The 144,179-nt window shown below is 45.3% G+C and overlaps 1 protein-coding gene across 1 annotated transcript; it reads left to right on the forward strand.

Annotated features, from left to right (window-relative positions):
• The first annotated feature begins 34,132 nt into the window (after positions 1–34,132).
• LOC137521937 (uncharacterized) lies at positions 34,133–88,275 on the forward strand. Its single transcript, XM_068241885.1, has 8 exons — positions 34,133–34,193; positions 41,532–41,564; positions 46,312–47,630; positions 66,561–66,611; positions 68,695–68,943; positions 78,936–79,107; positions 85,055–85,117; positions 87,978–88,275. Exons 3-8 carry the CDS (start codon positions 46,538–46,540, stop codon positions 88,057–88,059), a joined length of 1,710 nt encoding a protein of 569 aa, XP_068097986.1. The 5' UTR covers positions 34,133–34,193; positions 41,532–41,564; positions 46,312–46,537; the 3' UTR covers positions 88,060–88,275.
• Positions 88,276–144,179: the final 55,904 nt, after the last annotated feature.

Raw genomic sequence — 144,179 nt, forward strand, 5'->3', positions numbered from 1 at the left:
TAGTGTTGTCACATTATATGGAAACACAATAGTGCAGTTATTTGCCAGAGTCTTAAATGCAATCTCTAATATAGGTGGCTTTTAAATGTAAAGCCTTGATATTATTATTTAGATAGCGCTGACATCTTCCTCGTGCTGTACAGAGTATATTGGCTTGTCACTGATATTTCCTGCTGCATTTTTCTAGCAAAGCACCCAGGCAGTAACTTGCTTCCTACCCCAGAGGAGGATAAAGGGGCAGAGGTCTTACCACCCCATTATCAAGTTCAAATTTTACCTGCCACCTCAACTCCTGCTCTAATAGCCTGAAACTGTGACAATGACAAACAGTGTGGTGAGGATGTAAACATTCCCTTGTTGGCACAAGACTGTAGCCTCCAGTAAAGGTGTGGGGTTGGAATACTTGGCAGAAGTTGGGACCAGTTCTGAATAAGGAGGTAAGTGGGGGGAGGACAGCTGGCGGCAAAGGGCACTGGGGCTAGCAGGGATTGTTCTCCCTTGACGTACATGGAGGAGCAGTGGGGACACTGAGCGCTATATAAAGCTGCAGCCGCGAGCAGAGCTGCTGTCAGACGTGCCGTGTTGCCCCGGTGCCATGTGACCACAGCTGCCCGCAGAAGCCCCACCCGGAACACGACGCCTGCCTGGACTCCTCTCCCCTCCCAGCAGTGACCGATGGACCCCCCCGGACTCCAGGCAAGTGCTGATCACATATACCTGCTTGCTTGCCCCCCTCTCTCCCTGATAAAAGGATTGCAGGGGCACTGGTATCGTCTCCTGTCAATAGCAGTTAAATAAAAAAAATGCTATAATCATTGTGAATTTTTAAGTCTATAGAGATACATAGTAAACGGTACCAGCGCCCCTAAAAAAAATTTCTATAGCAATCTATCAAGCGAGGGTGAAAGCAGATGATGGGGGTCATTGGGGGAGAGCTGTAGTCAGTAGTTTCTACTTGTATTGGGCAGAGCGGTGCAGGGAGAATGCTGCAAGTTACTTTCAGATCTGATTGTTGCCTTTGCAGTTTGTTAAAGTGTAGCAATATTGTAACAAGTCATATAGGCGGGGGCAGGGATAAGACTGTACCCCCAGCACTACCACCTCCCTCCTGGGGATGAACTATAAGCTGCAGGAAAACCTAACCAGGTAGAGGTCACGGGGGCAGATCTGATGGAACAGGGCAGTATGTAGAGATTGGGGGGGGGGGGGGGGGCAGGTCTGAGAGGACAAAGCAGTAGGTAGAGGGGGGGGGGGCAGATCTGAGGGAGCAGGCAGTAGGAGGGGGGGGGGCAGATCTAAGGGCGCAGGCAGTAGATAGGGGGGGGGGGGGGGTGAGGTGAGGGGACAGGCAGTAGAGGGGGGTGGGGGTCAGATCTGAGGAGGCAGGCAATAGGTAGAGGTCAGGGGGACAGGCAGTAGATGGGGGGGGGGGGGGGGGGGGAGAGACAGGCAGTAAGGTAGAAGTCAGGGCAGATCTGAGGGGACAGGCTGGGCACAAGGATAGGGCAGGTAAAGGGTTGGTTTGCAGGGACTGATCTGCTGGAGATAAGAGTGCCAGGGTGGGGTGCAGGAGAGCAGCGGCATAGTGTCTGTATGGCACACCATATTATAGCGCCGCTATCTTCTGCAGCGATGTACAGAATATATTGTTCTGTCACTGACTGTCCCTCAGAGGGGCTCACAATCTTATTCCCACCATAGTCATATGTGTATGTATCGTAGTCTAGGGCCAACTTAGGGGGAAGCAAATTAACTTATCTGCATGTTTTTGGGATGTAGGAGGAAACCGGGGTGCACGGAGGAAACCCTCAGACACGGGGAGGACATAGAAACTCTGTGCAGATAGTGCCCTGGCAGGGATTCAAATGGGGACCCAGCGCTGCAAGGCGAGAGTGCTTACAAGATTTTGTGGGCTTATAAAATATATATAATGCTCATTGACTCCTACTGCAATGTGTTTCTGAGAACAATGTACAGGATATAACAGTCCGTTATGAAATTCTGCACTTATGTGAATGAGGTACTTTTCAAATGTCCTTGTGGATTTACACAATGGCTATCATTCATGTTTTCCCGCATTGATTCCCCTTACCGACAGCTCCTTTATGAATGATAGCCATTATGGGTTGCTGAACGCGAATAAAAACGCAGTCGGGCTGTCAGCGGTGCGCTACTGCCACCTGCAGGTTGGGAGATGCAGGAAACAAATGAACTACTGTTTGTCACCCCGAGCTGCTTGCATGTCTTGTCAGGGAAGGAAACAATAATATTTAGGTATTGCTTTCCAGCTGAGTGTTCATAGCATTGGCCAACTCCGTCTCCTTGCGGCCAACTGTTACTATTAGGCTGAGTCATACATTACTCAATGGCTTCATCTCGGGGCCCTTTTGGTACGTTTTGAGATGGCAATAACCGATAGACCAAATGTAAATAAACCTGAATAAGTGTTCATAGTCAATTAAACATATTAAAAGTTTTAAAAATCTTTATCGTAATGCATTACTTCACAGCGCAGTAGTGAGATCAGACAGGGCAGTCTATGCACCTCTGATGTTCTTGTGTATCACACAGTATATGCGCTGACGAAATGCGCCTGCAACGTGTATAGTGTGAATAAGGCCTTATAGCTGGATTTTATATGCAAAGCCTTAATATTTGTATATGTATTTTATATAGTGCAGACATCGTCCACAGCGCTGTACAGAGGATATATTGTCTTGTCACTAACTGACCTTCAGAGGGGCTCACAATCTAATCCCAACCATAGTCATAAGTCCATTGTTATCTAGGGACAATTTTTTTTTTTTTTTTTTTTTTTTGAGGGGGAAGCCAATTAACATAACACAGTGTTTTTGGAGGTGGGAGGAAACCAGAGTGCCCGGGGGAAACCCACACAGACACGGGGAGAACATACAAACTCTGTGCATATTGTGCCCTGGCTGGGATTTAATCCATGGACTGAGCGCTGCAAGGCGAGGGCACTAATACTGTAAAGTATAAAGTATGTTTTTGTAATGCACAGGGCTGTGGCGTCGGAGTTGGTGTCAGGGAGCCATAGCAACTTTGGGTATCTGGAGTCAGCAATAACGCACGCTCCTAATAAATTTAAACTGTATTTAAAAGAGAAAATATATAAAAAATGTTCTCTTTCTCAGATATTAGCCATCATAAATAACTTATACAGTAACAGCAGTACTAAGTCCACAAAAATGAAATAAACCAATCAAAAATCAAATTGCTTGTTCTGATGCAATGAAGCAGTCACCCTTAGATGTACCCACTGTTAGGTAGCCTAGGGCCTGATCAATGTTCTTGGTTCCGGTCTGCACCCTCTACAAGTACTTTTACCAAGGACTGGCTTTGATTTCTATTTAACTACAGCAATATCCTAAGTTTAGTTAAAATGCTTCTCTGGTGTACATAAAAAAGGTACAGTAATGCTTAAAAGTTAGAATGTCCCAACACAATGTCTGTATGTTTAGTAAGATTTACTGGAACCCTGTATCAGCTAGGTTCCAGTGCATCGATCTGCCCCCTTACAGAAATTGGCCTTGGCCTTTTTTCTATTAGATAAAGAAAAGGTGGAGACCTTTTTCTTCAAAGTGACAGGGCTACACGCTGGAACCCAGCTGATATGGGGCTCCGGTGAATCCTATTATACAGACAACATGCCCGGCTGTGCATTGGCAATGACAGGCCGGGATGGCTGACTGGGTAGAGTGTCAGCTTCCTGGCCAGGAGCTTGTTTCCAAAAGCAGATGCCATCTTAATATAGCTTTAAAATTCATAAGCTTTGACAGTGATGAAATGCCTTTTATGTTGCATACTTTCAATCAAAAAGATTGCTATATGCAAATAAGAGTATTTGGAATCATAAACTTTGGAGTAGGTGGAAGACTAAATAAAAGGAGTCTAAAGCAATATAGACAAAATAGGCAAACAAAAAGGCGCTTTGAGTCCGCCAGAAGAAAAACCCTTCATTTGTAAAAATACGGCGTGTGTACGCGCCTTAAAGGTGTTCATGTGACAAAAGGCCTGCCACTTGTCACTCAATCTGAAGATAAGTGGAACAGTTTACACAGACGTGTCCCTGCAGAGATTTTGGCAGGCAGCCAAGATTATGACACGGGAGTGCTGTAGCACGAGATCTGACTCTGCAAGACTTCACCAGACTAAACTGCTTTGCAGGATGCGGACTTGAAAGGACTGCTGGGCTCTTGCAGACTCTGTCTGCTGCCCCCCTACTATTTTTTTTTTTTGTTTTGTTTTGTTTTTTTTTTTGTTTCCTCCCTCCCCACTTTTCCTTCCTACCACTGTACTGATTACATTTTTGTTTTGCAGACCTCAGGGAGTGAACTACTTATCAAAGCCGCTGCATTTCTCCACGTGGGCACCCCTGGAACCTCTGGCTGATCCGCAGCCACAAATCAGACATGGATCGGCAGCCACAAATCACAGACAAGGAGTGGTAAGTGATCATTGGATCATTCCAACTCCGTATTACCACCTTTCTGTCATCACCCCCCCCCCCCCCCCCCCAGTGGCTGATAGAGTGGTCTTGCGTTGCATCATGGGACAGATAATGTTTATTTCCTGATCCACTGTTATAATTTTTGTCATTGTTGTAATAGGTGGCAGTTTTAGGGTAAGAGGAGGTGGAGATGTTGGGGTGGCAGATAAATCTTTGAACTTGAGAATGGGGTAGTAAAATGTCTGTCTCATTATCCGCCTTTGGGGCAGGAAGCATGTTACTGGGTGCTTTGATTTACCCCAAAAAATGCAGCTTATAGCCCATCTATATCCATTTCCTGTTGCAAGTCCCAAATGCTTTGCAGGTTGTGCTGGAAGTTTTTAGTCCTCTGAGTCCTTCAAAAACGAGGCCTCAATGTAGGTTAGAAGGTGGAGCTGTCACAAGGCAGACCTGCAGGGACAGGCTGGGTTGGAGGGTGGCAGGGACAGGCTGGGTTGGAGAATGAGGGGGGGGGGGGGACAAGACTGGGTTGGAGAATGGCGGCGGGGGAGGGTGGCAGGGACAGGCTGGGTTGGAGAATGGCGGCGGGGGAGGGTGGCAGGGACAGGCTGGGTTGGAGAATGGGGGGTAGCAGGGACAAGACTGGGTTGGAGAATGGGGGGTGACAGGGACAAGACTGGGTTGGAGAATGGGGGGGGGGGGGGTATCACGGACAAGCTGGGTTAGAGAATAGGGGGTGACAGGGGCACAATAGCTGGAGTAGTGATGGGGGGGGGGGGGGGTGGTGCAGGGAAATTATTGGAGGAGAATATATTCAGAACCAGGCTAAGCCGCAGGATGTGGTTATGGAGCTATAACTCTCAGCTTAGGACGTGTGTATACAAATAGTGGAAGCATTGTTTCACGCTGTGCCAAAGAACATACTGATAGTCGCCTGCCAGATAGCAAACATAACTTATTGAGAAGCCAAGGGAGGGGCTCTGGGGGACAGCTGACTTCACTGCTTGCAAACATAACTCATTGAGTCACAAATTTCGTTAAATAGCTGCGCACTATGATACTTTTCAACCAAGTGTCTCTCTCTCTCTTCCTTGTAAGACAGTCAAACAATGCAATTGAGGTGGAGTTCTTCCTAAATGGCTTTTTTTGAGTGTAGTGACCACCTCTCACGGGAATTCACCTCCACCACACCCCAAGCAGTGGGAACTCACCGCATACATATGACCCTCTGTTAGATGGGTCTCCAGCGCCTATGGGGTCATCTGGCCGCCCCCTGCCACTCAAGGAATCTCTTCCACTGTTGTCACTCAGCTGCAGTACCAAATCACCTCAAAGGAACATAACCAAAGCTTCCATAGCGTAAAATCGTAAAAACACTTTAATATAAACTAAAAATGCAAACTTACAAACACATCCGTTGTTCGAAGCACAGAGTTTTAGTGGGCTCTACCCCAAACGTGGGCCACCGGGTCGGCTTTGATGTGCTGGTCCTCTTGGCCTCCCTCTGGTTCCTCACGTGTCCCCTTGTGCCTGTTCCCCGTTTGCTAGCCGCGTGCGCTTGACCGCCTCTAGCGACTCCTCAGAAGCATGCGCTGGCTCTCTGCAAGCTATCTCTTATACCTGTCCGTGCCCTCCCTCCCCCGCCCCCCCCCCCCCCCCCCTTCCAAGGTCCAACCCGGAACTATTCCTCCCCACGCTATCACATCCTATGGGAGCGCGTCTACCCGGAAGTTACTCCGGATGCGCGTCTCCCTGGCAACTCTGTATCCCTCTACGCAGCAGCCAGGACGTCATCATAGTGCGTCTGCACTGTCGCATAAACATTACTGACCAACACTAGAGCCATCTAGTGTTCATTTGGCTAACTGCCACTTCCCAAACGTAAATCTCCCTTTCTATGCAAGTTAATTGCTCGCTTGGCTTCAAGCTACCCTGCCTATACCCCCTGGTGGTCTAAACTTTTATTGCACTCCCTTTTAAACCTCTTTGCAATACCATTACGCATTATATCTCAGTGCACCCTCTGCTTCCCCGGGGACCCTTTAGGGGTGTAACCCTCACAGCGAATTAATGGGTGGCAAACAATTCATAAATATCAGTTATTTTTTATATACAATTCATATTCCCTCAACTTTCTGTGCATCAGATTTTTTTTCCTTTTTAACCAGACATTTTATATTTTCTTTCTAGATACACCTAATTCTTTATGTTGACTTTTTCCAAAAGATCCTACAGTACTATATAACATACACCAAAATTATCTAAACATATTGTGTCAATCAACGTGCAAAAGTGAGTATCACCCTTCTTGAAAAAGCCACTTGGCTAGTGAAAATACATAAATACGTAAAAAACTGTGTGTTCCCCCCCCCCCCCCCCCCCTCCCTTCCCCCCCAAAAAATTCTTTCAATATGCCCCTCAAGTGTCAATAGCACCGTGGATTTTCAAAAAATGGCTTCCACTCAGTCATAACTTATAAAACATACCAAATCGATCTCAGCATTTAACCCCCTTGGTTTCAATGTATCCAACATATAAATCCATTTTGTCTCTCTCTGTGATACCCCTTTCACCAAGTTCCCCCCCCCCCCCCCCCTCCAAGGTTTTACTATCTTCTCCACTCCACAGAAAGACAACAACGACGGGTTACCATTATGCTCCTTCTTAAAGTGAGCTGATAACGTGTGACTCATTAAACCTTTTTTAATATTCCTCAAGTGTTCACCAATCCTCTCTTTTAGAGGTCTTGTTGTCCTTCCAACATACTGGTAACCGCAAGGGCACCAGGCCACGTATACCACACATTTGTCGTTACACGTGATAAAGTCCCTGATTTTAAGAACCTCTCCATTAGAATAACTTCTAACCTGTGCTCCTCTCTGTGTTCAAAAAACCGCCACCCAAATTTTTGGGTTGGCAGAAACCCGGTTTTTTTCCATGTAGGGATTGTAAAGGTTGTAGAGAGGCCAAACCACAGAGAGGAGCACAGGTTAGAAGTTATTCTAATGGAGAGGTTCTTAAAATCAGGGACTTTATCACGTGTAACGACAAATGTGTGGTATACGTGGCCTGGTGCCCTTGCGGTTACCAGTATGTTGGAAGGACAACAAGACCTCTAAAAGAGAGGATTGGTGAACACTTGAGGAATATTAAAAAAGGTTTAATGAGTCACACGTTATCAGCTCACTTTAAGAAGGAGCATAATGGTAACCCGTCGTTGTTGTCTTTCTGTGGAGTGGAGAAGATAGTAAAACCTTGGAGGGGGGGGGGGGGAACTTGGTGAAAGGGGTATCACAGAGAGAGACAAAATGGATTTATATGTTGGATACATTGAAACCAAGGGGGTTAAATGCTGAGATCGATTTGGTATGTTTTATAAGTAATGACTGAGTGGAAGCCATTTTTTGAAAATCCACGGTGCTATTGACACTTGAGGGGCATATTGAAAGAATTTTTTTGGGGGGAAGGGAGGGGGGGGACACAGTTTTTTACGTATTTATGTATTTTCACTAGCAAAGTGGCTTTTTCAAGAAGGGTGATACTCACTTTTGCACGTTGATTGACACAATATGTTTAGATAATTTTGGTGTATGTTATATAGTACTGTAGGATCTTTTGGAAAAAGTCAACATAAAGAATTAGGTGTATCTAGAAAGAAAATATAAAATGTCTGGTTAAAAAGGAAAAAATCTCTGATGAACAGAAAGTTGAGGGAATATGAATTGTATATAAAAAATAACTGATATTTATGAATTGTTTGCCACCCATTAATTCGCTGTGAGGGTTACACCCCTAAAGGTCCCCGGGGAAGCAGAGGGTGCACTGAGATATAATGCGTAATGGTATTGCAAAGAGGTTTAAAAGGGAGTGCAATAAAAGTTTAGACCACCAGGGGGTATAGGCAGGGTAGCTTGAAGCCAAGCGAGCAATTAACTTGCATAGAAAGGGAGATTTACGTTTGGGAAGTGGCAGTTAGCCAAATGAACACTAGATGGCTCTAGTGTTGGTCAGTAATGTTTATGCGACAGTGCAGACGCACTATGATGACGTCCTGGCTGCTGCGTAGAGGGATACAGAGTTGCCAGGGAGACGCGCATCCGGAGTAACTTCTGGGTAGACGCGCTCCCATAGGATGTGATAGCGTGGGGAGGAATAGTTCCGGGTTGGACCTTGGAAGGGGGGGGGGGGGGGCGGGGGAGGGAGGGCACGGACAGGTATAAGAGATGGCTTGCAGAGAGCCAGCGCATGCTTCTGAGGAGTCGCTAGAGGCAACGAAACCGGTCAAGCGCACGCGGCTAGCAAACGGGGAACAGGCACAAGGGGACACGTGAGGAACCAGAGGGAGGCCAAGAGGACCAGCGCATCAAAGCCGACCCGGTGGCCCACGTTTGGGGTAGAGCCCACTAAAACTCTGTGCTTCGAACAACGGATGTGTTTGTAAGTTTGCATTTTTAGTTTATATTAAAGTGTTTTTACGATTTTACGCTATGGAAGCTTTGGTTATGTTCCTTTGAGGTGATTTGGTACTGCAGCTGAGTGACAACAGTGGAAGAGATTCCTTGAGTGGCAGGGGGCGGCCAGATGACCCCATAGGCGCTGGAGACCCATCTAACAGAGGGTCATATGTATGCGGTGAGTTCCCACTGCTTGGGGTGTGGTGGAGGTGAATTCCCGTGAGAGGTGGTCACTACACTCAAAAAAAAAGCCATTTAGGAAGAACTCCACCTCAATTGCATTGTTTGACTGTCTTACAAGGAAGAGAGAGAGAGACACTTGGTTGAAAAGTATCATAGTGCGCAGCTATTTAACGAAATTTGTGACTTTGTGTGTACTGAGCAGCGCACCACCAGTGAAACCCTGTTTTAGATATCAGCGCAGTTTTTTTGAAGTTTTATAACTCATTGAGTAATCGCTACAAACAGTGAAGTCAGCTGGTCCACAGAGCGGCTCTGCTCTGTACTGATTACTCCATGAGTTATGTTTGCAGAGCGGGGGGGGAGGGGCTCTGGGGACAAGCTGATTTCACTGTCTGGAAAGGAAGAGGAAAAAGAAGTATTGAGGTAAGAGATTTAGGGCCTGAGCCCACTGCTGTGTTTTTAGAAACTCATAAAAACGCATGTTTTGCAAACTTTTTTTGAAATGCGTTTAAGCCAGTTTAATGCGATTTTGTGCCTTTTAACGTGTTTAAAGCGAAACTTTATACCAATCAGTAGCTGATACCCCCTTTTACATGAGAAATCTATTCCTTTTCACAAACAGAACATCAGGGGGCGTTGTATGACTGATATTGTGGTGAAACCCCTCCCACAGAAAACTGTGACAACCATTCTCCTCTCAGTTTCCTGTCTGTGAACCTTGTTGCATTGTGGGAAATAGCTGTTTACTGTTGTTTCCAACTGCCAAAAAAGCATGCAACCGCTACATCACCTGCCAGCAGTAAAAATGTCACCATGCAATAAATGTCAGAATGTAAATCAGGGATTTAAAAGATTTTACAATGGGCAAACACTGACTAAATCATTTATACATAATTGTAAAAATGAAGAATTTTTTTTTAGTACATTATTTTCACTGGAGGGATTTAAAATGCTTCAAACGCGTTACAGAAATGCTTGAAAAAACGCAGCAGTGGGCTCTGGCCCTTACAACTGCAAGTGGTGAAGGCCCACCTGAACTGAGAGGGATATGGAGGCTGATCTATTTATATTCAAACAAAGCAAATTGCCTGGCTGGATGTGGTAGAGAGGAAAAAGAAAAAGGATGGGAGGAGACCGGGAGCCCAATCTGGTGCAGTATCGTAAGGCAGATGGTAAAGACAACTAAAATAGGTATCAGATATACTCACAAGAGTGGGTTGCAGAAAGGCAACCACTCAGCTGCGCATGTAGGGAAGTATCGTCCCCACTCGGCCTTGTGTCCAGGCGTAACTGGTCGCTGCTCCTCAAAAAGGTCCACCTTCCAAGGTGGTCCCCCAAGGTCGGGGTAAAGCGTAACTGGAAATCGGTAGGAGGCGCCCGATGTACTTGTGACACGGTATAGGTTAGTAGCTAACTATGTAAGGTGGTATAGTACTGAGTATAGAGTAAAAACAAATAAGACAAAGACAAGACAAATAACATTTATATTGCGCTTTTCTCCTGGCGGACTCAAAGCGCCAGAGCTGCAGCCACTAGGACACGCTCTATAGGCGGTAGCAGTGGGAAGCAGGAGATTTGGGCGCATGAGACAAGTGGACAAAAAGGGCGCCCCATTCACTCCCATTATAAATATCGTTTAATGGGCGCCGAACAGGGAAAAAAAGGCGCCGGAGATTAACGTTTTAACAAACGGCGCCCGGAGATTTTTAAGGATTTATAACTATGTTTGTGATGATTTAACTTTACAAAATGAGCCCGTGATGAATAACGTTTATAAAGATACTAAATCACTATTTCTAAAACCTTTCTAAAACATTATTATCCACCCAAAAAAAATTAATAACATTTTTTTATTTACATTTTTTATTTATTAATGTCTGTAAAACATTATTATCCATAGGGGGTCTTAGGTTTAGGCACCAACTGGGGGGTCTTAGGTTTAGGCACCAACTGGGGGGTCTTAGGTTTAGGCACCAACTGGGGGGTCTTAGGTTTAGGCACCAACTGGGGGGTCTTAGGTTTAGGCACCAACTGGGGGATCTTAGGTTTAGGCACCAACGGGGGGGTCTTAGGTTTAGGCACCAACGGGGGGGTCTTAGGTTTAGGCACCAACTGGGGGGTCTTAGGTTTAGGCACCAACAGGAGGGTCTTAGGTTTAGGCACCAACTGGGGGGGTCTTAGGTTTAGGCACCAACTGGGGGGTCTTAGGTTTAGGCACCAACGGGGGGGGTCTTAGGTTTAGGCACCAACAGGGGGTCTAGGGGTTAGGGATAGGTACAGGGAGGGTTTTTAACAAACGTAAATATAAGTTTCAGTTTACAAATAGGGAAGATTAACGTTTTAAGAATTGCCGATCTCGGACACATTATTTAGTGATTTATAAATTCTTAAAACACTATTTCTAAACGAAATTCTACACTATTTCAATAAACGATAATATTGTTTATCGTTTACACCACGCGCCCTTTTTTCCCGACGCCCTTTTTTGATGTACGCATAGCAGTGTTAGGGAGACTTGCCTAAGGTCTCCTGCTGAATAGGTGCTGGCATACTGAACAGGCAGAGCAGAGATTCGAACCCTGATCTCCTGCGTCAGAGGCAGAGCCCTTAGCCATTACACCATCCAAATAAATAAGGTCCTACCTGAATGAGTAGACCATCGGTAAATACAAACGTTAACTTTATTGGCACAATTCACAACGCGTTTTTAACTCTTTCAGGTAGAGAAAGAAAAAAAGGAACACAGCATAGTTATTTGTGTACTAGGCACTGTACATACACATGTCTATCTCATCATGTCACCTCGTGAGTCCTTTAAGGCACGGTATACAACCTTAGGAAGTGGGTAACCGCGAAACGCGTTGTCAATTGTGCCAGTAAAGTTAACGTTTGTATTTACCAATGGTCTACTCGTTCAAGTAGGGCCTTATTTATTTGTTTTTACGCTATACCCAGTACTATACCACCTTACGTAGTTAACTACTAACCTATACCGTTTCACAAGTACATCGGGCGCCTCCTACCGATTTCCAGATTGCCTGGCTGTCCTGCTGAGCCGTTGTCTCTAATACTCTGATGGTACCCGTACATCTACCATTTGGCAGCTGATCAACCATACGATTCAATAATTATTCAATCAGATGAGAAAAATCAGCCAAAATCATGCCCGCACAATGATTCAACCAATTCCAGGTCTGAAATTGGTTGATTCGATTGGACATTGATGCAAGATGTCAGGCGACATGCTCGATCAGGTTCCTCCCGGCCGATGTCCCCTAGTGTAAATGTAATTCAAGCCTGCTGCCGGAGGGGGCACTGCATAAAGCCAGCGATCGGGTGAATAATTGCACACCACTCTGCTCCAGTTCTGCAGGAGGCCACAAAAGGGGGGCCCATGTGGCGGTAGGGAGGATGATGTTGGGACTCCCTCCCTGCAGTGGCACCTATATCTGGCTACCTATACTGGCAGCACCTATACCTGCTACCTATATTGAGGCCCTTATACCTGGCTACCTGTACTGGCTTCACCTATACCTGGCTACCTGTACTGGCTGCACCTATACCTGGCTACCTGTACTGGGGGCACCTATTCCTGGCTAACTATACTGGGGGCACCTATACCTGGATACATCTATTGGTTGCACCTATACCTGGCTACCTGTATTGGCGGCACCTATACCTGGCTACCTGTATTGGCAGCACCTATACTGGCTGCACCTATACCTGGCTACCTGTACTGGCGGCACCTATACCTCGCTACCTATACTGGTTGCACCTATACCTGGCTACCTGTATTGGCTGCACCTATACCTCGCTACCTATACTGGTTGCACCTATACCTGGCTACCTATACTGGTTGCACCTATACCTGGCTACCTGTACTGGGGGCACCTATTCCTGGCTAACTATACTGGGGGCACCTATACCTGGATACATGTACTGGCTGCACCTATACCTGGCTACCTGTACTGGCTGCACCTATTCCTGGCTAACTATACTGGGGGCACCTATACCTGGATACATCTATTGGCTGCACCTATACCTGGCTACCTGTATTGGCAGCACCTATACTGGCTGCACCTATACCTGGCTACCTGTACTGGCGGCACCTATACCTCGCTACCTATACTGGTTGCACCTATACCTGGCTACCTGTATTGGCTGCACCTATACCTCGCTACCTATACTGGTTGCACCTATACCTGGCTACCTATACTGGTTGCACCTATACCTGGCTAACTGTACTGGGGGCACCTATTCCTGGCTAACTATACTGGGGGCACCTATACCTGGATACATCTATTGGCTGCACCTATACCTGGCTACCTGTATTGGCAGCACCTATACTGGCTGCACCTATACCTGGCTACCTGTACTGACGGCACCTATACCTCGCTACCTATACTGGTTGCACCTATACCTGGCTACCTGTATTGGCTGCACCTATACCTCGCTACCTATACTGGTTGCACCTATACCTGGCTACCTATACTGGTTGCACCTATACCTGGCTACCTGTACTGGGGGCACCTATTCCTGGCTAACTATACTGGGGGCACCTATACCTGGATACATGTACTGGCTGCACCTATACCTGGCTACCTGTACTGGCTGCACCTATTCCTGGCTAACTATACTGGGGGCACCTATACCTGGATACATCTATTGGCTGCACCTATACCTGGCTACCTGTATTGGCAGCACCTATACTGGCTGCACCTATACCTGGCTACCTGTACTGGCGGCACCTATACCTCGCTACCTATACTGGTTGCACCTATACCTGGCTACCTGTATTGGCTGCACCTATACCTCGCTACCTATACTGGTTGCACCTATACCTGGCTACCTATACTGGTTGCACCTATACCTGGCTAACTGTACTGGGGGCACCTATTCCTGGCTAACTATACTGGGGGCACCTATACCTGGATACATCTATTGGCTGCACCTATACCTGGCTACCTGTATTGGCAGCACCTATACTGGCTGCACCTATACCTGGCTACCTGTACTGACGGCACCTATACCTCGCTACCTATACTGGTTGCACCTATACCTGGCTACCTGTATTGGCTGCACCTATACCTTGCTACCTGTATTGGCTGCACCTATACCTTGCTACCTGTATTGGCTGCACCTATACCTGGCTACCTGTATTGGCGACACCTATACCTGGCTACCTGTACTGGGGGCATCTGTTCCTGGCTACCTATACTGGGGCACCTATATCTGGATACCTGTACTGACGGCACCTATTCCAGGACAGAAAAGTGGGATACTGATATACAGTATATCTGGTATTGTTGGATTCAGCAGAATCAGGGCTTTTACAAACAGTAACATTTGTGTCAGTAATTCTTCTTTGTAAAAAAAAAAAAAAATCACAACAGAAAAATATTTTTTTAATTTCACTTTTTTTTTTAACATTTCACTCAAACTTTTTTTCTTTTTGAAAAAGGAACAAAATTTTGTTTTGGTGTTCATTGTTTAAACTCAATTCATTACGGGGAAAAAAATATAATGTCCTATCTCTTGTAGGTTTTCTTGTCAAAAATCCTAAGTAAGCCTAATGAGCGCAAAATGTCTAAAAACTGCTTGGCAATAGATGTTTGCGTTTAGGACAAATCAGCTGGCAGGGAAAATGTTAAAACAGCCCTGAACTCAGAACTTCCTCTCTGCTCTATAAGATAAGCAACAGCATATTAATCTTTAAAGAAAAGCATTTCTCTGTTACAGCTGATACAAACCCTGCAATAAATCTGCAGTGTGTCTACTTCCTGCTTTCATGGAAGCAGACATAAGGTTAACATCCTGTGTTTAAAAATTAGCTGCTCTGCCCAGGTAGCCAGCTGACACAGATGAGGAATCACGTTTCCACTTGTGATTAGTCACAGATGAGGGGGAATTAGACAGGCTAATCTCTCTAAACACACACAGGGTGCATTCCTCTCTGTTTTCCTTCTGTCCTGCGCAAGAGTTCAGGTCCACTTTAAGGCTGCTTTCACAGTGGGACGTTACAGGCGCACGTTAGAGCAGCCTGTAATGCAGCCCACCGCACAGCAATGAAAAATCAATGGGCTGTTCACAGACTAGTGCCCACGTTGTGTTACAGTGTAGCGCAAGACGTCAAGAGAAAGTGCTGCATGCAGTACGTTATACACGGCTAGGCCGAGTTCGACTGCTTGCACATGCTCAGTGATGTTGGGGAGGAGGGGAGAGCGGCCAGGCACATGGCTAATTAATATTCACTGCACTTTGTGACGTGTGCAGTGTTTACTTCCTGGAGCGGCCGCTTTGCGCTGCGATTGGCTGGCGGGATCACGTGATGCCGCATGCGTCACAAAGTACGCATCACGGACGCCAGAGTGAGCTGCACAACGCGGCTCGCTCTGATGTCCACATCCAGCACCACCAGGCGTTGCGTTACGGGCACGTTATGCGACCATAACGTCCAAATAGCCTAGAAGTGTGTATGGGGTACGTTTATAGCGCGCCTGAAAGGTGCAGGGAAATTGTGGCGTCCAATTTCAATTATTAAAATGGCAATTACGATAGTATAATATCAGTAATTACAATACTACCAATATTTTATCACAGCTAAACCTAACCCTATTCTCACACTGCATCCTTCCTCTACCAATGCCTAAGTCTCAGTCCACACTTCTCCAGTTGCAGATCGAATCCATTTCAATCGGATCCGTTTTTCTAAATATTGATGCAAAAAGGATCCGTTTTTCGAAATGTTGTGTTTTTTTTTTTTTTTTTTTTAACATCAGTTTCCAGTCCATTTAAAACGTATGTCCTTTCTACCTGTGTGTTTCTATTGGATAAGAGATGACGTTGAGGGGAGGAGCAGGCAGTAGGCAATACGTTGTTGCCTCTGTTTCGTGCGCAAAAGTTCTCTGTGTAGAGGGAAATCAGTTTTTTGTGTAGCCTTTCACTACCCCTCCGAGTATCTAGGGTCCGTGAAAAACCTGCAAATCCCGACTATCCGCTCACTTTTTCAAAACAGATCCCGCGGATCCGTTTTTTTAAAGTGTGTGTGTGAAGACGGACGCTATTTTAAACTTTGGTATCAGTAGCTCCGGTTTTGATTCAGACCAAACAGCAGAGCCATGGATACGTTTAAGTGTGAACCGACCCTTAAGCTGAATACACACGGGGTACGGCCGTCGCCGCAACCACGTGGCACGCGCGTGTTGCGGCGACGGTCGCCCGTGAGTAACGCGCGCACCCCGAACCGTCGCCCGTCGGAGCTGTCGCCAGGCGATTGAACATGTTCAATTGCCGGCTACAGCTGTCGCCGCAACCTCGCCGGAACTGTCGCTAGTCCCGCGTGAGTGCACGGGTTAGCGACAGGAGACCTACGCGAGTGAATGGAGCATCCGGCCGGGGAATTCTCCATTCACAAAGAGCTTCCGCCGCGTCTCTGCCTTTATGGCGAGACGTGTGGATAGCTGTCGCCGGCAGGGGTAAAATTGTCCCCCGTGAGTATGTAGCTTTACCCTTAATCCCCCAGCCCCCCCATACCTAACTATTAAGCAGGTGCCAAAATTTCACACTTGGGCTGTATTCACAGTGGGACGGTGTTAAACGTTAAAGTCGCAACGTATCTGCGTTAAGAGGTAACACACTGCAAGCAGTGATTTACCACAATGCAACATTTTTTTTTAATGTGACTTTAAAGAGGAACTGTTCCGAAAATCTTAAAACTTAAAACACATACAGATAGGAAGTACGGTACATTTCTTCCAGAGTAAAATGAGCCATAAATTACTTTTCTCCCATGTTGCTGTCACTTACAGTAAGAAGTAGAAATCTGACATTACTGACAGGTTTTGGACTAGCCTATATTCTCATAGGGGGGTTCTTAGTTTGTTCTTTATTTTTAAAAGCACTTAGTGAATGGCAGTTGCTCCGTCCAACGGCCAAAATAGTGTGCAGTGAGCAGGGAGGCTGGCCAGCATCATTGTATTAATCTTTTTCAGGGAATGTCTTTATAAAGAGTAAAGGCCATGATGAGAATCCCCTATGGAAAGATGGAAACCTGTGGGTAATGTCAGATTTCTACTTCCTACTGTAAGTGACAGCAGCATAGAGAAAAGTAATATAGGGCTCATTTCACTCTGGGAGAAATGTACTTCTTATTTGTCTGTGGTTTTTAAGCTACTTACACACCAGGACGTTGTGTTTAGGGGACGTTATAGGGCACATAACGTGCCCCTAACGCAACGCCTGGTGGTGTTGGAGCAGGACGCTACCAAGAGCCGCGTTACAAGCAGCTCTTGGTGCGCCTGCTCTGTCGGAGGCGCTGCAGAGACAATGTGAGCGGAGCTCTCAGCATCACGTGGTCCCGCCAGCCAATCAGCGGCCGCTCCAAAGCGTAAACACTGCAAGTGCAGTGAATGCCAAGTAGCCATGTGCCGGCTACGTAGCGGCCTCTCCCCACCTCCTTTTCGCCCCTAAAATAAAAAAAATTCACCCATAGGGCCTGATTCACAAAGCGGTGCAAACTTTTATGCGACTTTTGCGCACGCAAAGTCTGCGAAAAAGTTTGCACCGCTTTGTGAATCAGGCCCATACTGAGCATGTGCAAACAGTCTAATGCGGCTTAGCCGCGTATAAAGTACTGCATGCAGTACGTTGTCTTGACGTGAAGCGTTACTGTGAACAGCCCATAGATTTTTCATTGCTGTGCGGTGGGGTGCGTTACTGGCTGCTCTAACGTGCGCCTGTAACGTCCCACTGTGAAACCAGCCTAAATATGAAGATTTTTGCAACAGTTCCTCTCTAACTTCGCACTGTGAACGGCACATAGGATTAGCATTGCAGTGCGGTAAGCTGCGTTATAAGACCTTATAACAGGGGTGTCAAACTCAAATAGACGGAGGGCCGAAATTTAAAACTTAAACCAGGTCGAGGGCCGACAGCCATATTTATTCTCCCCTGCCCCCCCCCCCCCCCCCACCATTTGGCATGAACGCACAACACCCCACAATTTGCACCGCACGTCATAGCTGCGGTGCAACAACAAACAAAAAAACAAAAACAAGGGGGTTTACCAGGCATACTTGCCCCAAGTAAAGGTTAGCCAGGTATGTGCCACTAGCATAGGTAGCCAGGCATAGGAGCCCCACTATAGGTAGCTAGGCATAAGTAGGTAGTATAGTATAGGTAGCCAGGCTTAGCGGGTACCCCACTATAGGTAGTCAGGCATAGGTAGGTGTCCCAGTATAGGTAACTAGGCATAGGTAGGTGCCTCAGTATAGGTAGCTAGGCATAAGTAGGTAGTATAGTATAGGTAGCCAGGCTTAGCGGGTACCCCACTATAGGTAGTCAGGCATAGGTAGGTGCCCCAGTATAGGTAACTAGGTATAAGTAGGTGCCTCAGTATAGGTAGCTAAGCATAGGTAGGTGCCTCAGTATAGATAACCAGGCTATAGGTAGATGCCTCAGTATAGGTAGCCAGGCAATAGGTAGGTGCCTCAGTATAAGTGGCCAGGCAATATGTAGGTGTCCCAGTATAGGTAGCCAGGCTATAGGTAGGTGTGCCAATATAGGTAGCCAGGCTATAGGTAGGTGCCTCAGTATAGGTAGCTAGGCATAGGTAGGTGCCTCAGTATAGATAGCCAGGCTATAGGTAGGTGCCTCAGTATAGGTAGCTAGGTATAGGTAGGTGCCTCAGTATAGGTAGCCAGGCAATAGGTAGGTGCCTCAGTATAGGTAGCTAGGCATAAGTAGGTGCCTCAGTATAGGTAGCTAGGTATAGGTAGGTGCCTCAGTATAGGTAGCTAGGTATAGGTGCCTCAGTATAGGTAGCCAGGCTATAGGTAGGTGCCTCAGTATAGGTAGCTAGGTATAGGTAGGTGCCTCAGTATAGGTAGCCAGGCAATAGGTAGGTGCCTCAGTATAAGTGGCCAGGCCATATGTAGGTGTCCCAGTATAGGTAGCCAGGCTATAGGTAGGTGCCTCAGTATAGGTAGCTAGGCATAAGTAGGTGCCTCAGTATAGGTAGCTAGGTATAAGTAGGTGCCTCAGTATAGGTAGCTAGGTATAGGTAGGTGCCTCAGTATAGGTAGCTAGGTATAGGTAGGTGCCTCAGTATAGGTAGCCAGGCTATAGGTAGGTGCCTCAGTATAGGTAGCTAGGTATAGGTAGGTGCCTCAGTATAGGTAGCTAGGTATAGGTAGGTGCCTCAGTATAGGTAGCCAGGCAATAGGTAGGTGCCTCAGTATAAGTGGCCAGGCCATATGTAGGTGTCCCAGTATAGGTAGCCAGGCTATAGGTAGGTGCCTCAGTATAGGTAGCCAGGCTATAGGTAGGTGCCTCAGTATAGGTAGCTAGGCATAGGTAGGTGCCTCAGTATAGGTAGCTAGGTATAGGTAGGTTCCTCAGTATAGGTAGCTAGGTATAGGTAGGTTCCTCAGTATAGGTAGCTAGGTATAGGTAGGTTCCTCAGTATAGGTAGCTAGGTATAGGTAGGTTCCTCAGTATAGGTAGCTAGGTATAGGTAGGTGCCTCAGTATAGGTAGCCAGGCAATAGGTAGGTGCCTCAGTATAGGTAGCCAGGCAATAGGTAGGTGCCTCAGTATAAGTGGCCAGGCAATATGTAGGTGTCCCAGTATAGGTAGCTAGGTATAAGTAGGTGCCTCAGTATAGGTAGCTAGGTATAGGTAGGTGCCTCAGTATAGGTAGCCAGGCAATAGGTAGGTGCCTCAGTATAGGTAGCCAGGCTATAGGTAGGTGCCTCAGTATAAGTAGGTGCCTCAGTATAGGTAGCTAGGTATAGGTAGGTGCCTCAGTATAGGTAGCCAGGCTATAGGTAGGTGCCTCAGTATAGGTAGCCAGGCTATAGGTAGGTGCCTCAGTATAGGTAGCTAGGCAATAGGTAGGTACCTCACTGTAGGTAGCCAGGCAAGAAGTAGGTGCCCATAGGTAGGTAGGTGTCCCAGTAATAGCCCGCTGGCTGTTCCACTCTACGGTGCGGCGGGTGGTGGCAGTTCTGCATTCTGCACACCAGCGTGAACCCCGCACTGAACACAGGAGAGCTGTATGTCCCTGACTGATGGCACGAGTATACAGGAAGTTCCTGTATACGCGCGCCATCAGTCAGGGACATACAGCTCTCCTATGTTCAGTGCGGGGTTCACGCTGGTGTGCACAGTGCAGAACTGCCACCACCCGCCGCACCGTAGAGTGGAACAGCCAGCGGCGAGGAGAAGACAACGGCCCGCTGCTAATAGAGGAGGGAGAGAGATACCCGGCCGTCATCGGGAGGCGGAGTAGGTGAGTGATAGAGCATAGCAACGCTCTATCACTCATGCGAGGATGGTGGGCGGGACGGGGCGGACCCTCTAGCGTGGTTGCGGGCCAGCTTTCAAAGCGCCGCAGGCCACAGCTAATGTTAATTAAAAAAACAAGCGGCGGGCCAAGTTTTCTGGCGCTGCGGGCCAAATTTGACAAGTTTAACACATGTGCCTTATAACGTGCGGCCATAACGTCCCACTGTGAATGCGACCTTATACCCAAAGCTGTGAAGTCGGAGTCAATGAGTCGGAGCAGTTTTGGGTACCTGGAATCGGTGGTTTCATAAACTGAGGAGTCTGAGTTGGAGTGAGGCTAAGTTCACAGTGGGACGTTAAAGTCACACGTTAAAATTGCATTTAACGCAGAATAACTCACTGCAATGAAAAATCAATGCGCCGTTCACAGTGCACACGTTGTGTTTGTGTGTAAGGTGTAGTGTTATTAGAGAGTGCTGCATGCAGTGCGTTATACGCGTTATTAGCTGTGTGGGACTGTTTGCACATGCTCAGTAATGACTTGGAAGCATACTTTTCATTGCCTGTATTTTTTACTGTATCTGCTGTATGCGACGGTAACGCTGCGTTGCGATTTTGGGCGCGTTGCAAGTTTGCGGTGCGACTTTAACGTCGCATCAAAACGCAACGTCCCACTGTGAATTTACCCTCAGATGTTTTTGGTACCGACTCCACAGCCCTGCTTATACTGATATATTCAATGATTGCCTATGAGGCTTATGCCGCAAACAGGTACCCTAATCTCCTGCCTCCGGGTGCATCTGCCTTTTCACTTGTTTCCTTCATTGCTTCCGTATTTGAGTGGCAGCTGAGATGACTGTTTGGAAGAGAGAGTGCAGTTTGCACCTTCCTCAGTTATAAACAATGACTACTTTATGTGGGCAGAAGTCCTAGAGATCCTCCTGAGGAATGTTTGTATGAAAGGGAGAGCTCCCAGCTCCTCCTGCAGTTCTGTTATCACAGCTGGTGTATCCTGTTATACGGTAATCCATGGACTGGCCGGTGCACATTGTTGCACAATAGTGGAATTTTGGATTTCTGTTGTGTTTATGGTGTTCTGCTCGCCATGACAACCAGTCACCTGATTGTTGGCAAAGGATACTTGCTCTAAATAAAGGTGTGATTTGAACACCTAACCTTTAGACCCTATTCACACTACAGCGTTTTGCCGCGAATTTTGGCAAAACGCTCAAACGCTAGCACTTTTTAAAAGTGCTAGTGTAATATTACCCTATAGGCCTGTTCTTACTTGGGCGATTTGCGCGAATCGCCCGAAAGCGCCCAAAAAACGGCAAGCGCGTAGCTTGCACCATTTTCAGGCGATTTCCAGGTGATCGCGTTTCAGTGCTATAGAAGCGCTAAACGCAATCGCGTCAATCGCCACACTGTTCAGTGATTCTTCGGTGGAAAAATCACTCCTGCATTTTGAAAACGCAGGTGTGAATAGAGCCTCGGGGTCCTTTTTACACTTAATCAGTTGCTGACTGTCAGTTATAACTGAAAGGAAACAGATTTTCAAAGTAATGCCCATGTTTTCCTATGGCACTGTTCACACTATATGCATTTTAAAGGGGCACTATGGCAAAAAACTGTAAAATTTAAAATATGTGCAAACCTATACAAATAAGTACGTTTTTTTTTTTCCCAGAGTAAAATGAGCCATAAATTACTTTTCTCCTATGTTGCTGTCACTTACAGTAGGCAGTAGAAATCTGACAGAAGTGACAGGTTTTGGACTACTCCATCTCTTCATAGGGGATTCTCAGGCTTTTATTTATTTTCAAAAGCACTTAGTGAATGGCAGTTTCTCCGTCCAACTGCCAAAAAACTGTGTAGCGAGCAGGGAAGCTGGCGGCCAGCATCATTGTTTAACTCCTTTTTAGGAAATATCTTTACAAAGAATAAAAGCCTTGCTGAGAATCCCCCATGAAGAGATGGACTAGTCCAAAACCTGTCACTTCTGTCAGATTTCTACTGCCTACTGTAAGTGACAGCAACATAGGAGAAAAGTAATTTATGGCTCATTTTACTATGGAAAAAATGTACTTCTTTGTCAGCAAATATTTTACAATTTTTCGCATTAGTGGTCCTTTAACTACTTGCCGACCGGCTAACGCCAATGGGCGTGGCTGCGGCGGCAGCCCCAGGACCGCCTAACGCCAAATGGTGTCAAGTCCAGGGGCTCTAATTTGCATGAGATCGCACGCTGCGCGCACATCTCATTCTCGGAGGGCGGAGCTCCGCCCCCTCTTCAGTCTCTGGCCGGCTATTGTCGTTCGGGAGACTGTTAGATGGCGTAATCGCCGTCTATTTAGTTGTACAGCACTGCGATCAGCAGCAGCGCTGCCCTGGGGACAGCCGTGTGACACGGCTGTCCCCCTGGGGGACAAGAGAGCGATCGGCTCTCATAGGCAGAAGCCTATGACAGCCGATGGCATGATTGGCTGGATGCAGGGAGGGAGAGAGGGAGGGAATAACAAAAAAAAGCATATTTTGTTTAAAAAACGGAGATAAATATTTATAAAAAAAAATCAAAAAACTTGGGGGCAATCAGACCCCACCAACAGAGAGCTCTGTTGGGGAAGTATGGGATCACTCGTGTTCTGTGTTGTGCGGCCCTGCAGCTTGGCCTTAAAGGGAATGTCCAAGCAAAATAAAAAAATGAGTTTCACTTACTTGGGGCTTCTACCAGCTCCATGCAGCCATCCTGTGCCCTCGTAGTCACTCACTGCTGCTCCAGTCCCCCGCTGGCAGCTTGCTGACCTCGGAGGTCGGCGGGACGCATTGCGTACATTTTTACGCATTACCGCTAGTGCAGGAACATTAACACATTTTTACGCATTACTGGTGCAATGCGTAAAAATGTACGCATTGAACCATTAACGCGTAAAAATGTATGTGTTAATGTTTCTGCACTAGCGGGAATGCGTAAAAATGTACGCAATGCGTCCCGCCGACCTCCGAGGTCGGCAAGCTGCCAGCGGGGGACTGGAGCAGCAGTGAGTGACTACGAGGGCACAGGATGGCTGCATGGGGCTGGTAGAAGCCCCAGGTAAGTGAAACTCATTTTTTTTTTTTATTTTGCTTGAACCTTCCCTTTAAAGAGAACCTGTACTGAGTATAAATATTTAAAATAAACACATGAAGTAACTTCAAATGAACATTACATAGTTACCTTGTAATCAGTTCCTCTCAGAAGCTCACTATTTTCTTCTGACAATAATCCCTTCCAGTTCTGACACTATTTTGTCAGATCTGAAATATATCGGTTGCTGTCAGTAAAATATCAGTTGCTGTCCGTTATAGCTGAGAGGAGAACTGATGTGTCCATGTTTCCCTATGGCTCAAGTGGGCGATGTTACAGTTTAACGGTGTGCTGACCAGATGGGTAATGGCCATTTTCAAAATGGAGGACGGAGAATTCCCTTGTTCACAGTGGACAAACAGGACACAGGAGAGGAGAAAGACACTGAGGAGTAGACTACATGTAAGGTAAGTATGACTTGTGTATGCTTATTTTGACTTTTAATTTTCAGTTCAGGTTTTCTTTAAAGCTGCAGTGGCCATTTTAGCTAAAATTTGCCTGGTCTTTAGGGGGGTTTACCACTGTGGTCCTCAAGTGTTTAACTGAAAGATTGTTCACAATACCTTGCTATGGAAAAAAATGCGTACTAACGCATACCAGCACATTAAGTGTAAAAGTGCCCTTAGGCCGTGAGTCGGCCAATCTATGTGCTTGTATCATTTTTAGTAATTGAATTTTTTTTCCTTCCGCTGCAAAATTGCTTTGCAATTGTCATACAAAAGTGATTCTAGTTTAGAAAAAGGGGATTAGCTACAGCAGGGTGAGCTTTCTTTCAACGACATCTGCGTTCGCCTTCAGCCTTCCTCTAGGCTCACTCTACAGCACAAGCAGAGGCGTAGCAATGGCCATAGCAGCCAAAGCATCTGCTATGGGGCTCAGGAGCAGAGAGGGCCCAGGAGGTACTTGATATATTCACTATTAACCTTCTTGTGATCTTCCACCCTCTGACTGTCTCAGTGCCCATGGACTATACGCAGTGTAGATAGCATGAGAATGTAAATTGCCAAATAACCCATATCCATAGGGGAGGGGCAGTTGACATTACTCAAAAGTGCCTACATCTGAGGGCCCCATGAAAGCTTTGCTATGGGGCCCCATAATCTAGCTACGCCACTGAGCGAAAGAGCAATTTTATCACGTGCATGAAAAAGCAACGGCGTGAGGAAACTTGTGTGCTCAATTTCGGTAAAATTTACTATTTTTTTTTTCTTTTTTGAACATTACCGTACTGAAATATAATACCGATATTTTACTACAACTAAACCTAACACTATTGTCACACAGAACCCTCCCTTACTGATGCCGAACCCTGTTACCCCACACCTAGACTTGACCGACCCCCACCACTAATCCACAAAATAACAATCTTAGGGCGCCCTCCATAGGCGCCACTGTAAATTGCAGCTATACTGTGACATTTGGGCACCCGCGTCGACTGATAAATATCGGGTGCCCAGATCTCACAGTATAGCCATAGTTGATAATGGCGGCACCCAATTCTCTGCTTCGATTTTATCTTTGGGATTAGAAATTGCCAGTAAGGTAACACTGCTGCCCTCCCTGTTCCATTGTCGGCACATAGTGTGCAGGCGATTGCTTGAAGCATCACTGTCCTGTTATTAAAACAATATCATGAATAAAGGCCATTGTTATTATTACACCTATGGGTCTGAGGGCAGTCAGATAATTACACGCTTCTCACCGATCTCTAAAATAATGGCGGCACTTTGACACTGCAGAGTGTTATGTTGACACGATGCCCCCTGAGGTGTGTTGTGACAGGAGGCATGTATTATCTGCGGGTGATGGGTGTGTTTATGCATTTTTCTTGTGAACTTGCTGAACCTGCCACGCCCGGGCCTCTCAGCTATTTTGACACAGCAAGAGGAAACCCCGGCACATTAGCACATTAGTCTATTTAAGGCCACATACACACATCAGACCATAGTCTTTTGAAAATGAAAGATCACAGACCAATCTTACCACCCTTCATGTAATATGAGAGCCATACTCTACACAGTCTTTTCTATGGAGCGGAACTCCACATCAGAAAAAAATCTTTGCAAGATGCTGCACACACAGATGCTGTACAGACACAAAAGATCAGTATCTGCAAAAGATCTGTTCCTGCCAAAAATCCATTCCTGCAAATTGCAATGATAGTCTATGAGATCTGCAGATCATCATACACACATGATTTAACTGACATTCATCTGCAGATCAGATCCACCAGGATGGATTTTCAGATCTGCGGATGATTGCTTGATCTGCAGATGAATGTCAGTTAAATCATGTGTGTATGATGATCTGCAGATCTCATAGACCATCATTGCAATTTGCAGGAATGGATTTTTGGCAGGAACAGATCTTTTGCAGCTACTGATCTTTTGTGTCTGTACAGCATCTGTGTGTGCAGCATCTTGCAAAGATTTTTTTCTGATGTTGAGTTCCGCTCCATAGAAAAGACTGTGTAGAGTATGGCTCTCATACTACATGAAGGGTGGTAAGATTGGTCTGTGATCTTTCATTTTCCAAAGACTATAGTCTGATGTGTGTATGAGCCTTTAAGGTCAGCTTCTCACATGCAGGAAGGACGTTTTGCTACTGAGGCTACATACTTGAATAAAGGTCACTTGAGTGGAGGAAGTCATTATCTCCAGTAATAAAAGACGTTCCTTTTCATACTGTTTATTTTATTAGACTGAGGGTCTTCACACTAGGTGTTTTCGGCCTTTTTTTCAAGCGCAGGCGATTTTCAAAATCTACATTTGGTACCATTCTACAATCAATATTGTATCATAGCTGGGCACCTTTAGGCTACATTTACAGTGCTCAGTTACGTGATCACTAAAGAAAAGCTATCCATATAGCTAATAATAAATATAAATGCCAAAAAAAATCCATGAAATAGAAGCAAAGTTTATTTGGAACGTGCCCTTTTTAAAAAAAAAATAAAAATAAGATAAAAACATAATGAGGGGTTTAAGTCCAGTGTGATATGTTATAATAATACAATGACAATGAATATGTCACAAATTCACATAATCCTAATACAAAGTATAAAATGCAGGCAAGAAAACCTCTAAAAAAAAAAAAAAAAAAAAAAAATTTATAGTGGCCTAGTAGAGTGATGAGAGTAGATGGAAAGAATGAAAGAAGCAAAAAGGCTTACCCACCAGATCACCGTGTAGATAGACACCAGATCAGCACCCCCCGTCAGACCTCACATGTTCCGCAGATAACACTCTGCCCTTGTTCACACTTAAGGGCTTGTTACCGAAACCGTGCTAACTCGTAGCAGGGTCACGCTAGCGTTTTTGCGTGCAATCGCGTAAAACGTGCGCAAAAACACTAGCGCGGCCGTGCTATGAGTTAGGACGGTTTCGTGAATCTTGCCCTAAGAGCGTTTTTCACTTTTTTTTTAAGTGCTGGCGATTTTTAAAATCACTTTAAGGCTTCTTTCCCACTAAGACGTTGCGTTAGATGCCACGTTAAGGTCACATAACGTGCCCCTAACGCAACGCATAGTGGGGTTGAAGCTGGACGTTACATTGAGCCGCGTTATGCGGCTCTTCATATGTGCTGTGATGCGTACTTTATGACGCATGCAGCATCACGTGGTCCCGCCGGCCAATCGCCGCACAGAGCGGCCGCTCCAGGAAGTAAACACTGCACGTCACCACAGTGCAGTGAATATTAATTAGCCATGTGCCCGGCCGCCGAGGAGGAGGGGAGACCTCCTCCTCCAACATTACTGAGCATGTGCAAACAGTCTAACGTGGCTTAGCCGCCTATAACGTACAGCACGCAGCACTTTAACTGGACGTGCAGCGTTACACTGTAACGCAATGTGGGCACTGTGAACAGCCCATTGATTTTTCATTACTGTGCGGTGGGCTGCATTACAGGCTGCTCTAACGTGCGCCTGTAACGTCCCACTGTGAAACCAGCCCTAAAGCGCTTGTGCAATGTTGCTCTATGTGAGTGTTCTCACATGAGCGATGAGCTTTCTTTCCGAGCGCAAACGCGGGTCCTGCACCATTTCTAGAGTGTTTGTGCTTCAATGCAAGGGAAAGGAACATTGCTAAGCGCCTGGAAAAGCGATTTTGAGAGCTTTTTTTTTTTTTTTTTTTTTTTTTTAATAAATAACATTAAATAGAATAATTTCCAGGTCAAAGAGTTCACTTCCGGATTTTGTAAAAAAAAAAAGGCTAATCGCCAAGCAAAAACGCTTGGATAAATCGCTCAGAAAATGAAGGAAAAATCATTTTGAAAAGTACTCACAAAAGCGCTTGCGATTTATGATGTGAACTAGGCCTAAGACATTGTAAAACACAGCGGCGGAAAGCCGAGGACAACATATTGGTGAGTTTATCACAACTCATTATTGTAACACGGATACCTTTTACCCTTGACATGGTCACTCACATACCAAAACCTAGGCTATTAATATGACAAAACTGGCACACCAGTGGCGCTTAAAGGGAACCAGAGAGGAAGCACCCTTGTGTATTTTACTATGTATATCAGTAAGAACATTAGAGAAAACACTTACCATGCTCTGTTTCATCCTCACTGCTAAAAGTGTCTGTTATCAGCAGTCACAAGAATCCCAGACTGAGCAATTAAATCTGGCTTTGCTGGGAATGATTATTGCTGAGTCATTATAGCAAAGCCACAAGGGGGCAGGCTTGGGCTTCAAATAACACCACAGAAGACAGACTTAGCTATAATCTTTCTGTAGCAAAGCTAGACGGAGCAGCCTGACTGTTCAGTCGGGGATTCTTATCAGAGGTGATAACAGTCAGATTACACAGAGAACAATGAAACAAAGGGCAGATTAGGTGTTTACTGTCATGTTCCCACTGATTTATAAGGTAAAATACAAGAGGGTGCTTCATCTCTGGTTCTCTTTAAAACAAATGAAATGAAGGTCTCGGTTGGCAGAAGGGCAAACCAAGCATTGACTTCAGACAGTACAAATGTAACCTGCCCAGAATCTCGCCTCTTCCACACGGGAGGCTGAAAAAGATCTGATTAGTATTCATTGTCAACTCCTGGTTCTTATTTCTCTCCCTCTTCCTGGATTTCCCAAAGACTTGTGCATTTATTATTAACCAGAAGTCAAATCTCCTGCTTTGAGCCGCAGGATAACAACCACCGAAAATGGATGTACATAAAGTCCATTAGTCACATTGATTACAGCAGGGAGAGGTGGCAGCTCTTCCCAAAGCAGGCTGCATCTGAATGACCAGCTGCATGGATGTGCAGAACCTAGTTATAGGCAGGGTACACATCAAAACAGATGCACCAAATTAGCATTAATGGAGATGTTAGCTTCCAAAACTGTTTGCATACAGAAAGTTTCATACTAGACTCTTCCACCACGGTGAGGTGATCCTTCTGGAAGAGACCCTTATCTCTAATTCTCAAACAGTGTGAACCGGGGGCTGCTGGCCATAAACATTTACTGTATAAGACGACATTTTCAGTACACAAGATGTGTGGAAACGTCCCCCTCTTACTTATACGCTAGTCACTGTGTGGAGTGTGATTGTGTGCAGAAGGGTCCTTGCATCTGCCAGCACCTACGCTCCCCGCTGTGCCTGTGTTCTCTCGCAATATGTTTAGTATGGCTGTGTGCAGGAATAGAATACCCACCGTGACTTTGGCTCCTGTGTTCCCCGGCCACTGTGCCGTTGTCCTGCCTGCAGCATGTTTAGTGCGGGGCTGTGTGCAGGAATAGATAATCTGTGTCCTGACCGCAGGATATAAGTGTGTGGCTATGTGAAGGAATAGAATACCTGTGACCCCCACTTGAGGAGCGCTCCGCGTGCCACCACCAGTGATTATCTGGGATTCCCTCTTGACACTGTTACATGCGCTGTTTAAAGCTGACAGTAGATGGCGTCACAGATGAGACAGCGAGTGTTAGAGTAGCAAGAGGGAGTCTCCGCTAATCACTGGCAATGGCACGCAAAGCATTCCTCAAGCGGGGGTCACAGGTAGGCCTAAACAATAAATTGAATTTAAACTGAAATCACGATCACCAAGATCACAATTTTGGAATCGTTAAAGCGGTGAGTATTGCAATGACGTAATTTTCACACAGGGGAAATTTGAAGAAGTCCAGGCGAGTGCGGCCCGCAGCATAGGCAGTGTTGGACATACCTTCCACACGAACCCAACACTGTCCGGCCTCTATCGCCGTCTGCCGGGTCTTGTGTACGGCATACTTGCTGCTTCCTGTATGTCACAAGACATACAGGAAGTATGCCGTGCATTAGATCCTGCAGGAGAAGTGGAGAGACGGGCATCGATGGACTTTGTGCTGGAGTGTATATCCAGCACTACCGCAGTGCGTGTACAAAGGGGTCACAAAGGGAGACGGGACAGAGAGACACAGAGGGGGACAAAGCTTTATTTGAAGGAAATCGTGAATCGAAATCATGATTTCGGACAGAAATGGCTCAATTCAATCTTTCCGTAAAATCGTTCAAGCCTAGTCACAGGTATTTTATTCCTTCACGCAGCCACACTAAATATATTGCGGGAGAACACAGGCACAGTGGGGAGCATACGTGCTGGCAGAGGCCGGGGTCCTTCTGCACACTGTCACGCTCCACGGCAGGTACACGTGTGGGGGGAGGCTGCCTACTGGGGCTTTGGGGAAGGGGGACTCCCTACTGGTGGCACTTCTGACAATGGTGTTGGGGGCTGCCTACCTGGCACACATCTGGCTTTGGAGAGGGGGGGCACCCTAACATTTTGGGGCACATCTGGCTACAGGGAGGGTGGCTGCCTCATACTGGGGAACATCTGGATTTTTATACTGGGTAGGAGATGCTTCATACCGGAGCACATCTTAATATTTACCGTATACTGTGAAAGGGGCTTTTATGTGAGTCAATCACTTTCCTGTTTTCTGAGGAAAAAGTGGGTACCTCGGCTTATACGCGAGTTTAGACTGTATTTTTTTATTTTATTTTCCCCTTAGACAATGAGGAAGAATTTCAAGTTTGCATTCCGTTTTTATTCTGAGTTTAGGGATTTAGTGCATATTAGCATCTGTTTTGAGTACAAGGTGTGTATTTGTTTCTAGGGGGCTTTGCACGCCTCTGTTGGTAGTCATTTCAGATGCGGCCTGGCTCAGGAGCACTGCCAATTCTTCCTTGTCACATTGATTATACCTCTACATATCTTAATTACAGAAAGTCTCGCAAACCTATTTCTTTAAGACAGAAATGTAAGTAAAAACTTCTGTTCAATTGGCAACAGACTGCGCAGCAACACTAGGAATGGTCACTGAGGTGCAAATCTGGAATTTGCAGCATGAAAACAAAGCGTAATTTGACTGGCCTTCAAGCCGCATACTTTTTCATATGAAATTTGCATCTTTATGCAAACTTAGAATTATTTGTATCTTTTTGAACAACGCTACTTAATATATTCAAGTAGATTCTTAAAGGGAACCTGAGGCTTGGTGGGAGAGAAAATGTATGCATACTTGGGGCTTCCTTCAGCCCCCTCCAGGCTAATGACTCCCTCACCGTTGTCCTCCGCTATCTGGATCATCTGGAATCTAGCCCTGGAAAGTCATCTGGTCTGGGGCGTTCTGCGCATGCGTGGTTTAGCTACGAGCGCTCCCATCATTGTGAGCTTTCTGTGCAGTAGTATTGTGCCTGTGCCGAGGGGAGGACTTTCCAGGCCAGATTCCAGAAGATCCAGGTGGTGGAGGAGGACGGTGAGGGAGCAATACCCCTGGAGGGGGCTGGAGGAAGCTCCAGTTACATGTCAGTTTTCTCCCCCTCCCAGTCTCAGCTACACTTTAAACTCAGACAACTAGATGTTCAATGCCAGATATCAGGCTATATACAACCAGAACCTCAAGACAACCAGACATAAAAAGCCAGTTTTCAGGCTACGTACAGCCAATAAAAGTCCAGAACTTTCTTTTACTACTCATAACTATATGTAAATTGTATTTATTGTCCAGCGCTGCGTAATATGTTGGTGCTTTATAAATACAATAAATAATAAACGCCACCATCAGCATGCTCATGTAAGCAGCTACTCACCGCTCCTCAGTGTATGAGCCAGTCCACCACGATCTCCTGGGCTTCATTCAGACCGCTTGGCTGCAGACTACGGGATATATACATAAATCCAATCCGCCGCTGCTGGCGTCTGACGGTGGGATTCTGTCGTCTCATGAGAAGACTGAAGCCCCTGCTGACTCATATCGTCTCTCTCTGCTCTCGGCTGTTTCCTTATATAGACCTCTGGTCACACAGCAGCTCTGTGAATTAAAAGGCAAAAGAAAAAGTAGTTTTAAAAAGTTGTTGTTTCATTATAACTACTCACACGTATAAAACTTAAGCAATCACCTGCCCTGGTCTTCAGCTCTCCCATAGTTCTCAAGCCTGAAGCAAAAATAAACTTATGAGTAAATGAATATGTGTAGTACAGCTAAGAAATAGAACATTAGTAGCAAAGAAAAGAGCCCCATATTTCCCAGTACAGGAAGAGTTAAACTTCTGTCATTATGCAAAAGAGCTTCTCTGAGCTCTCTGACCCACTGGGTAGAATGCAGTCCTGTTTTCTGAAGCCCTTAAAGCGGTATCGTCACCATAAAAATCAAATTTCAACAGCAACTGGTCTGAGTGTATTAAAGAGACACTGAAGCGAGACTAAATCTCGCTTCAGCTCTCATATATAGCAGGGGCACGTGTGCCCCTGCTAAAACGCCGCTATCCCGCGGCTAAACGGGGGTCGCTTCACCCCCAACCCACCCCCCGCAAAAGTTGGTCGGAAAATGGTCGCTGGCTGTCTCTTCCTGGAGGCAAGGGCTAACGGCTGCAGCCCTGCCTCCCAGCGCGTCTATCAGCGGCGCATCGCCGCCTCTCCCCCGCCCCTCTCAGTGAAGGAAGACTGAGAGGGGCGGGGGAGAGGCGGAGATACACGCTGACAGACGCGCGTGGGGCAGGGCTGCGGCGGTTAGCCCTGCCCCAACCAGGAAGCGCTCCCCCGCATTACGGAGGGGGTTTGGGGGGACAGGGACCCCCGTTAACCACTTGCCGACCAGGGCTTCCTGCAATGATCGGTGCTGCGTGGGCTCTCCAGCCCGCAGCACCGATCAGGAGAGAGCCAGGGCGATCAGACTACCCCCCCTTTTTTCCCCACTAGGGGGATGTCCTGCTGGGGGGGGGGGGGTCTGATCGCCGCCGGCTCTGTTTGTTCGGCGGGGGGGGGCTCCTCAAAGCCCCCCTCCGCAGCCATTTTCCGCCTCCGTCCCCCTCCGGCGTTTCCCTTCCTCCTATGGGCAGCGCAGGATGGAGATCCGTCCTGCGCCGCCTACAACAGATGCCGGCGAATGAGAATGCGGCGATCCCCGGCCAATCAGAGGCCGGGGATCGCCGATCTGCCTTACGGCGCTGCTGCGCAGCAGCGCCGTATGATGTAAACAGCGGGGATTTCTTCCCCGCCTGTTTACATTTTGCCGGCGAGCCGCCAGCGGCGGCTCTCCGGCTGTTCACGGAGACACCCTCCGTGAACTGACATGGAAAGGCCGCTCGATCGAGCGGCCGTTTCCATGGTAACCCGCGCTGCAGCTGCGTATGGACCCCCTGGAAACTCTGTCAGGAAATGTATTGCTCTTTCTTTTGATACATGTAAAATTACACTACCGTTAGGCTTGCTACTAAAAGTGACATTTACCGCATTTAAAAGTATACTATTTTCCTTCGAAACTTTAAAATCGATTTTCTCAAGAACTATAAGGTCTTTTTGAAAAATTGTTTTTTTCCTCTTATTCCTAATGATCTCCTTAACATATCCTGCAAATTTAGGGTTTCTAGCATTTAAGGTGGATTTGCTATTAACCATTAAAGTCGGCGGGTTTTTAAATGTGTATTTTTTTCCTTTGCAACTTTAAAATCGATTTTCTCAAAAACTATAAGGCCGATTTGAGAAAATTTTTTTTCCTCTTGTAGCCACTGGGGGCCCCTACAAGCTCTGGGGCCCTGGGGCCACAAAATATTGTATCGCGGGCCGCAAATGGCCCGCGGGCCGCGAGTTTGAGACCCCTGCACTAGAGCACACTCAGTAGGCAGTAGCAGTGTTAGGGAGTCTTGCCCAAAGAACTCCTTACTGAATAGGAAGAGCCGAGATTTGAACCCATCAGTCAGAGCCGTCAGAGGCATAGCCTTTACCCAGTACACTATCCAGCCACTGACTGCAGCAATGTACAGAGGTGTACTGGGGGAAGTCATGCTCCAGAGTAGGGCTGCACGGTTTTGCGGTTTTAAACCGAAACCGCGATTCACGTGCAGCCGATTTCAGGATCGTCAGTATCTTCGGTTTTGGGAGCCACTGATTGGCAGAAGCTGCGACTAGCAGTGAATATTTATGATTGTTAATGAGCCGGGCAGCAGGGGGAGGACGAGTCCAGTCCAGGGCAGCACACAGCACTAGTGTTGTCCGGATCATGAACGATTCGGATCTTTGATCCGAATCTATTTTGTGAGTCGAATCATCCGAATCATCAAAATGAGTGATTCGGATCGGAAAGGGGCGGGGCCAGGAGCGACACGCCCCCTCTCAGCGGGCAGCGGGGTCCTGGAAGCAGAGCTGAGATTGATCGCTCTGTTGGATGGGAGGCAGCCTTGCAGGGACAGGTAGATGAGAGAGAGGGGACATGGGTGCCACTGCCAGATATGGGTAGAGCACACATACTGGCTATAACGTGCCTCTGACTATAGGCTGTCTGTTCCGTAGTGCTGCACATTGAACACATAGGAAGCTTTTGGCTCAGACAGCACAGCTCAGTAACTTTGCAGGCACTGTGATTGAAAGGCAGTATGATCCTCCTGCATTCGCTCTATACAGCTGCACTTATCTTCTGGGAATGCTTTCTTTCACTGTGCGACCTTTTCTTTCAAAGTGTACAGATGAACATGTAGGTGAAATACATGTAAAGCATATGACTTCAGCATGTGGGTATTACGTGCAAACATTTCTGCTCTCTGTTCATCCCTCCTCCCTTCTCTGTCCACTCCCTGCCCTCTGTCCATCTTCTCCCTTCTCTGTGTGTCCACCCACCTCCCCTTCTCCTGTCCTGCTAGTCATTTCACCCCCGAATGCTTCATTAGTAAAATGATCCGAGATTCGGATCAAAGATCCGGATCTCTTCAATGATCCGATTCGAATCATCCGGATCATTGAAAAGATCCGAACTTCCCATCTCTACACAGCACCACCAATAGCTAGAGTTGGTTTGACGGAGGCGGTAGGCGGAGCTGTACAGAGGGTGGTACAGAGTGATTGGGGGTGCTGTGTGCTGCTCTGGACTGGACTCGCCCCTCGCTGCCCGGCTCATTAACACTCATAAATATTCACTGCTAGTCCTAGCTTCTGCCACGCCTCCCCCTTCCAACAACATGGGGAGCGCAGTGATGCATGATTTATATTTTCATCAGCTGGCCCCAGGAACTGCCGGGAGGGAAAGAGGCAGAGCCAGCGTGTTAACAGCAGCTGCTGAAAGTAAGGAGAGCTAGCCAGGAGGTATTGTATTGTTGTATTGCTGTAAGGTTAGACTGGGCTCCGAACTCTTTCCTGTCCTGGCACCCCTTAGCCCCACTTCTGTGCTCTGTACACACATGTCTCCCTCTCTGCACACTTGCTTTAGAAGCAGTGATGATTTTCTGTCCCTCTCCCTACACTTCCTTAATGCCGCAGCGCTGGAGTTCTGTCTCGATGCTGCGGGTGACGGTCTGAAGGTAATGGATCACCCACTCCTACCCCTCATAGCCATTCTCACATTCCGCAGCCTTCTCTCACTGTTATTTATGATACTCTGTCTGCACTTTAACTATTACTCTGCTGGAAGCTCTGTGGCCAGATTAACAAGTTCTCTTGTACACAGTCTGCCTCAATTGTCATCAAAATGCTCTTTATTTATAGCAGGATCTATATTGGAGGCGCTTACCTGGCTAAACTATACTGGGGGCATTGTGAATTTAGTGCTAAAGCTCGATTTGAAGAAAATCGTGAAAAAAATCGAAATCGCAATTTGAGAAAAAAAAATCGCAATTTCAATTTTTTCCTAAAGTCGTGCAGCCCTACTCCAGAGCGCTTTTGAACTCAGGCTGGGGCGACCGTTCATCTTTTAGCAGGACAATGACCCTAAGCACACAGCCAAAATATCAAAGGAGTGGCTTCAGGACAACTCTGTGAATGTCCTGGAGGGACTCAGCCAGAGCCCAGACTTGAATGTGATTGAATATTTCTGGAGCGATCTCTACAACGGCTGTACACCGATGCCTCCCATCCAAACTGATGGAGCTTGAGGTGCTGCAAAGAGGAATGGGTGAAACTGACCAAGGATAGGTGTGCCAAGCTTGTGGCATCATATTCAAAAAGGCTTGAGGCTGTAATTGCTGCCAAAGGTGCATTGATAAAGTATTGAGCAAAGGCTGTGAATTCTTATGTACATGTGATGGCTCAGGTTTGTTTGTTTTTAATAAATTTGCCACAATCTCAAGAATGCATTTTTTTACATCATTATGGGGTGTTATGTGTAGAATTCTGAGGAAAACCTTAATTTAACCATTTGCCTGCCAAGCATTTACCTAGTATTTTCTGGCAGGCAAGGGCTCCTACTGCCAACTACGTACCTAGTAAATGTTTTTGGCATTTCTTCATGCGGAAAGAAGTGAGGAAGGGAGCTGACATCATTACTCTTTCCCTCTCCATGGGCCCCCCTCTAGAGCTGGAGCGCAGCAGTTCGGTGTGTAACACACCTGTTCGCTTCATACGATGTGTCCCCGCTGACAGCGGTCTTCTCTCTACTTCCTACTTACACCTACGCATGATTACGCGCGTCATGCAGAGATCTGGCGGCCAGAGAGGAGCCTGCTGCTGGCAAGGACACATTGTATGGAGCAAATGAGCAGGTGAGTTAATTACACACCACACCACTGACTCCAGCTCTGCAGGGGGGGCAGAGGAGGGGGGCCCATGGAGAGGGAGGGAGGATGCTGTCGGCCCCCCTCCCCACAGTGTCTCCTGTATCTAGCTACCTATACTGGCTGCACCTATATCTGTTTACCTGTAGTGGCAGCACCTATTCCTGGCTACCTGTACTGGGGGCACCAATATGTTTTAGGGTGATCTGTACAGGGCTGTGGAATCGGAGTCGGAGCAATTTTGGGTGCCTGGAGTTGGGAAAAAATGCACCTACTCCGACTCCAACTCCTGATGAATGAATTTAAACTGTAATTAAAATAGAAAATGTTTTATTTCTCAGATAATAGGCATCATAAATAATTTATATATACAGTAATAGCTGTGCTTAGTCCAGAAAAATGAAATAAACCAATCAAAATTAGTTACTTGTGCTGCTTCAATAAAGCAGTCCCCGTATTTTTAAAGTCAGATATGCATATCTGATTGTGACTGTATATATGATGTGTACACAGGAATCTCTTATATATACTAAATAACTAGAGATGTCGCGAACCTCCGATTTTCGGTTCACGAACACCATTCGCGAACTTCCGCGAAAGGTTCGGTTCGCGCGAACGTTCGCGAACCGCAATATACTTCAATGGGGAGGCGAACTTTGAAAACTAGAAGCACTTATGCTGGCCAGAAAAGTGATGGAAAAGATGTTTCAAGGGGTCTAACACCTGGAGGGGGGCATGGCGGAGTGGGATAGACACCAAAAGACCCGGGGAAAAATCTGGATTTGACGCAAAGCAGCGTTTTTAAGGGCATAAATCACATTGAATGCTAAATTGCAGGACTAAAGTGCTTTCAAACATCTTGCATGTGTATACATCAATCAGGGAGTGTAATTAGTTCTGCTTCACACTGACACACCAAATTCACTGTGTAACGCACCGCAAACAGCTGTTTGCGTAGTGATGGCCGCGCTGGACTGGTGTGCAACATGGCCAGAGTGCAGGCCATGGCGGTTTTCAAGCCCATATGGTCGCTGGGCTGTGGTAGCTCAATGATAGAACAGTGACTGTACAGCTGATCAAATTTGGTCTGTCCACAATGAAGCAACGACCGTATTATCTTCTTGTATGTAGGTAGGCATAGGTAGGAGTCCCAGTGTAGGTAGGTAGGTGCCCCAGTAGTTAGCTAGGCATAGGTAGGTGTTCCAGTATAGGTAGATAGGCATAGGTAGGTGTCCCAGTAGTTAGCTAGGCATAGGTAGGAGACCCAGTATAGGTAGGTAGGCATAGGTAGGAGTCCAAGTATAGGTAGGTAGGTCCCCTAGTATAGGTAGGTGCCCCAGTAGTTAGGTAGGTGTCCCAGTATAGTTAGGAAGGGCCTGGCTGGCACAGTAATAACAATTACCAAGGTCCAGCTGCAACAGATAGGGCTGTATAATGCAGTGTCAGTGAGCAACACAAAAAAAAAAAAAAAAACACATCAGGAGAACATTAGCTCTCAAAAGAGCTGTTGAGGGTGAAGGGTGCTATTTTAGCAATAACAATCAGCCAGGAGCAAGCTAACAAGCCAAGAGCCTAACTAATCTTTCCCTATGAGAGAGTCTGATGCAGCTGTCCCTTCACTAATTACTGCTGGCACATGAGTGAGTGTAATGGCCTGCGAAGCCTGCCTAATATAAGGGGGGGGGGGAATGGCTCCAAGACTGAGTGTAGCCTGATTGGCTACAATGTGCCTGCTGACTGTGATGTAGAGGGTCAAAGTTGACCCTAATGGAGCATTATGGGGCGAATCGAACTTCCGCAAAAGTTCGCCTTCGCCGGCGAACGCAAACTACACAAAGTTCGCCGCCGAACTGTTCGGGCCATCTCTATAAATAACATCTATGCTGTAAGAATAAAGCCTGATCTGTAGCCATGTCACTAATCGAGATGGTCAATGAGATGGAAATAATTCTGCGTTGATTCTGATTTATGCAAATGTACGCACTCTCTTTGCTCATGAAATCAAATAATTTGATCTGTTGTTAAAATTTGGTTTGGTGACTACGAATTAAAGGGTACCTGAGACGGAAGAAAGTTTTATACATACCTGTGGCTTCTTCCAGCCCCCTTCAGGCTAATCAGTCCCTCGCTGTCCTCCGCCACCTGGATCTTCTGCTATGAGTCCCGGTAATTCAGCCAGTCAGCGCAGTCCGGCCGCATGCCGCTCCCACAGCCAGGAACATTCTGCACCTGCGCAATAGTGCTGCGCAGGTGTAGTACGCTCCCGGCGGCGGAGTGTGTGCATGCGCACTACGCCAGACTGGCTCAAGTACCTGGACTCCTAGCAGAAAAACCAGGTGGCGAAGGAGGACAGCGAGGGACTGATTAGCCTGAAGGGGGCTAGAGGAAGCCCCAGGTATGTATAAAACTTTAATTTCATCTGTCTCAGGTTTACTTTGTTACACAATAGTACTATACTCTACATATGCACTCCCCACAGAGCTGCAGGGAATCCACTGAGAATGCTGTGCACATTGAACACAGAGGTGTTGTCTGTCACCCATAAACCTGGTTCAGATTGTACCTGAAGAATGTGTAATAGAGGAAGAATCCCCTCATTCCCCTGCGGAGTACCTGCACATCACTCTTACATGTACCCACAGTCACATTGCCTAGGGCCTGATAGATGTTCTTTGTTCCGGTCTGTACCTTTTAAAAATACTCTTACCAAGGACTAGTGTTAGTCTACAACTAAAGGGAATAAATATGGCAGTCTACATATCCTTCTCACTTCAGTTGTCTTTTAAAATTCCTAAGCATTGGCAGTTAACCTCCTTGCCGGTCTAAAAAATCCGGCAAGGAGGCAGCGCCGCACTTTTTTTTTTTTTTTTTTTTCTTAAATCATGTAGCGAGCCCAGGGCTCGCTACATGATAGCCGCTAAGCGGCGGCATCCCCCCACCCACTCCGATCGCCTTCGGCGATCAGAGTATGCAGGAAATCCCGCTGAGAACGGGATTTCCTGCAGGGCTTCCCCGGTCGCCATGGCGACCGGGCGGGATGACGTCACCGACGTCATGGACGTCGTGACGTCAGAGGGAATCCCGATCCGCCCCTTAGCGCTGCCTGGCACTGATTGGCCAGGCTGCGCAGGGGTCTGAGGCGGGGGGGGGGGGGGGGGGCGGCTTCGGCGCGGCGGGTAGCGGCGAATCGGTGGCGATCGCGTACTACACACAGCTAGCAAAGTGCTAGCTGCGTGTAGGAAAAAAAAATTATGCAAATCGGCCCAGCGGGGCCTGAGAAATCCTCCTGCGCAGGTTACCCCGAACTGAGTTCGGGATAACCGGCAAGGAGGTTAAGAGATACATTTTATGTTACATACTTTTCAATCAACAAGATTGTAATATGCAAATTAGAGGAGGAGGAGTCGGAGCTGGAGTCGGTGGAATCCTAAACTGAGGAGTCGGTGGATTTTTGTACCGACTCCACAGCCCTGGATCTGTATGACTGCAACTACATTTAGAGCACAAACTACACCACAAATAAAAAATCTAGAGGTATGCAGTTTCTAAAAATACCTAACTCTACCAGGTATTTCACTTCTATCGTTAGATGTGACGTGTTAACCTATAGATGCCCTTATCTGTTGTGTTCCAGTGTCAAATTGTGCAAAATGCTGTTTTATTATTGAGTTGCGTTGTGGACAGGAAAAGTGGATTACCAATACATATCTGGTATCGTTGGATTCAGCAGAATCAGGGCTTTTATAAACCGTAACATTTTTGACAGTAAATGTAATTCTTCTTTGGTTAAAAAAAAACTTTTTTTTTTTTTTTCACTCAAAGAAACTCCAGAAAAACTATTTTCTTTCAGTGTTCAAGCCCAATTCATTACAAAAAAAAAAAAAATATATAATGTCTCATTTCATGTGGGTTTTCTTGTCAAAAATGCTAGGTAAACCTAATGAGTGCAAAATGTCTAAACACTGCTTGGCAGTAGATGTTCGTGTTTAGGACAAATCGGCTGGCAGGGAAAGTGTTAATCAATTTTGATATAAGGCTATAACATAGCAGTGTTGAAAAAGTAATGCACTGAATACTTTCCGGATGCACTGTATAACTCCAACCTACCTTAAAGTGAGCCTCCGGACTAAAAATCTACTCGGCAGCACTGAAAAGGCCTGGTGTTTCTTTTAACAGTTTCACAGCATCAGAACTTTTCAGGCATTTTTCCTCTGATGCTGTGCAAAGCATGATGGGATTTCTGATGTTGTTCTTCTGTTTTGGCGCAATTTTTTTTTTTTTTTTCATTTGAGATTTGAAGCCAAGTGCGCGCAGCTGGGAGGGGTGATCAGGACACAGGACAGTCCTTTCAACCAAAAGATGGCTGGAATTTCATGAGGGCAGCCATCCTTATGGGGGCAAACATTTGCCTGTTCTTTTAAAGAGTCTGAAGCGAGAATAAATCTCGCTTCAGACCTCATAGATAGCAGAGGCATGTCTCCCCCTGCTATAACGCCGCTATCCCGCGGCTAAACGGGGGTCCCTTCACCCCCAAATCCCCCTCTGCGCCGGCGGAATCTCTTCCGCATACCGCCGCAGCCCTGCCCCACGCGCGTCTATCAGACGCGTACCTCCGCCTCTCCCCCGCCCCTCTCAGTCTTCCTTCACTGAGAGGGGCGGGGGAGAGGCGGCGATGCGCGTCTGATAGACGCGCTGTGAGGCAGGGCTGCAGCCGTTAGCCCTGCCTCCAGGAGGAGCAAAATCCACGACCAAGTTTGTCGTGGATTTTGCAAGGGGGGATTTGGGGGTGAAGGGACCCCCGTTTAGCCGCGGGATAGCGGCGGTTTAGCAGGGGCACACATGCCCCTGCTAACTATGAGCTCTGAAGCGAGATTTATTCTCGCTTCAGAGTCTCTTTAAAACAGGGTGGGTAAGAGATTATATTACCTATCTATTTTAATTAACATAACTAATGTAACTTAATGACAGTATGTTTGTTTAGGCTGAAGTTCCCATTAATTAGTCATTAATGTTGTTTTTCTAACTACTATGACTTATTTTATTTTACAGGGAGAAGCTTAAAAAACCCACTCAAGATAAAGAGTAAGTGCCTACATGTGCCCAGAAAGAGCAGTGTTAATAAATTATGTTTGTTAAAATAAAGGTGGTCATGCATCAGGCGACTTGGTGGCCAAGTGCGTGCCCAATCGACAGTGCGACCAATTATGGGCTGACATTGGTCCCATGAATCGGTCAGACATGCTGCAAGATGTTGTGGTCTGTCGGGTGCGCATCAGTAACGGTGAGCGAAATCGGGACTAGTGACGAAACACCATTGTCCCACTCTTCCCAAAGAGTTTGAGGTGTATCAGACCCCACTGCCTTTACAACAGTTTACTAATCACGAAAAAATGCTAACATTTTAAATACATGTAAACGATACAAATAAAAAGATGTCTTCCAGAGTAAAATAAGCCAGAAATTACTTTTCTCCTATGTTGCTCTCACTTACAGTAAGTAGTAGAAATCTGACAAAAGTGACAGGTTTTGGACTAGTCCATCTCCTCATGGGGGATTCTCAGCATGGCCTTTTTAAAAACGGGCTCTAGGTAGTGATACCGCCGCTCCATGTTAGTCCACATGCGGGCACCCACCCACCCGCTGCGCGCACCCGTCCGCCCTGCTCCCTGGCCCGTCCTCCTGTCCCAACGGTTGACTGTACTGCGCACATGCGCAGTACAGAAAACCATGGACGCACAGACAGGGAAAGATGATGACGGTGGGACAGTATTATAGAGGATGCTGCCCAGCCTACCGGCTCACTGCACACTTTTTTTTGGCAGTTAGTTGGAGCAACTGCCATTTACTAAGTGCTTTTATAAATAAAGAAAACCGGGACAATCCCCCATGGTGAGATGGGCTACTCCAAAACCTGTCGGTTCTGTCAGATTTCTACTACCTACTGTAAGTGACGGCAACATAGGAGAAAAGTAATTTATGGACCATTTTACTCTGGAAGAAACACACTTCTTTTTTGTATTTGTTTGCATGTTTAAATTTTAGCATTTTCGTGATAGTGGTCCTTTAAATATTTATATTTTACAATATTCCATTTATAAATTCGTTTTTGCAAAAAATCTCTCCTCTCCCTGATTTACATTCTAAAAAGGTGGCAACATCTTTAGTCCTGTCAGGTGTGGCTCTGTGGAATGTTAGTTTCTGAGGATTATGAAGCCAGTGAAAATATTGTTTAGTCTTCCAGAGTGCTCTGGAAGTAAAACTCTGCACAGCTAATCAGCCTAGGCTATGAATCACTGAGAGGGCGGGGCTACATACCTATATATAGCTATTCGGAGTGTTTCTGATGCCGAAACCAGGAAAATTACTGCAACATTGGGTATCCTGAATAATGTAGTACAATGTGGTTACAGTGCCTTTTTTATGTTGGCTTATATTATCCTGACACTGCTACAGCTATTCAATCGCAAAGTGGAATGGGCTGGAACCAATGCCAGGACAAGGTTTTCCAGAGACAGAGATTCCACCTCACCACCCATTGTGCCTGCCCCAGGATAAGTAGCATCAAGAAGACTCTGTATGAGCATTCAATATTAGTTTCCCCCCCTCTTCCCAGTATACGTACCGTATATACTCGCATATAAGCCGAATTTTTGGGACAAAACGTGTCCCAAAAGTGTGTGGGAGGGGGTCGGCTTATATGCGAGTCATGTGTAGTTGGTTCCCCCCCCCAAGTACAACACCCACCGCAATGTAAAATAAAAAGCTGTCCTTTGACGGCCGCGTAACCACCCCAGTCATGTGCTCACTGTGTGCTGCAGGTACAGTCAGGTGGCTGTATTCCCATTCAGTGCACCGCCAGACAAGATTGACAGCTTTGAAGTGCCCGCTGTGTCTCTCTCTCTTCCCCCGAGTGTCTCCGCAGACTTATGCAAAGTGGTGCGGCTTCTTATCTCCGGGCTGCCGCCAAGACTCCTCCGTAATGGAAATCCATAACAGTCTCGTCTCTATGATCCCCGCCCCGCATCACACAAGGCACTGGTAGAGGGCGTCATAGCAACGAGACTGCTATGGGCCTCAGTTACGGAGGAGTCTCGGCGGTGGCCCGGAGGTAAGAAGCTGCACCATATGCCTGCGGATAGACTAGGGGGGACAGAGTGACACAAATGGACCCTTCAAAGCTGCCAGACATTGTCTGGTGGCACGCTGGGGGGGTATTGCACCCACCTGATTGTGCCGGGGGTAAGCAAAGGAAACCACGCCACTTTACATAAGTGCGGAGACACTCTGGGGGGGAGAGAGATGCAGTGGACACTTCAAAGCTGCCAAACATTCCTGTTTGGTGGTGCGCTTGGGGGGGGGGGGGGGGAAGGTTTTTCTTTTACATTGTGATGGGTGCTGCACTCGGAGGTTACTACCTGGGGGGTTATGCAGCCTTCAAAGCAGCATAGCTTTTTCTTTTACCATATGTTGTAGTGAGGGTTGCATCAGGAGGGGGAGGCACTAATGACTATCCTGAAGTCCATAAATGCACCCTCTTCCCTCATCTTCTTCTGCCAAAGCCTGCAACAAATTCAGCACGGTGGAGCACTCTTTTAACATTTTTCTGAGTATTGGATTATCATTTCCATTTGCACCAGTCCATCATTTCCTACTCTCTGCTTATACGCGGGTCAATCATTTTTTCATTAGGTAAAAGTTGGGGGTCGGCTTATATGCAGGTCGGTTTATATGCAAGTATATATGGTAATGTGATGTTCTGGTGTTTTGCTCATCTTGGTAGAGGAGATCATAGCAACAAGGGTCACAGTTTACCAGCCAGTGAGTCTTTTTAGGGTTAAAACAAAATACAACCTTATTTTGTTATTTAAAACAACGTCTTGACAGCAACACAAATACACCACACTGGGTATTTAATGGGGTTGTAGTCACACACCAGATATACAGCCTTTGTATCTGTACCAACCCTTGCTTGGGCTCCTTGCCCTCTGCAGCCTTGTGAGTGACACCCTGCCACGGGCCTAATGGCAGCCTACGGTCACTCACCTTTTCAGGCTTCTCCTGTACTCTTCAGTACTGAAGTCCAACTCCCTTCCAGCACTATACAGGATCAGCCTCCTTGCTTCACTAGGCCTGGCAGCCCTCTCTCGGCTGCACAGCCTTTCAGGAGCTCCTTGCTCCACACACGGCTCACTGCACACTGAGTGATGCGGCTACTTAAAGGGAAACGGAGACCAAGCACCCTCATGTATTTTACCATACATATCAGTGGGAACATCAGAGAAAACACCTACCCTGCTCTCTGTTTCATCCTTCACTGCTCAGCCTGCTTATCAGCTCTGATAAAATCCCCAACTGAGCATTCAGTCTGGATTTCCTCAGGAATCATTATAGCTGAGTCTGGCTTTTCTGATGTCTTTTCAAGTCCAAGCCTGCCCCCTTCTGGCTCTGCTATAATGACTCAGCTAAAATGATTCCTGAGCAAAGCCAGACTGAATGCTCAGTGGGGGATTTTATCAGGGCTGATAAGAAGCAGGCTGAACAGTGAAGAATGAAACAGAGAGCAGGGTAGGTGTTTTCTCTAATGTTTCCACTGATATAAATGGTAAAATACATGAGGGTGCTTTGTCTCTGGTTCACTTTAAGTAATTCATGCAACTGCAGCAGGTGAGCCAATTAATCCTCCCTCTGCCAGACTCAGGCCTGGACTTGGAGTGGCATGCAAGGCCCACCCTTCTCCCAATAGACGCCAGTCCTGGATCTTTGATGAATCTGCAGGATAACGTTGTTGCCAACATGCAACAACTGACACTATCCAGGACCTTTTCATCCAGACCAGAAACAAGCACACAACTGCTCTGACCATCACAGTAGTACCCCCCCCCCCCCCAACCATAGGTAGTCAGGGTTCCACTAGTATAGATATAGCTTGGGTCCCCCATCTCTCACCTCTCCTGGCTTCTTCTCAGTGCCACCTAGTGTCTGGAGTACATGGTTACAGCCAGCATCTCTTATTATGTGACTCACCAACGCGTACTCACGAGGCACATAATGAGACACAGGGCAGCCATGTAGACAGCTTGGAGTGACGCTGGGGAGAAGACACTGAGCCTGCAATGGAACCTGGAGAGGTGGGTTCTCCACCCGCAACTCTGCAATTGTCGGGGGAAGGGTGGTACTTGGTAAGGCACTTCTGGGCATCCTAAGGCCTCTGCGCTAAGAGGCTGGTGCCGCTTGCCTGGCTTTGGCTGGAACCACTAAAGTGGTGAGGAGGTACTGAAAGAGTTTGGATTAAAGGGAATTTGTAACAGGGGGATACTTACCTAGAGAGGGGGAAGCCATAGGATTCAGATGAGGTGACCCGTACTCTGTAGCCAGGCAAATCCAGCGCTGGCTTCTCTGACAAGCACAGCGCAGGCGCTGCAATATTTACCAACCGCGATGCAGCCTAGGTGCAGTAGTGGCTTACCGATGGGCTCAGACGGAAATAGCCAAGCCTGATTGGTTACGCTCTACTATGCTGGCAACTCGCGCCTGCGCAATAGAGCGGACCCGATTGGGCTCGGTTATTTCCACCTGAGTCCGAATGCAAAGCTGCTACTGTGTCTGCGTTGGATCGCGGTAGTTAAATATTTACCTCGCGCTCTTCAGGATGGTCCCAGCGCTGGATGGGTAAGCCTCATTAGGATCCAGAGTATTCCCCCTCCTGAAGTAAGTAACCCCCAGAGGGTTTTTTCTTTAATGTTACAGATTTGCTTTAATGTAACATTTATATACCTGAACAATGTTTTAGTATCTTATTATTTATTATTTTATTTATATTTAATTCTAGAGTCTTTTGGAAAGGTGTTGGAAAGAAAGTAGAGTCCACATTCTTTTCTAAAAATACAAAGAAAGCGTTCTATGACGAGAACAATCAATGCCGCATACCATTAAGTGAACCTGAGGAGGGCATTAAGGAGCCGTCGGCAAGTCAAAATCAACATGCCAAATCTGATAGTGCAGAGGAAACGGATATCCCTGCAATTACCAGTGACCCTGAAGAGCCTTCCTGTGAGATGGAGCCTAATGCTGAGCATACAGCCTGTGAGGAGCAGGCCAAGAGGAATATCGAAGAAGAAACTTTGATAACTCATAGTGTGGGCCATGCAGGACACACCAGGGAAAATGAGGAATTCATTGAACTAAGTGAAATGAAGCCTGGAGAGCTGGTTACATTTTCCCACAACCGCAAAGATCTAATCAAGACGTCTAATAATTTATGTGAATCAAAGAACCACACTGAAGATTCACCTAATACTGTAAATTGTGCAGACACTGTTGTGGAAGCAACTCAGCATAAAGAACATGAAGGGAGAAATTATTTCACTACAACAGAGTTAGAGACTGTTACAAAACTTTCTAGTAATCAAAAAGACCGTGAGATTGACCTCTACCAAGTTGAGGCCCCCAGAGCCATTGATTCTGTTAATTCTGGTGGAACCACTGTCCACAATGAAGAGAGGGACATCAATGGTAATCACTATCAGCACCTTCCCAAAAACAGTTTGGTTCCACCTCAGAAGGGGAAGGATAACCAGCCTGCAAATAACTGTACTGTTTCCCAAGACCACGAGGTTGATGACCTCTACCAAGATGTGGCCCCCAGAGCCACTGTTTCTGTTAATCATGGTGGATCCACTGTCCACACTGAAGAGGGAAAAATCTACGGTAATCATGATCAGCACCTTCCCAAAAACAGTTTGGTTCCACCACATAAGGGGAAGGCTATTCAGCCCATGAGCAACTTTGTCTCCCAACACAAGCTTCAAGCTTTGATTGACAAGACCAACCCTTCATCTGTGAGAATGGATGGCACCCTTCAGAACAGAGACATGGAGAAAAAGTTTGAAGAAATTGGCTCAGCTGCAGAATCTGTTGATCTGCCCAAGAAGTTTCCAATCAACCTTGGAGATCATTTAGAAGATAAGGAAGACTTATCCCACACAGTGATTGTGCGCAGCATACGCGGAAATCCGGATAAGGAGACCTCCAAATACAGGCGTCTCAAAACCAAGAAACAACAAACAAAGCTTGGAAATGTTCCCCACACAAACAAAATCTGCTCTGACCTTTTGAGGAATACATTCCGTATCCTTTGGTGGTTCTCTGGTAAGTGCTTTGTCCTGTATGATTAAATCCACAAGAAACTTTATTTGGCTAAAACAAACCTAAAAAGGGTTGATTCACAACATTGTGGTAATACTGCTGTGCACAGACAGCACACAGCAGTATTACCCTTATTTCCGGCTGCAACTACCGCAAGTTGCGCTATTAGTGCGACCTGCGGTATACGAGTAACTCGCGTTAGTAATGCACTATACCACAGGTCACACTAATACCGTAACTTGTGGTACTTGCAGATGGAAATAAGTGTAATGCTGCTGTGCGTGGTCTGTGCACAGCAGTATTACTGCAATGTTGTGAATCAATCCCGAGATGTGGAATGTCAGCAAGACCAAAACCTGGCTAGAAAAGAATCCTTAACTCTTATTGTCTATAATTTTAGAATTCAATCTTGAATAAGGATTTTCCTGCTCCTTTTAAAAAAAAAAGTACCTGTAGGGGAAAGAGGCCTCTTTCGTTCTCCACCTGTCTGTTCCAACTCTTTCCCCTCTGCAAATCCGTCAATAAGGACTTGTCAACTCCTCACTCATGCGCAGTGGCATGGACCTAAATGTCCTTAGCTATTTCTGGCAAAGCCCAAGCGGGTCCAACTATGGCGTAGTATGTGGTGATGAGCACACATTTTTACATAATCATAATTCGCAATTACGATGCAAAATTTCAGGACATAATTGTTGCTCGTCTCTGCACCTGTTCTAAAACCACAATATTTTTCCTGTAATGTGGTGCCCAGAACTGAATTCCATATTCCAGATGTGGTCTTACTAGAGATTTAAACAGGGGCAATATTATGCTAGCATCCTGAGTTTTTATTTCCCTTTTTTTTTATGCATCCTGAAATTTTGTTAGCTTTAGCTGCAGTGGCTTGGCATTGAATACGATTATTTAAAGGGAATCAGAGAGGAATGAACAGAAAAAATAGAAAAGGCTTTTATACATACCTAGGGCTTCTTCCAGCCCCATAAGCCTGGATCGCACCCACGTCGCCATCCTCCGCTTCCTCTATCGCCGGTACCGGGTCCCGTCACTTCCGGCGGACACGACCAATTTTCCGCATGCACAGGGGCTCCCTCCATACCCTTACGCATGCGGCTGCGTAGTATGCAGCCGCATGCGTACGTAAATGGAGGGAGACCCTGTGATGCGGACAATTGGCCCCGGGCGACTGGCGGAAATGACGGGACCCGGTACCGGCGCATACAGGCAGTGGAGGACAGCGGCGTGGGAGCGATCCGTGCGTATGGGGCTGGAGGAAGCCCCAGGTATGTATAAAAGTTTTTCTGTGATTCATGTCTGGTTCTCTTTAACTTGTTGTCGATGAGTACTCCTAAGTCCTTCAAGTCTGTATCCCGTTTATTTTGTATGGTGCTAGACCATTGTTATGATCAAATGCATGACTTTACATTTTTCAACATTGAATTTCATCTGCCATTTATGTGCCCATATAGCCATCCTATCCAGATCCTGTTGCAATATATTCACTATCCTCCTGAGAGTTGATGATTCAGCACAATTTTGTATCATTTGCAAAAATGGCAACATTGCTTTGTATTTCCTCTACTAGGTCATGAATAAATAAATTGAAGAGCACTGGACCCAGTGCTGACCCCTGTGGGACCCCACTGCTAACAGTCTCCTATTTTGAGTACGATCCATTGACCACCACTCTTTGTTTTCTGTCCATAAGCCAGTTCCCTATCCATGCACACAGACTCTTCCCCAGTCCTTGCAGCCTCAACTTTTACACCAGACTGTTGTGGGGAACAGTGTCAAAGGCCTTTGCAAAGTCCAAATATATCACATCTACAGTGTTCTCAATATCCACACTAGCGTTCACTACCTCATAAAAGCTGAGCATGTTAGTTAAAGGGGCACTTAAGTCAAACAAAAAAAATGAGTTTTACTCACCTAGGGCTTCCAATAGCCCCCTGCAGCTGTCCGGTGCCCTCGCCGTCTCCCTCCGATCCTCCTGGCCCCGCCGGCAGCCACTTCCTGTTTTATTGACAGGAGCTGACAGGCTGGGGACACGAGTGATTCTTCGCGTTCCCAGACACATTAGCACCCTCTATGCTGCTATATGGTACATGATATATGCTATAGCAGCATAGATGGTGCTATTGTGGCCAGGAACGCGAAGAATCACTCGCGTCCCCAGCCTGTCAGCTCCTGTCACCGAAACAGAAAGTGGCTGCCGGCGGGGCCAGGAGGATCGGAGGGAGACGGCGAGGGCACCGGACAGCTGCAGGGGGCTATTGGAAGCCCCAGGTGAGTAAAACTCGTTTTTTTTTTTTTGACTTAAGTGTCCCTTTAAACCCCTCAAATAGTTTGCACACAACTGACGTTAAGCTTACAGGTCTATAATTTTCTGGATCTGATTTTTGTTTGCCCTTCTTAAATAATGGGAAACCGTGGGCTGTACGCCAATCTGCTGGAACTCTGCCAGTTGAAAGAGAGTCACAAAAGATAAGATAAAGGGGTTTATCTATAACTGAACTTAATTACCTTAGGATCCGAGGATGTATGCCATCCGGACCAGGTGCCTTATCCGGTTTTTATTTTATTTAGTCTTGCCTTCACCTCTTCCTACATTAAAGGAAACCATAACTGAAAAAAAAGAGTTTCACTTACCTGGGGCTTCTACCAGCCCCCTGCAGCCATCCTGTGCCCTCGCAGTCACTCATTGCTCTTCCGGTCCCCCACTGCCAGCTAGTTTCGATTTTGCCGACTGGGAGTCGGCCAGCCGCCATGCATACCTTTTTACGCATTCCCGCTGGTGCAGGAAGCTATCACGGACTAGAGAAGAGCCATGAGTGACTGCGAGGGCACAGGATGGCTGCATGGGGCTGGTAGAAGCCCCAGGTAAGTGAAACTTTTTTTTTTTTTTTTTTTTTTTTTCAGTTTAGGTTTCCTAAGTATTTAATATTACAGTTGGAAGATTTAGACCATTCCGCATCTGTAATTTGCAACAGTGATGTTTCCCTTGTGAAGACAGAAGCAAAGAAAGCATTTAATAACTCTGCCTTACCTTGTTCATCCACCATTGAGTTCCCACCCTCATCGTTTAGGAGTCCAATACAGTCAACCTTTCTTTTCTAAGGGCCCGTTTTCACTTGTGCGGTGGGAATCGTCACGGTAAAAATTTGCATGCGGATGTGAATTTCGCATGCGGTTATGAGAATTTTCATGCGAATTCGCATGGATGATGATGTATGCGAATTTAACCTTGACAGTGCCTGTGTGCTTTTCCATTGTTTTATGTATGCGAATTCGCATGAAAATTTGCATACCAATACCGCATGCGAATTCCCTATTAAATACATTGTATGCGAATCGCATAGCGGTATGCGTTATGCAAATTCTGACTCTGCCGTGCGGATTTTTTCTGCACAGAAAAACGCAAAGGAATCCTGACAAGTGGAATCAGTCCCATCCACTTGTATTGGCTAAGCAAATTCGCGTGCGGCAAACGCTAGTGGAAAAGGGTCCTTAGAGTTGATAGATTTAATTGTAAAACTTCTGTGGGTTAGATTTTATATACCTAGCGATTTGATTTTCAGCCTCAATCTTTGCCAACATTTCTTTTTTACAACTTTTATTGCACTCCTGATAACTGCAGCCTCACTCCCCTCCTGTTTTAGGACCTTACAGGGATTCTTTTTCTGCTTCATTTTATCTCTAACCTTTCTATTCATCCATAGAGGCCTTTTTTATTCCTAGATGTTTTGTTTCCATATGGGATATATTTACTATTATGAGTGAGGATAATTTTAAATGTATGCCGTTTCCCTTCAGTGTCCTTCCCTTGTAGTGTATTATGTCAGTCCACCAGTGCCTGCCTGAGTTGATTGAACTTTGCTTTTCTAAAATTCATAGTTTTAGTGGTCCCGCTGCCCCGTGGCCTATCAGTCACCAGACCAAACGTTATCATATTGTGATCACTATTTCCCAAATGTTCTTGAACCTGCACATTTGATACATTATCTGGTCTATTTGAAATTCTTAAATCCAGTAACGCATTCCCCCATGTCGGTTCCGTTACCATTTGAGTCAAGTAATTGTCCTGTAGTGCTGCCAGAAATCTGCTGCTTTTACCAGAATAGGTAGCCTCAATACCCCAGTCAATGTCTGGAAAGTTGAAGTCACCCATAACTAATACCTCATTTTTACTTGGAGGTTTTTTAATCTGCTGTAGTAATTGCAGTTCTGAAGCTTCATGAATATGTGGTGGCCTGTAGCACACCCCAATTAGCAATTGGCAACAGTTATTTTCACCATTAATGTTTACCCAAACAAATTACACTTTGTCACAATCTTCATCCATCTCATTGTTCATGGCAGCTGTAAAGCCCCATCTACACGATACGATTCTTTGTGCGATTTGATTACGATTATATTTACTATTCGATTAAATCCGACATGTCCGATCGGGATTCGATTCAATTCGATTTGCCATTGTTTTGCAATGGCAGATTGAATTGAATCGAATCCTGATTGGACATGTCGGATTTAATTGGATCGTAAATAGAATCGTAATCGAATCGCACAAAGAATCGTATCGTGTAGATTGGACTTAAAAGAGTTTTTAACAAAGAGACAAACCCCTCCACCTTTTCTCCCTGCTCTATCCTTCCTAAACAAATTGGCCTCAATTCAATAAGCTTTATCAAACACTTTATCGAACGTTTGATAATTTACCTCAGGTGTAAAATCTAATTTTGAATTCACTAAGGTGTTATAGGTTTATCGATTTTGTTTTATCAACAAAACGTTCAATAAATCTATAACACCTTAGTGAATTCAAAATTAGATTTTACCCATGAGGTAAATTATCAAACGTTCGATAAAGTTTGATAAAGCTTAGTGAATTGAGGCCATTGTATCCCTCTAAATTTGCTATCCATTCATGGCTTTCATCTAACCATGTCTCTGTAATTCCCACAATGTCCCACGGCAGTCTGCCATTCAGCCACAATCAGCCCTGATAACCGGTTCAGTCGGGTCCAGTTTGGGTCTTCTGCACATGTGCTGACCCACTTTAACATAGGTACCGTAGCAATTTTGGTAGCAATTTACTTTTTTTTTTTTTTCTACCTTATGAAAAACACAGGCTGACACAAATGTTTCAGTGGTATAAAATGCATTTTTAACTTAATTTTATTTTACAACACAACAAGAAAATGGGAAAGAACAAATTTACAGAACAGGGAGCTTACGTACTATGGTAGTTGCAGGGAGAGAGTTTGGAAAAGCCATTGGTGGAGGTTTATGTATGTCCTAGAATTCTTGTCTGCATTGCTGGTTTAAGTCCACTCCAGGATTTTGTTTTCTCCCTGAGAGCTGTTCGGGTGACATCCGTAATAATTATTAATCAGTAATAATTAGTCAGCCAAAGACAGTTTTGCTTTTGGAAGTCTTGCTTGTGCTTTTTCAGTTGTATGTTTTTATTTTGGGAAAACTGGTAGGTTTGCTCCCTATAAAGAGGATTCTCCTCTTTAAGTTGCAGTTAGTAGCCCAACTAGTGGCAGGGTTTTTGTTTGCATGTTATTCTATAATTATTGAAATGTTGTAAATGGTATTTGTACGATTTCAATAACCCACCAAAGGTATGTAATGCCTGTCACCTCCTGCTCCCTGCTGCACCACACTATTTACAAACCTCGCTCATGGGAGGTTCTTTTTATATATTTTTGTCATATACTGTAGGGACTTAGTAATTTACATTCTAGGATCCTTAAAGGAAACTATCTCTCTGTAGTGTGACACTCGCTCACAACTAGGGATGCTCAACTTCGGCTTCGGGTGAAAGCCGGATAGTTGCTATCCGGATTTTCACCCTCCTAATTACAATCGGCTGGGTGGGAAGGGGGGTCAATCTTACCGCTCTGATGTATTCTTTGGTCCGTCCGTGGGAAAATTAAATGCCCGCCGACTTTAGCAGTTAATAGCAAAGCCCCTTTAAAAGCTAGAAACGCCAGACTTGCAGGAAATGCTAAGAACAGTGGGAACAAGAGGAACATTTTTTTTCAAAAAGACCTTCTAGTTTTGAGAATCTATTTTAAAGTTTCAATGTAAATTCTCCTTCTGACCGTGGGAAAATATACCCCCGCCGACTTTAACGGTTAATAGCAAAGCCCCTTTAAAAGCTAGAAGCACCAAAATTACTGGGAATGTTAAGAAGAACCGTGGAAACAAGAGGAAAAAAACATTTTTCAAAAATACCTTCTAGTTTTTGAGAAAATAGATTTCAAAGTTTAAAAAAGCGTCAATTCATGAAAAAAGAACGATTCATTAAAAAGATCCGGCTCATTCATGAGACGTTAGTATAGCAGAGAATGCGTCTTGAGCAGGACGTGAAGCTGCTGGCTCCACTGTCTCTCTCCACCTGCCTGCACCTGTCAACCCCCACCTAGGCTGGCACCCAGTGCACCCATGGGTGCACTGGGTGCCAGCCTAGGTGGGGGTTGACAGGTGCAGGCAGGTGGGGAGAGACAGCGGGAGCTAGCAGCTATGCGTACGAAAGGACGCATTCTCTGCTATGTGGGGGGCTTCAGAGATCTTCAATCAACTTAATTGAAGATCGCAACATAAGAGGATACTGTAATTCGTTGGTTCATTTACCGAGGATATTGGTGTGGGAAAAATTTTTTTTTAAAGGTACAGGTAAGTATTTCTGGTTAATTAAGAAAATTAAAGGACTTTTTCATGGTTGTTTTATTTCATTTAACCCTTTGTGGAAATGGGTAAGGGGGTTTTAAAGGGGACTCCCAGATGCCACCATGAAACTTCCCCCCCCCCCCCCCCCCCCCTGTTGCCGACCGCTGACGGTATTACTGCGGGTGACATGGCGGAATGAATGGGAGGGCGCGGATGGCGTCCTCCATGGATCTGGATTATGAAAAGGTATTTAACTTTTTTTCACCTCGAAGTCCTTGGGAGGCCTCGGAAGTCCTTTAAATATTGTTTCCTGCTATCTTTTTAACATATCCTGCAAATTTGGTGTTGCTAGGATGTAAGGGGCCTTTGCTATTAACTGTTAAAGTCGGCGGGTGATAACCAACCAGAGTTATGGGGGAGCACTGCAAAAGTGTTGAATTTTGCCATTGGCTTTCATTGGGCTCCCTATTTCACTTTTAAAAATCTCAAATCTTTTCAAAGGACAATGGATCAGCAGTGGCAAATTTTCTAGCATTGTAGGGACTTTTAGGGGGCTCAGGACTGGTGAGTTTGGGGCCAATAGGCCAAAGAGGTCATAGCCTATGGTCACAAAAACCTGTTTATTTTGGCAATGTTAATGGTGGCGATTCTGACGTGCATAAATCGCAGCCATGGCCATTAGCAACGTCGTCTGAATCTCACGACATGTCTCATGTAGGTAGAAGGCATATTCTTATACTTGCACTCCAATGTTGGGTTCCCTACATCGGAAGTCCTTTTAAATTTTTTTTTTTCATGTGCTGTGTGTGGGAAATCTGAAAAAAAATGGCGTGGGGTCCCCCCTCCCAAGCCTCTGTAACCCCTTGTCCCCCATGCAGGCTGGGATAGCCAGAATGCGGATTCCCGGCCGAATGGGGCTTCGCAACCTGAGCTATACCAGCCCGCATGGTCCATGCTATGGGGAGGGGGGGGGGGGGGGGGGGAGGGGCGGCCAAGCCTTCCTTCTCCCTCAAATCCCACGCCAATATCCTCGGTAAACGATCCAATGAACAATGTATCCTCTTATGTTGCGATCTTCAATTAAGTTGATTGAAGATCTCCGACGCCTCCCACATAGCAGAGAATGCGTCCTTTCGGACGCATAGCTGCCGGCTCCTGTTGTCTCTCCCCACCTCCTCACCTGTCACCCTCACCTAGCGGTGCCAGGCTAGGTGAGGGTGACAGGTACAGGCAGGTGGGGAGAGACAGCAGCGGAGCCGGCAGCTTCACGTCCTGCTCAGGACGCATTATTGCTATACTAATGGTTCATGAATCATCCGGTTCTTTTTAATGAATCGGTTTGCTATTAACCATTAAAGTCAGCTGCCATTAAAGTCTATGGGCGAACCAAACTTTTTTGAAAAAAGGTTCCTGGTTCACTGCGAACGCGAACCACCCAAAGTTCACCTGGAACTGTTCACCGGCGAACTGTTCGGGCCATCACTAGTGACTATACACTTCCTCCTTCAACCCGGAAGGAGGAAGGGTTTATACTCACATGACGCCGGATTGGACCGCATCGTGGGAGGTGCCCAGGGACGGACCAAAAAAGACATCAGAGAGGTAAGATTGACCCCCCCCCCAGCCCGCACAGCTGATTGTAATTAGGAGGGTGAAAATCCGTATAGCAACTATCCGGCTTTCACCCGAAGCTGAAGTTGAGCATCCCTGCTCACAACTAGTTTTAGGGCTGATAAAATTCATGCCTGGGTAAGGAATGTGTGGTTAGCACAGGAAATGATTGGGAACCATTATTAGTCCAAGATTTGTCTGCGTGGGAGCTGAAAAATATTAACCACTTCAGCCTACAGTGTCGTTTCACCTTATGCATCCGCGCAACTTTCATCTCCCATTCATTCTCCAATAACTTTATCACTACTTATCACAATTAATTGATCTATATCTTGTTTTTTCCGCCACCAATTAGCCTTTCTTTGGGTGGTACATTTTGCTAAGATTTTTTTTTCTAAATGCATTTTAACAGGAATATTAAGAAAAAAAGGAAATACATTATTTCTCAGTTTTCAGCCATTATAGCTTTACCATATTTAAAACCCACGTATTTGCCAATTTGTGCCAGTTATTGCACTATTCAAATTATGTCCCTAGTATAATGTATGAGATCAATATTTTATTTGGAAATGTGCATTTTTTTTTTTCAATTTGCGTTCCTCACTATTTACAAGCTTAAAACGTAAAACATTTTAGTAATGTACCCTCTTGACATGCATATTAAAAAAAAGTTCAGACCCTTAGGTAACTATTTTGTGTGTTAAAAATTTTATTTGGGGTTTTTCGGAGTGGGGAGGTAAACCGGTAATTTTAAATGTAATAGATTGTGTATACTTTTTAAAAATATGCATGTAGATGTAATTTTACTATTTGGCCACAAGAGGGCCACAATTTTTTTTGTTTGTTTTTTTTCAATCCTGTAAGCGAGAGATCTCACTTACAGGAGCTGAAAGGGTGACATGGGACATAGAAAAATCACGGCTTTTCAGAGAAAGCCGTCGGTTTTTCTTAGGGGGACATAGATCAATGAATGGGATCTGTATTCCCATTCATTGATCTCAGGGGCAGCGGAAGGTGGCGGGAGCGCGCGTGGCCCCGCAGTAGCAGTGCAGGCTATCTGGATGGATTTATCAGTCCAGATAGACCTAAGTTAAATGGTCATCACTTGCCCGAGACAGTAAAAACTTTAATCGTTTAACAGCCTGCGTGCATTATTTTGAGTTAGATGATTTGTGCCAGGGCGTCTTCCGACAGCATAAGCATTTGCCTTCAATGGCTGCAGGGCAAAATTGCAATCACTCCAGGAATCACGCTTACAATCCCGGTGCTTCGCAAATTCGGAAATCACAAGCAGTTTCCAAAATTCCAACGCCACTCATAGGTGGCCCTTGGCCTATGCGGTTATTCCAGACAAGCCCTAGTTAGGATGAGGGCTATGGAGACTGTTTATTTATCAGTTTATTTTCACTTGGTTTTCTTTAGGAAGAGTCTGCAGAGTTTATCTTTCCAAGTCTGTTGCAATAGCAGTTTTGAGTGAAATGGCAAAGGATATTTTTTTTTTTTTTTTTTTTTTTTTGTAATGTTTTCCCCAAGCCCTATTAGCCAGGCATACCGCCAGGCTAATTCTGGTGACCGCCCAGCTGGCTTTCCTCCTCACTTCCCTCCTATCACAGCAGCTCCTGATTAGGAGGTGGGTCCAGCCAGGAGTGCTGTGTATACTAATTAGCTAGGAGGCAGCAGCGCAATTCACAATGATGATCCTCAAACTAACTTCCGATCTGCTGCTGCTGCTGACACATGGGACACGAGAGCTGGGAGTCTCTGCCTCATTAGTATTCACTGTTCTCCTGGCTGGCTCCGCCTCCTCTCTGCATGCTGCTTCCCTCCCGGAAGTAAGCTGTTCTAGAACGTAGACACACCACAGAACTGTTTTTAGATCACTTTTGTTTTTTACGAAAAGGCCTTCATTGACTTGCAGCAAAATTGCAGTGATCTAGATTTTTTTGAAAAATCACGATCGTGGCAATTGCTACGGTTTTAGGTCTCTTGCACACTACATGCGATTCCGATTTGTGTGTGTGTGTGTGTGTGTGTGTGTGTGTGTATATATATATATGTGTTTATTTTTTTTTTTCATTCCCAATTTTTTTTTTTTCTTATCGGAATCAAAAATAGGATCGTACAAAAAAAAAAAATCGTAATCGCATGTTAGTGTGCTAGAGGTCTAAGGCGCACTGCACACTGCAATTCCGATTTGCGATTCTCATTTAGGGCCTGTTTCCTCTACACACAGATTGCATGCAGAATGGATGCAGAAAAACAGACTCCAATGAATGCCTATGGGAAAATATGCATCAGAAAAATTGCGTTTAGTGGAAACAGGCCCATAGGCATTCATTGGAGTCAGTTTTTCTAATCCAGTGTGCGTGTAGTGGAAACAGACCCTTATGTTTCCGAGTTTCCCTGGATGCTATCAAAGCAAGAAGAAAAACGCTGAAAAAAACGCAGCATGCAGTACCGATTAAAAATCAGAAATCAAGCAAATAAGAATCGCAAGTAAAATCGCGTCCAAATTGGAATTGGGGTTGCAACGGTATGAAATTCCACGGTATGATAACCGTCAAAAAAAATACCACGGTATTACGGTATACGGTATTTAATAATTATTTGGACCTGGGCCCCACCCCCTTACATTAAATAATGTGCCCCCACCCGCCAGTAATAGGTGGCTGCAGCATAGGTATAGCCAGTGGTAGGTGGCCGCAGCATAGGTATAGCCAGGGATAGGTGTAGTTAGTGGTAGGTGGCCGCAGCATAGGTATCCAGGGATAGGTGTAGCCTGTGGTAGGTGGCCGCAGCATAGGTAGCCAGGGATAGGTGTAGCCAGTGGTAGGTGCTTGCAGCATAGGTAGCCAGGGATAGGTGTAGCCAGTGGTAGGTGGTCGCAGCATAGGTAGCTAGGGATAGGTGTAGCCAGTGGTAGGTGGCCGCAGCATAGGTAGCCAGTGGTAGGTGGCCGCAGCATAGGTAGCCAGGGATAGGTGTAGCTAGAAGTAGGTGGTCGCAGCATAGGTAGCCAGGGACAGGTGTAGCCAGTGGTAGGTGGCCGCAGCATAGGTAGCCAGGGATAGGTGTAGCCAGAAGTAGGTGGTCGCAGCATAGGTAGCCAGGGATAGGTGTAGCCAGGGATAGGTGTAGCCAGGGATAGGTGGTCGCAGCACAGGTAGCCAGGGATAGGTGTAGCCAGTGGTAGGTGGCCGCAGCATAGGTAGCCAGGGATGGGTGTAGCCAGTGGTAGGTGGTCGCAGCATAGGTAGCCAGGAATGGGTGTAGCCAGTGGTAGGTGGCCGCAGCATAGGTAGCCAGGGATGGGTGTAGCCAGTGGTAGGTGGCCGCAGCATAGGTAGCAAGGGATAGGTGTAGCCAGTGGTAGGTGGCCGCAGCATAGGTAGCCAGGGATAGGTGTAGCCAGTAGTAGGTGCTTGCAGCATAGGTAGCCAGGGTTAGGTGTAGCTAGAATTAGGTGGCCAGCACAGAGAGCCGGAGGGAGGGAGAGGGGACAAATACTCACTTGTCAGCAGCCAAGTCCTCACGCGTGTACTGTGCTTCATTCTACTTCCTGTTCGTGCTTGCATCATCTCCTTGTAATAGCACCCAGGGGGCGCTGTTTCAGGGAAATGTGATGAAAGAACAATGAAGCCCAGTACAGCGTGGAGGACGGACCTGGCTGCAAATGAGTATTGCCGCAAGTGAGTGTTTATCCCCACCGCTGTTCGTGCGCCGTCGCTCCGCCCCCCCCCGGTAGCCCCGCCCCCTGAAACCGGTAAAACGAGATTGTCCACGGTACGATTACCGTGCACAATCATACCGTGGTATATCGTCATACCGGTATACCGCGGCAACCCTAATTGGAATCGCATGTAGGGTGCAAGAGGCCTGTTTCTTTAGAAACAAAAAGATCCAAAAAGTGCTCAGCAGTGTAGTGGTGGGGCTGGGAATATATAGGCTCTGAATTTAAAGAAAACCCGAAACAAAAGCAGTCTCAGGTTTTCTACTCACCTGGGGCTTCCGCCAGCCCTCTTAAGGCCGCTCTGTCCCTCACTGTCTCCCCGGCTGCTCCTGCCCCCTGCTGGACTGCCTGGTATTCTGGCCGAGTTGCGCATGCGCGGCTGGGAGCGTTCTGCACTATCAATTGGAGGGAGACCCGTCAGCCAGCTCTGGGGCTCTGGGCAATTGCCCAGTGTGTCCCTGTGAAAGTGCTGGCTCTGTATTCGCCCTACCTGGCTGGGAAAAAAATCTTGGGAGAACACTGTAAACTATTTGCTAATTTCCAGATTACTTGGGAAACCTCCTTCATTTAATGCATCAGTGATCTATTTTTTTTATATATATATATATATATATATATATCTATATCCCCTTCACTGGTCACTAAGGTTTTCCTCCCCATCTATCGCCTCCTTTTTCATTCATAAAAATGTTGGGTTTGTGTTTTCAGAATTCGCCGTCGCTACAGAGGAATGCTGTCAGGAATGTATGTTGGTTTCCAATAACCTCTTATTCGTTCCCAAGAGGTATTTCCCAGTCAGCAGAAATGATTCCAAATCTCCCAGGTCCAGACTGTCTGCCTCAGAACCTTGACCCTAAACAGTTGTTTTTATCTCTTCAGCTTATAATAAAAAGTTTGTATTACAAAGCAGGAAAAAAAAAAGTAGCACAGTGACGTTAGTTCTTGCTGTGAGATGTGAGATCTCTGTCTGTATATAAATGCTATAAAACCTTGTGGAGGGCCTTGACTGACTCAGAGGAGGCTTGTGCTCCCAGCTCCTGAGGTTTGCTCACAGACTACAAGGCATGTATTATTTTTTTTTATTATTATTTATAGCACGAACATCTTCTGCAGCGCTGTATAGAGTACATAGTCATGTCACTGACTGTCCTCAGAGGAGCTCACAATCTAATCCCTACCATAGTCCTAGTCTAATGTCCTGCCTTATTATTATGTATTTATATAGCACTGACATCTTCTGCAGCACTGTACAGAGTATACAGTATAGTCATTTCACTGACTGTCCTCCACAGGAGCTCACGCTCTAATCCTACCATAGTCATAGTCTAATGTCCTACCATATTATTATTATGTATTTATATAGCACTGACATCTTCTGCTGCACATTACAAAGTACATAGTCATGTCACTGACTGTCCTCAGAGGAGCTCACAATCTAATCCTACCATAGTCACAGTCTAATGTCCTACCATATTAATATTATGTATTTATATAGCACTGACATCTCCTGCAGCACTTTACAGAGTGCATAGTCATGTCACTGACTGTCCTCAGAGGAGCTCACAATCTAATCCCTGCCGTAGAGATGTGTGTGTATGTATCGTGTAGTGCTTGTGTCATAGTCTAGAACCTATTTAGGGGGAAGCCAATTAACTTATCTGTATTTTGGGGGGATGTGGGGGGAACTGGAGCGCCCGGAGGAAACGCACACAGACACGGAGAACATACAAACTCCTTTCCTATTGTTACCCTGGCTGGGATTCGAACCGGGGACCCAGCGCTGCAAGGCGAGAGCGCCAACCACTACACCTCTAAAGTTGGCACAAAATTATGCAAAAATTATGTGAAATTATGAATGGATTATACAAAATCAATTAAATTATCGAATCATAATTATGCATATAAGTGCGAAAACTTGCAGGAAATGTCATATAATTGTAATTAGCAGGTTATGATTAGCAGTGTGGCCATGCTTCAGGGGTCCCTGCTCTTGTACCCTTTGGTGGAGTAGAATGGGGGGAGCCTCTGTATGATCGATTGGCCTGCAGACTCGCTTGATCTATGGGTACCTTAACTGTTCAGTAAAGTTAGAGGTCCAAATACTATCTTTACTGTGCACTGCTGCTGCTATTTGGATTGCATCATCCTGCTGTTTAAGATTCAGGGATGTTGGCAATAACTGAATCTCTCTGCGTAGATGGCCACCAGCACAGACAGCATGGTGCAAGAGGTAGCCATTGTCTGGGCTCTTTACAAGATGCTTTATAAGACAACAGTAGAAAGATGGCAATGAAGGCTACCATGATTAATTTCTTTTAACGGGAACCTTAAAGTCAATGTTACCCGATCTAAAAAAAACAAAAGTCAGATACCCACCTAAGGAGAGGGAAGGCTCTGAGTCCTAATGAGACTTTCCTCTCCTGGTGCCCGGTCCCGTTCAGGATCCCCCATAGCAGCATTCGACCAATTCGGTCAAAAACTGCCACCGAAGGGAGGTTTCGGAAGTCTTCGGGAGCACTCAGGCTCCCGAAGACGGCCGCTCCATACTGCGCATGCGTGAGCGCCCTCTATTGCGTAATCACGCGTGTGCAGTATGGAGCTGTCAGCTCCCGAAGACTTCCGAAGTCCCCTGCGGCAGGGGCTTTGAACGGAGGATCCTGAGCTGCACAAAGGGCACCGAGAGAGGAGAGGTAAGTCTTATTAGGACTCCGAGCCTTCCCTCTCCTTAGGTGAGTATCTGACTTTTTTTTTTTTTTCTTCTTCTTCCCTGTCAAATGCACATAAAATAATATAATTCTTAACTTAAAGTACTGCTCAAAGAAAGCCTAGTTTGTCCTGCAAAAAATAACATAGATCATTTCAGTGTGGTAAGTAGCGATAAATTTATTACCGAATGAATGGGAAGAGCTTTTGAAGGGGGAAAAAAACTGTTAAGTGGTTAAAGGAGATGGTGTATTTATTCTTGCTCTTCTGCGGTTGTGTGGCTGGCCGCATGCCCCTCCCACAGTGCTACCGCAGCCGGGAGTGTCCTGCATAATAGTACTGCGGTCTCAGAACGCTGTTGAGCATGGGAGCATAGCGGGAGTGGACGCAAATCACCGAAGGGGATATAACAAGAGAATAGAGGATGGCGAGAAAGCCCACACACCTAATGGGGCTGGAGGAAGCCACAGGTAAGTATAAATACCCCACCACAGGTACACTTTAAAGTGATTTATATGACATCCGCTAATGAAGGCTAATAAAGACAAAGCTGCACTGATCTAAAGCTGGCTATTAACAGTACAATATTTCGTTCAGATTCGATCTTTCCACACAATTTTTATGATCGAATTGTATATAGAACTGTGCCGTATGGCACAAATAGATGGGAAACTATTCTTTTGTCCATTAACCTCCTTGGTGGTATGGGCGAGCTCAGCTCGTCCATGTACGCCAAGGAGGATTGCTCAGCCCCAGGAGGGGTCTTTTAATATTTCTTTTTTTCCAGAACATGTAGCTAGCACTTTGCTAGCTACATGTTCTGTCTGATCGCCGCCGCTACCCGACGATGCGCCGCTAAAGGGGCTGTCGTCGTCCCAACACCCCCCCCCCCTGAAACGCCTGGCGAATCACTGCCAGGCTGCGCAATGGGAAGCATCGGAGCTCCTCATGACGTCATGTCCGATCATCACCATGGTGACGGGAGAAGCGACGATAGGAAGTCACGCTTCTCGCGGTATCTCTGACGCATAAGTATGGCCGGCGGGGATTGGGAGGGTGGATGCTGACGCGGACGGCGTGGCGTACTGCTGTAACTAGCAATCCGCTAGCTACAGCAAGCGAAAAACAAAATATTTAACAAAAAGGGTAATGCGTACTTATGTACGCATTACCCAGAACGCCAGGGAGGTTAAAATAAAAATCAATCTGAAAGTTAGATTTTATGAGCAAATCGAAATGTAAAAACTTCTTAAATCGCTCCATCAATGGTAACAATCGATAATAGCCTTCTGATTAGTTTTGATCGTTCAGATCGTGTCGAAAGATTGAATCTGTAGGTATAATCGTTTATGACCACCTTAAGAAAGCGTTGGTGCTTGGAGTAAGCAACAATAAGTTCTAATGAAGGAGAGAGGGGAGAGGAGACCAGCACTGCAGTCAACTGTTTATTCCATGGTGCGGCAAAATGACATGCATAAAAATACACATACGTGCAGACGTGTGACATACCAATCTTGACGGCACCCACACTGCCGTTAAGATTGGTATGTCACACGTCTGCACGTATGTGTATTTTTATGCATGTCATTTTGCCGCACCATGGAATAAACAGTTGACTGCAGTGCTGGTCTCCTCTCCTCTCTCCTTCTCTTGAACAGTAAATGGCTATCCTATCGACCAGAGCACGCAGTCTCAGCCATCTAGCGTGAGAGGCATTGTGGGTCTTACCAGCTCCTCGCTCAAGAACAATTTCTTGCTGCAGTGCCAACCTAAACAACTCCTCTACCCAATACTTCTACAATAAGTTCTAAGCCATTCAAAAAATAAAATGTAACAGTAATACAGTTATTGAAGTTTAGAACTAAATGATTAGTCTCTTAAAGGACCACTATTGCGAAAAAGTAAGCAAGCTGACAGTACCGACAGGTTTTATGCCAGTCCGTCTCCTCATGGGGGATTCTCAGGGTTTTCCTTGTTTTTTCAGAACGCTTCCTGAATTGCAGTTTAACTGCCAAAATGGTAAGATACCAGCCAGCCTCTCTACTCACTTGCACACTATTTTGGCAGTTAAACTTTTTTTATTTTTATGTTTTCCCCCGTTTGGACTTGATGGACAAAAGCTTGAGAATACCACCTGAGATGGACTGGTCTAAAACCATTCCTGTCAGCTTGTAAAGGGACCCCGAGGTGAGAGTAATATGGAGGCTAATTTATGTGCTAGTCCCTAATCTAAAATTTGAATGCAGATTGGATGCAGGCTACCACAAGTATACTTAGAACATTTTACATAGAGAAAAAGGTGTAGGCAGCGCTTCCAAATACAGAAGGCTGCACCTGAATTGATTAAGCTGCAGAGTAGTGCAGAGCTCCAATGGACCATATTACACAACATGCATTCAAACAGGTACAGCAATGGAGGGCGTTAGCTTCAAATTTTAGATTAGGGACTAGCACATAAATTAGCACTTAAATTTGCATAATTTTGCATCTGATTTGGATTCAAGGCGTGTATTTAGCCCCTGGGGGTCTGTACACGCCCCTTGATGGTTTATAAGCCAGTTGCAGCCTGTGAGCGCTGTCATTTTTGTTTGTCTGTCTTGAAGAGATGTGTATACCATTGTATGATAAGTCGCACCAGGTAAGTTATGCTTTTAATGTCAGGTTAGTGGTAGGTCTTCCCCGAGGGGGCACGTCACCGCCGGGGGGAAGTCTAGTAGGAAATGATTTGTGCACATATTATTTGCTGAAGCTAACACCCTCCATTGCTGTACCTGTTTGAATGCATGTTGTGTAATATGGTCCATTGGAGCTCTGCACTACTCTGCAGCTTAATCAATTCAGGTGCAGCTTTCTGTATTTGGAAGCGCTGCCTACACCTTTTTCTCTATGTAAAATGGAGGCTGCCATATTTATTTCCTTGTAAACCATACCAGTTGGCAGTCCTGTTGATCTTCTGACATAAGTAGTGTCTGAGTCAAAACCCTGGAACAGACATATGGCTAATCCAGTATAACGTGGGTGAGCGGAGTCGGAGCACCTGATCTGCTGCATGCTTGTTCAGGGTCTGTGGGTAAAAGACACAGGATCAGTAGGACAGCCAGGCAGCTAGTTTTGTTAGAAAGGAAATAAATATGGCAGCCTCCATATCCCTCTCGCCTCGAGGTCCCTTTAACTGCTTACTTTTTTCGTAATAGTGGTGCTTTAAAGAGACTGAAGCGAGTATAAATTCTTTTTTTTTCTTTAACTTGTATTCCTGTCAAGGACCATAACCCCTGCTAAACCGCTGCTATCCCACGGCAAAACCAGGGGTTTATGCCCCCCAAATCCCCTCTCCAGTGTCCGGGGAGCACTTCCTGATGAGGCAGAGCTTATGGCTGTAGCTTTGCCTCTCAGCGCGTATCTCCTGCTGATCGTCGCCTCTCCCCGCCCCTCAATCTTCCTTCACAGAGAGGGGCGGGGGAGAGGCGGAGATCTGCGGGCAAATTGACAGGCATGGAGGCAGAGCTACAGCTGAAAGCTCTGCCTCCATGAGCAGCAAAATCCACGACCAAGAAAGTCCTGGATTTTGCAGGGGGGATTTGGGGGTATAAACCCCTCGTTTTGCCGCAGGATAGCGACGGTTTAGCAGGGGTTATGGTCCTTGACAGGAATACAAGTTAAAAAAGAGAATTTAGACTCGCTTGAGTCTCTTTAAAGCGGAATATAACCCTGCATTTCAACGTTGCTCTAAAACATTATTTACAGCATATTATATGCAACCAGCATTTTTTTTTTTTTACTAGACCAGCATTGGAAGGGTTAAACACACAGCTTTAAAGTTCCGTGGAGAGAGCTGCTGCCGCATCCCAAGCTTACATAGATACATTTCAGCAAAACAAAATGTAACAACTGTGGAATGTGACTCACTCTCTCTGGCTGTGTAGGAGCTGGAGGACAGCCAAAGAGTGTGTAACATTCACCACTTGCTACATTTTGTTTACTGAAATGTATCGATTTAAACTTTGGCTGCAGGAGCAGCTCTCTCCACAGAACTTTAAAACTCTGTGTGTAACCCTTCCAATGCTGGTCTAGTAAAAAAAAAAACAATGCTGGTTGCATATAATATGCTGTAAATAATGTTTTAGAGCAACGTTGAAATGCAGGGTTATATTCCGCTTTAAGCTAATTCCATTTTTGGGTGTGAGATTTTGAACTGATTGTGAACTTTTTCTGTTTAGGTCCAATGATGTGGATTTACCTATTCTGCTGCTGGCCCAGTGGGGTCCAAGGTTAGTTACGGACATCACACCTATGTAAGTTTATGATGCAACATGTATCTCCCACCAAATATTTTGCCATATAATACACTATTATACAAAATGTTATTTTAACCCGTAGCCGACCGCCTGACGCGGATCGGCTGCGGCAGAGAGAATCTGTTGTTCCTCAGCGCCGCCATATGGTGTCAACTCGCGATAGGCAAGATTTGACAGGAGCTTGCGTGAACACGAGCTCCCATCACTAAACACTGCAGGGCACAACGATCGGCCTGCCAGTGGCAGATCAGCGCTGCCAGGCTGCTTTCTTTTGTAAATAGATTTTATATGTAAATATAGCACTAACATCTAATGCAACGCTGCACAGAGAATTGTCTTGTTACTTAACTGTCCCTCTGATGGGCTCACAATCTAATCCCTACCATAGACTGATGTCTATGTATGTATGAGAGTGTAGGGCCAAGTTAGGTGGGGAGAAGGGGATAAAAAAATGCCATAGACCCGATTTTTGTACCCTCCAAAAAATGTTTTGCCTGATGAAGCAGGATTGTGACCCGTGAAACGCATTGTAACTTTGGAGCTTTTAATAAAAAGTTAATTTATACTGTGAGTAACGTCCCATTGTCCGGTCTTTCTACGAGGGAGGAGAGTCCACCAACTCCCCCCTTTTAAACAGTTTTTAATCGATTTTACTCTACTTGGCGCCTCTGTGTTACTGCTTTACAAATTGTCTAGTCCACCCTTGGTGGAGGGGTGTATCCCCATTCCTTCCTGTCTACAGAGAGCGACTTCTTATACCTGAGTGGGGTTAGGTTATACTTCTTCCCGCCTGCTTATCCAGTGGTTACCTGTGTGGCGACCCACATTTGTGACTATAACCATTACTTTGTTGTACACCTGACTAATGGTCACTGAGATACTACACTATATTGGGCTCTCGGTTTCCTTTTGTCTCCTTCAAGTTAATGGCTTAAATGGCTTTGTCTCCTCGACTCTGATTCTTTAGCCAAACACTTACCAGGGCTGTAGATTTGGTACAAAAATCCTCAGTTTATGAAACCACCGACCCCAGGTACCCAAAATTGCTCCGAGTCCTCAACTCCAATTCCACAGCCTTTGTGCGTTTTGTGTTATGTTTTCCATGTGTTTTCTATGCGTTTGCGTTTTTTTGTTCCCGCACATTTTTTTGTGTGCGTTTTAATGCGTTTGCGGTTTGCATGTGGTTTTTCTATTAAGTTTCATGCAAATCACTAGGAAGTCTACAGCAAGCGGAAATACATCAGAATACATAGTTTTGTTTGTTTTTTCAAAAACTCCTATAAAAATGCATACAAAACGCATTACATTGCGTCACTATTGACTTTCATTATGTGAGTTTTTTTTGAAAAATATGCAACAAAGCTCAACTTTTTTAAAAACGCAAATGTCAAAATGCATACACATGCGTTTTTTGATGTGGCCCATTGACTAACATTGCATGCATAAACGCTGCGCTTTCCACAACGTTCTGCCTAGTGTGTTCCCTGCCTCAAAGTCGTGAGGTGCTGAATGGTAAAAAAATGGCCTGCTCTCTAGGGGGTATAAACCTCTGGTCCTCGAGTGGTTAAAAATCCTGTCGTGTGAAGCAGGCAACTTGTGCGGCCGGGACCAGCCTCCATAGACCGCAATGTAAATGACCTCTGTAATTCATATATTGTATTATAGCCTCAGAGTTCTGTAAGCGGCGCAAGCGCTACCATGTAGCCAAATCCTTGGTATTGGCAGAGCAACCGGCGTACGGAGACAGCGCAGGGGTAAGCAACTGTTACTGAATCCCACTGCCAATATCCAACCTGGCGCAGCTGAGGTACTTAAAGGACACCCGAGGTGAAAATAAACTATTGAAATAAACAATTGCATCTATCCTCCTTCTCCTAAAAATGACTTCGGGCACAAAATTTGAGGAGGTGGGCTAAACTCAAACGCACAAACGCATTGTGACTTTTTTTTTTTACCATTATACTCTCCCATCATTTGTGAGGTGGAATTGCTAAGAAGGTTTCCCCTTTGTTTTAACTAAGTTTTATTTGTTTTATTTTTTTTTCTTGTTTTAAAGGAATAGATGGTTTGTATGGTATATACACATTTTGTAGCACAATCAATGTGATCGGAAGACCGTTGGAAGTAAAACAAAACTTGGCTGTGTTGTGCATGATCCCCCGGGCTGGTATCGGTGTTAACGTGACGTGCAACAAATCGCAGGCATTTGTAACATCGGAGAAATGTGTCGCTCTCATCACCGTCAATACAGATGCGAGGTACTACCTGGAGGGAGCAGGGGGTCCTCTTCCTGCTGTGGGTCCAGGTAAGTCTTTGAGAAATGGCTAGGGTGTTCACAGGTTTCCAACCGCACCAGCTATGCATGTGTGTGTGCGCTTGTGTTTCTGGATATTCTGACTGTACAGACTGTTGAACTGGGCGCAATGCTCAAAGCAACAGTTAATTTGCCATGCGCAGGTAGCGCAAATCAATTATAATGGCAGGTGCCAGTCCGCATTACCCTATGAGCGCAGCGTGCATTACTTGGGTTGCGTGCAAATTTATGCTATAGCAATGTCTTAATGGGGTGTTGCGGGCTGCCTCCTGCCGTGGGTACAGGCAAAATTGTAGTGTTCTGACATTTTACTGCTGCTTTGGGCACCAGGCCCCATTTGTCTGTCTTGTACTACGTACAGTGCAATAGAAGATATTTGATGCTGTATAAATAATAATGACACTTGTTTAAAGGACAACGGAAGCAAGAGGTTTATGGAGGCTGCCATATTTATTTTTTCTTTTAAACAATACTAGTTGCCTGGCAGTCCTGCTGATCTATTTGGCTTCAGTAGTGTCTGAATCACACCAGAAACCAGCATGCAGCGAATCCAGTCAGACCTGACATGGATGTCAAAAACACCTGATCTGCTTCATGCTTGTTCAGTGGCTTTAGCTGAAAGTATTAGAGTAAGAGGATCAGCAGGATAGCCAGGCGACTGGTATTGCATAAAAGGAAATAAAATATGGCAGCCTCCATATCCCTCTCACTACAGTTGCCCTTTAATTGATGTATAAAATGAAATAACACAGCAACCTACAAGAACGGCCATTTTTGCGATGTCCACAAAATGTTTTTACATTTAACCGAGGTAAAAATAACTGATTAAGAAAGACAATTGTATGTATTTTTTAGGTTTATAAACTTAAAAGTAGTCTTTCAAGTGTCCCAGAATTAAAATCTATGCACTATTAATTTTTTATTTATTTTTTTAATCTGTCCCTTTGCACTCAGAAGCTATTCTCTGCCAGGTAATGGTTTTATGACTGTAATTATTTACCAGTGAGGTGTTTGCTATAGTAAAAATGACATGTTATGTAGGTGTACTAATGTGCTGAAGTGTTAAAGAATTTACAGTTACTGGGTGCTCTGTTCATGTCAACTGAGACTGGATGCTACACACATGACTCACGGTGACACGATCTGATTTGTACATTCTTCAGGTTACCCAGCTTTATGTTAAATATCCAGGTTTCAGCATTAGAAACAATTCCTATATTTGTATATTGGTTTGTAACTCCACCCTCCACCCAGTGATATTTAGCCTAGGCCAGGGGTTCTCAAACTGTGTGCCTCGACATTCATCCCCATCCTTTGTGCATTGCCCTCAGATAATGCAACTGCACATTGATAGTCAATAGGTGGGTCAGTGACCACTTGGAGGGGGGGATGCTGCCCTAATGGGGGTCACTGACTATTTATTTAAAGAGACTCTGTAACAAAAATGTCGTCCTTTTTTCTACCATCCTACAAGTTCCTAAACCTATTTTAATGTGCCCTGTCTTACTGCAGCACTTTCTACTATCACTGTCTCTGTAATAAATCAATGTATCTTTTCCCTGTCGGACTTGTCGCCCTGTGTCTGGAAGGCTGCCAACTCCTCAGTGCTGATCTGTTATGCACTCCCCTCTCCAGGCCCCTCTATACACACTCCAGTGTGTGTGTGTTATTTACATAAGCCAGCAGCGTCTCTGCTCTCTTATCAGTGAGAGAAGAGAGCTGGATAAAAATCTTCCTCTGTTAGGCTGTGAAAGGAGCTGGCTGACACATACTGAGGAATTACAGACAGGGCAGAGCTGTCTGCAGGAAGAAACGATCAGCCTCACAGCCTGTCACTAGTATTCAGTGGAAGATAGCTGCAGGGGGAAAGAAACACACAAGTGATCTCTTAGGATTCAAAAGGAAGGCTGTATACAGCCTGCTTGTGTATGGATGTATTTTCTATGTGTGGACATACTGTACTTCAACCTACTTCCTCTTTTGGTGGCCATTTTGTTTGTTTACAAACAAACTTTTTAAAACTGTTTTTGACTACTTTTAATGTGGCGGGGAGCGGCGAAATTGTGACAGAGGGTAATAGGAGATGTCCCCTAACGCACTGGTATGTTTACTTTTGTGCGATTTTAACAATACAGATTCTCTGGGATGTGACCTAATAAGAATCATTTGTTACTTGGGGGGGGTACTATCTAATTAAAAAGAACCTGAGCTGCTCTTAAAACTAAAGGAGGATCAGTCCGCGTCCATTACCACTGCTCCCCACCACTCCTCTGTCCTGTTTTTCTTTACTATCACTTCTGTGAACTTTGGGGTCACAACACTACAAAAACAGCTCTGTGCTCTCCTCTGAGAGCCCAGACTGCTAAATGGCATAGAGGAGGCGGGGAGAAGACGTCGGAGAGCCAGTTACAAGGCTCTGATAGGCAGGGAATGGGCATTATGTGGGAGTTCCTCTCCTGCATGGGACTCTCCTCCCCCTTCGTTTTCCGACAATGGGGGCTAGCGGGGCCCTGACAGCTGCAAGGAGGACACACAGAGGTATGTTATTCAGATGGGAACATGCCGCTGTGTCCCTTATTTTTTTTTTTAATATCTTAAACTTCCTTGGGTACACTTTAAGGCGGGGTTTCACCGACTTCTTGGAGGGGTGGTGAAGATTACCATAATAAACGTCACTAGCTACTGGGGGGGGGTTGTTGTGCTGCCTTATAAAAGTCATAAGAGCCTTTCGGAAGTTGTCTTTGCCCAGAGGTGTCTTGAAAAAATTTCAAAGCCGTCAAGGCACCCTCACACTGAATACGTTTGAGAATGACAGGCCTAGGCTATGATGTCGCAAAGCCTTCTCCTCCCAGGTGTTTCTGCTCATTTTGCAACCCGCATCAAACATTCCACAGTGATGCACCTTGCCCGTAGTAAAGAGATCACCACCTGTAATAAGAGTGTAAGACTCTAAAAAAGTGGATGTGCAATGAACCAAAATGGCACAATAATGTGCTTTGATCACAAAATAATTTAAACTAGGCAGCAAAGAAAAGAATCACCAGAGAGGGTCAGGAACCGGCCCTGCGGCACGCCTGCAGATACGGTTCCTGACTGCGGGTTTGACCAGATCGAGAGGGAAGCAGCCTTATTCAAGCTACAACAAGGCTGTCGCCCCTCAAAGCACTTCTCACTGCCACCACTAGCTGCTGCTAGACACTTCTTTCCCACTCTGCTGTCGAGTGATCTGCACTCAGTCCGCCTTTTCGTATTTGGGTCAGCTTTGCGCTTAGGCCAAACACGGGAACGCCACACACAATCCAATCATACAGTAGCAAGGCACAATCAGGCACTGAACTTGTAACGTAAATTACACTGCAGTCTTTCTAGACTATGAGCTAGTTTAGTACATCAAAAGTCAAACTTATCAAATAAATATTTAATATTCCAGTGGATCAGTGCAGACAAGAATATATACAAAAGATTTACAAAAATGAAGTGAACATTACAAGATAAGTTACAAAGATACACAATAAAACAGTTTGCATAAAAATAAATGGGGATAAAATTTACCAGCATTTAGATCTGAGCGTTGTTGCGAGGAAAAAGCGGTTCTGGTCAGACCAGGATAGTAGGAGTAGGGGTAAAAGTGAAAAAGTCAGCACTGCTGATGACTGTATTTAATTCCAAAGGGTGGTAACACATCAAAATACATGTGAAGCAAAAGTTGCACATACCATGGTGATGGAGGCTGTGAGCTGGTGGTGGGTGCTGGGCACAGATTAGTCTTACAGCCGTTTCGCGCTGTAAATGCGCTTCTACGGAGAATGTATTTTGATGTGTTACCACCCTTTGGAATTAAATACAGTCATCAGCAGTGCCGACTTTTTCACTTTCTTACCCCTACTCCTACTATACAATAATACAATACAATAACATTTCTATAGCGCTTTTCTCCCATAGGACTCAAAGCGCTTAGGCTCTCTCAGATTCAGTAATTGGTAGTAGGATGAAGTATTCACACAACAAAAGTTATAATTCTGCAAATGCCAAACTGAACAGGTGGGTTTTCAGTCTGGATTTAAACACGGCCAGGGATGGAGCTGTCCTGATCTGTTGAGGTAGGGAGTTCCAAAACGTAGGGGCAGCATGACAGAAGGCTACTACCTATATCAACCAAGCCAGAGCACGCTGGCTGTGCCAAAGGACAGGAAGGCTGTGCATCCTGCCATTATCCCTCTGTCACACGCAGAGTGAGCTGTAGTGCCGACTCCTCTTCTTTCTTTTTTTTTTTCTTTTTTTTTTCCCTCACCGTTTGTCAGACCAGGATAGTCCTAGCGTCTTGCTATCTTTGAAGAACTACAAGTTGTGACTATCCTAGCTGAGGTTTTATAGCCAGATTTGTGGCCCGGGGCCACTCAAATGTCCAGATCCAGGAATAATCCAATTTCCTCAGGTGTGACAGCACATTCTTGCTGGCTATGATGTGCAACTTCAAAGCTTTCCTGTCTCACCTTGAACCTTGCAGAGACTTCCCATCTCCCCTTAGAACTAATTTCCACAGGTAAAATTGTATCTTAACACACACATCAAAAGACTTCTTCCCTACTCCAGGTGACAATTGCCCAAGCAAAATACACATCTGAGGCAGTATTTCCTGCTCTCCTATTCAGACGAAAGGGTAACTGATCCCCTGTATAGGCTTCAAAGTGGTGGGGCAACTGTCTGATTAAGTGTTTCCTAATTAGAGGCAGACAATGGTACTTTCCTGCTGGCCACTGAATGCAGATTTAATTTACATTTACATACCGACACTCACATTAGTAGCCAGGTGTCCAATTACCCTGAAGCCAGCTGGCTTTGAGCAAACATACACATATGACACAGGCAGAAAAGGAAAAAATTGGCTTCCATGTAATATGGCTGCTATATTCTGCATATTACCGTACATATCATCACCACATATATCCTCACACCTCCCCCTTCAAATTGGCACAGGGCAGATGATCTTCCCAGATCATCCTGCCAGCGCCTACACTGCTGGTCTGTCCTGGTGGGGTAACTCCTTAGCATCCTTATGAGGATTCCTCACCTGATAGCTTCAAGCTACATGGCTGGAAAACTAGGCTAGGTTGCTGCAATGTGTCGTTGCCCCTGGCAACCTGACGTAACCAAACAGGGGGATGATGGTCCGTGACGACCGTAAATTAGAGCCAGTGCTGCAGCTGAGGAAGGGTTCCGACAGTCACTACACGCACTTTCTCTATAGTGGCAGGAGCTATCTCTCTGTCCCTTTGGGGAACGATTATCTGCCGGTCTGCCTCCTCCATCCGGACAGCTTCGAGGGAATAACTTCCCAGAACCCTCTCGGCCTGCCCCTCCCAGCTGGTGACCTGCTGGCCATACCCCTGAGCTCTTCCAGGCTGCTGTCAAATCGAACAGCCCCAGAGAGTTCAGTGCTGTCCGTCACACGCCATGGAGGCTGCAAACTGAGAGGCTCCTGGGCCCTCAGTGACAGGTTCTGAAGCAGACACTGCTGACCTGGCAACGTCTGCCACTTCAGCGGACAGTCCCTCTGCTGTAGACCCGCTAGCGCTGCTGGTTACCACTGCAGTGGAGGGAGTGTCCGCATCATACATATCATTGCTCATACATTTGATCTCAAAATCATCTGAAGGGGAAAGATTTGGCCTGGGGTCGTTGGGACACAGAGGAATGCTCTCTGCCTCATGACGTGCCTCTGTGCCCCACCCCCACCACTCTCTGCCCTCTCCCCCCCCCCCCCCCCCCAACGTGCTATAGGTGAGGGGCTATAGGTGAAAGTGAACCAGAGCAGCCCACTGGCGCGGCGTTTTTGAGGCTACTCGATCCGCTCAACACCCCCCCCCCCCCCGATCAAGTAGCTTACTTTTTTTATTTTTTTTTAATTAAACAACTTTATGACAACCTGACTTATAAAAACGTCCTGCTACAGCCTCTTAATGGCTCCAGGACGTTTTTATAAGTCAGACAGTGCTGCTGCCGCTGTGCCTGTGCACGTGAAAATAGTGAGAAGAAGAAAAAAAACACCTAAAAAAAATACACCTTTATTTCCAAATGCTATATTGTCACCATACTTTGTACTAGGGATATAATTAAAATCTTTTGATAACCAGGACAAATGGGCAGATAAAATGTGTGGGTTTTATGTACAGTAGCAGTGTATGTATTAAAACTATAGGGGATGAAATTGGAGTAATAGTGTATTTTTTCATTTTTTTCCCTTGTATTTCCTTTCCTTGTATTTCCCTTTAAAATGTGTAGAAAATAAAGTAATTACTGAAAACAAATATCAACCCCAAAAAGCCCAATTGGTGGTGAAAAAAACAAGATATAGATCATTTCATTGTGATTAGTAGTGATTAAGCTATTGGCAAATGAAAGAAATGAGCACTGAAAGGTGAAAATCGCTCCTCCGTTAGCGTAAAAACCGCCTTGGGGGTGACGTGGTAATGAGCCCACCTCAGGCTCCTTAAAGAGAATCTGTACTCTAACATTTTTACAGCAAAAAGCATACCATTCTATTCCTTATTTTCTCCTGTGCCCCTCTGTGCTGTTTCTGCCACACTCTGCTGCAATCCTGGCTTGTAATTAACAGTTTTAGGCAGTGTTTACAAACAAACTAACCAGCTTGTGATAGGCTCACATAAGCAGAGTGTGTGAGTCATACAGAGCCTGCAGGGGGCCTGGAGGGGGTGTGTATAGCTTCTACCAATCACAAGCAGCCCTGCACATTCCACACATTCCAGCTTTAGCCCGACTGTGCCCACAGAAGAAAACAGATTAGATCATATAACAGAGATAACACAGCCACTGTGCAATTAGGAAAAGCTGCAGTAAGCCAGAGCACATTAGAACAGGCAAAGGAACTTATAGGATGGAAGAACTAAGGCTGAAAAGTTTGTTACAGAGTCTCTTTAAAGGAATAATATCGATTCACATATTTTTTTCAATTGACACAGGAATTGTTTGGGAAGTGCTGCTAAGTACTGGTGTATACATTTTAGTAGCAACCTCTTTGTTTACTGTTAGCAAAATACATTCAAACTTTACTGACACCAAAACTGATGGCTGACTGAGCCATGAGGAGAGGGGAAATTCCCCTCACACTTGATCAGTTAACTCTATGTGTAGCTCTGTGTGTGACAGAGAGAGAGAGCGCTCCCAACAGCTGCAGCTCCTGTGTCTTGTGTTTCTGACTGAAGTGTCTGAAGAGAGCAGAGGAAATGTAACTAATTGTCACAGCTTTTCATACTGTTTTTGCTTTCAGAGTTTGATATGTTTGATATTTGCTTTCTGTAGTCTGATATGCAACTCTGGCTGTGCATTGAAGCAGACACCCCTTCTGCAATTGATTTGTCCCAATTTAGCTAAATCCTACCCTCAATAAATTACAGTTTTTGCCTCTGATATTTAACATGAAAAGTAGGAAAATGTTTACACAGCTACTTAGACATTATTTGTACATTGTCATTTTAGAACACTTGGGTATCGATAATATTCCTTTAAGTGGCATCGATTCCAAGTGGTGATTTACAGATCTGAACATTTTATATGCTGCTAAATATGGTGCTTCCTCTCCCCTCATCTAATCTTTACTCTTCTCATCTGTCTCATCAGGTACAATCTGCTGATTATTGCACCCCTGCTCTGCTATGCAATCATACTGCAATCATTATCTGCTTGTTAATAGTAGGATCTGCTGCTTATTGCACCCCCTGCTCTGCAATCATTATCTGCTTGTTAATGGTATGATCTGCTGCTTATTGCACCCCCTGCTCTGCTGTACAATCATTATCTGCTTGTTAATGGTATGAGCTGCTGCTTATTGCATCCCCTGCTCTGCTATGCAACCATACTGCAATCATTATCTGCTTGTTCAAATAAACTGAATAAAAGTTAGGTCGCCTATAGAGAGGGAAGGCACTGGGTCCCATAGAGCCTTCCACAGCCGGCCCCAGTAAAATTCTTCGACCAACTTGTTTGTCTAGTCTTTCGGCCCTTGGTGCCCAAGAAGGGCCATGTCAAGTAACAATTGGGCCCTAAAACAAAATTAGCCTGGGGGCCCCCCAACAGCCAACCCCCGACCAAAAAGCGTCATTAGAGGCCCTTTGTTGCAGCCAAACTTCCCTCCTGGGCCCCTGAGCTGGCTGCTGACCCTCCCAACTTAACAGACTCTGCAGAGCCCCTGGGGAGCAACAGTTTAGATGGGGGAGGGACACGTTGGGAGTCCCTACAGGCTCTGGGGCAATTGCCCATTTTTTTCCCATGGTAGCTCCGGCCCTGCCCCCAAGTACTTCCAAAGATTAGCAGCTCCGTACTGCACATGTGCAAGAGGTAACTGGCATGTTCGCAGTATAGAGCCAATAGTCTTCGGAGGCCTTCCGAGGAGTCCCAAAGGCGGCAAACTTGAATGGTGGGCCGAGCGCACGAAGAGAGGATCTGAAAGGCCCTGTGACATCCAGAACCCTCCCTCCTACATGGGTTCCCAACATAGATGCCTATGAACTTTCTCCTCCTCCTCTAACCCCCCCCCCCCCCCCACTCTTACGCCATGCGCCATCTTCTCCAGGACCAACCAGCACTGAACCGCATACCGCATTTTATAGTTCCTGACAGTGTCCCTCTCTCGCCCGTGCCGCAGTGATGCCGGGAAATTAAGTCTGTGGATGGGAATACAGGGATGTCTTTGTATCCATGGACTAAATCACCCAGCATGCATTGCGGTGCATGCGCAAACAGTGCAGAAGCCAGGTATTACGAAGTGCGGTTCAATGCTGGTCAGACCTGGAGAACATGGCTCAGTGTGTACAAGCCAGGGCCCAGAGGAGCAGCACCCCTGTAGGTTAGGAGTGAGGCTATCCCTGGTGTTCAGTGCTGTTTAACATTATGTGCATTTGTATGTTGTACAGAGGCGCCAGCAGGATAAAAATTCATAAAACTTTAAAAATTGCTAGGAGGAAGTGGTGGGCTTGCCTCCCAAAAGCAGACCAGACGTCCTGTTATTATATAAATAAACACATTTATTATACGATACCCCAAAAGGAAATGCAACGCGTATCGCAGGTCAAGCCCGCTTCATCAGGCAAACAAGGGGTTAACAGGGAATCTGTAGTATCAGGAATAGCGCCTCAGTCACTGAGGCGCTATTCCTGATACTACAGATTCCCTGTTAACCCCTTGTTTGCCTGATGAAGCGGGCTTGACCTGCGAAACGCGTTGCATTTCCTTTTGGGGTATCGTATAATAAATGTGTTCATTTATATAATAACAGGACGTCTGGTCTGCTTTTGGGAGGCAAGCCCACCACTTCCTCCTAGCAATTTTTAAAGTTTTTTTTTTTTTATGAATTTTTATCCTGCTGGCGCCTCTGTACAACATACAAATACATTGCGTCCACTCCTGGTGGATGGGAGTGCTATCTCCTTTTTCTCATCTCTACAGAGAGCGACTTCTTAGCCCTGAGTGAGGACAGGCTTTATCTCCTCACCTGCCTTTATAGTGGTTACCTGGACGGTAACCCATGTTTGTGAGTATAATCATTCTCACTTTATCAATTTTTCAAACATTCCTGACATACTACACTATATTGGGCTCTCAGTTTTCCGTTTTAGTTCTCCTTACAAACATTATGTGCATGTTGCCCTGCATTAATGAACCCCAAGGGGCATAATATGAGAAAGGCATAGCGGCACAATTCTGGATAACTCGTATACTTTTCTCAGTCAGTCAGTCAGGTTGTTGAAATGGCATGCCTGTTGTAACTGGGAGTTTGCGTGTTGTAACTAGTAGTTTGCATGTTGTGTTGCGCGTGGACACAACACCAGCAGTGTGAAGCAGGCCTTACTGATCTTATTAACAATAAGTAGAGTCAAAGTACCCAAACGGCTGTTCAGAAGAGTTATTCCAACAAAAAGGTGTATTGACTCTGATCATATCTGATATCTCTGTATGTTTGTTTGTAGAGATTGTCTACAGTAAAGCAGAGGCACTGAAACGCGTTGTTCCAAATTTACCTACGACCACACCATATCTCACAAGTCTCACAACTCCACCTCCACCACAAGAGCCACATGTGGACATCTGGTTTCTTTGGCTGCTGCTTCCTCTTCTTCTACTGTTGATCCTTGCTTGGTGGTAAGGAACAACTTTTATTTTGTCTGTCAATACTTGTGTTTCATCAACACATGCTTTGTGCTGTACGGGCTATTTACAATAATTATGGAAACTGGGTAACAAAACCACTGAATGGGGACTATCCATAACTTAACTGGTTCACGGTCCATGGCTTTTGCCGCTTAAAGGAAATCTAAAGTGAAAAAAAGAAAAATTTAACATACCTGGGGCTTCTTGCAGCCCCCTGGAGTCCTCCTGTGCCCGCAACGTCCATCCGAGTCCCTCCAGGCCAACACCGGCGTCCCCCTCAAAGCTGGCCAGCCACGTGGTCAGGGTGCTCGGGGCTGCGCATGTGCAGCAGCTGTCTGCTGGCGGTGACCGGCCAGCTTTGCTTGATGGAGAGACTCTAAAGGACGGCACGGCCACAGGATGGGCTGGATCACGGTGGCAGGCGTGACAGTACTGAGCATGCACGATGAAATCACGCATGGGCTGTACTGTCACGCCGGCCACCGTGATAATGCAAAGCGGGCGAGATACGGAAGCGGCAGCCCGCCAGTGCTGTATGTGGCGGAGGGACCGGGAGAGGAGCCAGGAGGACGCCGGGGGACCTCCTGACCTACGGTGGGCTGGAGTAAGCCCCAGGTAAGTAGGGATTCTATTTATTTTTACTGCTCAGGGTCCCTTTAAGGTCCCTGAAATTGTTGGCACTTTAGCTTTGTCACTTTGATACAACAGTAACTTTGTAATTACTTATACCATCTTAGTGATATTTTGTTTTTCTCAGTACGATCTAGGCTTTCTTTCGGTAATACTTTTTTTTTTTTTTTTTTTAATTTTTTTACCCATAAATATTTTATTTTATAGTCACTTTATGGGGAAATATTAGGCTTAAATGCAGAAAATACTTTTTTTTTTTTTTTTTTTTCATTTTTCACCCTCTGTAATTTTCACATGACACGTCCCACAATAAAATACATAAAAATGAATTATTTGGCCCTTCCAGTTAAAAACTGAGACTCCATATGCCATATTTTATTTCTAACTGAGCATGTGGTGGACCGGTATCCCTACCAGTGCGTTTTGTGGTAATCGGATGCGTTCTCTATGATGACAGTTCAAGGACCATAGTGCTGTACAAATGCATTGCTAGGCAACGGCAAAGCAATACATCTGTAGAGCATTGGGGCCCCAAACTTTCACTCTAGTGATCGCATCTGATCACTACAGGCGGTAGTCATTAAATGTTTATAAACAGGTATAGGTATTTCAGGAGTTAACAGTAGGTTCATGTAACGATCGGTGTCAGCAAGAACAGATTTTCTGATTATTGGTGATCTGCAGTATCACCAATAATACAGATGCTATACCTGATTATGTAGTGATCTGCAGAATCACCAATAATGCAAGTATAGCGAGACACAGGACACCCAGGTGTAAGATAAGTGTTTGGTGCAACAGTAAATATAGATAGAGCTACCCACTATCCCAGAGGAGCTGGTAGAGGGAGGTATCTCTATAAAAACACTGGAATCAGTACTCCAGCAGGCTGGAGACACGGATGAGTTAGTGATCGGTTCACCCGAGGCGCGGATGAAACACAGGAGGACAATGAATACTGATCGCCCGTGGAGTGGGTGATTCAGACTGTACTGCAGCAGATGATCACCTGAGGAGCAGGTGATGAGGACTGTACTGTAAAGGTTAGTCATCTGAGGAGCAGGTGATTAAGACTGTACTGCAGCTATCAACCGGAGGAGCAGGTGATTCAGACTGTACTGCAGCTATCTACCTGAGGAGCAGGTGATTCAGACTGTACTGCAACTATCAACCTGAGGAGCAGGTTATTCAGACTATACTGCAGCTATCAACCTGAGGAGCAGGTGATTACTAAACTAAGAATCCCTCACCAGAACTAAGCTCACTGGTGAGGGCAGAAGAGTCAGACAAGCAAGTTCGGCAACACACGGACAGATACGGTACAAAGACAGAAGACTGAATCAGAGTGAGGTATAAGCTGGGTCGGCAACTAGATCAGATAGGCATAGTGTAACGATCGGTGTCAGCACGCAGAGAGAATCCGATTATTGGTGATCTGCAGTATCACCAAGAATGCAGATACAGTGGCTTGCAAAAGTATTCGGCCCCCTTGAAATTTTCCACATTTTGTCACATAACTGCCACAAACAATCAATTTTATTGTAATTTCACGTGAAAGACCAATACAAAGTGGTGTACACGTGAGAAGTGGAACAAAAATCATACATGATTCCAAACATTTTTTACAAATAACTGCAAAGTGGGGTGTGCGTAATTATTCGTCCCCTTTTGGTCTGAGTGCAGTCAGTTGCCCATAGACATTGCCTGATGAGTGCTAATGACTAAATAGAGTGCACTTGTGTGAAATCTAATGTCAGTACAAATACAGCTGCTCTGTGACAGCCTCAGAGGTTGTCTAAGAGAATATTGGGAGCAACAACACCATGAAGTCCAAAGAACACACCAGACAGGTCAGGGATAAAGTTATTGAGAAATTTAAAGCAGGCTTAGGCTGCAAAAAGGTTTCCAAAGCCTTGAACATCCCACGGAGCACTGTTAAGCGATCATTCAGAAATGGAAGGGGTATGGCACAGCTATAAACCTACCAAGACAAGGCCGTCCACCTAAATTTACAGGCCGAACAAGGAGAGCACTGATCAGAAATGCAGTCAAGAGGCCCATGGTGACTCAGGACGAGCTACAGAGATCTACGGGCTCAGGTGGGGGAATCTGTCCATAGGACAACTATTAGTTGTGCACTGCACAAAGTTGGCCTTTATGGAAGAGTGGCAAGAAGAAAGCCATTGTTAACAGAAAAGCATAAGAAGTCCCGTTTGCAGTTTGCCACAAGCCATGTGGGGGACACAGCAAACATGTGGAAGAAGGTGCTCTGGTCAGATGAGACCAAAATGGAACGTTTTGGCCAAAATGCAAAACCCTATGTGTGACGGAAAATGAACCCTGCACATCTCTCTGAACACACCATCCCCACTGTCAAATATGGTGGTGGCAGCATCATGCTCTGGGGGTGCTTCTCTTCAGCAGGGACAGGGAAGCTGGTCAGAGTTGATAGGAAAATGGATGGAGCCATATACAGGGCAATCTTGGAAGAAAACCTCTTGGAGTCTGCAAAAGACTTGAGACTGGGGTGGAGGTTCACCTTCCAGCAAGACAACGACCCTAAACAGAAAGCCAGGGCAACAATGGAATGGTTTAAAACAAAGCATATCCATGTGTTAGAATGGCCCAGTCAAAGTCTAGATCTAAATCCAATCGTAAATCTGTGGCAAGATCTGAAAACTGCTGTTCACAAACGCTGTCCATCTAATCTGACTGGGCTGGAGCTGTTTTGCAAAGAAGAATGGGCAAGGGTTTTAGTCTCTAGATGTGCAAAGCTGGTAGAGACATACCCTAAAAGAATGGCAGCTATAGACCACGGACCTCGCACCCAAGACTAGGGAACTGTATAATCATTTGTGTTAGTCTCCAGACCTGCTTGTGACGCCCATCTTCCAGGGGTCACTAGCCACCGGGTCTTCTTGCTATTCAGCCTGGGACTCCACCCCTTGGATGTCTCAGGCTGCTGCAAGATCTTTGCACTTCCAAAGGAAGGTATTTCTCATACTGCCAAGGATCACCTGCTCCTCGGGTGGTCCTCACTCAAAGTTATTACTGTTGCACCAAACACTCACACTATATATAGGTGTCCAGAGGTTAGCAATATATCTGTATTATCGTTGATTCTGCAGATCATCAATAATCAGGTATATACAGTGGCTTGCAAAAGTATTAGGCCCCTTGAAGTTTTCCACATTTTGTCACATTACACCACTTTGTATTGGTTTTTCACGTGGAATTCCAATAAAATTGATTCATGTGTTTGGCAGTAATGTGACGAAATGTGGAAAACTTCAAGGGGGCCTAATACTTTTGCAAGCCACTGTGTGTGTCTATGTATATATATATATATATACAGTGGTGTGAAAAACTATTTGCCCCCTTCCTGATTTCTTATTCTTTTGCATGTTTGTCACACTTAAATGTTTCTGCTCATCAAAAACCGTTAACTATTAGTCAAAGATAACATAATTGAACACACAATGCAGTTTTAAATGATGATTTTTATTATTTAGTGAGTAAAATAATTCAAAACCTACATGGCCCTGTGTGAAAAAGAAATTGCCCCCTGAACCTAATAACTGGTTGGGCCACCCTTAGCAGCAATAACTGCAATCAAGCATTTGCGATAACGTGCAACGAGTCTTTTACAGCGCTCTGGAGGAATTTTGGCCCACTCATCTTTGCAGAATTGTTGTAATTCAGCTTTATTTGAGGGTTTTCTAGCATGAACCGCCTTTTTAAGGTCATGCCACAACATCTCAATAGGATTCAGGTCAGGACTTTGACTAGGCCACTCCAAAGTCTTCATTTTGTTTTTCTTCAGCCATTCAGAAGTGGATTTGCTGGTGTGTTTTGGGTCATTGTCCTGCTGCAGCACCCAAGTTCGCTTCAACTTGAGTTGACGAACAGATGGCCGGACATTCTCCTTCAGGATTTTTGGGTAGACAGTAGACTCCATGGTTCCATCTATCACAGCAAGCCTTCCAGGTCCTGAAGCAGCAAAACAACCCCAGACCATCACACTACCACCACCACCATATTTTACTGTTGGTATGATGTTCTTTTGCTGAAATGCTGTGTTACTTCTACGCCAGATGTAACGGGACACGCACCTTCCAAAATGTTCAACTTTTGTCTCGTCGGTCCACAAGCTATTTTCCCAAAAGTCTTGGCAATCATTGAGATGTTTTTTTAGCAAAATTGAGACGAGCCTTAATGTTGTTTTTGCTTAAAAGTGGTTTGCGCCTTGGATATCTGCCATGCAGGCTGTTTTTGCCCAGTCTCTTTCTTATGGTGGAGTCGTGAACAATGACCTTAATTGAGGCAAGTGAGGCCTGCAGTTCTTTAGATGTTGTCCTGGGGTCTTTTGTAGCCTCTCGGATGAGTTTTCTCTGCGCTCTTGGGGTAATTTTGGTCGGCCGGCCACTCCTGGGGAGGTTCATCACTGTTCCATGTTTTTGCCATTTGTGGATAATGGCTCTCACTGTGGTTCGCTGGAGTCCCAAAGCTTTAGAAATGGCTTTATAACCTTTACCAGACTGATAGATCTCAATTACAGTACTTTTGTTCTCATTTGTTCCTGAATTTCTTTGGATCTTGGCATGATATCTAGCTTTTGAGGTGCTTTTGGTCTACTTCTCTGTGACAGATAGCTCCTATTTAAGTGATTTCTTGATTGAAACAGGTGTGGCAGTAATCAGGCCTGGGGGTGACTACAGAAATTGAACTCAGGTGTGATAAACCATAGTTAAGTTATTTTTTTTAACAAGGGGGGCAATTTCTTTTTCACACAGGGCCATGTAGATTTGGAGGTTTTTTTCTCACTAAATAATAAAAACCATCATTTAAAACTGCATTTTGTGTTCAATTATGTTATCTTTGACTAATAGTTAACGGTTTTTGATGAGCAGAAACATTTAAGTGTGACAAACATGCAAAAGAATAAGAAATCAGGAAGGGGGCAAATAGTTTTTCACACCACTGTATGTGTACATGTATATGTGTGCGTACATATGTGTATAGATAGACAGTCTCTTTATCTATCTATCTATATATCTATCTATATATCTCAGGAGTGGGGGCTACAGGAGCAATGCCACTCCCCCCTCCTCCAGAGTATACTGTGTTTCGAATTTCCCTCATGGGGAGGTTCATTGTAACAAAAACAAAAGTGTACCTGTGCTCAGAGCACTTTAAGGGTATTTGGACACCTACTGTATATTGTAACTTTAATGCAGCTGATGTTTAGTTCACCATAATGTACACACTGGTCAATGACTGATCGATTTCCCTCTTATGTTTGTTTTAGTTGCCGTCGACGTTTAAGAGAACTTTTTACTACTCCAGCTAATGGAAACACCCAGAGTAACAGGTACAATATTACAATGCTACATCAGTTATAAATGTGCTGCTTGGTACACATATCTAATTTTGATTGGCCAATTTTACCACTTCCATGTAGTATGAGCGCTTACCTTACACAACCTGTTCATAGTATTGAAAATCTGTTGGCGCTCATACTTCATGGAGGTGGAAAAATTGGCCAATCAAATGTTGAAATCTGGTGTACATTATCTAAAATCGGGGATCTGGGTCTGGTGTTTGCTTGGCAAGTGTATTGCTGTTGTGGCTGCAAGTATGTTTTGAAAATGATATGCAATACATGGAAACCCATACCATATAAGGTAATTTTTGGGGCTGGTGGTTCATGAACATGCATCCTCATCGCTTGTCTCTGAACGCTTACCCCTCTCGGGTTAGCCATATGCTTGCCGAGCCATAACACTTGGTGTTTGCCCATTCCAGCTCTCGATGCTAGCCTGGTGCAATTGTGCACAGCTGGGCCCCAGCTGCAGAACCTAGATCTACGTCCTAGTGGCTTAGGTGAAGTCACTGAGGACGTAGATAATACTGTAGCCAGAGCAAAAGTGGTTTTAAACAAGTATATCCCCCTAGTTACGTCAGTTATTGTAGTTAGTCTTCCTTTGTTTTTAAGTTGCCTTGATAGATTTAAAAATATTGCTACAGTTACGCTATTAATCTCCAAAATTCTATGTACATCTTTCTCATTATCCCCTCAAATAGCTCTCTTTTTAATTGATTGTCATTTAATCCCCCCCCCCCCCCCCCACGCACCGAAAGAACGTAATCCATATCATCTGTGCCGCTGGCCAATTAACCCTTGCTAATTGGAAAAATAAAGAACCCCCTTCCGGAACTCAACTAATATTCACAACACACTATAATCTAGAGATGGAGGAAAAACTACTCGTTTGTGTTAGGTCGTTAAAGACCCTCCTCCTCACAAAATAGACTGGCAGCAGATATTATCCCACATGAGTTTGCCCAACAACCCCAATCCCAGTACTCACTGAATCAATTAAGAATCACAAGCAGACTACCTCCAAGACTTAAAGAGAACCAGAGATGATTTAAAAAAAGCTTTTATACATACCTGGGGCTTCCTCCATACGCACGGATCGCTCCCACTCCACCGTCCTCTGCTGCCTGGATCCGCCGGTACCGGGTCCCGTCATTGCCGCGAGTTGGCCGGCGGACGCGGCCGATTCTCCGCATCACACGGCGCTCCCTCTATACAAGTACGCATGAGGCTGCCTACTGCGCAGCCGCATGCGTACGGGTATGGAGGAAGCCCCTGTGATGCGGACAATTGGCCGCGTCCGCTGGAAGTGACGGGCCCGATACCGGCGGTTCCAGGAAGCGGAGGATGGCGGCGTGGGAGCGATCCAGGCTTATGGGGCTGGAAGAAGCCCCAGGTATGTATAAAAGCCCTTTTTCATGGATTGAAAAGTACCAATTCTTTTCAATTACCTGAAATCGCACAATAGAACGAGTTAAAGAGGGTTGAAACTTGGGGAGGGGGGGGAGTGAATAAAATATATCAACACCCTTTCTTCTAGAATAAATCTGATCCTGTATGTGGCCTTATAGTCAGGGGCGCCTCTAGCCATTTTGTCATTCCAGGCTAGACAATCTGTGCCCCCCCCCCCCCCCTGAAAATAATCTTAATATGCGTCAGCGTTTCACCAGAAAATAATGGAAATGCAGCATCATGTTACCAGAAAAGCCATTTCTCGCTGACGTCTAGGCCCCTCTTTTTTTGTCCTCCCCCCCCCCCCCCCCCCCCCCCTTCCCCCTCATTAGTGCCCTGGTGCTAGAGATATACCGTATACATAATCGCTCTGGTGCTGGTAAGGTACCTGTAAAGTAAAACATTTACTCACCTGACAGCAGACTCCTCTGGCGTGCAGCTCATCCGATGATCTTCAGTGCAGCAAGTCCTGCTTCACAACTCCCGCGCTGCCAGGCAGAGCAAGGCTATGGGAAAATGGCACCCGAAGCCCTGCACTGGAGTCACAAATTGTCTCCATTGCAGGGCTTCGGCCGGCATTTTCCCATAGCCCCGCTCTGCCTGCCGGAACCCACAGACTCCACAGGCTGGAGAGGTGAGCTGCGGGCTGTGGCCACACACAATCTGGCAGGGGGTGACCGCGGTCCCCTTCCCCTCCCCCCTGTGGCTCTACTGCATTAGAGGGATGGTAATTAGTGCAGAGGGTCAGCTTACAACAGCAGCAGCAACGGGGACAATTTCAAGGAATATTATACAAGCGGAGATCCACAGACTGTAGCCTATTTACTATCAGTAAAGCCACAGTGACACACCCTAGACTGCGTTCACACTACCGGCCTGACTCTCTTACTTGCGACATTATTACTGGTACTAACGGCAACAGAGTACTGCTCTTTGCATAAAAAGCCACACACACACACACACGGGTAACACAAGCATTGCTATGGTAACAAGCGATACCATAGCAACCCTTGCGTTACCTATGTGCTTTAGGTCGTTCTTATTTGCACAACATGCGTTACTAGTACTGGTAATATTGGCGGCAGTACGTGAATCAGGTCTTGTGTGTTGCGGTGCCCAAAAAGGCAACAACACGCTGTCCACACAACCGTATAACCATGTTTGGCATCTCTGCATTGTTATGGGTTGTTTTATCCTAACGCTGGTCCATACTGCATTTCTGGATAACCTGTGTGAAAATTTCCACATTCTACTGGCGTTTTTTTAGCTTCCTTCCTGACATTTTTGTTTTTCATCATTTTTGTGTATTTGTTTGTTTTTTGGTCATTGTATATGTTTTCAATCTTGATCAGATTTGACAATGATGTGTATTGTATCCCTTGTTCCCTTGTTCTTGCAGCACTGGTGAACAGTCCACTGGTGATGTTGTTATTGAAGCTGAGAGGCTGAACAATGGTACCGCTGGGTCCTCCCCTATATAGGATGAAAAGAACTCGCCTGCCCCCCATACAAATGGATTTGTGGTTGTCCGTTGTGAAGAACAGACCCAAGTTTTGGGACAGGCCAATGAATGTTTCAGCTGCCCTAGCTCATATCTCCACTTCTTTCTTGAATAACTCTCTCTCCTCTTTCAGTGCATACAGCAGTCTACCTATAGATCCAGCATGTACTTAAAGTGGATCCGAGATGAAAAACTATAACAAGTAACTTTTCTATATATCTTATCTAAAGTTTAGATAGTTTACACAGCAAAACTAGCTGCAAACAGCTTCAACAGTTTATGATTATTTATTCCTGTGATACAATGAGGGCAGCCATGTTCTACTTGTCATCATTACACACAGACAAGCTGCTCTGCATCTTCACGCCTCAGTCTGTGAAAACTCCACTCCCCTCTCCTTCCCTCTCCACCCCCTTGCCTCTGAAATCTATGGCTGGTAATTCCTCCTCCTCCTTCGGGAAAAAACACCTCCTCCCCAGACTGAGCTCCCATGAGCACTTGCTACATGGGACTTAGAATGCCTAGATGCTGGAGGAGCTGTGGGCAAGGCTTGTTTAGTTTATAGAGAATTAGGGTATTAAAAGAAAAAAAAAGTATTTGGCTTGATGAATGCCCTATAAACTATATGTAAGGGGCAAAATTATGCAATGAGTAAACGTTTATCTTGGATCCACTTTAAAGGACAACCAAGGTGACATGTGACATGATGAGATAGACATGTGTATGTACAGTGCCAAGCACACAAATAACTAGGCTGTGTTCCTATTTTTTAATTTCTCTTCCTGAACAAGTTAAACATCAGGTACATAAGTGACAGTTTACATGAACCCGAGGTGGGTATTTAAAATGTTAAGAGAACAGAGAGGCATATTCTGTGCGCTATGACATGCCTCTGTGTCTCTATATTGCCGCCTCCAAGTCCACACGGGGGTCTGCTGTGCCCAGAGGCGGCTCCAGGGAATTTTTTTAGGGGGTGCTATGCAGGTGCTGGACCAATTTTCGGGGGAGCTGACGACCTGCGGCGCGCGTAGCGCGCCGCGGCAAAAAATGGGTGTGGCTACAACCTGCGGCGCGTGAAGCGCGCCGCGGCGAAAAAATGGGCGTGGTCATGACCAGATGAGGGCGGGGCTAACTGTAATTTAAAGTGAACCCAGGGTGAGAGTGATATGGTGGCTGCCATATTTATTTACTTTTGAACAATTCTAGTTGCCTGGCAGCCCTGCTGATCTATTTGGCTGTAGTAGTGAACTGAATTACACCAGAAACAAGCATGCAGCTAATCTTGTCAGTTCTGACAATATTGTCAGAAACCCCTGACCTGCTGCATGCTTGTTCAGGGTCTATGGTTGAAAGAATTAGAGGCAGAGGACCAACACCGCAGCCAGGCAGCTGGTATTACTTAAAAGGAGATAAATATGGCAGCCTCAATATTATTCTCACCTCGGGTTCCCTTTAAAAGTGCAACGCAAAGACAGAGGGCCCAAGTTTTGGTGACCCTTTCCCCAGAAAATTCACATAATTGTGCAGGTTTTCTCAAGAAAATACACGTAATGTGAGCAGATTTTAACAAAAAACACGTCCAATGACCCCAATATGCACAATCGGTAGCAGATATGGCCCCAACATGCACAATCGGTAGCAGATATGGCCCCAACATGCACAATCGGTAGCAGATATGGCCCCAACATGCACAATCGGTAGCAGATATGGCCCCAACATGCACAATCGGTAGCAGATATGGCCCCAACATGCACAATCGGTAGCAGATATGACCCCAATATGCACAATCGGTAGCAGAAATGACCCCAATATGCACAATCGGTAGCAGATATGACCCCAATATGCACAATCCATAGCAGATATGGCCCCAATATGCACAATCGGTAGCAGATATGACCCCAATATGCACAATCCGTAGCAGATATGACCCCAATATGCACAATCGGTAGCAGATATGACCCCAATATGCACAATCGGTAGCAGAAATGACCCCAATATGCACAATCGGTAGCAGAAATGACCCCAATATGCACAATCGGTAGCAGAAATGACCCCAATATGCACAATCGGTAGCAGATATGACCCCAATATGCACAATCGGTAGCAGATATGACCCCAATATGCACAATCGGTAGCAGATATGACCCCAATATGCACAATCCGTAGCAGATATGACCCCAATATGCACAATCCGTAGCAGATATGACCCCAATATGCACAATCCGTAGCAGATATGACCCCAATATGCACCACCTGAAAAAGAAAAGAAAAACCCATTTACTCACCTACAGCCAGAAGACCTTCTTTCCCGACCTCCTTGTGGCGCGCAGCGCCCGCGCGCCCACGATCCTCTTCCTTCCCGACGTCACGGCGAGACTTCCTGCCTGCATGCAGAGAGCAGGGCTACGGGAAAATGGCCGCCCGAAGCCATGCACTGCAGACTCGAAGTCTGCAGAGCAGGGCTCCGGGCGGCCATCTTACCGTAGCCCTGCCTGCTGCTCCGTGCTGCCGCTGTGTGAACTGACTTGGCGTCTTTTAGACGCCTGAAGTCAGTTCACTCCAGGGGGTGCTTTGGGGGTGCTTGGACAATTCTAGGGGGTGCTCGAGCACCCCCAAGCACCCCCCTGGCGCCGCCCCTGGCTGTGCCGCCCTGTAAAAAGCGCTAGGCTAGCGACAATCTCCTTGTCGCTAGCCGTCCCCCGCCTCTGTCCCCGCCGCTGCCCGCCTCCATGAACTTCCTCCAATCGGAAACTAAGCCGCAACCTGGGAGGTACTTCCTGGGTCGCGGCTTAGTTTCCGCTACAAGCTACAATGTCTCTGCATCTCTTCAGGAAAGCAGATGACTGTTTTACTACTGTGCTCAGGAACTGAATATGTCCTTGGGATGCTCCAACCACTATCAGCTCAAGGAGAGGGGAATCTTTTCTTGCATCAAAAGGATGTTTTATTGCTCCCCCACAGCAGGCATTAAAGCGTCCCAGAAGTTGGTTGGTAACGGCTTCTAATGCAGAATGTCATGTTAAAAAATAAATCCCTTCTGCGGTTTAGATTAACTATTAACCCTTACTCTTCCTACTACTTTCTTTGACTTATGTATCAGTAAGTCGTTGCCACAGCCGATTGGTTGCCGTTTGCTGCTGGCTAGAATAACTGTGCGGGATTGCATGTTGCAACAGCCAATGGGAGGGAAGTTTAGCCTATATAAGTGAGGTCCGTGCAGGGCCAGTTTTCTCATGAAGCAAGGTGAAACACTTGCATCAGGTGCAGAGATCACAGGGGTGGAAGATTGACTGCATGCCGTTAGTGTAAACACAGTACAAGAGTAAGAAGAGACGCGAGAGGAGAGCAAGAGAGGTGAAGAGGTGATCATTGGGGAAAAGCAGCTTGTTGTGCTGTGTGAGGAGTCTGACAGTGAGTGAGGAGGGGGGAGGCAGGAGAGTAGCAGTGTTTCATTTGACTTGCACAGTAGAAGGGAGGGGCGCATCCGCACAAGTTTGCCTCAGGCAGCAAAAAGTCTAGAACTGGCCCTGGGTCCGTGGTGCCCACAAGCTGGCCATTTTGGGGCGGCTAAAGACCAGCTCCCACTCACTTTTTTTTTTCTTTTTATCCCGTTTTTGTTTTGTTTTGTTTTTTTGTTTTTATGTGGCAGGTCATCCAGGGAGGTGAACTAGTTTTGGTTTACAGCTAAGAGGGGTATGTTAAGTAAATCATGGCTAATGTTTAAAGTGGCTCAGAGCTGAACTAAAGCAAACGTTTTATACATACCTGAGGCTTCCTCCAGCCCCATCCGCTCGGATCGCTCCCACGCCGCCGTCCTCCACTGCCCGCAGCTTAAGTACCGGGTCCACGCACTTCCATCAGTCAGGGTCAGTCTATGCGACGGAGAAGTGCACCCTCTAAATATTTCTACAGCAACTGTTGGAGAGATACGCAAATAGCGCACTTCTCTTACGTCAGACTGGCTCCAACTGACGGAATTGCGGGGACCCGGTACTGAAGCTGGATACATCGGAGGACGGTGGCATAGGAGCGATCCGAGCGGATGGGGCTGGAGGAAGCCTCAGGTATGTATAAAACGTTTTCTTTAGTTCAGCTCTGAGTCCCTTTAATACTTGTCTTGGCTGTGGTAGTCTGACAAGTGGTTAGTTATTGTCATTTGTAAAACTAATGCCAATTTTTCCCACAATCCTTCAGGGCAAGGTGAGACGTTGCCCCACCCAAACGCAGGAACAAGCAGCACTTCCCCTATAAAATAATCACATGGTTAGTCCACCCTCAGTGCTGTTTGTTCCTGCGTCCAGGCAGGTCAGCATCTCCCCTGGGAGTTGGATCTGTGTGCTGGGCTGCAGGTTTAAATTCCCGTGGGTGGCTGAGACTGTGGAACTGAGGCAGTCTGGCCTACTACCCCATGCTGGATACTTTGTGGGTAGCCTACCTTTCTCTCCCAAGCTGATGGGGAGCAAGTGTGGAGGGCGCAATTTCCCCGGACTGTCTGTGGCGGAGGCGGCAGGAGAAGAAGACTGCTGTGGCAGAATAGGCTTTTGGTGGCCATCAGGTACGCCGTGCTGACCGTTGGCTGCTGTGGTAAGCGTGCAGCCGCGTCGGCGGCTGGTCCAGGCGGCCAATGGTTCGCATAGGACTTCCGGTATGCGTAACTTCAGGCGGGTATGCCGGAAGACGCTCTTTATGCCAGCGTCTCTATGGTGCTTCGGTCCCCGCCTCGTGTGACGTCATAGGCAGGAAGTATAAGGGAGGAAGCACGGGCTGAGCAGGTGCTTTCATTGAGACGGCGTTTTGTGTTGGGCATAAGCATGTCAACTTCTGACAAAACGGACAGCACCTCAGCCGCCCAGAAGGTGAGATGGTGGAGTCATTCTCTTTCTGTGGCTGTATATATCTTATGATTAAAGGTATATTTGTTCAATATGCGCATATGGAGGAATATGCTATATATATATATATATATATATATATATATATATATATATATATATATATATATATATATATATATATATATATATGCTTATACTATTATATATATATATATGCTTATACTATTATATATATATATATATGCTTATACTATTATATATATATATATGCTTATACTATTATATATATATATATGCTTATACTATTATATATATATATATATGCTTATACTATTATATATATATATATGCTTATACTATTATATATATATATATGCTTATACTATTATATACTAGTATATATACTTGGCAGTTGTTAAGAAAATGGTTCTTAAAGTTACAGGAGGTCCATTATTTTGCCATTGATTTGTTTTATTCTAGGCAAAATCTGGAGAGTCGTCAGAAAGGCCAAAGCCTCCTACTTACAAAAGATGTCCTGTTTGTAATATAAAAATTCCATTGCCATATGCTAAAACTTTGTGCCAATTGTGTATGGAAAAAGTGTTAGGGGAACAGCCTGGGTCGTCCATTCAGGACACGTTGCAGGCTTTTAGAGAGGAAATTAATGCTTCTTTAGCTTCCTTCAAATCCTCCATTTCAGAGGCAGGTACATCATCTGCTCAGGTTGTTTCCGAGCCTGCTTTACCCGATAAAGATGGTCAGGAACCAATTGAGGGTGAAAATAGTTCAGAGGAATCTGAATCCAGAGAATTGGAGGCAGAATCTTCTTCAAGGTTTAAATTCTGCATCGAAGATACTGAGACATTAATCTCAGCAATCTATGAAACATTAGAATTAAATAAAGACGTAGTTTCAAACTTGTCATTACATGATCAACTTTATAAAGGTATGGAAGAAAAAGAAGGCCTTGTTTTTCCGGTACATAAAGCTATTAAACAAACAATTGTGAAAGAATGGAATGAGCCTGAAAGGAGGCTTTTGTTGTCTAAAGCCATTAAAAAGAGATTTCCCTTTTCGGCTGAAGATACAGTTCTCTGGGACAAATGTCCAAAATTAGATACGCCCTTTTCTCAAGTAACCAAACAGGGGGATTTGGCTTTTGAGGATTTGGGAGATTTAAAGGATCCAATTGATAAGATCGATGCTTATCTTAAGAGATCGTGGGAGGCCAGTGCGGCTACATTTAGGCCTGCTGTGGCTGCTACTTGTGTATCCAGAACGTTGGAGCTCTGGATAAATCAGTTAAAAGCTAGTATTTTAGCAGGTGCTCCTATGGAACAATTATTGAATTCCATTACTATACTTACAAAAGCGGCTGCCTATTTGGCAGATGCGTCAGCAGAGATTGTCAGGTTCACTGCAAGAACGACAGCTCTGGTTAATGTAGGCCGCAGAGCCTTATGGTTGAAAACATGGGACGGAAACTTAACGTCAAAGAATAGACTTTGTGGAGTTCCATTTTCAGGAGATTTACTGTTCGGTCCAGAGTTAGATTTGGCTCTGGAAAGAACAGCCAATAAGAAGAAGGTTTTTCCGAAAAAGCAAAAACAGACTCCTAAAAAGAGGTTTTTTCGGAAGCCAGCAAATGAGCAAAAGGAATCTTTTAAAGATCAAAGAAGAGGTAAAAAATGGACCTTTGATAGGTCTGCGAGAGGGGGATTTAACCTCCTTAGCGGTAACCCCGTGTGTGACACGGGGTAAGCCGCCGGAGGTTGCCGCTCAGGCCCTGCTGGGCCGATTTTAATAATTTTTTTTTTTGCTGGACGCAGCTAGCACTTTGCTAGCTGCGCCAGCACCCCGATCGCCGCCGCCGCGCGCCCGATCGCCGCTATCCGGTGCGGCGCGCGCCCCCCCCCCCCAGACCCCAGCGCTGCCTGGCCAATCAGTGCCAGGCAGCGCCAAGGAATGGATCGGGTCTCCCAATGACGTCCTGAAGTCGGTGACGTCATCCCGCCCCGTCGCCATGGCGACGGGGGAAGCCCTCCAGGAAATCCCGTTCTTTGAACGGGATTTCCTGATCGGAGATCGCCGAAGGCGATCGAAGCTGCCGGGGGGAGCCCTGGGCTCGCTACATGATTTAAAAAAAAAAAAAAAATTTTTTTAAAAACTGCTGCGCTGCCCCCTGGCGGTATTTTTCATACCGCCAAGGGGGTTAAATCCAAAAACCCTGAAACACAGCCTAAATCACAATGACTCATTCCAGGCGGTGGGAGGAAGATTAAGGTATTTCACTCTAAAATGGTCTCTGATGTCAGGAAGTCCATTTATACGACAACTGATAAGATTCGGTTATCGAATAGAATTTGGTCATCCTCCGCCGTCAAAATTTGTAATCACAAAGTCTCCAAAAGAGCCAGATCTGGTTCCAGAGATTCTCAGAATTCTAGAAAATATGTTAAGTCAGAAAGTGATAAGAAGGGTTCCAAAAATGGAACAAAAGGAGGGGTTTTACTCCACAATTTTTGTTGTAAAAAAAACGTCAGGCAAATACAGACTGATCCTAAATCTAAAAAAGTTAAATCCGTTCATGAAAAAGAAAACATTTAGAATGGAATCAATTTTTTCCGTGAGAGATCTTTTATTTCCAGGGGCCTTTATGGCGTCACTAGATCTCAGAGACGCATATTGGCATATTCCAATCCACAGGCAGTCCCAAAAGTTTCTGAGATTTGCCGTAAAAGTAAACGGAATTGTAAACCATTACCAATTCGTTTGCCTCCCGTTTGGAATCACTTCTGCCCCAAGAATTTTTACCAAAGTTCTGGGAGAGGCAATGATTCCTCTAAGACAAAAGTCAATTCAAATCATTCCTTATCTGGACGACTTGTTGATTTTAGGAAGTTCAGTACAGGAACTGAAAAATCATTTAGAGATGGTTTCAGATCATCTCAGATCTCTAGGGTGGATTATAAACTTGGAAAAATCCATGCTAATTCCAAAACAGGAAGCAGTGTTTTTGGGAATGAGTATAGATACAACAAGACAAATGATTTTTTTGCCACCGGAAAAAATAGCAAAATTAATACTGGCAATACAGTCGTTAATAAAGGATCCGAGGGTATCACTCAGAGAGATCTCTCGAGTGCTGGGTCTAATGACTTCAACAATTGTGGCAGTGCCGTGGGCATTAGCACATATAAGGCTGTTGCAGAAGTGTCTGTTGGAAAATTGGGATGGACGTCCCCAGACATTAGACTTCAAAATTACGATTCCACAAATGGTTGTATCGTCTCTGCTATGGTGGTTGGAGGAGTCCAACCTGAGGAAAGGCAGACTTTGGAAGGAACCAGTGGAAAAGATCCTTACCACGGACGCGAGTGGGGATGGGGAGCTCAGGTAGGGCACCTAGCGGTCCAAGGAAAGTGGACCAAATGGGAATCCCAAAAGTCATCGAATTGGAGAGAGTTAACAGCAGTAAACATGGCTCTGCTACAACTACAGCACGAGGTAGCCAACTGCCATGTGCTGGTCCAATCAGACAATGTGACGACCGTGGCATTTATAAACAAACAGGGAGGTACAAGATCCCAGTTGTTACAAGAGATGGCAGAACAGATTTTTTCATGGGCAAAAAAGAACATATTGTCCTTGAAAGCGGTACACCTCAAGGGTACCTTGAATGTGGAGGCAGACAAATTGAGTCGCAATCAGTTTCTGGCCTCAGAGTGGTGTCTCAACAAGTATGTTTTTGCAGAGATAGTGGCGAAATGGGGTCTTCCAGATGTAGATCTCTTAGCCACGGAAGAGAATGCGCAGGTTCAGAAGTACTTTTCACTGAACCCGAGAGACAATTGTTTAGCAGTAAATGCATTCAACCAGAACTGGGAGTTTACGCTGCTGTACGCTTTCCCTCCATTGAATTTGATTCCAGCGGTAATCAGCAATTGGAGAAAGTACAGAAGGAAATTAATATTGATTGCTCCCTTCTGGCCAAGGAGAAGTTGGTTTGCAACTCTGAAATCATTGGTAGTAGAGGAGCCTTGGATACTCCCAATCAGATCAGATCTACTGTATCAGGGTCTGCTATGGCATCCTCACCCAGATTATCTGAGTCTAGCAGTTTGGATCCTGAACTAAGGTTACTTAGAGGATTGGGGGTGTCAGACAAAGTGGCATCTACTTTGATTAGTAGTCGCAAACTGGTGACAAGAAAAATATATATGAAATACTGGAGAACATTTCATTCTTGGCTGAAAAATTCAAAATTTAATAGCTTGTCAATCCCAGCGGTTCTGGAATTTCTTCAGGAAGGCTGGGATAAGAGTATCTCAATAAGTACACTGAAAGTACAAGTTGCAGCACTTTCTGCCTTTTCTGGGTTGCCTTTGTCTTCCTCACCTTTAATTATAAGGTTTTTTAAGGCCCTGTCTAGGAAGACTCCGATCTTTAGGCCTTATGTGTCCCCATGGGATCTATCTATTGTGCTCAAAGGTTTATGTAAAGAACCGTTTGAACCGCTAGAACATTGTTCTTTTCGATTGCTCACATTGAAAACGGTGTTTTTAGTGGCAATCACTTCAGCTAGGAGAATTAGCAAAATTCAAGCGTTATCTGTCAAGAATCCATATTTTCAGGATTTCCAAGACAGAATTGTACTACAAACTGATCCTAAATTTTGCCCAAAGGTTATGTCCAAGTTTCATAGATCTCAGGAAATTGTGCTTCCTACTTTTTGTGTCAATCCAGGTTGTGAGAAAGAGAACATTTTTCACACTTTGGATGTTAGAAGATGTGTTATGGAATATCTAAAAAAGACGTCTGAGATTAGAAAGACAGATTCTTTGTTTACGTTGTTTTCAGGGAAAACAATAGGTCAGAGGGCATCGAAATCCTCTATTGCTAATTGGATAAAGTTGACTATTGTTGAGGCATATAAGGCAATGCAATTAGAAGCTCCGGCTTCATTCAAAGCTCATTCGACTAGAGCAGTGGCGGCATCATGGGCCAATAATACATTGGCTTCACCAGAACAGATCTGCAAGGCAGCCACGTGGTCAAGTTTCTCGACCTTTATTCGACATTACCGAATTGATGCAATTTCAGCTCATGATCAGGCGTTTGGAAGAAAAATTCTCCAAGCGGTGGTCCCACCCTGAGGTTGTATTACTTGTTAATTGTCTCACCTTGCCCTGAAGGATTGTGGGAAAAAATCAGTTAGTACCTGCTAACGCTGTTTTGAACAATCCTTCAGGGCAACGATCCCACCCGGGTGTTTATTGTCTATGTCAGATAGTAGCACGTATGTGGGTTAGTGGATGTTCACCTGTCGGGTACTTGGGTTAAAAGCACCATGTGATTATTTTATAGGGGAAGTGCTGCTTGTTCCTGCGTTTGGGTGGGGCAACGTCTCACCTTGCCCTGAAGGATTGTTCAAAACAGCGTTAGCAGGTACTAACTCTGATTTTCGGCTAAAAGAGATCATTTCTTAGCTGTTGAATTGTATACCAATAAAACATGCCAGTTTGGAGTCTGTCAGTTTATTTAGGATTTTAAAGAGAAACTGTAACCAAGGATTGAACTTCATCCCAATCAATAGCTGATACCCCCTTTCCCATAAGAAATCTTTTCCTTTTTCTGCATAGATCAGGGGGTCTGTATGGCTGATATTGTGGTAAAACCCCTCCCACATTGTGATGTCATGACCATGGTCCTGACAGTTTCCTGTCTGTGAACCTCGCTGCATTGTGGGAAATAACAGTTGTTTCCATCTGCCAAGCATCCAGTATCTCCCTCTGTGCATAGAACTCTTGGTAATGAACATTCTGTGCAGATCACCTGACAGGACTAAAGCTCTCACCACCAGTGATAAGTTTCAGGATGTAAATCAGGGAGAGGCATAATTTTACAATGGGCAAACACCGACTAAAACTATAAATTAGTGTTGCAAAAAAAAAAAAAAAAGCAATTGTATTCATTATGTTGACTTCGTTGAGTGATGCCTGCAGTTCCATTCTTCTTCCTCATCTCTGTAGACTATTATATATTTGGCGCTGGTGGGATTGTAGTGGTATCCTGGGCGGACAGTCACGTCGTTGTGCTGATCTCAGTGTGCGATACGCGGTGACGTCATACAATGCATTGCTGGCGCAGTCTAATGGGTGCAGATATGACACGAACGATGCACTGCTGGATACTTTTAGATACATTTTGAGTGGATAAAACTGATTGTCTTATTTAGTACAGCTGAATGGGGCAGAGCTGCAGCGGAAAGCAACGTGGGTGTCCAGGGACGGATCTAGGGGGGGGCAAGCGGGTATCTTGCCCCAGGCGCAGTTTGTTGGATTCTTAAAAAGGCGGCAAAATGAATGGCAGTTTAGGCGCCAAAACCTGACCTTGCCTCAGGCGCAACTTGGTTTTGATCCGTCCCTGCGGGTCTCAAGCGTTTGTGTAAAACGCGCGGCCACCTGCACTGCAGAGCAAAGCGACCGTGTGCAGGTCCTTCTGATACCCTCCTGTGGCCAAGTCATGTATTGCATGGAACCTAGGGGGAAAAGCTGTTGAGGAGGGATGATCAGAGAGAGGCAAATTCTTCCGAGTTTATGCAAATATACGCAGGTTGAAAAATGGGCCAATCCATTTAAACCTGGGTTTGAATTGATTGGCCCATTTTTCAAACTGCATATATTTGATAAAAATTAGCATGCATTTGCATCAACTCAGAAATCTTTGCATCTGATTGATCATCCCTACTGTTGAGTCTTGTTCAGCCTAATGGGGGGCCCTCTACGGCCATGTTCACAGTGGTGCGTTGGGGTGTGATGGACACACTGCAATGCATCTCCTTTTGTGTCATTCACAGGTGCTTGTCGGTACAATGTCGTGCAGCATCGTTATGCATTGCATGTAATGCGTTACAGCAAAATGTGCACATTAACATTGAAGCATACCTTTCGTTGACTGTAAGCTTCACTGCATGTGACGGAGTGTGTGGATAACATCTGGCACCACTGTCCCGATCCGTGATGTTGTCAACGGCCACTGTGAAGATAGCCTATTATGACAAATCTCCTCAATCTAAAGCCCAAGACACACTTTCGATTAGGATTAGCCAATCACTGACCAGTTTTTCCACCACCATATCGTATGATGGCCAACTGCTTTTGAATACTATGAGTAGATTGAGTAGGTAAGCTCTCATACTACACGGAATTGGTAAAATTGGTAATTGATTGGTCAATCAAAATTGAAGGTGTGTGCCAGGCTTAAAAGTAATTTTTTTTTTTTTTTTTTTTTTTTTTTTTTTTAGGTGGGGAAATTAGAGTTGGATCACACTTGCAGCAGATCCTAATGGATCCATTTATCACAGTTTAGTGCTATTTCTATCACACGTTTCTAGTCTGTTTAACCAATTCACCTCCAAGCAATTTTCACCTTTCACGTTTACCATTCATCTGCCAATAACTGTATCAGTACTTATCACACTGAAATGATTTACATATTGTTTTTTTTTCGCCACCAATTAGACTTTTTTTGGGTGGTACTTTTTGCTAAGAATTATTTTATTCTAAATGCATTTTAATGGGAATAATATAAAACGAATCATTATTTTTTTATTTTCAGGCCATTATAGTGCTGAAATAAAACATTCTACTGTTTGCAAAAGCCACACATTTTATTTGGATTGTTTATTTTAAAAAAGTGTGGGTAGGTGTAATTTTACTATTTGGCCACAAGATGTCCTTGCTCACAACTTTTCTGTGCGTACTATTACAGTTGTGTTCAAAATTGTTCAACCCCCAGTGAAATTGAGTGTTTTGGCCAGTCTGACATTGATTTTGATCATTTCAGTCATCTTGTTTACGATTAAATCAAAGAGGCACTTGTATGTCAGACAAATATAACATAACATTTATAATGAAATAACTACAAATGTCTTTTCTGTGCTCACATCATTATCAGTTTTATTCAACCCCCAAGTGACATTCATTCTTAGTTCTTAGTACAACATCCTTTTCCAGTTATAACAGCTTTTAAACATGAAGCATAGCTTGACACAAGTGTCTTGCAGCGATCTACGGGTATCTTAGCCCATTGTTCATGGGCAAAAGCCTCCAGTTCAGTCACATTCTTAGGCTTGCGCACTGCAACTGCTTTCTTTACAGTAAGTCCCACCAGAGGTTCTCAATCGGATTTAAGTCTGGTGACTGCGATGTCCACTCCAAAATGTTCCAGCCTTTAATCTGCAACCATGCTTTAGTGGACTTGGAGGTATGCTTGGGATCATTGTCCTGTTGAAAGGTCCAACGTCTCCCAAGTCTCAGGTTTTCCCATTGTGTTGTTTTGGAGTACCTTGGCCTGCTTGGGGATGTTCCTATATTAGGAACCTGCTGTCCATAACTTATAGAAGATGGTGGTTGCATCCACTCTTGCTCCTGGGCAGACAATATTAGGCCCTCCACATTGAAAAACCGCTTGGTCAGCATGTTAGTAACCCTGCTTGATAAACAGGAAGTACTCAAAGATGGCGCTGGGGGGAGGAGCAGAAAGTTTAAGCAATCCACTTTGGCATATGATTTGAGTGCACACTCCTGTGTGGGAACGAAAGATACGTTTTTGCATAGGTTTTCATGGCCTCCGTGGGGATCCAATCTCCGGGGGGAAAAAAGTGTCAAGTTTGAGATCTCCGTTAAGTTTTCAGGAACATTTCCAACAGAGCAGATTTTTTAATTGCAAGTCACGATGCCCAATATTTTTAACATTATGATCGGGTGATATGGAATGGGAAAAAAAAAAAAAAAACATGTGTACCAAAAAGATACGTTCGTATTGCAAGTGTGAACTGGCCCTAAGTGTCTCACCAGTGCTGATAAACCACCTCTGTGGATTTCCACAAAATATGCATTGTTGGTGGGCCCAGGAGACAGTGGCCTCAATTCACTAAGCTTATCTCCTGTCTTTAATAACGTTTCTAGAGTTATCACCATGGTGATGAGGCATGTCATATTCAGGAAACATTTTACCTCAGGCAAACCTAAAGTTAACTCTTCTGTCTTTGGCCTGGTGCACACCAGAGGAGTTTTTCTGAGCGTTTTGAGTTTTTAAATCTGCTGCTAATGTTATCCTATGTGTCTGTGCACACTGGAGCAATGAGGTTTTGTAAAAAACCCCATAGCATTACATTGGGAAGAGCTTTTGAAACCTCTAAAAGCTCTTCCCAATGTAATGCTATGGGGTTTTTTACAAAACCTCATTGCTCCAGTGTGCACAGACACATAGGATAACATTAGCAGCAGATTTAAAAACTCAAAACGCTCAGAAAAACTCCTCTGGTGTGCACCAGGCCTTTAAGTTAACTCTTCAATCCTTAAAATAACTCCAAAGTTAAAGACAGGCTGTTTATTAACTGTGTGTGAAATTAACTCCAGAGGAGGTAAATTAACTCCAGAGGAGGTAAATTAACTACAGAGGAGGTAACTTAAGGAATGAAGAGATGAGATAACTCTCTTACTGTGTGGTGGTACATTTTCTCTTGCCTTATTATCTCCAGTGTGATCTTAGTGAATTGAGGCCAGTGACTGGCCTCAATTCACTAAGCTTATCTCCTGTCTTTAATAACGTTTCTAGAGTTGTTACCATGGTGATAAGGCATGTAGTATTCAGGAAACATTTTACCTCAGGCAAACCTAAAGTTAACTCTTCTGTCTTTAAAGAGAACCCGAGGTGTGTTTAAAGAATGTTATCTGCATACAGAGGCTGGATCTGCCTATACAGCCCAGCCTCTGTTGCTATCTCGAACCCCACTAAGGTCCCCCTGCACTCTGCAATCCCTCATAAATCACAGCTGTGCTGTGAGGCTCTGTTTACATCTGTAGTGTCAGTCTCAGCTGCTCCCCCGCCTCCTGCATAGCTCTGGTCCCTGCCCCCATCCCTTCCCTCCAATCAGCAGGGAGGGAAGGGATGCAGGCGGGGACTGGAGTTCTGCAGGAGGCGGGGAGAGCAGCAGACTGACACTATAGAGATAAACACAGCCAGCTCTGACAAGCTGTTTGTCAGCAGCATGGCTGTGATTTATGAGGGATTGCAGAGTGCAGGGGGACCTTGGGGGGGTTGGGATAGTAACAGAGGCTGGGCTGTATAGGCAAATCCAGCCTCTGTATGCAGATAATGTTCTTCAAACCCACCTCGGGTTCTCTTTAAAGGGAAGGTTCAGGGAGGGTGGGTTAAAAATAAAAATCAAATTCCACTTACCTGGGGCTTCCTCCAGCCCGTGGCAGGCAGAAGGTGCCCTCGCCGCCGCTCCGCAGGCTCCCGGTGGTCTCCGGTGGCGCGCCCGACCTGGCCAGGCCGGCTGCCAGGTCGGGCTCTTCTGCGCTCCAAGGCCCGGAACTTCTGCGTCCCACGCCGGCGCTCTGACGTCATCGGACGTCCTCCGTGCTCTACTGCGCATGCGCAGTAGTTCTGCGCATGCGCAGTAGAGCCTGGAGGACGTCCGATGACGTCAGAGCGCCGGCGTGGGACGCAGAAGTTCCGGGCCTTGGAGCGCAGAAGAGCCCGACCTGGCAGCCGGCCTGGCCAGGTCGGGCGCGCCACCGGAGACCACCGGGAGCCTGCGGAGCGGCGGCGAGGGCACCTCCTGCCTGCCACGGGCTGGAGGAAGCCCCAGGTACGTGGAATTTAATTTTTATTTTTAACCCACCCTCCCTGAACCTTCCCTTTAAGTTAACGCTCCAATCCTTAAAATAACTCCAGAGTTAAAGACAGGCTGTTAATTAACTGCGTGTGAAAATAAATACAGGAGAGGTAAAGGAGGTAACTTAACTACAGAAGAGGTAACGTAAGGAATGAAGAGATAAGATAACTCTCTCACTGTGTGGAGGTAAGTTTTCTCTTGCCTTATTATCTCCAGCATGATCTTAGTGAGTTGAGGCCACTGTGTTAGGGAACACTGCTCAAAGAGGCACAACACAGTCTTCCTGTGAAAAGGGAGATGCTGGTGTTGGACATGCTTGGCAGGCCATGGCATACGTCACATGACTGAAGTGAATTCTAGTCATTTGCTTTGAGAACTAACTATGTTTATGCAATGCTTTTTTTCCTGTATAATGTTGCGCTTGCATTTGCTTGTACATGCTGATGTATCTTCGTTTGACTGTATCCTCAAGCTGTTTCACTTTATATACTGTATGTATAAGGTTACTGAACAAATAAACCTCTGCTTTTACATGATAATATATCATGTATCTGTTTGAACTACTGCATAAGCTTTGCATTTCTCTATACTGTATGTACACATGCTGAACAAATAAACCTATTCGGTGGATGAAAAGGTGTGTGTGGGTGTGTTGTTTCTACATAAAGATGTTACGCTGCGGGTTTCATACAGTGGGATTGATTCACAAAAGTACTTTAAAGAGGAGCTGTCAGCCATACTATCTCAGAAAAACCACATATATAAGTAGAGAACTTGCTCTACTTGCAAACAATATGTATTGCACTGTCCACATTTTGATTTTAGTGCTTTTTCTACAGTAAAAAAAAAGAAAAAGAAATCCTCCTTAGCATTTCCCATTTCAACAGTGGCTATTTTAACCACTTTGCCGCCCGGGTACAGTATATCTACGCTCCTTTGGACTTCAGTTCCCTCGCCAGGAGCGTAGATATACGCACCCCCAGCCGCCGCTGTCTGCACTCCCGCTCGCACGTGTGCGTGCTCCCGCGCACGCCCTTGCCCAGAGATCAATGAACAGGAAAAACCATTCCCCGTTCGTTGATCTCTGCCCCCCCCCCCCCCTCCCGCAATGATCAGGTGCTTCTATGAGAAGCAGCACGATCATTGTGGGAAAGAAAACAGTTTCCCAGCATCCCTGAACTTCCTGCAAGCGTACTTCCTACGCTTGCAGGACGCCCTGAACTTCCTGCAAGCATACTTCTTACGTTTGCAGGACGCATTTACAAAAAAAATTACTGTGGCCATCCTGTGGCCAAAAAGTAAAACTACACCCAAAAACAATTTTCATATACAAATACATTATCTTACAATATAAATTAACTCCAACACTCCCCAATTGTTACCATTTTTTTTTATAGTTACCTTAGGGACTGAAATCTTTAAATATTTATATCAAGAGAGTATAACACTGTTACTTTATAAATTATGGGCTTGTAATTAGGGATGGACGCAAAACTGAAAAAAATGGCGTCAATATTTTATTTGCAAATAAAAGGTGCAAACATTGTGATAGGGACATAATTTAAATGGTGTAATAACCAGGACAAATGGACAAATAAGTTACATGGATTTTAATTACAGTAGCATGCATTATTTAAAAACTATAATGGCCGAAAACTGAAAAAAAAATTTTCCAAATGTTTTCCTATTTTCCCATTAAAACACATTTAGAATAAAATAATTCTTGGCATAGTGTCCCACCTAAAGAAAGCCTAATTGGTGGCGAAAAAAACAAGATCTAGTTCATTTCATTGCGATAAGTAATGATAAAATTATAGGCGAATGAATGTAAGGAGCGCTGAAAGGAGAAAATTGCTCGGATGCTGAAGGGGTTAAAGCTAGTCCTGATGTCATTTCCTCCCTTAGGCCTTGTTCACATTCTAAATCGCAAGCACTGAGCGATTTATGCTGTGATTTTTTTTTTTATTAGCCTTTACCTGCGTTTTGCGCTTAGAAAAAAACCGCTTTTCTAAGCGATATTGCTCAGCAATTTTATTTTTTCCTCCACTTCCTGACGTCTGTCAGTAAGTGAACTCTTTAACCCAGAAATGAATAAATACAATGTATTTGTTCATAGAATTGTTCCGGAAATCACTATACAAAGCGCTTTTTCAAGCGCTTTGCGTTTTTCCCTATACCTTCCATTGAGCCAAAGCGCTCAGAAAATGGTACAGGCAGCGGTTTAAAGTGTAACTGTGGGACATAAAATCAAAAATCAATTCTTTATTTTTATCTGGTAAACAAGTAATAAGGATGCTAACCAGGCAATCCGAATGTTAAAATCACTCTTACTTTTCTTGTTAATAAATGATCATATACTGGTTTACCTGACTCTTATTTGGTACGCACAAAGGAAGTTGCAGGGCATGGTGGGTTGTCCTGTTTTGCTTCTCTACTTTCCCTCAGACTTAACTAATGCAACCTGCTTGGCTGACGCCTCTTTCCTCCTGTTTTCCCCTCCCACATCTCTGTTCCTCTCTGATTGGCCAATATTTCTCATGCTGAGAATGCACTTTCTATAGTGGAGGGCGGGCAATGCATACACAATCAGGCAGAGGAGAGTAAGGGAGGAAATGACTTCAGGATTGGCTTCAAAATAGCCACAGTTAAAATGGGAAATGCTAAGAAGGATTTTCTCTTTTTTTTTACAATAGAAAAATCACTAAAATCAAAATGTGGGCAGTGCAATATATGTTATGTAAGTAGACCACGTATTTATCTACTTATATACTGTATGTGTTTTTTTTTTTTCTGAGATAGTATGGCTGACAGCTCCTCTTTACATTTTCTGTGAGCAGGCAGTGCACGGCAGTTTTTACTGGTACTTAGAAAAGGCTGCTAGTGGGTTTGAGCCCTAAGCGCTAGTGATATGAGAAAGCTCTTGCTAATGCAATGCTATAGGGGATTTTTATAAAATCACATCGCTGTAGAGGGATTACACCCATAGCAATACATAGCAAGAGCTTTTCACATCGCAAGTGCTTAGTAACTTGCTGCTTGTGGGTTCCAGGCCCTAGGACCTCAAAGTGAATAATAGTGTATATTTATATTTACAAGTGTGATTTTATTTTTTAATTATTAAACACAGCCAGACATGCGGTGCACCACAGATCCCAGAATGGCAACCCTTATTAATCGTAGCAAATCTATACAAAGGCAAAAATGTACAAGCACAAATTCACACATACTATATGTACATAAATGTAACCTCGCAAATGGCAGGCAAGGCTAGTTGGACCAGACACGCTCCGCCCACATCCCAGATTTCACCTCCACAGATTACCAGACACACACTCCGCCCACATCCCGGATTTCACCTCCACAGATAACCAGACACACACACTCCGCCCACATCCCGGATTTCACCTCCACAGATAACCAGACACACACACTCCGCCCACATCCCAGATTTCACCTCCACAGATAACCAGACACACACTCCGCCCACATCCCGGATTTCACCTCCACAGATAACCAGACACACACACTCCGCCCACATCCCGGATTTCACCTCCACAGATAACCAGACACACACACTCCGCCCACATTCCGGATTTCACCTCCACAGAAAACCAGACACACACACTCCGCCCACATCCCGGATTTCACCTCCACAGAAAACCAGATACATATGCTCCGCCCACACCCCGGATTTCACCTCCACAGATAACCAGACACATACGACACAGACCCGACGGGTTTTGAACTAGTCCATCTCTTCATGGGGGATTCTCAGCAAGGCTTTTATTTTTTTAAAGACTCTCCCTGAAAATAATTTATACAAAGATGCTGGCCATCCTCCCTGCTCGCAGCACAATTTGTTGGCAGTTGGACGGAGCAACTGCCGTTCTCCAAGTGCTTTTTGAAAATAAATAAAACCCTGAGAATCCCCCATGAGGAGATTGGCTAGTCCAAAACCTATTGGTTCTGTCAGATTTCTACTACCTCCTGTAAGTGACAGGCACACAGGAGAAAAGTAATTTATTGCTCATTTTACTCTTAAAGAAATGTACTTTTTATTTGTATGTATTTACAGTATATATACATTTTACAATTTTCGCGATAGTCCTCTAAATAAGCTGCCCGATGGTCATCTGTCCACTCACAATGTTCAGAGAGGTCCACCTGCAGGTGGGCTGAAGAGCTCTATAGTTTACAATGAGAAGAGGGACATCTGCTGGCGGATAGCGGAAGTCCACACAAGGGTTCACAAGTGCTGCCACCAGCAGGAGGAGAGTTAAAGGCCTAGTGACATTAGTGTAAATCACATTCCCCTGGGTAATGCAAGCATTGTACAGGGCATGTCACACTACTTATGTAAAACATATTACACTAGCAACATAGCTATACCTGTGTAGTGTAGGTTGTGCTATTTGCGCAGCACACATGACATAACTGGCGTTAGTATCAGTAAAATGACAGTGCGCTGTTTGCACTCATCAAAGTTCTCGTAATTCCGTGAATCAACACTTGGGATTACCGCCAGGGGAGTTACTAGGCAAACTTATTCAGGCTTATTCATGTGTGCTTTATTGTTTTCTTTTTGTTTTCTATTACCACTTCACCCCAAAGCAGTTTTTACCCTAACCGAAAGGTGAAAATCGCTCTTGTCCGTTAGGGCCTAACGGACGAGTGATTTTCATGATTTTCACCTTTCAGTGCTCATCCCTTTCATTTGCCAATAGCTTAATCACTACTAATCACAATGAAATGATCTATACCTTGTTTTTTTCACCACCAATTGGGCTTTTTGGAGTTGATATTTGTTTTCAGTAATTACTTTATTTTCTATACATTTTAAAGGGGAAAACAAGGAAAAAAATACACGATTTCTCAAATTTCATCCCCTATGGTTTTAATATAAACACTGCTACTGTACATAAAACCCACACATTTTATCTGCCTATTTGTTCTGGTTATCACAAGATTTTAATTATGTCCCCAGTACAAAGTATAGTGACAATATAATATTTGGAAATAAAGGTGCACGGGAGCGCGCACGCGCACAGCACCAGCACAGTCTGACTTATTAAAACGTCCTGGAGCCATTAAGAGGCTCTAGCAGGACGTGTTTATAAGTCAGGTTGTCATAAAGTGGTTAATTTACTTTAACTGAGCGACTAATGCAAGTACCCTCTGAGGCCAGCATATGCACGCCCCGGGGAGTGCATACCGTGCACTGAGAACCTGTATTATATAATACAGCACTCATGTAGCTTTTTATTTTTACAGAGCCATAAAATCTAACTTAGGGCTGGTGCACACCAAGAGCGGTTCTGAGCGTTTTTAAAAAAATACTTGCACTTTGAAAGGTGTTTGGCTAATGTATTTGAATGGAATGGAGCACACCAGAGCAATTCGTTTTTTCCCCAAACGCGGGTCCTGCAGCATTTTTGCTGATTTCTGAGGCGATTCAGTCTCAATGTTAAGTATAGGAAAGTGTAAAATCGCTCTGGAAAGCGCCAGATCAGAGTTACAGCTCTACTGTAACAAAAAATAAAGCCACATCAAACGCACCAAAAATGCTAGACATGCTTAGAAAATCGCTAGGCACATGACAAGAATCGCTCTATAAAGAGCGATATATAGAAGTGCTGAGCATTTGCGATTATGCCTGTGCTTTTTGGGGTGCAGTGGGCCTCACTGAAAATAGTTTTAAATAGAACCTGAGGTGGGTTTGTGACATCAATATTAGGACACAGAGGCACATTCTGCATAAAATGCCCATCCTCTGTGTCCTTACAGTGCGCCCCCAGCCCCCCCCCCCCTTCCTGTGATCTGATGTCCCACAGTATAAAAACCGCCAGGCTAGCGACACGCAGATTGTTGCTAGTCAGCTGTTTAACCTTTTGGATTCCACTCACCCCGCCTCTGTAAGCTTCCTCCAATCGGCTTACAGAGGCGGGGAGGGAAGGGACGCAAGCGGGGAGATGTGCAATACAGGAGGTGGGGGAGCGGCGGTGGCAGGTAGCAGAAAGGTAAACGGCCGACTAGCAACAATCTGTGTGTCGCTAGCCTGGCGGTTTTTATATTGGGGGCACAGCAGAGCACGGGGTGGGGGACACTGTAAGGACACAGAGGCTAGGCATTGTATGCAGAATGTGCCTCTGTGTCCTAATATTTATGTCACAAACCCAACTCGGGTTCTCTTTATGCTGTTTTGGTCTCCATTAGTACAATTCTGCTCTTTGTTTAAAGGGAACCAGAGAGGAATGGCCAGCCAAAATAGAAAATGATTTTATGCATACCTGGGGCTTCTTCCAGCCCCATAAGCCTGGATCGCTCCCACGCCTCCATCCTCCGCTTCCTGGAGCGGCCGGTACCGGGCCCGTCACTTTCGGCGGACGCGGCCAATTGTCCGCATCACAGGGGCTCCCTCCATACCCGTACGCATGCGGCTGCGCAGTAGGCAGACACATGCATATCTGTATGGAGAGAGCACCCTGTGATGCGGAGAATTGGCTGCGTCTGCCGGCCGACTGGCCGACTCGCGGCAATGACGGGATCCGGTGGCAGTGGATCCAGGCAGCGGAGGACGGCGGCTTTGGAGCGATCCGTGCGTATGGGGCTGGAGGAAGCCCCAGGTATGTATATTTCATCCTCTCTGGTTCTCTTTAAAGGAAATCTAAAGTCAGAATAAAATCAGTTTAACTTACCTGTGGCTTCTGGCAGCTCCCCTGGAGTCCTCCTGTACCCGCAACATCCATCTGAGTTCCTTCATCGAGCAGGGGTGATGCAAAGCTGGCCGGCCATGCACCTCCTCACCGGGCTACCGCTGCCGGGTGCGTTCTGCGCATCACAGCATCCAAAAATTGCTACTGCGCAAGTGGGAGCGCGATCAGGGTGTACACAGCTCGGGGCCACGCATGCACAGAACCCTCCGACTGGCTTTGACCGGCCAGCTTTGCGGGGGACGCCGCTGCTCAATAGAGGGACTTGGATGGAAGACGCAAGCACAGGATGTCTCTAGGGGGCTGCAAGAGACCCCACGTAAGTTACCATACAACAAATTGGACAAACACCATCTATAATTGTAATCAGCCACTCCATATAAATACAAATAAACCCAGAGTGTGCAGAAGGGCAAATAAAGTGCGCATGCACCAAACAAATAAAGCTTTGCCTCAGAGAAACCGCACCAATCAGTTAAGTATAAAGTATAACCACTTTATTGAACAACTACTAAGATTAAAAACAATTAAAAACAGCAGAGCTAACATTGCAGGGTAATAAATAGTGTGATAGCACAATAACCATAATACTAATATTAAAGACAGATAAACCTGAGTAGGAAACCAAAAATTGCCAGTGCAGATGAAACTGCGTATGTGTCATAAATAAGAAGTGTAGCACGAATTGTACATACATCAGTTGAGTAGAAATAAGTATTGCCAACAATAGCAATAGAAAAGTGCCGGTGCATAGAGGTGCAAGTGCATGGAGATCCCTGAGGAAGCCCAGCATGGGCGAAACACATCTGCACCGGCACTTTTTGGTTTCCTGCTCAGGTTTATCTGTCTTTAATATTATTATTATTTTTGTGATATTACACTATTTATTTTACATTATTTATTACCCTGCCATGTTAGCTCTGCTATTTTTGTTTTTAATCTCAGTGGCTGTTCAATAATGATGTTATCTTGATACTTTATACTTACCAGATTGGTGCAGTTTTGCTGAGGCATAGCTTTTTTTTGTTTTGCATCAGGTAAGTTAAACTGATTTTATTTAGGCTTTAGCATCCCTTTAAAGAGAAACTCCGACCAAGAATTGAACTTTATCCCATTCAGTAGCTGATACCCCCTTTTACATGAGAAATCTATTCCTTTTCACAAACAGACCATCAGGGGGCGCTGTATGACTGATATTGTGGAGAAACCCCCTCCCACAAAGAAATTATGAGTACGTACTTCTGGCAATTTCCTGTCTGTGAACCTTGCTGCATTGTGGGAAATAGCTGTTTACAGCGGTTTCCAACTGCCAAAACAGCAAGCAGCAGCTACATCACCTGCCAGCAGTAAAAATGTCACCATGTAATAAATGTCAGAATGTAAATCAGGGATTTAAAGGATTTTACAATGGGCAAACACTGACTAAATCATTTATACATAATTTTTGTAAAAATGAAGCACTTTTTTTATTACATTATTTTCACTGGAGTCCCTCTTTAAGTCCTACAGTAGGGCTGTTTTTAATACGATAACTACAGTGTCAGTGGTTTATTTCTTTTCACCTTGAAATGTAAATGCACACGAGATGAGGGTAATTGTTTCCTGAGCAAGGTGTACACAGAAGAATGCCTGCTCACACCCTGCCAATAAATCACTGTGTAACCTTCTGCTGCTGCTCATTTACGGTAGTTCATATTACATGACTCACCTGTCTCCAAGGACTAAAGAGCTCTCTGCATAAAGCCTTATTGTAAAGGTTAAAGAGAGCAATTATGCAATTGTAAAAGTCACACAATGAAGTGAAAGGGCAAAACACATAATAGACCTGTCACTTCGGTATTGAGCTGAGTGGAAAGTACGCTGAGCTCTCACACACAATTCAGGTAACTGCCAACACTTGAAGCACACCTGAAATGAGAGGTATATGGAGGCTGCCATACTTATTTCCTGTTAAATAATACCAGTTGCCTGACATCCTGCTGATCTCTTTGGCTGCAGTGGTGTCTGCATCACACACCTGGAACAAGCATGTAGCTAATCTAGTCACGCTTCAGTCAGAAACATCTGATCTTCATGCTTGTTCAGGATCTATGGCTAAAAGTATTAGAGGCAGAGGCTAAGCAGGGCTGCCAGGCAATGTGCATTATTTAAAAGGAAATAAATGTCAGCCTCTATATGTCTGTCACTTCAGATGTGCTTTTAAGTAGCTGAATTCACACTGTGTTCATTGTGTACCTATTTTCACATGCAGGTGATTGTCCACAGCAGCACCATGGAAAGTATACCGAGAATGCGAGTAAGGTCTGAAAGACTGCCGCCGGCTATCTGAATTTTACCACTTCACCTCACAGGCTATTTAACCCTTACCACCAAGAGCCATTTTTGTTCTGTCAGTGCTCCTCCCATTTAGGCCATAACTTGATTACTAATTATCACATTTAAATAATCTATATCTTCTTTTTTCAACACCAAATTAGGCTTTTTGTGGGTGATATTTGTTTTTAGTAATTACTTTATTTTCTACTAGCTCATGGCCCGGCGTTCCCCGGGTATGTATTTGGCTGGTGTTGGCTCCACCCACTTTTTCTAACCGTAAGGGTCTTTTTCCACTACACGCAGATTGGATGCAGAAAAACTGACTCCAGTGAATGCCTATGGGAAAATCTGCATCAGAAAAATCGTGTTTAGTGGAAACAGGCCCATAGGCATTCACTGGAGTCAGTTTTTCCGCATCCCTTCTGCGTGTTGTGGAAACAGGCCCTTACACACAATTACATAATTACTCAATGACCTAGTTAGTGAGCGTTGCGGTCTTTGGCATCAATAATTTGCATTGAAATGAAACAAATCTGAGTGGCTGTTTGTGGCTCCACCCCCTTTTCTGAATTTGAACCCCAGTCACCCAATAAATAACTGTACCAGGTTTGAGGCTTGTGCCATTAACAGTGCAAGAATGGTAGCAATTAAATATTCCCCTTGAAAATGAATAGGTGAATTTTGATTGCCTTTTGTAGGCTCCACCCACTTCTCTGAATATTAATCCCAGTCACCTAGTAACCAACTGTGCAAAGTTTGAGAACCCTGCCATTAACAGTGTAAGAATGGCTGCAGTTTACATTTTCCCAGTGAAATTTGTATTTGTCTCCATCCACGTTTTCGTTAGGAGGATAACAATTATCCTATATGTTATTCCAGGTAATGTACTATGTGTGTGCCAAACCTCATTCAAATCCATTCAGCCATTGTTGTGTGATTAACAAACTTCCAAACTATCGCATTTTGCATTTTGTGGGGAAAAAAAACTTAAAAAATAAAAAAATAAACTACTTCTCCAATTCCACCCCCATAGTATAAAAATAAACAATGCTACTGTAAATAAAACCCACACATTTTATTTGCCCATTTGTCCCAGTTATTACAACTTTTAAAGTATGCCCCTAGTACCATGTATGGTGACAATATATTATTTGGAAATAAAGGTGTATTTTTCTATATTGTGTGTTGTTGTTTTTTTACCCCATCAATAATTACATACACATATGTAGTTGCTAAAAGAACAGTAATATACGCTCACTACATACATATTAAAATAGCTCAGACTCCAAGGTAACTATTTATAAATTTTTTTTGTATTTTTTTTTTGTATGTGTTTATATTTGGTAAGGTTTTAACAACAATGTAATGTATTTTGTTACTTCAATTATACGTTTGACCACTAGATGATGCTAAACACTCTCCTGGAAGTTGCCAGGAAATGTTCAATGGCTTTTGTTACTATACTTTTTACTTTCACTTTGATGAGTGAACATGCCTCATAATTCAAGGCAGATTTATTGAGCCACTTTGATTGGCTCAAGGTACATGTGTTCCTCTTCACCAATTGCCGATACGTAAATCCCACCATGAACGAGCAGTTGGATCATACGCATGTGTGCACACCTGCCACAACTATGTAGGTCTCATCCATGCCACCCGACACAATTTGTTCCTGCCCTGAGGAAGCGGGGCCAGCCAGCGAAATGCGTAGTCCTTGTGGAATAAATCTCTTCTCCAGCAGTCATTGTACTACTAGCTCATTCTTATAGAGAGGTAGGCTAACCTATCGCTCTCGATTTAAATATTTTATGTATTTTATTATTCTGGGCACCGCCTCTCAATAGCTGATACAATCAGTGTAATCAAGCAAAAACAGAAGTTTACATACAACTTGCATTATTCATACAATTTGCATTAAGTATATATTGCAGCACAGTGGTATAGTGATTAGCACTCTCTCCTTGCAGCGCTGGGTCCCTGGTTCGAATCCTAGCCAGGGCTCTAATAGCAAGGAGTTTGTATGTTCTCCCCGTGTCTGTGTGGGTTTCCTCTGGGCACTCCGGTTTCCTCCCACATCACAAAAACATACAGATAAGTTAATTGGTTTCCCCTAAATTGACCCTAGACTATGATACTCACACTACAACATCCATACATAGACATATGACTATGAGAGGGATTCAATTGTGAGCCCCTCTGAGGGACAGTTAGTGACAAGACAATATATCCTCTGTACAGCGCTGCGGAAGGTGTCGGTGCTATATAAATACTAAATAGTAATAATAAATGTAATCAGAAAGTGCACTCATTCTTGATGTTCAATTGATGATACAATCTGATATGTGTAACTAACAATCTCATTACTCACATACAGTATATTCACATTAAAGGTGGCCACACACTATACAATTAAAAGATCCAATTTTACACCAATTCAATATGATTGGTTGTCCCGAAAAACAGAAAGCTTTTTTTTTTTGCGATGGAGAAATCCGATCAAATTTCCTTTTTTCGATTCTTTTGAGATTGGACATGCTGGAAAACTCAGACCAATTTTATCAAGAATTGTATGGTGTGTAATGGATTGTGAAATTGTATTTAACCAGAAAAAAATTGTATGTAACTATGCAGTACATAACAAACTTTGTTATTGCTTGTATAAACAACAAAACAACACAAAGGATGGAATGATGTAAGATTGGGCGTCTATATGTATACAATGAAAAAATGGGATGAGTTTGGTATGTAATGTGAATGGAATACAATATATATATATATATTTAGTATTTATGGCTTGACAACAAAAGCAAAAACCTGGGAATGTGACTTTAAAGCGTAAATTCAGGTCGTACGTTATGCCTTTATAAAAAATGCACTTTTTTCTCTCGATTTTTCTAACCAATTAGTGTTGGGCGAACATCTAGATGTTCGGGTTCGGGCCGAACAGGCCGAACATGGCCGCGATGTTCGGGTGTTCGACCCGAACTCCGAACATAATGGAAGTCAATGGGGACCCGAACTTTTGTGCTTTGTAAAGCCTCCTTATATGCTACATACCCCAAATTTACAGGGTATGTGCACCTTGGGAGTGGGTACAAGAGGAAAAAAAAATTTAGCAAAAAGAGCTTATAGTTTTTGAGAAAATCGATTTTAAAGTTTCAAAGGGAAAACTGTCTTTTAAATGCGGGAAATGTCTGTTTTCTTTGCACAGGTAACATGCTTTTTGTCGGCATGCAGTCATAAATGTAATACATATAAGAGGTTCCAGGAAAAGGGACCGGTAATGCTAACCCAGCAGCAGCACACGTGATGGAACAGGAGGAGGGTGGCGCAGGAGGAGAAGGCCACGCTTTGAGACACAACAACCCAGGCCTTGCATGAGGACAAGAAGCGTGCGGATAGCATGCTTTGTACCACCATGCAGTCATAAATGTAATAAAGATAAGTGGTTCAATAAACAGGGACCACGCGGCAACGCTAACCCAGCAGCAGCACACGTGATGGAACAGGAGGAGGCGCAGGAGGAGAAGGCCACGCTTTGTGAGACACAACAACCCAGGCCTTGCATGAGGACAAAAAGCGTGCGGATAGCATGCTTTGTACCGCCATGTAGTCATAAATGTAATAAAGATAAGAGGTTCAATAAACAGGGACCACGCGGCAACGGTAACCCAGCAGCAGCAGCAGCACACGTGATGGAACAGGAGGAGGCGCAGGAGGAGAAGGCCACGCTTTGTGAGACACAACAACCCAGGCCTTGCATGAGGACAAAAAGCGTGCGGATATAGCAGCAATGCTTTTTGCCGCCATGCAGTCATAAATGTAATACAGATGAGAGGTTCAATAAACAGGGACCGGAAACGCTAAACCATCCCAGATGTTCATCGGTCATGTTACTTGGTTGGGGTCCAGGAGTGTTGCGTAGTCGTTTCCAATCCAGGATTGATTCATTTTAATTTGAGTCAGACGGTCTGCATTTTCTGTGGAGAGGCGGATACGCCGATCTGTGATGATGCCTCCGGCAGCACTGAAACAGCGTTCCGACATAACGCTGGCTGCCGGGCAAGCCAGCACCTCTATTGCGTACATTGCCAGTTCGTGCCAGGTGTCTAGCTTCATGCCCGGTTTCAGGTCCAGCGGTGCCAGCCACAAATCCGTCTGTTCCTTTATTCCCCTCCAAATTTCCTCCCCTGTGTGCTGCTTATCCCCAAGGCAGATCAGCTTCAGCAACGCTTGCTGACGCATGCCAACAGCTGTGCTGCACTGCTTCCACGATCCTACTGCTGCTGGTGCTGGGTTAGCATTTCCGGATGAGGTACAGCTTTGAGATGCGTTGGAGGAGAAGGAGTCAGAGAGGTAGGTGCTGCTGTTGTTATCCAGCTGTTTGCGGCGTGGGCAACACCCGCGCCGTAGCAGGTGAGGAATCGCTGCCAGGCTCCACAAGGTTCACCCAGTGCGCGGTAAGGGAGATGTATCGACCCTGGCCGAACGCACTCGTCCAGGTGTCAGTGGTGAGGTGAACCTTGCAGGCAACGGCATTCTTCAAGCTTCGGGTTATTTAGCTGACCACGTGCTCATGCAACTCAGGCACTGCAGAGCGCGCAAAGTGGTAGCGGCTGGGAACCACGTAACGTGGGATGGCCACTGACATCATGCCCTTGAAGCTGTTTGTCTCCACCACTCGATATGGCAGCATTTCGCAGGCCAGAAGCTTGGCTATGCTGGCTGGCTGTTACTGCCACGGCCCGGGGGTCATTTGCTGGCAATTTCCTCTTGTGCTCAAACATCTCAGAAACAGACAACTCAACCGTAGCGCTGCACACCGAAGGGCTGTTGGTTGTTGTGTTTGATGAACACTGGGAGACCTCAAGAGCACTAGTCCGGAAAGTGACAGTGTCAGCATCGTCTGATGTTTGTGAATGTTGTGAACCACGCAATGGCTGGGCTACTGCTGCTGCTGAGGCGGGTCTGGTGGTGAGTCTGGTGAACCCAAGGGAGGCAGTGTTGCTGGTGGTACCCTGTCCTGCCGCGTTTGCCCACAGAGTGGGATGTTTGGATAGAATGTGGCGGCTCATGCTGGTGGTGGAGAGGTTGTTAATACTTTTCCCCCTGCTCAGGCGGGTCTTGCACACCTTGCAAATCGCCATGGTAACATCCTCAGTGCAGTCTTCAAAGAAAGCCCAGACTTTAACTGGCTGAGGACTCGGACCTCGTGCGTGATGTGCTGGTGCTGCTTAACCCACTGCTGGACGCTTGAGAGGTCATCCAAGTAATTATCTGGTCCTGTTCTTTTGGATCTGTGAGGGTTGTTGTCCTGGACAACATGGGCAGTATTGAGTGGGTTTTCTTGGGTGCTCCCCTGTGGCCTGTACGTGAACCGTCAGGGGAAACACCTCTTCCCTTGCCCCTCCCTCTTTCACCGGATTTCTTCCTCATTTCACTTATCCTTAAAGTACACGCTGACTGGCAGCAGTACAGTGGCAGTACAGAAATGCTATACAGTGGTGGGTGAGCGGTGTACCACTATTGTCAGCAGTGACACAGAGCACAATGCTATACAGTGGCGGGTGAGCGGTGTACTACTGTTCCCAGCAGACACAGAGTGGAAGTAAACACAATGCTATATAGTGTGGCTGAGCCGTGTACACAGAGTGGCATTAAACACAATGCTATATAGTCTGCTATATAGTCACCCCGAACAGGGTGATGTTCTGCAGAACCCGAACAGTGGCAAACACTGTTCGCCCAACACTACTGGGAGGGAACGCAGATTTTAGTACCTAAACACACGATACAACATGTTTTCCGGGGTCGGACTCTGAGGCACATACAGATGGTCCCGATCATCATCCTCATCATACAACTCTTCTCCTGAGTCTGACCCACCCACCACCTCTGCCACCCCAACATCCCCAGACACAGACCCCTCATCGTCCTCAACATTAACTTGGGATGCTGGCCTGAGCCAGACCTCCTCCTCCACATCAGGCCCCATCATCTCCTCAATGGCAGCCCTCATTAATCGCTCTGGCGACGGACTGATGGACACAACGTTCTCCTCCGGGGAGGGCTGCTGCTGACCACTGGCTGCTGGGGTGGATGTTATAGCTTGCGTGGGGCGTTGGCTGTTGCTGTTGTTGGGAGTGCTGCTCACAGCGGAGGTCTCTGGGGAACTCATGTTGAGCTCATATAGTGGTTGACGGTGAGTGGAGTATTACTGATCCCAGCAATATACACACTGACTGGCAGAGTACGCAATGCTATATAGTGTGGCTGAGCGGTGTACACAGAGTGGCAGTAAACACAATGCTATATAGTCTGGCTGAGCGAGCGGTGTACTACTGTTCCCAGCAGAATCAGAGTGGCAGTAAACAATGGTATATAGTCTGGCTGAGCGGTGTACATAGAGTGTCAGTAAACAATGGTATATAGTCTGGCTGAGCGAGCGGTGTACTACTGTTCCCAGCAGAATCAGAGTGGCAGTAAACAATGGTATATAGTCTGGCTGAGCGGTGTACATAGAGTGTCAGTAAACAATGGTATATAGTCTGGCTGAGCGAGCGGTGTACTACTGTTCCCAGCAGAATCAGAGTGGCAGTAAACAATGGTATATAGTCTGGCTGAGCGGTGTACATAGAGTGTCAGTAAACAATGGTATATAGTCTGGCTGAGCGAGCGGTGTACTACTGTTCCCAGCAGAATCAGAGTGGCAGTAAACAATGGTATATAGTCTGGCTGAGCGGTGTACACAGAGTGTCAGTAAACAATGGTATATAGTCTGGCTGAGCGGTGTACACACAATGCTATATAGTCTGCTATATAGTGTCAGTAAACAATGGTATATAGTCTGGCTGAGCGAGCGGTGTACTACTGTTCCCAGCAGAATCAGAGTGGCAGTAAACAATGGTATATAGTCTGGCTGAGCGGTGTACACAGAGTGTCAGTAAACAATGGTATATAGTGTGGCTGAGTGGTGTACACAGAGTGTCAGTAAACAATGGTATATAGTCTGGCTGAGCGGTGTACACAGAGTGTCAGTAAACAATGGTATATAGTCTGGCTGAGCGAGCGGTGTACTACTGTTCCCAGCAGAATCAGAGTGGCAGTAAACAATGGTATATAGTCTGGCTGAGCGGTGTACACAGAGTGTCAGTAAACAATGGTATATAGTGTGGCTGAGTGGTGTACACAGAGTGTCAGTAAACAATGGTATATAGTCTGGCTGAGCGGTGTACACAGAGTGGCAGTAAACACAATGCTATATACTCTGGCTGAGCGAGCGGTGTACTACTGTTCCCAGCAGACACAGAACAGTAAACAGAATGCTATATAGTGTGGCTGAGCGAGCGGTGTACCACTATTCCCAGCAGACACAGAACAGTAAACAGAATGCTATATAGTGTGGCTGAGCGAGCGGTGTACCACTATTCCCAGCAGACACAGAACAGTGAACAGAATGCTATATAGTGTGGCTGAGCGAGCGGTGTACCACTATTCCCAGCAGACACAGAACAGTGAACAGAATGCTATATAGTGTGGCTGAGCGAGCGGTGTACTACTGTTCCCAGCAGACACAGAACAGTACACAGAATGCTATATAGTGTGGCTGAACGAGCGGTGTACTACTGTTCCCAGCAGACACAGAACAGTACACAGAATGCTATATAGTGTGGCTGAACGAGCGGTGTACCACTATTCCAAGCAGACACAGAACAGTGAACAGAATGCTATATAGTGTGGCTGAGCGAGCGGTGTACCACTATTCCCAGCAGACACAGAGTGGCAGTAAACAGAATGCTATATAGTGTGGCTGAGCGAGGTACACAGAGTGGCAGTAAACAGAATGCTATATAGTGTGGCTGTGCAAGCGGTGTACTACTATTCCCAGCAGACACAGAGTGGCAGTAAACAGAATGCTATATAGTGTGGCTGAGCGAGGTACACAGAGTGGCAGTAAACAGAATGCTGAGCGAGCGGTGTACTACTATTCCCAGCAGCGACACACAATGACTGGGGGGGACCCTGGCTAGCGTGGCTGGAGCGCGAACTACCCTGCCTGCCTACCCAAAGCTAAACCCACAGACAAATGGCGGAGATATGACGTGGTTCGGGTATTTATTTACCCGAACCACGTGACAGTTCGGCCAATCAGAGCGCGTTCGGGTCCGAACCACGTGACCCGTTCGGCCAATCACAGCGCTAGCCGAACGTTCGGGGAACGTTCGGCCATGCGCTCTTAGTTCGGCCATATGGCCGAACGGTTTGGCCGAGCACCGTCAGGTGTTCGGCCGAACTCGAACATCACCCGAACAGGGTGATGTTCTGCAGAACCCGAACAGTGGCGAACACTGTTCGCCCAACACTATAACCAATCAATTAGAAAATTGGATCGGAGTGCTTGCATCAAATCAAAACCAAAAAAAAATTGTATGGTGTGTGGCCAGGTTCAGTTGAGGACATGCAGGTGCCCAACAGGAACTCATTTGCTAGTAAATATATTATTTGTGAATTCTAGTAATGAGCTACTCACGTTTTCAGATGGTTTCCAGGCTAGGCTTCTGCACAGACTTCCCTTTTCTTACTGTCACAAACAGAGATGGGGAGGGTGTTACTGATGAAGTAATCCTTTTACAGAACTACTTTATGGCAATACAGTACTTTTTTTTTTTTTTACTGGCTGAGATCCGGGCGCCTCCTACAGCTTGGATTTTTTATTTTATTTCCTGACTTACCTGCTTGGCCTCATTCAACAAGACATCCGTCACTCTCCAATCTTTGAAGCCTTGAAGGTCCGTACACACATCCAACTTTTATATGCAGATGGCTGGCAGATGTTATCGCCTCCATGCAGTATGAAAGCTTACCTACACAGACTGTTCATAGTATTTAATGGCCTCAATTCACTAAGCTTATCTCCTGTCTTTAATAACTTTTCTATAGTTATCACCATGGTGATGAGGCATGTAGTATTCAGGAAACATTTTACCTCAGGCAAAGCTAAAGTTAAAGCTGGCCATACACTAGGCCGATTCCCCGCCGATCGACAGCAGATTCGATCACTGGGATCGAATCTGCTGTCACATCGTTCACGCTACAGCGCTAAATTTCGATCCATTTCGTCGCGAAATAGATCGATCCCGTCAATCGTTCCGTGCGGGAAATTACCGTCGATCGCCCGCTGGTAGGGAGCGCGTCGCTAGCGGCATTCGAGTGCCCGACGACCGACGCAATAGAGTGGCAATACATTACCTGCTCCGCCGGCGCGACTTTCCCTGGTCACCGCTGCTCCGTCTCCGCTCTGGTCTCCGGCATGCTTCAGTTCTTCCTGCCCGGCAGGAAGTTTAAACAGTAGAGGGCAGGAAGAAGTGAAGCCTGCTGGACCCGGAGATCAGACCAGAGCGGAGAAGACAGCAGAGACCTGGGGAGTCGCACCGGCGGAGCAGGTAATGTATGCGGGGGGGGGGGGAGGAGCGGCGGCGGCAGCACCACCACCACAGATTGTGAACGGTTTCATACTGAAATCTGTTTGCAGTAAAGGTAGCCATAAGATCCCTCTCTGATCAGATTCAATCAGAGAGGGATCTATCTGTTGGTCGAATCTGATGGCAAATCGACCAGTGTATGGCTACCTTAACTCTTCTGTCTTTAAGTTAAGGCCTCAATTCACTAAGATCATGCTGGAGATAATAAGGCAAGAGATAACGTACCTCCACACAGTGAGAGAGTTATCTTATCTTTTTATTCCTTACGTTACCTCCTCTGTAGTTACGTTATCTCCTCCAGAGGCGTAGCTAGGGTTTTCAGCGCCCGGGGACAAAGACTATTAATGCGCCCCCTAAGGTGAAGGGTCGTGACCAAATGTGGGCGTGGTTATGGGTACTCCACATTTGGTCACGCCCCTTCAAATGTACATGGAGGTTAGCAGGCTCACGCTCACCCACCCTCCCTCAGTATGTACCTTCCAGCATGTTCCAAGACAAATTCAGCAATCATGAGCCCCCACCCCCATCAAGACAAATTCCGCAATCATGAGCAAACATGAGGCCCCCAACAAGACAATTTTAGCAATCCTGAGGCCCCCAACAAGACAAATTCAGCAATCATGAGGCCCCTAACAAGACAAATTCAGCAATCATGAGGCCCCTAACAAGACAAATTCAGCGATCTTGAGGCCCCCAACAAATCATGAGGCCCCCAACAAGACAAATTCAGTAACCATGAGGCCCCCAACAAGACAAATTCAGCAGTCATGAGGCACATAAATAGACAGCATTTCACATAAATAGGCAGAATGTCCCCTTAATATGGTAGACACCTCTCACCTGGCAGCAGTTCCCCAAAATACACTCAATCTGACAGCAATGCTTGCCCAAAAATAGGTAGCCCCAGGTCTATAGGTGTCCCCAGAATAGGTGGCCAGCAGTATAGATGTCCCCAGAACAGGTAGCCAGGGGTAGAGATGTCCACAGAACAGGTAGCCAGGGGTATATGTGCCCAGTATATGTAGGCAGGGGTATGTGTCCCCAGTATATGTAGCCAGAGGTATATGTGCCCAGTATATGTAGCCAGGGGTATAAATGCCCAGTATATGTAGCCAGGGGTATATGTACCCAGTATATGTAGTTAGGGGTATATGTGCCCAGTATATGTAGGCAGGGGTATATGTGCCCAGAGTAGGTAGCCAGGGGTATATGTGCCCAGAGTAGGTAGCCAGGGGTATATGTGCCCAGAGTAGGTAGCCAGGGGTATATGCCCAGTATATGTAGGCAGGGGTATATGTGCCCAGAGTAGGTAGCCAGGGGTATATGTGCCCAGAGTAGGTAGCCAGGGGTATATGCCCAGTATATGTAGGCAGGGGTATATGTGCTAAGAGTAGGTAGCCAGGGGTATATGTGCCCAGAGTAGGTAGCCAGGGGTATATGTGCCCAGAGTAGGTAGCCAGGGGTATATGCCCAATATATGTAGGCAGGGGTATATGTGCCCAGAGTAGGTAGCCAGGGGTATATGTGCCCAGAGTAGGTAGCCAGGGGTATATGTGCCCAGAGTAGGTAGCCAGGGGTATATGTGCCCAGAGTAGGTAGCCAGGGGTATATGCCCAGTATATGTAGGCAGGGGTATATGTGCCCAGAGTAGGTAGCCAGGGGTATATGTGCCCAGAGTAGGTAGCCAGGGGTATATGTGCCCAGAGTAGGTAGCCAGGGGTATATGCCCAGTATATGTAGGCAGGGGTATATGTGCCCAGAGTAGGTAGCCAGGGGTATATGTGCCCAGAGTAGGTAGCCAGGGGTATATGTGCCCAGAGTAGGTAGCCAGGGGTATATGTGCCCAGAGTAGGTAGCCAGGGGTATATGCCCAGTATATGTAGGCAGGGGTATATGTGCCCAGAGTAGGTAGCCAGGGGTATATGTGCCCAGAGTAGGTAGCCAGGGGTATATGTGCCCAGAGTAGGTAGCCAGGGATATATGTCCAGTATATGTAGCCAGGGGTATATGTGCCCAGAGTAGGTAGCCAGGTCAGGTGTCCCCCTCCCCAGCAGGAGGGGAGCAGCGCAGAGAAGAGCTGCTCTCCCTTCCTCGCTGTCCCCTCCAATGTCCGGGTGGCTCAGGCTGGCAGCGGCGGGCGGAACTTACCTCCGTCTCGTCGCAGCGCCAGATGGATCTGCCGCTACTCTGGTCTGGTCCAGACCAGAGCAGCAGCTGCGCACTCAAACTTCCGCCCGGCGCTGGAGCGAGACGGAGGTGAGTTCCGCCCGCCGCTGCCAGGCCAGCCACCCGGACATTGGAGGGGACAGCGAGGGAGAGAGAGAGCACCTAAGGTGAGGGAAGGAGGGGGGATATGGCCCCCCTTCCCCACCGTCCGCACAGCTCTCCCTCTTCTCTGCGCTGCTCCCCTCCCCTCCGCCGCAAAAAAAAAAAAAAACCCGCAGCTCAGCCAGGCTGAGGGCGCCCTCGGGGACCAGGCGCCCCGGGGCACTTGTCCTACCCCGACCCCCCCTAGCTCCGCGGCGCCTGATCTCCTCTGTAGTTACGTTATCTCCTCTGTAGTTACGTTACCTCCTCTGTAGTTACGTTACCTCCTCTGTAGTTACGTTACCTCCTCTGTAGTTAAGTTACCTCCTCTGTAATTAAGTTACCTCCTCTGTAGTTATTTTCACACACATTGGCCTCAATTCACTAAGCTTATCTCCTGTCTTTAATAACTCTTCTAGAGTTGTTACCATGGTGATAAGGCATGTAGTATTCAGGAAACATTTTACCTCAGGCAAACCTAAAATTAACTCTTCTGTCTTTAAGTTAACTCTTTAATCCTTAAAATAACTCCAGAGTTAAATACAGGCTGTTCATTAACTGCTTGTGAAAATAACTACATAGGCGGTAAATTAAAGGGGCACTATGGCGAAAAATTATGTTTTACAGTCACTGTACTATGCATAGCTGTTTGTAGAGCATAGTAGTTAACATGTAGTGAGTCACAGGGTTTTTTTCTAAAACCCTGACATCAGCATGTTATACATTTGCAGTCACGTTGGCAGAAGTACCTTTCCGACGCGACTCAGCCTGATCCATGTAGCTGTAGGAGGCATCTTTCCCTGTTGTTGTAACTGACTCCCCTCTCTGCAGCGCTGGAAGGTTTGTTCTAAATTTCAACTGCACGATCGTGCAGTTCTACTGTTCCCCCATGCGCCGTAAAGAGTAGCAGCTTTTCTGCTGTGCGGGGAGTGGAACGCACCCTCCCTCTTAGGTGGGACGCAACTGCGTGTGAGGAGGACTGTGGAGGAACGCACCATCATTACTGATGACGCTGCCTGGCAAGGACCCCTGTAGCGAAGCTGGCATAGAAACGAACACCTAATGTTGTCCGTTTCTATGGCTACCAGGCTTCTCTCTGTGAAGTGCGCAGACAGAGCAGCGGCGGATTGTAGAGCAGACACAAGCGCTGTAGCTGTGTCCTGCTAATTGTACAGTAGTTGTGATTGTTGTTTTTTTTTGTGGTGAATTTTTTTTTTTTTTACCCAATCGTTTTTTCAGTATTTTTTTTCTAAAGCAAATTGCAGGTAGTCAATTTTTTTTTTTATTACTCTGCTGAATAACTACCTGCAATTTGCTTTAGAAAAAAAAAAATACTGAAAAAACGATTGGGTAAAAAAAAAAAATTCACCACAAAAAAAAACAACAATCACAACTACTGTACAATTAGCAGGACACAGCTACAGCGCTTGTGTCTGCTCTACAATCCGCCGCTGCTCTGTCTGCGCACTTCACAGAGAGTAGCCTGGTAGCCATAGAAACGGACAACATTAGGTGTCCGTTTCTATGCCAGCTTCGCTACAGGGGTCCTTGCCAGGCAGCGTCATCAGTAATGATGATGCGTTCCTCCACAGTCCTCCTCACACGCAGTTGCGTCCCACCTAAGAGGGAGGGTGCGTTCCACTCCCCGCACAGCAGATAAGCTACTACTCTTTACGGCGCATGGGGGAACAGTATAACTGCACGATCGTGCAGTTGAAATTTAGAACAAACCTTCCAGCGCTGCAGAGAGGGGAGTCAGTTACAGCAACAGGGAAAGATGCCTCCTACAGCTACATGGATCAGGCTGAGTCGCGTCGGAAAGGTACTTCTGCCGACGTGACTGCAAATGTATAACATGCTGATGTCAGGGTTTTAGAAAAAAAAAACCTGTGACTCACTACATGTTAACTACTATGCTCTACAAACAGCTAGTCATAGTACAGTGACTGTAAAACATAATTTTTCGCCATCATGCCTCTTTAACTACAGAGGAGGTAACGTAAGGAATGAAGAGATAAGATAACTCTCTTACTGTGTGGAGGTAAGTTTTCTCTTGCCTTATTATCTCCAGCATGATCTTAGTGAATTGAGGCCATTTAATTCACAGCCCGTCTTTACCTTTAGAATTCTGGAGTTATTTTAAGGATTGAAGAGGTAACTTAAAGACAGAAGAGATAACTTTAGGTTTGCCTGAGGTAAAATGTTTCTACTGCCTTATCACCATGGTGATCACTCTAGAAACGTTATTAAAGACAGGAGATAAGCTTAGTGAATTGAGGCCAATGTCAGTTGTCCCTCATACTACATGGCAGTGGTAAAACTGGCCAGTCAACTGCAGATTAAAATTGGATATTTGTACGGAGCCTTAAAGAGAACCTGAACTGAAAATAAAAAGTCAAAATAACCATCCACAGGTCATACTTACCTCCTGTGTAGTCTGCTCATCAATCTCTTTCTCCTCTCCGGTGTCCTGTTTGTCCGCTGTGATCAATGGAATTCTCCTTCCTCCATTTTAAAAATGGCCATTACCCCCTAACAGCTTGCTGGTCAGCACACTGTTACACTGTAATATCAGCCACTTGAGCCATAGGGAAACATGGACATTACCTTGCACATTCAGTTGTAACTGACAGCTGCTGAAATATAACTGACAGCAAGTGGTATATTTCAGTTCTGACAAAATGTTGTCAGAACTGGAAGGGATCGCTGTAAGAAGAAAATGGTGAGCTTCTGAGAGGAACTGATGGTGAGGTTAGTATGTAATATTCATTTGCAGCTACGTCAGGTGTTTAATATAAATAATTTTCCTTGCTTCAGGTTCCCATTAAACACTCCCTCAAAACTCACTTTTTCTGACAAGCATACACTCTAAAGGTGGTACATACTTTTAATTATGAATGGCCAATTGTTGCTAAATTTTACCACCTCCATTTAGGATAAGTTTTTACCTACAAAATCTGCTCATAGTATTCAATATCTGTTGATTCTCATACTACATGGAGGTGGCGAAATTGGTCATTGATTGGCTAATCAAAATTTAAAGTGGGTACCAGGTTTAACAATCCCAGGGATTGTGACCTGTTGACTACTAGACAGTAAAGAGTCTGTTGCCCGCGAGGGTAGTGGACTGTCATCCCTTGCAGGGTGCTCTGGTGACGACCCATAGCTGCTTAGAAGAGCCCAATGCCTACCACTGGTGGCGAAGTCAACATAACCTGTTGCATTCATAACATTTTTGCAAAACAATACTGAAGTCTTCTAGAGCACGAGAAAACACATGTTCTGATGAATTGATTTTGCACAATTTTGTCTTATAATTTTGAATTTCTCTGCAGAATTACTACTGTGCAAAATCTGAGCTCATTACTAGCAACAGCAACTGAGTGAAGTCATTATCAGTGGTCAGTGGTCAACTTGGCATGGTTCTCTCCAGCAGGTGGAGCAGTAGTACTACTGCCTAGGTTGCCTATGCCTAAAATCATCCCCAAGGGCAGTGCATCTGTAGAATCCTTACAGAGTGCCTGTTATTTCTTCTTTAACCCCTTCAGCCCCCAGGATTTTTCACCTTCAGGACAGAAGCAATTTTCCCTGTCAGCACTCCTCCCATTCATTTGTCAATAACTTTATCACTACTCATCACACATAAATGATCTATATCTTGTTTTTTTTCGTCACAAAATAAGGTTTTTGCGAGTGATACTTGTTTTCAGTAATTATTTTATTTTCTATGCATTTTGAAGGCAAATACACACACACAAAGAAAAAATACACAATTTCTCCAATTCCAGCCCCTATAGTTTTAAAATAAGCAATGCTACTATAAATAAAACCCACCTATTTTTTATACCCATTAATCCCGGCTATCACAACATTTAAATTATGTTCCTAGTACAATGTATGGTTACAATATATTATTTGGAAATAAAGGTGTATTTTTTCTGTGGTTTTATTTTTGTGTGTCCCTTCAATTGTAAGCCCTGTAAATCACTTACAAAGCCCTCTCCCCCAGATACCAAGCAAACAATTTAAAATATATATATATATATAAAAAAAAAAAGGCCATTATTAGTTGCCTTAGGGACTTATCTTTTTTTTTTTAATACTGTATGTATGCCATGTGGGTATTTACTGTTTTGTTTTTTAATACAAAATCTGTGCAGAGTCGGTCGCATCCCCTATTGTTACGCCAGTGGCAGGAAAGCAGAAGGGACCGTGGAGACAATTAAAAACACGATTGGTACTGGGTGATTTCTCTCGCCCACGTATTTAAAATTGTATGTTTTGGCTCATTTCAGGTGTGCTTTGAGGGAATCTAAACAAAAAAAGTTGATTAAGCACCTGAATAGAAGGTGGTGATGAAAGTGTGATGAACTGCTCAGACTCTCTTGAGGCAGGGGTCACACTTACCGGCTTTCGTACGCGTTTTCTGCACAGAAAAACTGACTTCAACTGAGAATGTTAATCAATGAGCTAGGTCACACTTTAATGCAGATTTCGCATGCAGAAAAAAAAACTGACATCTTGCGCAATTTGTCAGTTTTCTCTATAAATTACAGTAGCTGCTGTAAGTCAGGGGTCACACTTGTCTTTCAGTTTTCTGCAAAGTGTAGAAACTGAAAGACAAGTGTGACCCCTGCCTGAGAGTTTTGGTTGTACCGTACCACCAGTGCACTACCATCCTGGAAGCAATGTTAATCATCTTGTATATCTGGAAAATCGTAGATGGTTGCAGATTTAAATGATTTTAATATGATTAAAGGAGAATTTTAGTGAGAGATATATGGAGGCTGCCATATTTATTTTCTTTTAAGCAATACCAGTTACCCTGCTGAGCTATCTGCCTGCAGAATCAAACCAGAAACAAAGAGATGAGAAGAGAGAACACCAAGAGCCCAATATAGTGTAGTATGTACTGGTAAGGTATAATTGATAGAGTAATAATATTAATTTAATACTCACAAACCAGGGTTACCAAGTAGGCAACCACTGTCAAAGCAGGTGGGGAGATTGTCCTGACCCCACTCAGGATTAAAAAGTCGCTCTCTGTAGTAGAAGAAGGAAGGGTACAACCCTCCACCAAGGGTGGACTTGATGTAGATAATAGGATAACAGAGGCGCCAACAGGATAAAAAAAGAACTTAAAAACCCATCCTGGCAATAGAGGAGACAGTGGTGGACTCACCCCCTCCAAGCAGAACACACGACTGTGGATTTTCAGTCAAAACTATTTTATTGGATACTCCAAATAAAGTGCAACGCGTTTCACGGGATACAAACCCGCTTCATCAGGCAATAACAGATAGGAGTAAACAGCATCTGCCAGTATCATCAACACTGAGCGCCTCTGCCTGGCCAGATCTGACAAAAAGGTCAGAAACACCTGATCTACTGCACGCTTGTTCAGGGTCTAGGGCTAAAACTATTAGAGGCAGAGGATCAATGGGATGGCCAGGCAACTGGTATTGCTTAAAAGGAAATCAATATGGCAGCCATATACCTCTCACTACAGTTCTCCTTTAAGGCTGGATTCACACTGTGCGTGTTGCATAACGCATGTGCTATAATGTGTGCACTGCCATGTTCTCTGTGTGTGTCATACCGTACATGTTACAACAAGGCCTGCATGCAGCGCTAGCGTGTTAAAGCAGACCCGAACCAAAATAATATAATATAATAATATATAATAATATAATGAATTGTTTGTGTCGGACAGATACTGAATAGAACATTAATAGCAAAGAAAAGAGTTGTATAGCTTTTTTTCATAACATTTCATCATTCTGTCACATTTGCAGTTTCACAACCACACTCTGTCTTTTATACTATAAAATAAACAGAAATAATGACCCTTTGAACTTCCCTGCAGTAAATCCTTATCACAAAGCTGTCTCTCACTGTTTCTTGGCTGTTTAGATGCTTCAGAAAACAGGACTGTTTTCAACCCAAGTTAAGGTCAGAGAATCTCTTTGAAGTTTTCTAAACTCTCCCTGTACTGGAAAACAACATGAGTCCTGATTTCTTTGCTACTAATATACTTTTTCTTAGCTGTACTACACAATTCATTGTCTCATAAGTTTATTTTCGCTTCAGGTTTGCTTTACCACTTGAGGACCGTAGGCTTACACCCCCCTAGTGACCAGACTATTTTTTGCAATTTATGCCACTGCAGCTTTAAGGCCACGCTGCAGGGCCGTACAACTCAGCACACAAGTGATTCCCCACCCCCCTTTTCTGCCCACCAACAGAGCTTTCTGTTGGTGGGCTATGATCGCTTCCAGGATGTTTATTTTTTTATAAATATTTATTGTATTTTTTTAAGTAAATAAACCTATTTTATTATATTAATAACCCTCCCTCCCACCGCCAGCCTATGAGAGCCGATCGCTCCTGTCTCACCCAGGGGGACAGCGCTAGCTTAGATCACAGCGCTATACAGTGTAAATAGACGGCGGTTTCACCATCTTACAGTCTCCTAGCGGGAGACTGATGGCAGAGCAGAACTCCGTCATTCAAGCAGAGATGCGTGTGCATCTGCGTGACGCGATCTCCTGCAAAACCCCGCCCCTGAACGCCAATTGGCATTAGGCGGTCCTGGGGCTGCCACCACGTTCATGCCCATTGGCGTTACGTGGTCGTTAGGTAGTTAAGACTGATGCACATGTCCAATTCTGAGCACTCAATCTTACCACCTCCACGTAGTATGCGTGCCAACGGGCTTTAAATACTATGAAGAAAATAAATAGGCAAGCTGTTCAACTTAACCATTTCTGCCGCCCGGACGTGAAGCTCACGTCCGGGCAGCTGCTCTGCTGTGGTGCCGCGCTTCAGCGCACGATCGCGGGCGCTCCCCTGTGCCCCTGTGCTGTCCCCCGGTAGCCCTGGGATCAGTGAACGGGAACATGGTTCCCGATCACGGATCCGTGTCCCCAGCAGAAAAACAGAAGCACTCTTACTAGAGGCGTCAGTCTTTCTGCACGTAAAATCTTCCGCATCATCCTTGTGCTTCCGGTTAGCGAGAAGCACAAGGAGGAAAAAAAATTCAAGGTGGCCATCTTGTGGCCAAATAGTAAAACTACATCTACATATTTTTTACATTACAATTTACACGTATAATAACATTAAACATTAACTGTTTATTTCCCACACCAACATATTACCCAAATAAAATTTTTAATGAAAAAAAAAATTACAATAAAAAAAAAAAGACATAAATAGTTAAGGGTCTGAACTTTTTAAATATGCATTTGAAGGGGGTATACTACGAACATTTTTTAAATTATAAGCTTGTAAATATTGATGGATGCACCTTTATTTCCAAATAAAATATTGGCTCCATACATTGTGATAGGGAAAAAATATAAATGGTTTCATAACCGAGACAAACGGGCAAATAAAATACATAGGTTTTAATTATGGTAGCGTGGATTATTTTAACGCTATAATGGCCGAAAACTGAAAAATAATGATTTTTTTCTATTTTTTTCTTATTAATCCTGTTAAAATGCATTTATAAAAAAATAATTCTTAGCAAAATGTACCACCCAAAGAAAGCCTAATTTGTGGCGGAAAAAACAAGATGTAGATCAATAAATTGTGATAAGTAGTGATAAAGTTATTAGCGAATGAATGGGAGGTGAAAATTGCTCTGATGCATAAAGTGAAAAATCCCTGCGGGCTGAAATGGTTAATAGAGGTGGTAAAATTGGCCAATCAGAATTGAATGTATGTACCAGGCTTTAGGATAATGCAATTCATTACAATGCAGAGATGTGAACATGCCCATAGCATTTTATGGGCAGTGAGTTCACTTATAGAACTGATGCAGTAAGAATGTGCCGTACATACAAGACTGGCTTGCGTAGCATTGATGTGGGCCTTGCTTGAGGTGTCCCAGCAGGTCACTTGAAAGGCAGGGCCGGTTTTAGCTACAATGGGGCCCCGAGGCAAACGTAACCTGGGGGCCCCTGAACTCTGACAAAGTGAGTGTACACCCGTCCCCACTGTATCCATATTGCTATGGTTGAAGGAGGGAGTGCGGGGGCAGGGGGCTCAGACACATTTTAGTGTAGTGATGGGGTCACTTGGGGGCTCCTATGGATGCTGGGGCCCTGGGGCAATTGCCCCCTTTGCTCCTATGGTAGCGCAGGCCCTGCTGATAGGGAACAGCTGTCCAATCACAGCATACCTGTACAATGTTTAGCATTGTGATTGGCCAAATAGTGTGGGCGAAGTTATTCTTACAGCCTATCGGAACCCTAGAAGCTGGGGAGGATGCCGCCTGCCCAAACTCGTTAGTGGAATTTCTCTGTGAGGCTTCCTGCTGGGTCACCACAGGTAGACTCGCACCCTGATATTTGCTGTGTTTTGTTTCAACAAAAGCTAAGCCCTCTCAAGTGTTAAAAAATACTTCTGCCTCATGCCCACAGAGATGTGTAATGATGTGTATTGCACCATCAGCAATTTCAGTTGCAGCTCTCTTGGAGTAAGAAGGGGAAGTCTTGTCCAACCTGCATAAGAGAACAACAGCCAAGCCACAACATGGAACAGGATTAAACGACAGAATGATCCCCACCCAAAAAAGAAAAAAGAAAATGGGCCTTAAAGAGACTCTGTAACAAAATTTTGAGCCTTATTTCTTCTGTCCTATAAGTTCCTATTACTGTTCTAATGTGGTCTGTCTTACTGCAGCCTTTCCTACTTGCACTGTCTCTGTAATAAATCTTATCTCCTTTCCTCTGTTGTGTCTGTCGGGCTGAGGCTGGAATGTGTGGAATGTGCAGCACTGCTTGTCATTGGCAGAAGCTTTACACACCCCCTCCAAGCTCTGCATGAGTCACACAGTAAGCTAGTTCTAAGCCTATGATACTCTGGTTAGAAGCCAGTCTTTTGTTTGTAAACACTGCCTAAAACTGTGGATTACAAGCCAGGATTGCAGCAGGGAGTGGCAGAAACAGCATAGAGGGGCCCAGGAGAACATAGTGAATAGAATGGTATGCTTTTTATTGCAAGAATTTTAGAGTACAGATTCTCTTTAAGGACTTGTTGGCTCAGCCATTGCTATATTATATTCATTTCTTCGTTGATAATCGCAAACGCGTCACAATTGCTACAATGAGGGTAATCCCATAGGACTACTTGTGAAGCAGCTTTTTCCTGATTGCCGCCGCTCAGCGAAGCACGGATCGCGGGCAAAAAGCATCTGAGTGTGAACATTTTTAAATTAAAAAAAAAGGAAAGAAAAGCTGAAAATGCTCATAGTGTTAACAAGCTCTAAGGCCCCCTTAGGGCTTGTTCAAACTATGGGCTTGATTCAGTAAACCGTGCTAACTCACAGCATGGCCGCGCTAGCGTTTTTGCGTGCGATTCGCGATTGCTCGTGAAAATTCGTCATTACGCGAGAAAATGCAAAAATGCTAGCGCGCCTGTGCTATGAATTAGCACGGTTCAGTGAATCAAGCCCAATGAGCGTTTTGAGCTTTTTTTAAAAAAAAAAATCACTAGCGTTTTTAAAAGCGCTGTGAAAGCGCTTGTGTAATGAAATCCTGTGTGAGTGGTCTCACATGAGCGATCAGCTTTCTTTCCAATTACAAACGCGGCTCCTGCACCATTTCCTGAGCACTTTGAACAGCGGTTTTGCAAGCGTTTTTCAAGCAAAGACATTCAGTTCCAGGTCAAAGAGTGCACTTCCTGTTTGTCTGCACACAGAAAATTGCAAATCTCAAAACAAAAACGCACACAAAGTTGCTTGTAAAAAACACAATTAACACAAAAAAACGCTGGTAATTGCTTTACAAATAAAATCGCTCACAAACACGATTAACACTTGCGATGGCGCTCGTGATTTATATATATATATATATATATATACTGTATATCTATCTATCTATCTATCTATCTATCTATCTATCTATCTATCTATATATATATATATATATATATATATCGCCTTACAAGATATGCAGTAGGCTGTGACTGGCCAGCTTTGGGAGGGGCACAGCGGATGAAGGGAGAAGAGCAGAAAGATGGCGCTGGCACAGAAGGACTGCAGGTGTCGGCAAGAAGCCACAGGTAGGTTAAACTGGGCATATTTACTTAAAGGATACCCGAGGTGACGTGACATGATGAGATAGACATGGGTATGTACAGTGCCAAGCACACAAATAACTAGGCTGTGTTCTTTTTTTTCTTTCTCTGCCTGAAATAGTTAAACATCAGGTATGTAAGTGGCAGACTATAGCATAACCCTCACTGATAAGTAATTACAGTCATAAAACACTTTCCTGACAGTAAATGGCTTCTGAGATCAGGAAACAGATAAAAAGGGTAAATAATTCATAGATTTGAGCTCTAGCATACTTCAATGAAGGTGTCATTGAGCAGAGACAATGAAACAGTAAAAACTAAAAATTTGATTTAATTATGCAATAAAAGTGTGAGATATCTAAAAAAAGCCATTTTAGGAGAAGGAGGATAGATACAATTGTTTTTCTCATCAGTTTGTTTTCACTTCATCTTTCCTTTAACTTTAGGTACCCTTTTAAAGAGGCCCTGTAGTGACAAAGTGAAATGTACTACATTTTTCAGGATACACACTTTTACATTAATTATCCTGGTTTTAACATTAGAAACACCATACATATTGGACAGACAGATATGATATATGATATATGACCCAAAGTGTTTCTGTTTATTTCAAAACACACAACAAATAAACATTCCTCAGTGATGCACCTGCCAGCTGTAAAAATGTCACCATGTGATAAATGTCAGAATGTAAATCAGGGAGAGGAAATATTTTACAATATAAGGAATATTGTAAAATGTAAGCAATTTTCAGTTGTTCAGTCACATTTAGTGAAATAGGAACTTTAGCCAAGTAGAAACCGTAACCAAGAATTGAACTTCATCCCAACTCAGTAGCTGATACCCCCTTTCCCAGGAGAAATCTTTACCTTTTCTCTAACAGATCATCAGGGGGCGTCCGTATGGCTATTGTGGTGAAACCCCTCCCACAGTGTGATGTCAGCACCTCACAGCACTGAGGTCAGGATAGGGGTTGCAGAGGTTGCGACCACATCGGGGCCCTTAGGTCAGAAGGGCCCTCCCTCAACTACAGTATTATCTCTCTATTGATCCTGTGCTCATAATAATTAATTCTATAGATACTTTGAATAGTGGTAATCATTAACAAGCTGCTCCCCCATCCCCTTCTTGCACCTCTGACACTGTACTTGCCATTAGCAGGTTTTGGTGCGCCGTATCAATTGTTATGTATAGAGTGCTTGGGGGGCCCCATTGTAAAACTTGCATCGGGCCCACAACTCCTTAGCTACTCCACTGACTGAGGTCCTGACATCACACTGTGGGAGCCTTGTTGCATTGTGGGAAATAACAACTGTTTCCAACTGCCAAAAAAGCAAGCAGCATCTCCTTCCACTGACATCACCTGCCAGCAGTAAAAATGTCACCATGTGATAAATGTCAGAATGTAAATCAGGGAGAGGAAAGATTTTACAATGGGCAAACATCGACTAGATCATTTATACATCATTATTGTAAAAAATGAATCACTTTTTTAATTACATTATTTTCACTGGAGTTCCTCTTTAAGTTCCTCTTTACATGAAAAACTAGCTTGGGTAGCACGAATATGTGATGTGTCAGTTTATCAACGAAAGTGGAGACTTCCACAGTTAAAAATAATGCAGCATCTGACTTTTATGCCACAACTTCTGCCAGGCATTGCTTCACCAATGTAGGGTGGTGTTTTGGGACAGTAAAAAGGGGAAGGTCATTGTTTTGTGTGTAGGAGCCTAAAAAAAAAACAATCTCAGGGCCGGTGCACAACCTAGAGTGCTTCTGAGCACTTTTCAAAACGCTAGCACTTTGAAAAGCGCTTGGCTAATGTATTTGAATGGGATGGAGCAGATCAGGGCGATGTGGATTTTTCCCAAACGCAACCGCGGGTCCTGCAACATTTCTGAGGCAATTCAGCCTCAATGTTAAGTATAGGAAAGTGGAAAACCGCTCTAAAAAGTGCTCAAACAGATCGATTTTCTATACGTTTTTTTTTTTTTTTTTACAAAAGCTGTACACTTCCTGCAGTATCGTACAAAAAAAAAAAAAATGCTACACCAAAACGCTCCAAAAATTGCTAGGCATAACTAGAAAATCAAGGAGAGAGAGGAGCGCTCCGTAGTGTGTAGTCTATATGTTTAATATATATATAGTCTATATATTTAACCTACGTGTGCGTGCTGGATACGTTACCTGACGAAGGCGTGTACACGCCGAAACGCGTCATGACGATATCCAGCACACGTCGAGCACCACGGAGGGCACCTCAGGTCTACCACACCACCTAGACCAGGATTGCTACTGGCCACAGCTGTCCCCAGGGTACCCCGGTTGGTTGCTGCTGAGAGGGCTGGCATAGCCCAATTTCATGCCTGAATCGCTTTTTATCCAGTAAATGCAACTTGGGTGCGCATTGTTTTTATTCATTAACCCCCTTGGCGGTATGAAAAATACCGCCAGGGGGCAGCGCAGCAGTTTTTTTTTTATTTTATTTTTTTTAAATCATGTAGCGAGCCCAGCCCAGGCGATAGGCGATCAGGAAATCCCGTTCAAAGAACGGGATTTCCTGGAGGGCTTCCCCCGTCGCCATGGCGACGGGGCGGGATGCCGTCACCGACGTCACTGACGTCGGGACGTCATTGGGAGTCCCGGGCCACCCCTCGGCGCTGCCTGGCACTGATTGGCCAGGCAGCGCAGGGGTTTGGGGGGGGGGCCGCGCGCCGCACCGGATAGCGGCGATCGGGCGCGCGGCGGCGGCGATCGGGGTGCTGGCGCAGCTAGCAAAGTGCTAGCTGCGTCCAGCAAAAAAAAAATTATTTAAATCGGCCCAGCAGGGCCTGAGCGGCACCCTCCGGCGGCTTACCCCGTGTCACACACGGGGTTACCGCTAAGGAGCTTAAAGGATAACACACTACGGAGCGCTCCTGTCTCTCCTTGTTTTTTTCAAGTCCAGCTGCACAACCCAGCTTACAGGAGCTGTCAGAGTGTGTGACCTGCCATCGGTCCAGGTGTTTGAGCAGCGCAAGATTGCCCATCTCTTATAACGAGAAAATCGCTAGGCAAATGCTTAGAATAACTTAAAAAATTTACGTCTATAAACCCTTTTGCGACTACGCTAGCGGTTTTAGGTGTGCACCAGCCCTAAGGGCTCTTTCACACTAAGACATTGTGTTTGATGCGACGTTAAGGTCGCATAACGTGCCCCTAATGCAACGCATGTTAGTTTTGAAGTTGGACGTTATATTGAACTGCGTTATGCGTCTCTTGATGCGTACTTTTTGTCGCATACGGATAGAACGAAAACGGCGCATGCGTCACATTTTTTAAAAAAATCTAAAAAAAATTACTGAGCATGTGCAAACAGTCCAACGCACGTCAATAACGCAGGAGAAAAAGAATCAGTGAACTCACACCAGTTACAAAATAAAAATAATCTTTGTTCATACACAAGTATTGATGATGGTAATTAGCTCATTGAGATTACGCAAATGTTCACGTCAATTTTGGTAATTACACCCATACGTAATTCTGATTTGGAAATTCAGTTGATTTCGTGTAATCATTTGTAATTTTCACGTCATTTTCGCGTTCCGTTCTGTGTCGACTTTAGCGCTGTATCACAAAGCCCCACCACATGCTATTGTCACCAAAATGATTACTACACATGTTAAAGGAGAATAGTGGATACAAGTCGAAAAGACCTTGTAGTTTTTGAGAAAAATTCTTTTTAAAAATGCAAAGGAAAAATGGTTTTTAAACTCGGAAAAATTACAGTTTAAAAATGATTTTTTTCTTTGCATTTTCAAGATTGATTTTCTCAAAAACTACAAGTTCTTTTTGAAAAATTATTTTTTTTACTTGTACCCAATATCCTCCTTAACTGTTTGCCGACCGTGTCACACCGATGGGCGTGGCTGTGGCGGCAGCCCCGGGACCGCCTAACGCTGATTGGCATAAACTCCATGGGGCTAGTTTTGCAGGGGATCGCGCGCACATTAGCCTCTCCGCTTGGTAGGCGAAGCAGAGAGACTGCTAAACCGCTGTCTGATTAGCTTGTACAGCGCTGTGATCCACCGCAACGCTGTACTGGGGACACCCATGTGACACGACTGCCCCCTTTGTGGGCTCCGAAGTGATCCGCTGTCATAGGCTGAAGCCTATGACAGCCGATCACAGTCATTGGCTGGCGTGGGGAGGAGGGACTAGAGGAAAAATGAAAAAAAAAAAAGGAAATGTATTAGTAAGAAAATAGAAATAAATATAAAAATAAATAAATAAACATTGTGTGTGTGTGTGTGTGTGTGTGGGGAGGGGGGGGGGGAGGGGTCCGATCAGAACCCACCAACAGAGAGCTCTGTTGGTGGGGAGAAAAGGAAGAGGGGGGGGGGGGAATTACTTGTGTGCCCTGCAGCGAACCCTAAGGCTTGTTTCACACCAGGACGTTGCGTTTTAGGGGACGTTATGGTCGCACAACGTGCCCCTAACGCAACGCCTGGTGCTCTCTGCTTTGGACGTCAGAATGAGCCGCGTTGTGCAGCTCACTCAGGCGTCCGTGATGCCGTGATGCGTACTCTTAGACGCATGCGGCATCACGTGGTCCCGCCGGCCAATCGCCGCACAGAGCGGCCGCTCCAGGAAGTAAACACTGCATGTCACTGAGTGCAGTGAATATTAATTAGCCATGTGCCTGGCCGCTCTCCGCTCCTCCCCAACAGTACTGAGCATGTGCAAGCAGTCTAATGCGGCTCTGCCGCTTACAAAGTACTGCATGCAGTACGTTATTTTATGGCGCAGCGTTACTAAGTAACGCAACGTGGGCACTGTGAACAGCCCATTGATTTTTCATTGCTGTGCGGTGGGGTGCGTTACAGGCTGCTCTAACGTGCGCCTGTAACGTCCCAATGTGAAACCAGCCTTAAAGCTGCAGTGGCCCTTATTGTGAAAAATGGCCTGGTCTTTAGGGGGGTTTAACACTGCTGTCCTCAAGTGGTTAAAGTGACACTGGAGTGAAAAAAAAATTATGATATAATGAATTGTATATGTAGTACAGATAATTAATAGAACATTATTTTCAGGTATATAGTGTTTTTATAACATTGCATCATTCTCTAATATTTGCAATTTACACACTACATTTCGCATTCTAAATGATTTCACAGAGCAGGCTAGTGGACCTTTGAACTCATTACCCTAACGCATAAGCACCTGCGGAAAACGCTGGATTTAACCAGCCGGGCGGTATGGACGAGCTCAGCTCGTCCATCACCGCCGGAGGCTGCCGGTCAGGCCCTGCTGGGCCGATTTTCATCAAATAAAAAGCAGCACACGCAGCCGGCACTTTGCCAGCCGCGTGTGCTGCCTGATCGCCGCCGCTCTGCGGCGATCCGCCGCGAGCAGCGGCGAAAGAGGGTCCCCCCAGCCGCCTGAGCCCTGCGCAGCCGGAACAAATAGTTCCGGCCAGCGCTAAGGGCTGGATCGGAGGCGGCTGACGTCAGGACGTCGGCTGACGTCCATGACGTCACTCCGCTTGTCGCCATGGCGACGAAGTAAACAAAACATGGAAGGCCGCTCATTGCGGCCTTCCGTGTCACTTTTGGCCGCCGGAGGCGATCAGAAGAACGCCTCCGGAGCGCCCTCTAGTGGGCTTTCATGCAGCCAACTTTCAGTTGGCTGCATGAAATAGTTTTTTTTTAATTTAAAAAAAAACCCTCCCGCAGCCACCCTGGCGATCTTAATAGAACGCCAGGGTGGTTAAATGCAATGCTATATGTAAGCCTAGCCTCAAAGTAATGGAGCTCAGAGAAGTTCTTTTGCATAGATAACAACTGGAGTTTCTTAACTCTTCCTGTACTGGAAACAATATTAGCCTCATATCTCTGCTGCTTATGTTTTATTTCTGAAGCTATGTACACACATATGACAACGATCGTTCGTTGTGAACGACGAACAAACTTTTAATTGACGAAAGAACAACCTAAGTAAAGTTAGTTTTTAAAGGTGTGTAACGATCTGAACGTTAGAACGAACTTACATCACGTAAAGCAACTATTGCGCTTGCGCATAAAAATGAAAAGTTCCATGGAAAAATAGTGAAATGCGCATGTCAAGTCTAGTATGAACGACCTTTTTCCAACAATGTACTACTTTTGCAAACGATCGTCGTTGAAAAAAATCCGCCAAGCTAGATCGTTCGTGTTTAACGATCTAGCTCGTCCGTCATTAGACTTAATGGTCGTTGGCTGCTTTTTTTTAAATGATCGTCGTTTGAAATGATCGGGGAACGATAGTTTCAAACGACTATAGTCGCATGTGTGTACGCACCTTTAGATGTACTACACATACAAATCATTATATCATAAGTTTATTTTCACTTCAGATTCCCTTTAACATATGTAGCAATATGGTCGCAATAGCCTGTAAGAGGGGATTGCTATTAACCGCTAAAGTCAGCACAAAATTACGCAAAAATGAGGTGAAAATGATGTGAAATTATGAATAACAATTATAGACAGTATTCAATTACAAACGTAATACGTTATGAATTATTTCTATATTATTACATGGAATATGGTACATACAGGTGAAACTCGAAAAATGTGAATATTGTACAAAAATGCATTTATTTCAGTAATTCAATTTAAAGCGGAACTGTAGAGAGAAAATAAGCACATTGTTTCACTTACCTGGGGCTTCCCCAAGCCCCCAGCAGCCGTCCTGTCCCGCTCCGCTTCTCGGCGAGCCTCCGTCCTCCCGCTGCCAGCTACTTTCGGTTTTGCCGCCGGGCCTCTGCGCCTGCGCGCCTCTGGCCACGCGTATCCTTTCTTCCCGTTCCCCGCTATTGCAGAGGGGGAACACGAAGAAAGGATACGCTTGACAGGGCTGCGCTGGCATCGACTTACAGGTCGAGGTACGGGACAGAGTGGCGGCGGGAGAACGGAGGCTCGGGCAGGAGCAGCGCGGGTCTGGACAGGACGGCTGCTGGGGGCTTGGGGAAGCCCCAGGTAAGTGAAACAATGTGTTTATTTTCTCCCTACAGTTCTGCTTTAAAAGGTGACGCTAATAAATGAGATAGACTCATTACAAGCAAAGTGAGATATTTCAAGCCTTTATTTGTTATAATTTTGATGATTAGGGCTTACAGCTTATGAGAAGCCCAAATTCACAGACTGTTAGAATGATGTGAAAATCTTCAATATTCTAGGCTCAAAGTGTCAGACTCTAATCAGCTACTTCATCCAAAACACCTGCAAAGGGTTCATACTATTCATATTAGTTTCAGCTCTTAATTTTTTTTAGCAAAAGTGCTCACAAAATCGCTTTGCCAAGTGCTTTTTAAAGCGATTTGCGATATTCCTATACCTTCCATTGAAGCACAATTGCTCAGAAAATGGTGCAGGACCTGCGTTTCCGACTGGAAAGAAAGCTCATCACTCATGTGAGAACACTCACATAGGATTTCAATACACAAGCGCTTTTAAAGTGCTTTTCAAAACCAATGTGTACCGATAAAAAAAAAAAAAAAAGTCAGATACTCACCTAAGGAGAGGGAAGGCTCGGTCCTATTCCTAATGAGACTTCCCTCTCTTCTCCCGGTGCCCGGTCCCGCTCACGATCCCCCGTTGCAGTATTCGACAAGTTTGGTCAAATACTGCCACTTTGGAAGTCTTCGGGAGCACTCGAGCTCCTGAAGACGGGCCCAGGCGCGGAGCTAGGGGGGGTCGGGGTAGGACAAGTGCCCCGGGGCGCCTGGTCCCCGAGGGCGCCCTCAGCCTGGCTGAGCTGCGGGGTTTTTTTTTTTTTGTGGCGGAGGGGAGCAGCGCAGAGAAGAGGGAGAGCTGTGCGGACGGTGGGGAAGGGGGGCCATATCCCCCCTCCTTCCCTCACCTTAGGTGCTCTCTCTCTCCCTCGCTGTCCCCTCCAATGTCCGGGTGGCTCTTGGCTGGCAGCGGCGGGCGGAACTCACCTCTGTCTCGCTCCAGCGCCGGCCGGAAGTTCGAGTGCGCAGCCGCTGCTCTGGTCTGGACCAGACCAGAGTAGTGGCAGATCCATCCGGCGGTGCGACGAGACGGAGGTAAGTTCCGCCCGCCGCTGCCAGCCACCCGGACATTGGAGGGGACAGCGAGGAAGGGAGAGCAGCTCTTCTCTGCGCTGCTCCCCTCCTGCTGGGGAGGGGGACACCTGACCTGGCTACCTACTCTGGGCACATATACCCCTGGCTACATATACTGGACATATATCCCTGGCTACCTACTCTGGGCACATATACCCCTGGCTACCTACTCTGGGCACATATACCCCTGGCTACCTACTCTGGGCACATATACCCCTGGCTACCTACTCTGGGCACATATACCTCTGGCTACCTACTCTGGGCACATATACCCCTGGCTACCTACTCTGGGCACATATACCCCTGCCTACATATACTGGGCATATACCCCTGGCTACCTACTCTGGGCATATACCCCTGGCTACCTACTCTGGGCACATATACCCCTGGCTACCTACTCTGGGCACATATACCCCTGGCTACCTACTCTGGGCACATATACCCCTGGCTACCTACTCTGGGCACATATACCCCTGGCTACATATACTGGACATATATCCCTGGCTACCTACTCTGGGCACATATACCCCTGGCTACCTACTCTGGGCACATATACCCCTGGCTACCTACTCTGGGCACATATACCCCTGGCTACCTACTCTGGGCACATATACCCCTGCCTACATATACTGGGCATATACCCCTGGCTACCTACTCTGGGCATATACCCCTGGCTACCTACTCTGGGCACATATACCCCTGGCTACCTACTCTGGGCACATATACCCCTGGCTACCTACTCTGGGCACATATACCCCTGGCTACCTACTCTGGGCACATATATACCCCTGGCTACCTACTCTGGGCACATATATACCCCTGGCTACCTACTCTGGGCACATATACCCCTGGCTACCTACTCTGGGCACATATACCCCTGGCTACCTACTCTGGGCACATATACCCCTGGCTACCTACTCTGGGCATATATACCCCTGCCTACATATACTGGGCATATACCCCTGTCTACCTACTCTGGGCACATATACCCCTGGCTACCTACTCTGGGCACATATACCCCTGGCTACCTACTCTGGGCACATATACCCCTGGCTACCTACTCTGGGCACATATACCCCTGGCTACCTACTCTGGGCACATATACCCCTGGCTACCTACTCTGGGCACATATACCCCTGGCTACCTACTCTGGGCACATATACCCCTGCCTACATATATTGGGCACATATACCCCTAACTACATATACTGGGTACATATACCCCTAACTACATATACTGGGTACATATACCCCTGGCTACCTACTCTGGGCACATATACCCCTGCCTACATATACTGGGCATATACCCCTGGCTACCTACTCTGGGCACATATACCCCTGGCTACCTACTCTTGGCACATATACCCCTGGCTACCTACTCTTGGCACATATACCCCTGGCTACATATACTGGGCACATATACCCCTGGCTACCTACTCTGGGCACATATACCCCTGGCTACCTACTCTGGGCACATATACCCCTGCCTACATATACTGGGCATATACCCCTGGCTACCTACTCTGGGCACATATACCCCTGGCTACCTACTCTGGGCACATATACCCCTGCCT

Source organism: Hyperolius riggenbachi, chromosome 6, assembly GCF_040937935.1.
Source record: "Hyperolius riggenbachi isolate aHypRig1 chromosome 6, aHypRig1.pri, whole genome shotgun sequence".
NCBI classification, from domain to species: domain Eukaryota; kingdom Metazoa; phylum Chordata; class Amphibia; order Anura; family Hyperoliidae; genus Hyperolius; species Hyperolius riggenbachi.

What these genes read in the sequence shown, in the direction of transcription:
- LOC137521937 (XM_068241885.1), top strand. Translation starts at nt 46,538, where the DNA reads ATGGAGCCTAATGCTGAGCATACAGCCTGTGAGGAGCAGGCCAAGAGG. An exon ending in TATCCTTTGGTGGTTCTCTG is followed by an intron (nt 47,631 to 66,560) that starts GTAAGTGCTTTG and finishes TTTTCTGTTTAG; the next exon opens with GTCCAATGATGTGGATTTAC. An exon ending in CTGTTGATCCTTGCTTGGTG is followed by an intron (nt 79,108 to 85,054) that starts GTAAGGAACAAC and finishes TGTTTGTTTTAG; the next exon opens with TTGCCGTCGACGTTTAAGAG.